The 144,179-nt window shown below is 37.1% G+C and overlaps 1 protein-coding gene across 8 annotated transcripts; it reads right to left on the reverse strand.

The window, feature by feature from the left end:
- Positions 1–29,980: 29,980 nt before the first annotated feature.
- Positions 29,981–107,341, reverse strand: NETO1 (neuropilin and tolloid like 1). Of its 8 annotated transcripts, none has more exons than XM_076330070.1 (11): positions 107,039–107,341; positions 103,362–103,415; positions 101,623–101,760; positions 92,766–93,014; positions 69,070–69,111; positions 68,833–68,960; positions 57,082–57,310; positions 44,804–44,917; positions 41,943–42,501; positions 40,709–40,783; positions 29,981–30,237 (listed from the first exon to the last, which is right to left on the reverse strand). In XM_076330070.1, exons 1-10 carry the CDS (start codon positions 107,064–107,066, stop codon positions 40,723–40,725), a joined length of 1,602 nt encoding a protein of 533 aa, XP_076186185.1. In that variant the 5' UTR covers positions 107,067–107,341; the 3' UTR covers positions 29,981–30,237; positions 40,709–40,722. The 8 variants fall into 8 exon arrangements, 6 of the variants coding, with proteins under 6 accessions (XP_076186185.1, XP_076186184.1, XP_076186186.1 ...); XM_076330069.1 differs by lacking the exon at positions 29,981–30,237 and adding an exon at positions 34,225–34,798; XR_012994635.1 differs by lacking the exon at positions 29,981–30,237 and adding an exon at positions 34,784–34,798 and having other exon boundaries at positions 40,709–40,797.
- Positions 107,342–144,179: the final 36,838 nt, after the last annotated feature.

The raw sequence follows: 144,179 nt of genomic DNA on the forward strand, positions 1-144,179 counted from the left end.
TTCATGTGCTTACAGGTAAAACACAAAAGTATCTCACAGTGAAACTGTAAAGCTAGCTAGTAAATTTCTGCAAGGATGGGATGCCACAGGGCATGGAGAAGTCCTGAGTTTAATTCACCTCCACTTTCTTCTTGCCCCATCTTCTTAAATGGATTCTGTTATTTCTTTCGGGAAAATAATCCCTCAGAGAAAATGAAATAATAAGGTTATTATTAATTATTCTGCCTGTAAAGTGTTTTCTTTTGTCGGCCATCCCTCTACATTAGAAAACTCTTCCAGAGCTCTAGCTACAGCACAACCTGACTGATGCCCTGCTGTACAGTCTGCAGCTCCCTCTTTAAACCAGGAAACCTCAGCCTCTTGGTTAACTCAACAGATGACCCTTCCCTCTTCAGTCTTTTCTCTATTTCTCCCTTCATCTTGGTATTTAAATGCTGTAGTATTTCCCTAATCCCTTGTATTGGATGCAGGTGCCTGGGCATTGGTGGGGTGGGTCTGCAGGTATGACCTCTGTGAGGAGAGGCTGCCCTGTGCTGGACACAGACAGTTCCAGCTGACCCATCCCAGGGCATAGTTGAGCCCCTCAGCCATGAGTGGGGTACCTCTGAGAACACGTATATAAGAAAGGGTAAATTATGCTGCACAGCAGTTGAGAGAGAGGAGTGAGAAAAATGTGTGAGAAACAACGCTGCAGACACCAAGGTGAGAGAAGAAAGAGGCAGAGAGGGTGCTCCAGGTGCCAGACTCCCCTGCAACCCTTAGAGAGGACCTTGGTGAAGCAGATATCCACACTGGGAAGGACCCCACACCACAGCAGGTAGACATGCCTTCAAGGAAGCTGCAGCCTGTGGGAAGGACCCATGCTGGAGCAGGGGAACAGCATGAGGAGGAAGGAGCAGCAGAGAGGAGCTGTTATGCACCGGCCACAACCCCCATTCCTCATCTCCCTGTGCCACACTGGAGGGGTGGGGAGGAGGTTGAGGAGTTAGGAGTGAAGTACTGAAGGAGTGAAGTTGAGCTTGGGAAGAAGGGAGCGGTGGCAGGAAGGTGTTTTAGTTTTTGTCTTTGTTTCTCATTGTCCTATTCTAGTCTTAATTGGTGATAAATTAAATTAATCTTCCCCAAGGTGAGTCTGTTTTGCCTGTGACAGTAATCGGTAAACAATCTCCCTGTCTTTATGTCAACCCATGAACTTTTCCATCCTATTTTCTACTCATCCTGTTGAGAAGGTGGAGCAAGGGAGCCGCTAGGTGGGCATCTGGCAGCCAGCCAAGGTCAACCCACCACCCCCCAAAAAAAGAAAAAAATGAAGTAGGACCACCACTGTATTTTTCATTCTGCTTGAGTATTACATATTCTTTCAGCCCAGAGTACATCTATGTAAACAAAACAAACAAAAATCCAAATCATTGGAGCACAGACTGCTTTAATACTCTATGACTGTAGAACCCTAAGAGATTACTATCACTTTAAAATGCTTATAATTCATAAGTTTTTCCTTCAGCACAATTACCCACAACCCTGTCTTCCTTTCTCTATGTTTCCTACTAATGGCTTCTTTGGAGGCTCAGAGAAGTACTAAGGCTGTTTATAATGGGAGCATTTGCAGAAGGGAGCAGCTGCAGTAGCAGAGAGGAAAGGGCAAGGGAAGATCCTTATCAAGTTTATTGCTCTGTAACAAGGAAACCTCCTGTGCCACCACACTCTCTTAAATTTCACCCATACAGAGGGCAGCACATGCAAAGATGACCAAACTCTCTACATATATCACAGTTAAAATGCTACACTGGGAGTTCGCTGCCTGCTCTGCAAAGAGACCACTCCTAACACATCCCTGTGTCCTCACACCTCGTTACTCACCCATTTGCCTGCAGGTTTCTCAGCTGTGGAACATCATATGTTTTAAAAGAGCTCTTGCAGAGAGTCATTCAAATCATACACCTGATCCTGTCTCTGCAATTGGGCCCAGAGACATTTGCCACGCTGCCCTTGATCACAGGGCTGTGTGCTGCATGCTTTGGCTCACATGGATTTATGCTCATGAGAAGTGTCACCCAGAGGCTTTTGGTGACCAGCACAACCTTCTGAACATGCCCATGCAGTAAATAATGTAGCCTTTATCTGACAAGATTATTTCAGAGATCCTGCTTATGAAAGTAATTGGCACCCTCTGGTGGTACGTCACTCCTGCAGCTTGAGAGCTCTCTCCCCAGATGACATATGCTGTGCCAAAAGTATGGTACCAGTTTCTGACATGATGACAAAATCACTTACAAGCCCTGGGAAAAATGCCAGAGATGCTCAAATCTGAAAGCAGGCTCTACTACATTAAACTGCTTAGATTTCAACCCACCATGCTCTTCAAAGTCAAAAACAATTAAGAAAAAGCCATTCTTCTTATCAGTACCTAGATATTTGGGGGGGAAAAAAACAAAACAAACAGTCTAAATTTTTACCTTTTCTTTGGGTTTAAGATGGTGAAAGTTTACAAAAACACCATAGGCAATTAAAATGAAGTCAAGCAGGAAGATAACAGAACTATGAAATTTTCATTGCAGTTTCTTTCTTACCCATGTGTCTCTTCCTACAGGAAATGTTATGGTGGAATGAAGATCTGTTTTTAACTTTTTTTTTTTTTCTTTTTTTTTAGGTTTTACAATAGCAAAGTATAATTTCAATGACAGAGCTAATCTAATTCAAATTTCAGATTGGTTTGATTGACATGTAGGAACAAGGATGCTGGCTTTACTGGTGCCTACACAGTCATGCAGAAGATTATGTAAGCTCCCCCAAAGCACTTGTTCATAGAAAGGGCAACACACAGAACTGTACACATCACATGTCATGTTATGAAGGGCAAAAAGGCAAATATTATCAGACCTGGGGCTGCATGTGCCCTCATTCTTTTATTTTTGTCAATGGAGCGTTATTGCTGACAATATTGAGAATGCCATGACCATTACTCTGACAGCACATGAACTAATGGGGTAAAGATGACTGAGTTTGCAAAATCATGTCATTTGCAGACAACACTTCACATTTGTAAAGTACAGGTGGGAGCTGCAGTTTATTTAACACTGCCCCAACAGCCATCTCAGCTGCCTATTAATAATTGTGGTGATGTATTGAGCAGTCTGCTAAAAAAAATAAGTAATTTCCCTGTATATTAGATAGCTTAGAGGCCATGTTCAATGGAAAGAACTGTCTTAATTACCTTTTCCTCATGAAAAAAAGTATTTCTCCTAGTACCAACCCAGTCTTGTCACTGTTTTTATGGAAATGCATTAGATCATGCTTTGCCTTTCCTCTTAAGAAAGGGAGCAACTGAAGAGATCCAGTGGCAGAGAGATCCAGTGACAGGGAGATCCACCATATTTTGGACCCAGATTTCTTATTTCACAGGTAGACTGGTATTTAATGCTCTCTTGAGTACTTCCATCACCACACTGAATGGTCACCATTATGAAGAGGAGATGACTGCTATCTCCACCTCACAAATAGCAAAACTGAAATAAAGATTTACAAGGTGACTTGTGCAATGTCACATAGGCTGTCTGCATCAAGTTCCTCCTGCTAATTTATTGTCCTACCAACACAATCATCTTCCACTAAGTTCTAGAATCTATTTTTGGTAACTAAAGGACTTAGAAACACTAAGAGTAATATTTTCCACACCAACAGTAATATTTTCCATATTTTTCTTAAACCCCATATCACAGAAAAAATATAGGTCAGAAAGGGTCTTTGAAAGTCACATAGTCCAATTTCCTATTCGAAGCAGAGCTAACTTCAAAGGTGTTTGGGGCCTCTGGTTGATCAAGGTTCATCCAATTCAGCAATATGTTGCAACATATTTGTAAAAGAAATGCAATAATTCATAGAAAAATGTTCTCCATCATTAAAACTCTTCCCTTTGGACAGTATTTTGTGAGACTCATATCTGAAAATAAGCTATATTTAAGCATCATCTACCACTTTTTCAGGCTGGGGGAATTAATCAATTTCTTCTACTTCCTCTCTTCCAGTGGCGACATCCAGACACAAAATGGGCTGAAATTGGATGTTCCAACAAAGGAACAGCTACAAGCTTACACAGAGCAACAAGTCCCGGTGAAGTCTGATGAAATGACAGCACTACTTCCATATGGATCAGACACATTCGATAAATGTTTCATTGAAGAATTTTTAATGGTGGGGAAGAAAGAATATTCTCTTCTTTACTTGAAGGTAGGGTGTGAATATCCTCATTTTCACTAAACCCTCTCTGTCATCGCCTAAGCTCTCCAAATTTTGTTTACAAAGATTATGTCAGCCCCCCTGGTGGTTAGAAGTACAGAATTTAAGGCTGAGACAGTTTTAATATTGTTGCCTTCCACCTCAGGACAAGGAGGAACTGGAAAACAGCCTATTTATTTAGCAAGGTAATAATTCAGCTATTGATTGCAACAGTTTAAGGAAGGTCATACTTCCACCACAATTCTAAAAAAGCCTAATTCTAATTAACACTAATTCTAAAAAACTAATCAGTCTTCATTTAAATATCTGTGATATAACTTAATCTCTGGCAACATAAAATACTGTTGCAATATTCATTTTATATTTACACCAACGTCCTTAATCTGGGAAGTTTTCACATGTTCTGTGCTGCTGCTTACTATAGAAGTGGTCTCAAATTGTCTCAGAAAATTAGTTTTCAGGCCTCTTTATGCAGTATGTGGTCTTTAGAGTCAATTAAGTTGAGGGGGAGAATTCTGGAAATGTCAGCTAAGACTTTCTATGTAGGTAATCTTGTTTGCTAATGTCTGTCACTTGTCCTCAAGTCTTTTTTTCCCCCCCTAATGAATATGCATGTTTATTTTGCTTCGGCTGTTAAGGAAAATTTAATATACTGTTCATCATGTTTAATTTAATTTCTATTCTATTCTATTCTATTCTATTCTCTTCTATTCATTTTACTTTTTCTTCATGGATGGATATGCTGTTTATGCTGAAAGCAGATCTCAGCTGTAGTTATCATAGTTATTTAGAAATGAAACTCTGGTCCATCGTGTCAGCTATTACCTACTGCATTTAGTTTTGAGCATACAAAAGTTAAGGACCAAAAATATAACAATCCACACATACAAGACATACAAGACAAAACATGAAGTCTTCTTTAGATTCATGAAACTTGTAATTCCTTTTTGCGAATCTATGAATAAAGTAATCTTTCATCCAGCTGACAGATCTAGAACAAAATAATGCTAATGCAAATATTTGAGCATAGGACATGTGTGTCATGCATGACACTTGTTCAATCTCTTTCCCCTGTGGGTGTCTGGACGTGGGAATCATTTGCCATGTTTGGGGTTTTGTATGCATGTGCTTCTAAGGAATAGAGGTGCAAAAGCCATTTCCTGGAAGATCCTCCAGGATTCACAGTCAGTCCACCTATTTTACCTTCCCCTCAAAACCTACCAAAAACTCTCATTTTAGCTCCATGGCAAAATACAATAAGCCCAGTATAGATCAATTTTTCCCCAAATGTTACATGTGGAGAAGAGGTTTTGGAGATTGTCAAGGCTAGATCTTAGACCTGTGTTAAGTCTGTGGCTAGAGATAAATGTTGGGTTCAGATGAAAAGAAGCCAAAAAACTAGGTTATGGTTAGGCCATGTCATGTTCAGATGACAAGAAGCCAATAAACTAGGTTATGGCTAGGCCAGAAAGGGCTGCTTGGCTTTGTTTATTGTGAGACTGGTACTTACCAGGAAAAGCCTAAAATTAAGTCTGTGTTCAGCAGAGATTACCAGAGCAGATTGTGGTTCAGATTACATAAGGGTATGTTTGCATGCTTTAAAAGTCACCATTATAGTACTAATTCATATACTAGCAGAGATCTGCTTGCTTTGTTTTGCTCTGGAACTTCTAGTGACTCCTGGGTGTAATTAAAGCTAAGAGTGGGGTTGGGAGCATTGTTCAGGTTAGCAAAGAACAGTAAACTAAGTTAAGGGCTATGTCTAGAGAGACTGGCTAGTTCAGAATTAGTGCTACAACCGGCAAGGTTTGGAAAGCATAGTCCAATGGTGGTGTCTGGGGCTACCAAGGGTAGCCAGCTTTGAATAGACTCCCACAGTTGTCAACTTTCTCAATTTGTTCTGATTCTGGTTTGGTTTGGTTTGGTTTGGTTTTCTGGAAGTGGCACTGGGTACAGGAAGACTGTTCCAGAGATCTGATAATTTAGAGCTGTAGCTGTTTGTAGGGTGGGCACTAGTATAAATTTAACGCAAGCATCTGCAGGGCCAGCCAGCTTTGTGTTGGTCTGGCAGGGGCTGCATGGCTGTGATTAAAGCTAGAGGGACATTAGGATTAAGTCAATAGACACCTCTGGGCTCAGGTGAGTTTACTGCATACAGATTACTGAGTCTGAAACCACGTAATTTTTAGGATTTGTGCAGGCAAGGTTCTCTATTCAGATTTTTATTTGAAACACTTGTTGCCTCTTGGCACAAGTGTTTCCACATGATGACATCATAGGACTTGATGCCGGTTTGTATGAATTAGATTTAAAATTTATCTTGGCAAACTGGAGACTTGACGCTCGTTGTAAGGAGGAGGCGTTGTAAGGGTGGGGAAAACTCCTGGTCAGACCAAGCACAGAGCTTTAGACTGGGATACATTTGTCTATTGATATGTATTTTCTAAGGAGAGAGGTGTAAAAAGCACAACAACCCACTTGTTTATCTATTGCTTCTCTATGAATATATTTTTCACTAGTAAATTTCATGGTAAAGAAAATGATCTTTAAAGGACTACAATATTTAAAAATGGAAACGTATTCTCTATGTTAAGCTCCTCTGTCTTTATAAATATATGTTGGGTGAAGAGCTCACTTTTCTCTATGTTAGACAAAACTATTTCGTGAAGTTTGTATTTGCTGATACTGAAATCAAAAAGGAGGTAAAAAGGCACTTACATGACACTTATAGAGTGTTTATATGAAAACATAATACAGGGATTAGTATGGATGAGAAAACCCAAGAAAAGCTTAGAAATACCATTTTTGAACAGGAGTTGTTCAATGAGGAAGAAAACCAATTTTTAATTTCCACATGTTTTCGATATATTGTGGGAGGGAGACCTTTTCGACTTTTACTACTGAGAGAGAGGAAAAGGGAAATGGGATCTTTTATTTTTCCTCAGACTTCCTTCTCTTTCTTTTTATGCAGCTAGGCTAGAGTCGGAAAACATAACCAGATAATACTGAATATTTTTTAAGTAGAAGATTGTCTATAGAAAGGTGATTAAAAAAAAGATTCTGATGCCTTTTGGAATGATTCGTCTTTTAAACTCTTCCTTACATGAGTCACAAAAACTGTTCATTTTTTCAAACCAGGCTGGTAGGCATGAAGTCAGTAGTGTGCTTCAGCAATTAATCTAAAAACAAAGAAATCAGAAGAGAATTATAACATAACTATGCAGTTTTATGGATGTCTTTTAATATTTTGTAACCAAGGTTGGCACTTTCACTTCAGACTGTATCATAACCCTAAAATCCAGCCTAATTAAGGAACAGCCAGACATTTCCAGGGGCAAAGAAGTGACCAGAACAAGAGTCCCACTTTTCTCTTGCTGTTGGCATGAGTACTTTGCAATAATCTGTTTGCTAATTTCTGACCCTTTGCTCTTATTGATGCTTAAGCATGGAGGAGGAGACCTCACACTCACCCTTGTTCCTTTGTTGATTAATAGGAGAAACAGCAGCAGCCAATAGTGTGTTTTTCTTCTCTTGTGCAACCTAATATCTTAAACACATTGAAGACTGTCCATGCACTTCTTTCTTTTATAATGTGAGAGTTCAGCATGTTTTATGCACGTCTATAACTATGGGATTTCTATAAAGGTTGTAGACTGCTAGTGTTTTCCCATTTCTACTCTGTTGTACCCAGGAACCACATTATTTCAACATTTCACCTCCACTCCACTCCAAAATCACTGCGATTTTGGTGAGCTATCTGTTGATGCCAGCAGAGTAGCATTTGCTTAGCGAGGCAGCTCTTCCAAATGCATTGAGTTTCAGGTACTCTCTGTATCTGGTTTATATGTGAATCTGATGTGCTTGTTTGAATTTGGTCTTTGTCCATTAATGAACAAGTGAAACCTGATTTTCAGTTGTCACATGATTTCCACTTCCTCCAGTTTTAGGAAGAAGATAGAGGAGAGGTGTAGTTCCTTTTCAACTGTTTGCTTTTCTCTTAAGAAAATACTCAGAACAAGTTCCTTCATATCTTCCTAACTGTTTGGGCTTGTATCAAAAATCTTATTCAGTGAAGTTGAAGTTTTGATAAGCATTATATTTTGATTGAATGGGCTTTTGAAATAAATAAAAAATATATTTCTCTCAGCACTAACCAAGCATTTTTGCAGTGATATTAGTACAGAAGACAAGAAAGGAATTTTAAAATTAGAATTAATTATTTGGAGGTGAGAACTTTGAACCAAAGAAACAATCAGGTAACGACTATCACCAATTATTGTCCAGGTGCATAAATTTGTATCCTTTCTGCATCCATCTATATTACAACCAGACTAGTATATCAAAAGGAAAATTTCCTTTGGAGCACATCTCATTACCTCGAATTTACCTCGAATTTCCCCGAAAGAAATGTTTTGCTCAGGATTAATGTTAAACAAGTGCCCTTTCTTTGCCATTAGGTGTCTCTGTTATCCTTTGTAAAACACCAAATGCTGCATGACTTTTTCAGTTTCCTGAATTGTGCTTAGAGGAGTCTCTTTATCTCTCTCTCTTATGCTTTTATTTGGAAGGGAGAACATGTATATGAGCTGTTTTAAAGATGATAGAATGCATGTCTCCCTACGTCTTTACAGTTTACGCAGAACAACTAACTAGGAAAAATTTTGCAGTGTTGCATCCCAACATAGAGAAAGGAATTTCTTGATACTGGTTTGTCAGAGTACAAATAAAATTAAAAGCATCAAGAAAAAAGCATATGAAAAAGTATTTTTCCAGTAATTTTCTACACGTCTTCCCTCAGCATACCTCTTTCTCAAGTGGAGCAAAACAGGGAGATAAGGTCTTACAACGATGAGGTATCCATTGTCTCTTGAATCTCTATGCCCTCACTGCCTCTATACTGCCATTTAATTACCGTCAGGTCTTCTAAACAAAATGTACTAACTTTTTATTTTCTCTGTATTACAGTTTTCCAAAGTATCCAAGTTTTTCTAGACTGCAAACCATTCAGCTAACTTTATGCCAGATGCCTCCATACCACCATGCTATCAGAGAAAAAGAGTTAGGAAAATAAATGAAAACCAGAGAGAGCTGTAAGACGACATCTCTCAGCAACTCCTGTTACTTTACATGAAGAGGTTAATCAAAGTTGCACAATCAAAACAGAAACCTTAGAAGATAGCCGTGACACAAGCAGCAATGAGAGACGAGAGTTTTTCATAATAATTATTATCTGGACAGCAAGGAAACTTCATCTGCCAGATTAGCCAAAGACACATGATCTGCCTAAGTATTAGATACCTCCTAAGCGAACACCAGCAGCCCACGGTTACTTTCTAAAGAGTGACAGACAGTGTGACAGCGATTCCAGCTGCTGGCTGGTGTGGACTTTATTCAGCTGACAGATATACTTCAAGAGTTTAGCTGGCTGGTCTAAGAGAAGGGTTAGTCATATTCCATTTTACATATTTTTATTTTGGTCCTCCTTTTTTGGTAAGGCTAGTACAGATCTGGGGACAGAGCTAGAATCTGTGCCTGACTGTATGACATGAACAAAATTGGTACCTAAATCCTCATTTCAAAGCCTTTTTCCTTTGTGGATTCCAGTACCATTAAAACCAGCTTTATTTTCACAAACCACCCAAGCTTGCAAGCAGCTGGAAAACCCAATTTATAACTTAGAAGAGATGATTTCATCCAACAAGCATTGAGAAATAATAAATGTGGAATCCACAAAGTATATTTTACAAAAACCACTTTTCAGAACAGAAACACATTTTAATGTCAACTGAGTGCATGCTTTATGTTGAAGAAAAAACAACTTAGTGTACCTTCTGTTACTTTTAATAGCAAATGAACAACATGAGTTGTAGTTAATACTGTTGATGTAAAATATAAGAGGGATGTTATAAAACTGCTCACTGACAGATATAAATGTTTTGAAATATGAATGAGATCAAGCAATTCAATATGCAACTTTTACCAGCCAGCTGTTCTCAAAAGATAAGGCAACACCAGAGTTTTAACAAACCCTGTGCCAGGCAAATGCAAGCTCACTTCACTGGCCCACAAGATGATAGGAGAGGCTAGGGATTTAGATAGGGATTTCCTATCTAAAGCACACATAGGATGACAGATTCATTCCATTAAAAACCTCCAATCTTAGGGGAAATAATTATGTCTTGTACAGAATTGTCACATTCTCACAACCTGACAGGTGGTATGAAAATGTCGTCATGAGAGTATATATATATCTCTTTAGAAAGGACTCTTGTGGCAAATCAAAGATTTTTTCACAGAGGTGTCCAGAAATACCCAAATAGCACCTCTTCACTTTTTGTTTGACATATGATGCTGCAATGATATTAACTATAACATAGATCTTGGTCCTGTAAATGCTTATGTACTGGGACATGGCACATGGATAACAGCCCAGCCAATCTATATTACAGCTCCCTTTGACAAGCTCAATATTGAATTACGAAGGAGTGGATCTGTATTACTTCTCCCTCATTTTAAAATTTAACATTATACACCCTCTGTATAATATGCATTTTCAAATCTTTGGATGATCAAGCCTATGATTTAGGAAGCTTGTTTAGCCTATTGTCATTAATAATTGTCTTGTTTCCCTTCTGCTAGATGGTATTTCATTGCTTTTATTTTCTGTAAGATGTTCTTTCTCATCCTGAATGGTTTAAGAAAACAGACAAAGGTGTTTCTTGACAGAGAAAAAGTCATTAAAATCTTTTTAATATTGTCTATTAATGTTTGGCCTTTTGGGTGAGGAACATTTGCTAGTTTTATTGATCGATCTAGAACACAAGCTAGATGCTTTTTCTCTTCACTAATTTGAAATACTAAAACATAGAAAAGAGCACTTATTAAGGCCAGTTATTTTTCAAAGACTCTTCAGATTTCATTGAAAACATGTAAGTTATGAATCATCACAGGCTTTAATTCAGTGTCTTGTATTTCTGACCCATGATGACTTATATTCTAGTTAACTAGAGCTATACTGACTTCTGGCCCAGTTACTTCTCAGCACCTACACTGAACATTGGTCAATAATAGGTGTAAACTACCTGTTCAAGTCAATTTAGATCAAAATTAATATAAAAACTGTCAGAAACAAATGGTGAGATAATCTCACAGAATTTTAGTCATCCAGAATGTGTGTAGTCTAACCTGGTCCCTTTGATTCCTTTTATAATATTTGCCTCAGTTCATCTGTTGCTGGTTTTTTAAACTTGTTTGAAAGTGTGGGTGTAAATTAATAAATTAGGTCAATGGTGGTAGTAGTAGTTTTACATGTGGCAGTTGAATTTACTCATCTGGGAGCAAGGTGTTAGGAAGTTTATGAGAGTCTAAGTGCACATAAAGTTATCTAATTTCATCTACCTTACACATCCCCTGCATTTGGCCTGCTGAATCCAAACTGTAAATTTACACATATGAAGAACTATAACTCAAGAGAACTGTTTCTGAAACTTCAGTTTTGTCTATTTCATGTGATAAGTGGCTTTGTCCTGCTTTGCCTTATTTTCGTAGAGCTCTGAACTCCCTCAATATTGATCAAATTGACATTTCCTTGAAGGAATTCCAGGGAGCCCTGTAATGTGCTTGGCAGTTCTGCCACTAAAAATTGTTTCTTTTCAGATGGCAAGGGCTGACTTAAAATCCTCAGCTGAAGGCATAACAAGACAAATAATAAAATGCTTTTTAATAACATAGCTCAGTATTGCATATTACAGTTCCATACCCATGGACAGGCAGTCATGGAGACAATAGCTTCAAACAATTAACAACAGGGGTATATTGATGCACAAATGTCTCATCATAAATCCTGTCATCAGTAATGACAGTGACCATACTCTATTAACTCCTTGCAGTTTTTGATTACTGTAGCACGATCACACCATATCAAAAGGAAAACAACTAACGTTAAAGGAAATGAACCTGTCCAGAATTCTATTAATATTACCTGGATTCCATGTTTGTTTAAATTCAGGTATGTGGATTCCGTTCAGGAATTGAATAGATTTGATGATGATAAAAAACTTGCTCATGACATTTCAGATCTAAGGCCATTTCTTTAGCTGGTAACTGTGGATGATTTTTAAATTCCAGTTTTACACAGATAAAATTTATTGACTGCAGGTGAATTAGGAATAGTAATTTTGGTGTGTTCATTGTGTTCAACAAGCTTTTAAAAATCACACTGAAAGGACTTTCCATAAATTCACAGTTACCAGATATGCACAAGGTTTTCTTGGTCTTCTTTCCAGGCCACAGTGTTGTACCTAGACATGTATCTCACTAAAGCAGTGACTATGACAAAGGCAACAGAGAAATTCTCTAACTAGGCTAGCTTAAATATGTATGCACACACATACCTATTAAATTCTGCTGGGAAGTAACTCCTTAAAGCAAGTGAAATCATCTTTCAGCCTTGAAAGAGGCTTTGGATTTAGTGAACAATGCTATAAAGCAAAAAGATTATTTCTTTTAATTATATAAGACAGTAGGAATTGCTTTTGATGCAAAACAAGTCCAGAAGTAAATGGTACTTGAATTAATAGATGGATTAGCCTGTGGTCTGCTTGTTGGTTAATTTACACACCAGCCATACCCTTTTATACTTCATACAGAGACACAGTTCTTTCTTCATTATAGAGAAAATGTGATATTGTTCCACTGGTTAGCAGAAATTGCTGAAATTTAGAAAGGATTGACTGATGAATAGGTAAAAATCATAATGAAAAAAACAGGTTCGGGTAGGCTGACATAATAAAAATGAAATTAATAGATTCAGCTGATAACACTGCTCTACTAGTTTGATTTAAAATAGCAAAATACTTCTAATAGATACATTTTTCTTTTTTTTTTATACGCCAGACTGTTTGAGATTAAAGGATTAAAGAATGACAGCCATTTTTTTAGCAAAGAAATGTAGAAGAATGGCATACCAGTCAAATATATTTAAAAAAAAAAAATCTAATTTATAGAGAGCAGACATGGCAGAAAACTTGCCATTTAGTAAATTTTTGCAAATGCTTTATGGATCTAGATATCCCAAAGTTCCTTGGTTGCTCTCACAATTTACCCCTGCCTATTTCTAGGAAAAAAGGTGGCAATGAAGATTATAAAACTAGAACTGAATTTTCCTGTCCTAAAAGTGAGAAGCTGAGCATGAAAGGGGCAGAAGAAAAGAGTAGTAAAGGCCCTGTAGATCCAAGCTTGCTGCTCAGAATGGTATAGGACAAGAGCCAAGAGCTACTGCCGATGCTCTCAGCCCCAGCAGTAACGGCCCAACTCCTGGTATTTCTCTCTTCTTCAACAAAGCAGTTGCTTTGCTGTACAGTGCAGTGACCCAGGCGGCAGGGTCACAGCCCCAGTCATCAGTTACTTCACTCATGGCTACAGTCTTGTACCAAGGACATATTCTTTCCCTCCGTTATAATTCATGTCATTCATAGGTCTTCCTTACCTGGGAAATAGCTTTCTCTGCTTATCCCACTTTGCTCAGAGTGTCACAAAATTTGTTACATTTCATTCTTCAAGTGTAGCACTCTTGCCCTGCTGGCAGCCAAACTCTTGACTCTTTGTTTTCAAGGTATTTACTGGTCCCTTCTGTGTACACTGACTAAAACATGAGGCTAGCCAAAAACTTTTTCAAACACCTTAAATTTAGTCCAGTTTGAGAGTTTACATAGTGATTGTGCCACCTCTTCCATAGTCGTATTCAGGAGTACTGAGTGTACTGCATTTCCTTGATTTAATTTAATATCGATGCCAAGTAGTGCCAAGGATGCATTTTTTACTGTTTTTAAACTGCAAGTCAAACAGCTCTCTACCCAGTTAGTTTATCAGGATTTTCAAATCCTTACATTTTCTGCTGTGGATCAGAGGCAAAATATTACCAAAAACTGTCTTAGGGATTTATAAATCTGCGCCTGTTACAGTCACATTATTTCAAAAACATTTGATATCTCAAAAATATTTGGTATGTATTGGTTCTGTTTCATCACAATCTATACTAATATTCTGTAATATTTTTTCTGTATGAGAGATAAATCTATGTAAAGGTATCAAAAGTAAGCTTTTGTAGACCATAATGGGGAAGATACGAGCCTTAGCTTTCATTTTGTCTGTTATTAATAAAGGTTGTAATTAAAGCTGTGATAACAACCATTCTCTTCTGTTAATTTGTGATTTCTTTTAACCTTTAAAGACAAAATTACTTTTTATACTCCTTGGCTTAAACTAATTATAATTAAGCAAATAATTCCATGGAAGTTCTGTTAACATTTATTGTGTTACTGTTCCTGACCAGTTGACTCTCAAAACTCTCCAAAATTTATAAATGTTAAACTAATGGCTCAGGTAGTGTGGAATGATCTAATCGTCTGGGGGAAAACAAAACCAAAACCCAAAACAAAAAGAAAACACAAAAAAGCTAAACAAAAACAAACAAACAAACAAACAACACCGCACCCCCACCCCCCAAATGGTAATTTTCTATTCTTGTCTATGCAACTCAGGCTTAAATAGTTCAAGACTTAGTTTTGGTAAAGATTTATCAGGAGAAGTTTGGGGGTTTTTTCCAGATATGCTTTACAGCTTTCAAAATTCAAAGCATACATGCCTGATTGGGGTGCTGTCTTAGGACTCTGTTGAATTCAGACAGCTTCTATTTGGTCTGATGTGGCCATTAAAAATAATCTAGAAGAAACTAATAGGTGTTATATGGCCCAAAAATATAGAGGCAAATGTTCTTCTACAAATTTTCAGATAACATCTTGATTGTCCTCAGCAGGAAGCAAGTTCAATGTGTGGAAAGGGTCATTTCATTCTAGTTCTTTTTCAGTAGAATAACCCCAGTGAATGCTCTTCTTTTCTGCAAGTTCTCAAGAGATGAGCTGCTCCACTCCTCTGAAGGCCTCCTAAGTACCCAGCCCTGCCTAGGGTACATGCAGAGGAAAGGCATTGTCCTGGTTTCAGCAGGGATAGAGTTAATTTCCTTCCTAGCAGCTGGTACAGTGCTGTGTTTTGGATTTAGGGTGAGAACAAAGTTGATAACGCACCGATGTTTTAGCTGTTGCTAGGTAGTGCTTACACTAGTCAAGGACTTTTTAGTTTTCCATGCTCTACCGACTGAGAAGGCTGGAGGTGCACAAGAAGCTGGGAGGGGGCACAGCCAAACTGGCCCAAGGGACATTCCATACCATGGGACGTCATGCTCAGTACATAAACTGGGGGAAAGCTGGCCGGGGGGGCCGCTGCTCGGGGACTGGCTGGGCATCGGTCGGTGGGTGGTGAGCAATTGTACTGTGCATCACTTGCTTTGTGTATTATTATTATTATCATATTATTATTATTATTATCATTTTATTTCAATTATTAAACTGTTTTTATGTCAACCCACGAGTTTTTCTCACTTGTGCTCTTCCAATTCTCTCCCCCATCCCACCGGATGGGGGGGAGTGAGCGAGCAGCTGTGTGGTGCTCAGTTGCCGACTGAGGTTAAACCATGACAGGCATACGCTAAGCTTGTGTTGCTGGACAAAGATACTTTCCTGATGTGGGACCTGGGTCTGGGGTCTACAATTCCCTTCCTTTTCTCTATTTGCTCACCATAACATATTTAGTACCTACCAGAATGTCTTCTTTCCCTGGGCAGGGGACTTTGCAACAGCGGTAGTGCCAGAAACTAGATGTAGCCTTTACAGATTCTGACATTATTTATTCAAGTCAGGATCAATTTCAAATATTTTCTACCACAGCATCGCTACAGAAATATATCTCCCTAAAGACAGCCATCACAATACTGATTTGAAAATTAGTTTTTTATTAGAACCAGCATGTTGGGTAAGCAATATTTTTATGTAGATTCTTAGGTCTGTTTGCTTTGCAGAGAGAAGGGAGGGATCATGCCTGCCTTTATATTCCTTCCAGCGATACAGAGCATATGCCTGCCCAGTTTGGCTGGCAGACACCAATGGAGTTTTGCTCTTGATGGTTCCTGTTTATACAGATGGCTTTAAAAATGCTACTGGAAGAGAAAACAGCCTGCACTGTAGGAAGCACCTTATATAGGAGGCAAGATTTAACAAGGAAAACTGTTTTCATCCTTCTCTCCTGCTCAGCTTGAAAACTTGAGCACAATTTGACTGTGGGTCTTGAAACTAAATTTAAACTTATTTTTGTCTGTTGTATTTAGTCATGTCAAGATTTTCAACATGATATTTTGAAGATCCCATTTAGAAGATTCATGAGAGATCTGGATATTTGACTTGCTTTTATTAGTCATGTTTTTCATTCCCCTCCAAGTGGATGGAAGGAAATAATTCAGGTGAATCATTCTCCACATACTTCTTCACACTTGCCTTTGGATGGAATGAATCACTCTCTAGAGAGGGCTATGCCTTTCCACTGACTGCAGGGGGAACCTAGCAAAACAAGATGTAGATAAACTATAGATAGGGCCAGCATTGCATTCCAGAATCATATTGAAGTCAGAGAAAAAATTCCCATCGCTGTCAGCTGTTATCAAGCTTCCATCCTTTGTCGTGTGAACTGCCAGCTGTAGGACTACTGCCGCCAGTTATACAATAATAATGTGCCTCAGCAAAGTATGTATTTCTTTTAAAGCTGTGGGTGGTGGAAATTCTAGCAGCTGGTTTTCCTGATCCAGAATATGATTCATGCTCATTCACTCATTAAAACAATCCTATCCTGACTGTCTGCGTTCATATCTGGCTGATTCCATCCCCCCCAAACAAACAAACAGAGCAATACAGAAGAGCTATCACTAACTTTTACCTTGGTCTACAATGAATGTAAATACCAGAGGTGAAATCTGGCCTGTTGAGCTCAGTGAGCCTTTTAGCATTGACTTCAGCAGGACTGAGGTTTTGTCTCAAAAAAGCCCCTCTTTTTGTGGGCTAAACCCCCAAACTACAAAAAGTACATAGAATAATAATACATGACGTACAAACAATTAACTGCCCATTTTACAATTCCTTTAACATCAGTATATGCTCACCTCATCTGACAGTTCATGAAAACTGACCATAATACATGTTCTTCTGTTAGGTTCAAGATGATGATAGTCTTTGACACCGCAGTTAGCTGACACTGCTGTTGTTCAACAGCAACAATATGTAAGCCTGCTATGGCAATATAGATAGATACATTGGGCTATCACTGAAACAGAAATTAAAAGGAAAGAGCTTGCAGAAATCAATAGATGCCATTAGCTGGGATAATGGAACTATCAGGAGTTAGTGTTTTTCTCATTTTTATGAATTCTAATGGTAAAATTAAATACTTTTTAAAATCTTATGGTAAATTTGTAAACAAATGAAACTGCTGTATATGGAAAAAATTATAAGGAGTATCTTTGAATGAATATCATGGAGATAGAGTCACGTAATCACTTCATAGACACCCTATCACCTTCATTAAATTACAGAAATCAGAAAACAATTCTCTCTGACCATTTGATCTTAGATTAGTCAAATTCAGAAGCATAATCTTTGAAACGATATCCTGTGAAAAGTTTCTGTATGTCAGTGATCACCAGTGTACAAGTCTGGGGATAACACAACTGTTGCTTAAACTTTTAAATATCCGTATTTTTTATGTTAGACACATTCTCCAAACAAATTTTTGCCAACACAGGATTCAGAAGCACACCGCAAAGTTGTTGATTTTGAAGTAAAGTGCAGTTTTGTACAATCTATTCTATGACGTTAATCTGCAATGAATAGAATATCTTTTTGAACCAAAGTTCACTTAATTTTAGATGAAATGCAATAATGACTCTGCATTGGCAGTGCTATGATGAAATTGTAGATAATAATAGGAAAACAGATATTTACTCCAATCACAAATGTTCATTTTCTAGACAGGCAGCAGGCTAGTAGCTACTTCAGTGTAGCTACTGTATAGAACTGGAGTGTACAATTGTGTCCCTACTGACAGTGTATTGTGAAGCTGTTAGGTACATCTGAGAGCCATTTAAATGCAAATAGGATGTGAGTTTGTCAGTGACTAAAAACAGTCTTCCAGGCAACAGCCTTAGTAATTAGAAACCATCTGGTATCATGAAAGAATACAATACTTTCAATATATCCACAGGCCAAAAGGATGTATTTTATCTCCTATAACAATAGAAACACCTATGCTTATACCTTAGAGCTCTGACAATTAATATGCAAAGTCAGATCCATCTTATTATTTTTCCTCTGAGTCACTCCTGGAAAAGAAATAAATGAGAAGCCTGGAAGAGAGAGTGCCGTAAACTACAAAAAGGAAATTTAAGAAGAACGCACACAAACAGATGAGTACCTGACAAAATGAAGGAACCTTGTTGAAATCTTTACCTCCTTTTTACCTGGTAAGATTATGAAAGACATAAAGCATCAGATAAGTTTAATAGCTCACCTGTCAGATCTTACAAAATTATGTTCTGTATTTTCAGTGTGTGGTATGTAGAAGTGGATTCAAAATAAAATAGTTTATCTAAAACCTCTCTCTTCTCTGGCCCTTAGAAGCTCGGGGTTTAGGATTTTAATCCTGCAGAGACTGAAATTAAAATATTCTAGTTTGTCAATCTAAATCTAAACTACTCTTCATCATCTTTGTTTCCAAGCTAATATACCCTAGAGAATATATAGGCGGGTCATTCTCTATTAGAAAAAAACAAAACAAAACAAAACGTCACACCTTCAGTGCTAGTCTGGGAGATTAAGTGATAGTTGAATACTAACAACATATAATTTGAAATTTAAATTAATAGTTGCAGTAGTTGTTTTCTTCAACATCATATTCACATGACATTTACAATTTTCAACTTCATTTGGCAGTTTGTAACCATTGACAACAATACAGAACCTCAGCTCCAGAATTTATTAATGATAACCATTTATTAAGGATATGGAGGAAAGTAATATTAAGATATTTCATTCTGAGAGTTTCAATAGTTAGAGGAGTAATAGAAGAGGTCCACTGTAGTCACACAAAGGATGCAGTTTTTATGCACAGTGAAACTTGAAACATCCACACACATCTGTGTGTCTATCAAAATAAAGAGGTGGTGGTTGATCCACAGTGGTTCTGATCAGCTTGCATGGGAAAGATTTAACAGAGCCAGCAATGCAGATTGCCAGGCTGAATAAACATCTTCTGCAGATCATCTTAGAGTCTGTGCCATCACACAGCTGTGTTTCTGGGACTATATACTACAGAAACTGAAGCTATTCCTACACCTTATTCTTACATGTGCCAAAATCATATCTCTCTTCGCTGTTCATATAATTCATGCAAGGTCTTCTTTCAAAAAATTCTCTCAAAAATAAAATACACCAGAAGTACTGAAACTGAGTCATCAAAACAGTGAATAGGAAATGTATCAACGGTGTGTGAAGAGGGTGTCTGAGTATCTGTGTGTAGCACATTTCCACAGCTCAGTTAAGGAACAGTATTTTTTCCTTGCATAGGTGAGTATGGCAACTGAGACTTTCTTTCAAGCTCTCAAGACTCAGGATTCCCTACATACTAGTACTTTGGGATATACCAGCTCTGAACAATGAAACTAATTTCCAATGACTAATTTCCAAATTCCAATCTCAAATAAATCTATTTGAGACTATCAACTGTGAGTCAAAATGGTTATTCTGCTTTCTGGGTGTAAACTCTCATGTTAAGAGGCCTTGATAACATGCATCGCTTCTGTACAAAATCAACATTATCACTCTCTAGTACTCATAAAAGATGTCTCTCCACATTAATGAATTGTTTTATAGCCTTATTTCAATCATTGCATGCAGAATAAAGAAATCAATACTGTTTGCCAACAACAATGCTTCATTCAATATCCCTGTGTGCAATAGCTATTTGAGTAATTAATTTTCGTATCAGTGTCCATTTGTTCTCTTTTTGTATATGAGAGGATTAATTATTTTTCTGTATACTTTTGAATTATTGTCCTAAATAACCTTAATCAATGAGAAAACAAACCTACATAGATATTCAATTCCCCATAATTATTGTTTCATTTTCTTTGCCAGCTTGCCCATCAGAATGGTTTTCTAATATTCAGCCGTTTCACCTCTATTCTCAGCTAATGCACACACATTAATTTGATACGAGAAACTAGCAATAAGATATTCCTGATGTATTTGAAACAGTGATAGTTTCATAGATGGCTACATAGCTAACATGACTTAAAAGATTCTTAAAAATAAGACTGCGACAACTCTTAGGTGGTCTGTAGATAACATAAAGTTCTAAGAGATAACATGTAAAGTTTCTGCAGAGCACTGTCTGAGCTGGGACAATATGCAGTTTACCACACCATGGTGGCATAATTGAATAAATTCTTGCATTTCATATTTCTGTGTTATCTCAAAGACAAAGAAAAAAAAAGAAAAAAAAAAGAAGTGTTTTGTTTTAGGTAGACATCAGAAAAGGAAGTTTATTGACATCCCTGTAATTTGGTCACTTTGAATTATCACACTGTGTAAAACATATGCAGATTCTTTTTCAAGTTGAAGATGTAAATCATCATCCACAATACTAAATATAGTCCTTCTTTTATAACATCACTCACTCACACAGCTGATCCTCCGAATCCCCATTCATACTTGCACACGTATTTTCCTTGCATGACTTTTCTTGCCAAAGCTGTTGAAAGGTTTATGTCCGTGCCCTTCATAGTTTATTAGCTCAGCTTTACTGAATTAAAATCTAATAACATAGATGACAGAAATAATTTACACAGTATAAAAAAAAAAAATTCAAAACTTTTCGGCAGTGTTATCATAGTATTTTTTCAAGAATATAAAGAGGCATACTACCAACTTTCTCTTGCAAGTTAGGAAAAGACATTCATTACAGCAGGCAATATATTAACAGTTTTAATTAGTGTTTTAATTAATAATTGCATGAAGTCTAAGAACTAGCAATAAGAAAATGATAAACTGAAGTGAAGAGACTATATCAAATAAAAGAACAAGTGAGTATAACATTTATTAGGAAACTATACAATATAAGAGCAACTTTCAAAAACCAGTAGCCCAAAGTCAACCTCAAGATCATATTTACAATTTACATATACAGATTTACAGTTTGGTTGCATTATAAACTACAGCCATGCCAATCTGTCCCACAGAATATAACCTTGCAAACCTTAATAGTGCACCTTTCCAGTGTTCAAAGAGAATTTTAACCTATACAATATTGTAAACTTAACAAATTGGGTCAAATAGGGTCACATCAATCAAGGGAGATATAAGCTACCACAAAAGTCACCTAGTAAGAAATGTAACTTTTTATAAGAAAACAAATTATCAGATGAAATAACAATCCCAATTACGATACATACTTTGATTATAAAGTTTCCTGTAAAATTTGTGCTGACAAGATTAATGCATTCAACTTGTAATAGGAAAATAAATTTGGATTAACTATAAAAGCAAGAATTATTGAGGAGTTCCACTATATCATTCTGTTTCCAAAACAGATTTTTCAAGCAGCTCCATTTCCATTTAAGTCCCATTGCAGTCAGCCAGGGGACTTTACCTTTATGGAATTGTTGTAGAGGATGGAACTACCTCAGAAGCACCAACAACCTGCCCCAGACTATTTGTTCAGTAGAAACAATTAGTTTTGCCAAAGATTATGATAATTAAACACTACAGATAACTCTCTTCAGAGGTGTCAGATAGAACAAAAATTTCAGAGACATTTTATTTCTCTCTATGCATCTCATTATGCCTAGGAAAGGAGGACAGAAATATCTGTTAAAAAATGACAATTTTTGACTGAATTTTCTGCGAAGGACCAGAAAGTAATTGCTTCAGGCTGTTGGCCAGAAATGGAAGATATGAGCACCCTCACGTGGAAGGAGGAAAAGGAGAAGAAAGTATCAGGAGTGTCTGGTCTTGAGATGTCTCTGAATATCTGGCAGAAATCTTTCAGGCTCCCTCTTCTTCCCTTTGCAGAACACTTGTTTTAGAGCTGTGGAAATTGCAGTTGGCAGTGTCCAAGTCCTCTCACTGTTACAGTAAGGATTGCTGGAAGTCCAAAGGCTTTCTCAGCCACTTCATTCTTGAACCTCTAGCCTTGATTACAAGCTTTTTGCTGGTCTTTGTCCTGGTTTCGGCTGGGATAGAGTTAATTTTCTTCCTAGTAGCTGGTACAGTGCTGTGTTTTGGATTTAGGATAGGAATAATGTTGATAACACGCTGATGTTTTAGTTGTTGCTAAGCAGTACTTACACTAGTCAAGGACTTTTCAGCTTCCCATGCTCTACCGACTGAGAAGGCTGGAGGTGCACAAGAAGCTGGGAGGAGGCACAGCCAGGACAGCTGACCCCAACTGGCCCCAGGGATATTCCATACCATGTGACGTCATGCTCAGTACATAAACTTGGGGGAGTTAGCCAGAGGAGGGGTGACTGCTGCTCGGGAACTGGCTGGGCATCGGTCGGCAGGTGGTGAGCAATTGCATTGTGCATCACTTATTTTGTATATTCTATTATTATTATTATTATTATTATATTTTATTTCAATTATTAAACTGTTCTTCTCTCAACCCACAAGTTTTCTTACTTTTACTCTTCCGATTCTCTCCCCCATCCCATTGTGGGGGGGAGTGAGCAAGCGGCTGTATGGTGTTCAGTTGCCGGCTGAGGTTAAACCACGACAGTCCTGATCATAAGGTTTTAAGGTTCTCAGTTTGTATCAACTGAGGAGGGATGTAGAAACAAATCATGTGCTCAAATGTATACATGTATTTCTGAGTTGTCATATTTATTCCTTTCATAATCAGTGGAGAGATAGAGGTAGTTTTGGGGCATAGTTCATCAGATTGACTTTAAACAACTGCATGAGCATGATAAGATTTCTGCTACAAAAGTGCTATCTGTAGAGGAAATCTTGACCAACTAGTTCAGACATAGAGACAGTCCTGCAGATGTCTAAGTCAGACATCACGTAACTAATCAAGACTATGAAGCCAAAAGCCTTGAAGCCATTGCTCAGTCTGTGCTCTCAGGCATTCTGGATTTCATTTACATGATTTGAAACAGAACTCTTTCCTTAGAAAGTACATAGGTTCAAGAGGTAGGGGAGGATTTAATTTTTTTTCTACTTGCTCTTCAATTTAGGAAAATTCTTTAAACTTATTCAGCAAAAACAACAACCAAAAAAACCCAGGAACTTTGTAACCCCCTACTATTTGTTCTTTTTAAAGAAATCCTTTCATTTCCTTCAATTTTGTAGCATATTTAGATCCCTTTTATAGAAATAGAAATTTTGAAAATGGTCACTCCTCATAGAAAAATGGATGATTTTATGTTGGTACTATCAGTTTTCATTACAGTCATCATGACAGAAAGTGAAGTCTCTAGTGATAGCATTGCTTTTTATTTCTGAATGTTAAGGATTCACATACAAGAGTTCTGGGAGTTTTAAACTTAAATTCTCCCCTTTCCCTTGGGAACTAAGAAACACTCAGAAATTTATCTGCATTGTTTCTCATAATTTACCAATTTATTATAAGAACATAAATCCCTACTTTCTAGATCAAGTATTCTGAATGTGACCAGCAATGCTTAGACTTTAAGGTTTTCTTTACTTTTAAGATACACTGGGTGGTCCCCATGAGCAGTGAGCCACACATATAACCATACTCGTGAGCGAAGTATGGGTATACTATTGTCTTCAGCATCTTCCAAGATCTCAGGAAAGGATGCCACTTGCTTATAGCAGACTTTCTCTGGGAGTCTATTCACTTTAGGAAGTAAAGGCCTGATCCAAACCCCACTGAAGTCAATGGAAAAAGACTCCCGTTGACTACAATGGGCTCTGGATCATGCCCTAAGTCCAATCTCTTCATTAATGCAGGATTAATAATAAGATGTCTTTCCAGTAGCCTGGAGTACCTAGGGTCCCAGCAATTTCAGCTGAACAATTTCACTTTAGATTGCCGTCCACTGGAATTTGAAGGTGAAGGCGAGGTCTTTTTCAGTGACAAGAAAACCTTAACTGGGGGCATTTTCAGTTCCTAGTTATATTCAGTCCCACCAGTTCAGTCAAAATTCTTAGGCATCCTCATGAGAAAACAGTAAGAACAAGTGAAACCAAAGAAATATATGTTGTTCAGTGCACACTTCAGAAACACGGTGTAGGTTCTAATTTGATCAATAAACAGATGTATGTTGCTGCTTTTGGAGAGATCAGCGTAGAGTCTGGCTACACAAGACAAAAGATTCTAGCACTGTTAACTATATATGGTTTTGGTTGTATTTTTTTTTAAACTAACAGACAAGGTGAGGTACAATGTTTCTCAAAGTGTTTTCTCAGTTTGCACAACAAAGCACAATCAGTTCATAAATAATGAAAAATGGCAGAAAGATATTATTACAAATAGTAATACCCTTAAATTCTTGGAACTTGCAGATGTGAATTGTGAACGTTATATTAGTACAAACTTTGACAGACAGTAAATAGATAGCATTACTATAGTGTTATTAAATCAGATATAAGAATATATCTGTATTATGATAAGTTTTATATAAAATAAAAATCATAGCTTGTGCTTTTACTGTTTAAAATTTGTATTTCTGATAAACCACTGGACAGATCAGCCATTCCAAAAGATTTCTAGCATTACCCATTGCTCACATTTCATTAAATTGCCATTAGCAGTACTTATTATTTTACCTTGGTTATTCATACTGACAAGAATGGTTCAAAAGTTGAAGCATTTTCTTTTCGTAATAGATTACTAATTGTTCCACTATAAAATATCATCCAGGCTTCCATGCACTTTATAATAAAGGTCTTTCTAAAGTTATATTCTAGTGCTTAAAAAAAAAAAAAAATCAATGTACGTTTACCATAATTTCAATAGGATTTACTATGAACAGATCAGCACATTCACTGATGTATAAATGCTTGCAGACGCGTCACCATCCTCCCACTAAGCCATTGAAATAGACCAATTTAAGCTAAGTTTTGAGCTGAAGAAGAACTGGTTTTGCCTTCACTTTTACCTCAGATATTTTACCAGAGCCATTTCTGCAATACTGTTTGACCGCTCAGATTTAGCTTTAAGCAACTAAAAAACATTTATACTAATTAATTTTAGAGATAAAGGAAGCAGATCTTAAATCTCTACATCAAAATATGCCAGTTTTCCAGAGGAATAGATTTATTTTGCATATGCATAAGTACAACTTGCTCATCCAAGGACTCTCCCAAAATACAGAAAAACCTCAGGTTTGGATCCATGGTATGAATCACCTCAGACTCATGTATTTCTCTCCAAAACACCTGAATATTATAATAAAATGGTGTGTTTTGGATCCCTTTCTTTCCTTGTTGAATTAAAGAAAAATAATCACATGATTATTTTGCTGTAAAATAAACTTACGTCATTTTACAGATCTTACCAGTTTCTGACAAAGGAAAGTCTGCCTTGCTCTACAGCATAACTTTAATCACATCTAAAACTCACATAGCCATGAGTGACATCAAGGAACACCTGATTTGAGATAAATGTCTGTGACCTTTATTTCTTTTTCTTCTTCGTCTAACAAGTTCTGGCCAGATACACTACTTCAGCTTAGAATCTAGTATTTAGTAACACAAAAGCTAACCCAATCGCAAGCCTGTTGAACAAATGAAGTACAAGGCCTGTTTTCAGTTTGACTCAATATCTTTTTCCATCCCTTCATTCTTGTTTAAATTGATATCTGATCAGTACTGTTTCGTTCAAACTGTAGTCTCTTAAACTTGATGGAGAAAATGAAAGCCTCCCGACACCTGGATCAGGTGAAAAAAGAAGAAAATTCATGCAGTTTGTATGCTGTTGCTGAAGCCAATATAGACAAAATAAAGTTTCACATCTATTTGTTTAAATAGAAGGCATTAATTTGCTTTGATGTGGTTTTCAATTTATCCAAGGATCTCCATTTATCACTTTCCAGATGAAAGTTATGGTTATAATCAGCAAGATCAATAGACATCAAAGCTCTTTAAGCGAGGTTTAGCAACTGCTTGCTCGAAGCATATATAGTTTGGCTATTAAAATTATCCTGGGTCATTGGATTAAAAATACATCTTGATCTATGCTCCCATTTCATTTAACTAAACAAACGCTAAATTCCTGCCCCTAGAGTCTCACAGTGACACTGGCCAAAATTCAAACCCTGGAAGTTGTCCAGGATATACAGTGTATAGAAAATGTTCCCCATTGATTTTCAGACTGAAGGAAAAATTATCAGTCAAGATAAAATGCTTTGCTGGAGAGGGTTTCACAGCACAATGCTGTAATGATAAAAATTCTTTCTTGCCCTTAGTACATCTGCAGCAAGGAACTTAAAGTGTGCAGGACGATGCCCAAACACCCTCATCAGAGGGAAAAGTTAATGCCATGATGACATGTAATACATTGTTCAAGCTAGTTTTAAAGTCAACAATTAGGCAAAGGTATTTGTATATTAAATAGGTTGTTTTCAGCAGTTCTAAGTCTTGCAATATACATCTGAGACAGAAATTTCAGATCAGTCTGTAATGTTCCCTAGAGACCTAGATAAATCAATAAACAAGGCCACAATAAATTCACAAGAGGGTTTTGTCATTAGAAAACCTTGTAAGCAACCAACAGTTTAATTCTTACAAGGTGTGGGAATCACTATCATGTATCTAACACCCTAGACTGTGTAATTTAAGGGTTTAGAATAAAGATAGGAGACTTAATTACATTGCACACCATTGGAAATAACTTCTTACTGACTTGGCAAGTCAGTAGATTGGATGGGATTTTATTTTCTCCTTTTGTTATCCCTCTACAGATATTAAATCCAAGTAAAAATTTAATTTTTCATTAATTTCAGATGCCCTACAAAGTTCTTCAACTATCATCTTGATTATACCAATATGCTGTGTGAACCTGCACAGAAGAGAGATAACTAATATCTTTTTGGCCCTGGACGTAAAGCCTAAGTTAGTAACTGTAGTGCAAAATCTTCGCTTAGACCAAAGTTATGATTTTCAAATATGTACCTGAAAGGAGGGCAAAATACATTCGTTCAAGTATTAGCCAGGCAGTACTACTGGTACATACACTGCAACCCAACAAGTACACGGTCACTAGAACAGTTCTGAATGAAAATCAAGCCAAATCATTCCCTTTCTCTTTCCCTTCTTCTCCCCACCACTCAAGTAAATATCTTCCTTCTTCATGGAAGAACCTACCAGCATTCAAGTATGTTTTTAGAGGCATTGCTTTGCCGACATCTCTTCCTTCACGCTCTTATCTGAATCTGTAGTCCCTGGTATCATATTCTTTTCACCTGTATTGACAGTCATAGCAACCAATGCTACGAATTGGATCAAAAGGCATTACTTTTAGTTGTCACTGATGTGAAATAATAAGCACTGATCTGACAGGTTTAAAAAGAAGAATGAATGGATAAGAATGTAATGAGGCTTCAGAAATGAAACCAACTATCAGTAATATTAATCTTGTTTTCACAACGGACATTCTGTGAAATAGAAAGGAGGTTTATTTTCTTTGGAGAACCTTGATGAGAATCAGGATTCTTATTAATCAAATGTATTCTTTTTTTTTAATTAAAAGAGGAGAGAGAGTGCATGCTTGCTCTCATATCCCTTATTTGCCATCTCATTTCCCAATTCATCCTCAGGCAAGCACATTTGGTAGGTTAGGCCTCCGCTAGAAAAAAATCATGTTCATATTTTTTCTCTCTTTAGAAACCATCAAAACTGAAGCATATCCTGAAAAGTTTTAAAATACAACAGCCCCCCTTTACCTACACACAAAGGAACTCTTAATTAAAACTTAATGAAGGACAGAAGAAAAAGCAATTACACAATATCAAGGGACAGGTAGACGAGAAAGAAGCATTCACCCTGAGATATTTAATATTTTAATTGGTTATCTGGAAGAAATAAGAAACTGAGTGTTATAAGCCTGATTCTAACCTTATTAAAGTCAGTGGCAAAAAGCCCGGTGAGTTCAATGGGGCCAAGATGAAGCTCTAATTGAATTAGGAACTGACTTCAGATAAAATATGTTGCATTCTTCCCTTCATCTTCCCATTCTAGCAGAAAGAAATAAGGAAGATTTAATGAAATCTGTCACAGAGGCAGGTAATTGAGTTTGTTTTGACCTGGATGAATACTCATGAGGAAAGTAACTTTGACTATGAATTCATTGAAATAACAATGCTGGACACTGAGCTTTCCGACAGAAACTGACTGCCCTACTGAAGTGTCTTAAACCCATCCTGCACTAAAACCTGAGGTGTCTAAACACCTTGCTGATGAGGTAGCTGTATTTAAACACAATAAATACTGAACCTTTCTCTGAAAAAAAAATATGCAGAATTAGTTGACGGAAAAAGGCACATCCGCTTGTGCTTACAGTCCTCTCTGCCAGTCAGTACTTGCTATAAGTTCACATAAGGAGGAGCTGCCCAAGGAAACCTTCACTGCCTTTTACTGGATGCAAGATAACTTGGTTGTTACTGGTGAAAGAGCAGTAATAACAGACCAGGAAAAGACCTCCATTTCCCTTTGCCACCACCTCAACAACACCACCTCAGGGTCTTATTCCTCCAGCTGTTACTGGTTGCTGCCACCTCTTTGACCTTGGTCATCTGTGAGAGTGACCGAGCTGGGAGGAAGGGAGACTCAGCTATCTAAGGCATATGTTGAGGAGCAGCCCTTCTTCTGTAGGGATTTTCTTCCAGCACTCAGAAGCGGGAGCTTCCAAATTCTACTGGAATAGCAGAACTGAAACATAGAAAGACAGATACAATATCAGAGCCTCTCTTCAACTGGAAGGTTTCAGATAGTGTTACCTAAAGCTGTGAATTCAAGTAACTTAATGGAAATAATGAATTATTCTAAAAATAATTGCCTGCAAATGTAACACTCTAGCTGTTCTTGCATAGTTTTCTGTTAAATTACTCTTGTGAGAGCAATTCCTTTTCTGGTTAAAGATAACCATTAGAACAAGAGGGAAAGTGAAGGGAGAGAAGTGAGGAAGAGTCCAACTCCTTGGCCCAGCGGTTAGAGGCTGTTTTCTTTCATGTGGGAGACTAAGCTTGAAACTTCCTAGGTCAGCTTCAGAAGGAGAGACCCATTCTATTTCATGAAAACTAATACGGATGAACAATCACCTAGTAATAAATTAGAAGAATGTCAGTCAGCTTGAATCTACCTCGCATATTCTTTTTGATGGCAGCAAAAGAAGTACTTTTACAGAAGAGGGACTTTATTTACAGTGCTTTGGTTTCTGATGTACAATAGGGTTAAGGAGTCCAACAAACTTCTAGAAGTTTTTCAGACAAGGCTGTCTCCTTCCCTACTCTCCCTGCAGTGGCACAGGCTTGGGGAAATGCCGAGTACCCATCGTTCCCTTTGGGTCCTGCTGTATTTATCCCAGTAAGGGTCCAACCCATCCAAGATCTTCTTGAAGCAAGATTCTGCTTTGAGACATTATGTACCTTTGACTAACAGCTTTTAACATTCATTAAGAGTGATTGAAAGACATAAAAACCAATACCAAAACACAAATAAAGTAAGTGTGGAGTTTCTTTAGTCATGATATGGTAGAACAGATATTTTCTAAGTATCATGACATTTTAGCTAGATCTTTTTTTTTTCCCCCCAGAATAAAACACTACCAGCATCTTCAGAAAGAGAATTGATAGATCTTTTTAATTTACGTTCATCATCACAGCAATTGAAATACATTTTGTAATGCCAACCATGAGGTGTTCTGGAAATGGATGAAAGCCTTCCTTTGTATTTCTCTGTCCAACTTCTTTGTGCAATATCAGTCCCAATACTTGCAGCATTACCTTGGGCACATTTGCAGTTTTCAGCAATCTGATGACTGCTTATTGCTGTCTGGGGACATATAAGCTCTTGTGTTCATAATGGAGTATCCACGTACCTGGGAGATATGCACATTAAGTGATGGAAAGCATGCCATATTAGAAAATTGATTGCATATGTCAGCATATGCACCACATTTTTACAAATTAGTCTGTGTTAAACTCCACTATATGCATGACTGCGGGGAGGAGAGGGATGCATGATTTTTCTTCAGACTTGAGCTTCCTGCAAATTTTTAATCTAGAATGTATTTCCTGTTGAAAACAGCAAAGGCAAAATGCTGTAATATTCTCATATCATGTTTATTGGATTTATGAGTTTTATGAAACTTCAATAACAAGCTTGGGGGAGGCTTGCATAAGCATCAGCATTACATGTTATGATTGAAAGCCTGTATCAACACAGAATTCTCCCCAAACAATACATCACTCAAGCACTAGATGTAGAGATAAGCATTATTATTATCATGAAAGAAAAAAATCTGGATTATGCTTTTGTTCTCCCCTTCTCCTTCACAATGCTTGTTATCATTTTAGACATTGGCATACAAAAATGGACAAATTCAAGCTCCTCAGAAATAACTCTGCACTGCCTTTTCACTAAAAGGTCCTTTTCCAGGGTTCTGTGGATCGGGTCCTCAAATGTGACCTTATATTACATCATTGCATTTTTCCCCTTCAAACAATGCACTATGATTACAGTACTGGCTAGATGCCATAGTTCTGCAATGTTTTGCTAGGCTCAACAGGAGTTCCATAGCGTAGGTCCTGTTTCTAAGTGATCTATAAAATATATAGAGCAGAGGAAGGTGTTGGAACTGTCTGGCTAACAGCTTTCAAAAGTATTTAGGAATGTAGAGAGTTCCTAATTCTTAGAACTAGGTGAAGCAAACATAACTAAAATGTTAGCAGACAATGCCTGATCCATGTCTAAAAACAAACCCCATAAACTCATTAGAGGATTTGCAAATTGTCCAAAAGGAACAGAAATGGTTCCACTCCATGGTATGCTGTACATTAATTTTATGCACAAGTGTACAATGATTTATTTACTTACCACTCTTGGGGTTTTGGATGTTTTTTTTCTTAGCAGCCTCCTTTGTTTTCCACTTTCTCTTGTATGTACTTTGAGGATAAAAAGGACTGTTTTCACATGGTGAAAATACAACTATGACAAAAACCTAGCTAGTTGGAACTTTAGGTTTTTTTCTCCCCTAATAGCAGAAGGATCCATGTGGCTATAGTATTCAGGTTGTTCTTCACATTGAGAAAATATGTTAGCAATCTTCAGATGCAAAGATTTTCTTCTTTCTTCTGACCCATCTGGTACTCATTACTGACAAAAGTCAGCTCCAAACTGGATAACAGTTCCTGAGAGGCTTGGAGAGCTTTAAAGTGTTAATAAATGTCAGGGGGGGATACAAAAATTTAGATCTTCAGAGCTTCATACTCAAGCTAAATGTCATTTGAGCCATGGTGTTCAACAAGAAATACTTCAGATAGGTGTTTATCAATGAACATGTCTCAAGAATGCTAAAGAAAATCCAGAGTGATAGAATGTATTTTAAATTAAACTAACTACCATGTTATTTCTACTTCAACTGCTAAAATACAGAGACAGATACAGATGATATATAGTTAAAGCTTAACTAGACCAAGTTCTCCATCACCCATTAACTTCTGTTATTACCATCATAGCTGGAGATGGGATTTGCAGTGCTAACAAAAATAACAGGTCTGTCATGAAGAGCATCGTCTCTAAATAATCAGCCCATTTATTGTCATCAGCAACAGAAGGTGGTGAGCCCACCCTCACAGACTGGATGACAAGATCATGGTTCAGGAACTAGACAAGAGCCTCAGTAAGAAAAGAAGTTTCCTAGTGACTTCATTGGATATTACCCCCTTGGTACGTAGCAGCTTGAAACCATATGCCTTATTGAAAGGAAACCAAAGGGAGATGTTAAGTTTTGCAGTATTTCAGGGCAGTATTTACTAGGTTCAAAATCGCACACCATACTTCTAAACACATTCACTACCTTGATCTACTTCTGTTGCTTCTTAAAGATTGCATTTTATACCTCCTATTTAGATGTTTATCATGTTTATTTAGATTATTTAGATGTTCATCATGATGCGCAGATGCTACAGAAAGGAGCTTGTGCAAAATCTGTTGGAGTAATTCTGAGATAGAAGAACCACTCATTTTCTCAAACCATTAAAAAAGTTCCTAAATGTTCCCTTTCTTTTCTCCATATACTCCAAACAGATGTGTGTTTAAAACTTCATGCTATATAAAGTTTATGTCCCTGTTGAGATTTCCATAAAAGTTTATGCCTGTTGAGATTTCTGTCTTTTGATGAAAGCCAGTTGAATAATAAAATCTTAGAGAACTAAAATCATGCAGAGCTTCCAGACCACTTTCCTATTTTTATTTTTATGCATCTTGAATCTAATCATTTTCCAGCAGCACATTAAGTGATTCAGCTAAACTCTAATGGCATCTGATAGCCTTTTTTAAAAAAGCTGTATATTATACATTATCACAGCAAATATTTTTTCCTTTTGAGTCCCCACCAAGATAAGCTACTGAATTGCAAAAGAGGTGTTCATCCAATGAACATATACAGAGTACAAAGTTTACATTACAAAAGGGAGAGGAGTAGTAAAACTAAGAATTCTAGCTGAATTTAAGGAGAAGAATCACAGACCTGAAAACCCTAGCTTACATAATAATAATGTCACATTATCTTTGCTCCCTTTAGCTATGAACTGAAAGTTTTCCATGTTAATATCACTCTCTTTTTCAATCACCAATGTGATTTTAAAAATATTAACAAATGGAGATGCCATGTTCATATTATTTCTAATAATTTAAGATTTAAGTTATTATTAGCTAACTAACACTCAATATTTGCCTAGATTAGTGTAAACTTTCCACCAACACACTAAAAGTTAACAAGATCCTTTATGTAACTAAAGTTACTCTCAAATGACAGCACAAGTCTCTGGGCCTTGATCTTTGCTATGCAACTTAGATAACAGTTGAAGAAATTCCTCCTGCAGGCAAAGCTATAATGTACTGTAGAGGTGCCACATATGCTCAGAATATCAGACAAAACCACTCCACGGGTGTTTTCTACACCAAAACAGTCAGTAGAATGTGGGAGTGAAAAAGTTGGAAAGGAATTAAAAATTTCTTCCATTTGTCAAAAAAAAAAAAAAATAAAAATGCAGGGACTTGGCTCTGAAAAAGAGAAGACAGTAATTCTTTCTGGCCAGCAAAATCAGTTGTATTTAAAATGTCTGTCCCAAAATAAAGGATATCAGCTCCTTGTTACAGATTTTTAAATGTTAGATTTACAATTTTAAGCTGGTATACAAATATAAAATCATTTGTATTCCTCAGCTGAACTCCATTTTATAACATGAAATTTGTTACAAAATGGGGGTTAGGATTGGGTTTGTATAGTAATCAAGTGTTCAGCTGTTAGTCTTGTAACTGTTAAAAATATTATTGCTGCATTGATCATTGGGAAAATATGCTTACTTTAGATTTCTTGTGTTCTCTTTCATTGTTTTACTTCCTTTTCTAACTTACATGGGTCAGTTAAGTATAGAGCATTAAGTTTGCTTTGAATCATTGATTTGTCAAACTAAGGGAAAGAGCAGCTCACCTATATTTTCACTGATGTTGAAAACTCCTTTAGCACTAAGTAAGAAATGAGGAATAAAGCTCTCCTTTCCCAGTGTAAATTGTATTCTGTGCTTCACTAAAGACGGTGAAAGCCATTCACTTTCAACAAACTGATTTTTCCTAATTAAAATTTTCACTGAACTCAGAAAAAAACAGGTTCTAGAGGGATGATGTGAACAGAGCATAAATCAGGTCCTGCAGTTTTATTAGCAAAACCTCAGGTGGAATGTGTCTTCATTTACTGATGCAGTTGATGCAGCTGAATGATTCATTTAACCAGATACATGTATCTAGGATCTGTGCAAAAACCCCCAATTTTTTTTTTTTTTTTTTTTTTTTTTTTATAATAGCTGCAGCAAGTGCCATGGATGCCTTTCACATCCAACTAAATTAAACGCCAAGTAATCACTTTCCAATGAAGCCACCGTTTTAGAAATAGTTGAGTGCATTTACTATGTCTCTCGCTGGAGCTGAGGAGGACAGACTGAAGAATGGCAAACTTAAAAGGTCTAAGTAACTAGGTATTGCAGAGCTGTCCACTGCACATGGCAGCACAAGACTGCCCCTATAGGCCTAGTAAGTCCCTGTCTGCCTACATTTATGCAAGCCTCTGTTAAGCCCTTCCAGAGCCCTGAAAAGAATCGGTACTCACAGTTGTGGTATCCTGCTCCCTGGGATAAAGAAGGATTGCACTTCAGTCTTCCCTTATCTGAGAATGAAAAGATGCAATGCTGCTGCACGGTGTTAATCAGGCCTGTTACTTTGGTAATGAAATCTGAGCAGTCTTGTTCCTTCAGTTTTTTATCATGGGGTGCTTAGGTTGTCTCTCCCAGTTACGGTTTGTTGCTTGAAGGGGATGGCAGCTTCCCTTTTTTCCTATAATGACTTTGTTGGGAGATTGCAGATCAGCATGACTCCTTTTCCTGGGAAAGAAAATGGAGGGAAGCAGCAACTCCTGCTTCTCCTGGTAACTGATGTTCTTACCTTGCTGATGACAGCTCTACCACACCACTAGCAGGTGTTTGCCAGGCTATGCAGCTCAAATGTGTTTTAATAGGCAGGTGAAGGAGGCTAGGACAGTGATTTATGTTGTGTGGAGGGACGTAGTAATACAAACACAGCGTAGGAGGAAACATAGAAGCGCTTGAAAAAAACTTGATTTGACAATGTTGCAGGTATCACTGGGAGAAGAAAAGGGGTGGAGATGAGTTTCTCTTTGCAGCACATTGAAGTATGGCTATAGCAGGAGCAGGCATGACAACCCAGAGGTAGGTGGGCCAGGCAACACTGATGCACAGACATTAAAATACAAATCCAGTATCCCTAATAAGCCCGTACTCCAGTCCACCCCAATACATCTTGATAGCTTTTGTTGTGTTGCATAAATTAAAGGTAATTAAAATATGCTGCAATCACATGTTTTCATTTTGCTGTTTATCAGCAAGGTAAGGTTAAGATGGCTCTGAAGTGATAGATGGGAAAGAGCCAGGTGGATGCAAAGGTAACACAAGGTCAGTGAGCTGATTGATAAGATTTCAGCATTTTCAATGAATTTGAAGGAGAGAAGGGAACAGAACTAAACTCACTGTGGACAGAAATGAAAGGCAGCAGAGATAAAGATGTAAAATAATCATCGAAGAGTAAAGAGAGATGATGCTAAGGTAATGATGAGGAAGAGCAGTGGAGCCATGAGTCCAGGACTTCACATCAAATGTCGAGTCAGGAGTGAGGAGATAAGAGACTTCCAGATCAGATACAGACTTCTGTGTTAAAAAGAGTTTTGAATGGTGCAGTTTTCATCCTTTGTATCACTTAGCTCTTCAAGCTGTGCTCCCTCAGCTGGAATATTTTTGTGGTAGCAGGGAGATTGCACACAAAGTAGAAGACAAGAAAACACAAAAGGCCAACTTTTTGTTTGCAGGACAGTGTTATATAAAGCACGGTATTACAGTTATCTTTTAGAGTTGGACATGGACAGTACATTTTTATTTGGTGGCCAAGGAATTTATCTGTCCTAAATGTGTCTAAATTTCTGAACGGGTATGAGCAACAATCCTTCATACTCTTCTTCTAATTAACATACCTTTCTCTGTTTCTTTTCTTTGTCTGCCTTTTTTTTTTTTTTTTTTGGTGTTAGCAATTTCTTTTGAGCAGAAACCTTTCTACTTTCTCTTATTCTCTCCCATTGGTTATGTCATTGCTAGGTTCAAGAGAGTATCATCTCCAGTATAAAAATGGAGAAAAATAGAAGGATAAGGTACTAACATTTCTCAGAACCTTTTTTTTTTTCCTTCAAGCTGTTTTTAGAATTGGGAAGATAGAAAATGTTTACACTGGGATGATTTACAAAATGGACTTCCTGAGATTTTTAAATGATGCTGCAGAGAAGACTTCACAAATTGAAAAGGCTGTATTTCCTGGAGCAGAGAAGAATGGTTGAGAGTGGTTGTTCACACTATCATCTAAAAAGAAAAGTGGATACATAACACTACACCCATGGGAAAAAGAAAAAACAAGCAAAACTATGAACAATATGGCAATGCACTGTGATAACAAAAACTCATCTTCAAAAAATATACAAGAAATAAGTGTGCTGTCAACATGGTTATACATCACACACATTGCACCAGTCAAACCAAAATGGTCTAGTAACTACCATTCTTAGTTTTAGCCTAAGGCAAATATGAGGTAAAATGCATTAAACTAACACTACCAGCTCAGCTAATCCACAGTAATTTACTAATCTGTTTTACAGAATACATATAGCTGTGTTAATTCAACAAGCCAAACCTTATTCCCATAAAATGGAAAAGGTGTAATAGAATAGGTTAAATTTCACTCATAGTATGTGGTCAAATACCAGTTTTGAGTATTCTTTTTAAAGCTAATTGAACTTGCGTGAAATTGAAGTTGCTTGAACTAGCTTGTCTGTTTGAACTAGCTTGCTTGAAATGTTTTCTGTTTTTAAAAAAGTGGCTTCATAATAATAAAAATACTCATAGGAAAGGCAAACTGTTTACTTTCAGCAACAACCCCTTTTATTTTAGTATTTTGAGTTTTATAGATCACATTAAGATATCCTACCATTGTGTGATACCAAACAAAAGTTCTTTACTGTTTGCAGTATAGTGGACTAGGCTATTACTTACACTGACTTTATACAGAACATAACTACTTAAAATTAAATGTTTCAATTATAATATTTTAATTAGGTTTGAATTTATTGTTGTTTATTTTTTTTAATAGATAATTTTATAATTTGACCCTGTTCCCCCAGTATACACATATTTTGTCACTTACAGTGGTGTTTTTGTTTAAGGGTATATCTAGCTATTAGACAACATGTTTCTAAAGGAGTTTCGAAGATCGAATAAGTATTACCATTCTCACTTTGTTTGACCTGCTCTATTTACACAGGTTTTTATGTTTCTCACTCATTTTCCCTGATGCAATTAGTTTGTTTTTAAGAGAGCAAGGATGTGCATGCAACATAATTATTAACACCCATGTCTCCTCCAGTTAAGTTCTTTCAGTCAACACTTCACTGGAAAAATCATAAAATGGATTTCATTGTGTGCTTGTCTAGGAGGGACTAGACCAACTTTATGTTTCAGTGAGATTTAGGCACTTAAATATAGAGCAACTTTGAAATCCAAGGCTTCAGCATTTTTCTAGGTGACCTAGAAAAATAGGTCATTCAAAGCTAAATTCACATATTTAGATTTCTCCTTATATACTTATTTATACACTATCTCCATTAGCAAATACTTATAAATATACATAAATGTGTGTGCATGTATATGCATATCTTTCAGCAAGTCTTCCATTCTTCCTTGATTTTATAATGGATGCATGGATGCATCCATTTTAAGCATGGATATGGCAAATATCTTACCACAATATACTTAAGAAAGGATCATGAGACAGGACTTGGAAAGATTAAGGAAAAAACAGTGATAAAGTATATGAACTCGGAAAGAGATACTGATCTGGAAATGAACTATTAGTGCATGCTAAAAATCCATGTAACTGAGAGATGACTCAATGACTGTCAATGACTGCGGAGGACAGAGGACTGTTTTTTGCAGCTAATATGTGATAACAAACAAATTAATCAAGCTACAATCAAATTATGTAAAATACATTGCAATGATAGTGTACAAAAAAGGAAGCAAAATACCTGAAACCCGTCTTCTTCTCATGTCATTCCTAAATCACATTTGTAGAAATTGTTTTGTAGAAATCAGATTTCCTCTATTTTTAATTATGTAAATGATGTACTATAACTTTAAATAGCTGATATAGATCAACTTACTTTTTATTTCAGTCTTTCAGGTTTTCTCTTTTCCCATCTATTTATACTTTGGGAAGATCCATGGAATTCTTCCCACTTTTTCAATAAAACTAGCAAAATTTTTATACAGGAAAACCTAACAACCATGAATGACACAGTATGTTTAAGAAGGAACTGGGATTTGTTTTTAAACAGAATTTGGAAGATAACACTTTAAATAGATAATGAAACTATGATTTTAGGCATAGTTATTGAGTTCTTAAATAAGGGGGTTTTCAACTTTACATAATTGTGGCTTTTTGACCTACAATAATTCCTTAATAACTTAACCTCTCAGGTTTTCTTTTGGTGTTGGTTACTAATGTTTATAGCTTGAATTATTAATATAATTTTATCTTGCATAAGGAAGCGGTTTATATCTGTATCTCTAAAATTGGACCCCAGCCATAACGTTTGTATAACTGATAAAAATCTGCTACTCTGCTACACTGAAGCAAACTTCCTAATAATTGTCATGGAAATAGATTAGTTAAGAGTAAAGAATTTAACACAAAGGTTATCACAAACCTTTTAACTGAAATTAGGTGATCAACTTTATGTATTATGAATTCACTTAAATCTTAAGAAATTAATGTATTTTTCTTTTCAATAAGTGAGGGATAAGAGACAGCTGATCCTCCCATGTATCTGGGTTTCAGGTTCCTAGAAGCTACATTTTGAGCTTAATCTCCCAAATTACACAAGATTTGTAAATTTGGTAAAAGAAAACATTGCCATTAAACTCAAAGTAAGAAATTATTATACATTGTTTTATGTATCTTTATATAAAAAGTTACAAGTAGCAAGCATATGACACAGAAATGGAACAGTAACAGCAATAATTGTGAATGCATGCTTTTTACAATGTATCTAATAAAGGGTTATTTGCCAACTCAAAATATTCAGTAACATACATGCAGATTATTTTCTCAATGTCAGATTCAATCATATTGCTAGATGCTTATCCAACAAACATTTCTATTGAAGTGATTATGAATGGCTAAATACCTGATTTCAATAAATTGTTCCTGAAATTGGGAATTTAACTTGCAACAAAAAGGAGAGAGAAAAAGAAAAAGAAAAATGACTGATAAGCATAATAACCAAAGTCTTATTGCCTTCTAGTAATTTTACTCAACACTGTTTGCTGAATTTTGTCATGATATGAGAATGGCTGGTCAGAGAGTCCATAAAACCTCTAGCTGGTGTTTCCAAGGATGATAGTTTCATATTTCATTGTAGCATGTTCAAAATCACCCAGGAGCGCACTATTCTCAAGCAGTCTATATAATGAAAACAACGTACATATAACAAAAGTTCAATGTAAATCTTCTTCCACATATCACACAACAAACAAGTAAATAACAGACATAAAACATATTAACTGAAATAAAACTAAGATTTTTTTTTTTTTTTTTTTTTAAAAAAGGACAGTCTCAGGAGCTAATTTCTTCTTCAAGTTTGCAGCAAATCTCCAAATATATTTAAAAACTAAGGAGCACTTGGTGGCCAGCAACCAAATTACAAAAGAAACATATTATTGTGCAATGGGAATATCTTGCTAAGGAAGTAAGATATGTCTGTGCTTCTTAGGTTTGGATAAAGGCAATGAAATGTAATTAGAAACATGTCCACTCTCTCTTTCAGACAGCTGAAATAATTCACTATAGATTTTTCCATTCAGAGTTTGCGTGACTGCATGAATAGTTGTCTGAAAGCAAAACAAAGTTAAAACATGTTCTTTCTATGAGGAAAAACACAGACAAATATTTACCTAAACTATCTAGAAGCAATAAAAACATTAATGGATTCTTTCCCAGCAAAATTGCTGTATACATATATACACATATAAACATGTATATACACATATCTATGTTTATATATATATACACACACATATACATATATAAATTGACAGACTAGCGGTTATCTATAACTTCATTATAAACATCTGAGATTATGTTTATTGAGATTAAGTGTTAATAACAAATTATACAAAATGAAAAGCCTAGGAAAAGACTCAAAAATGGAAGTTTAATTTGCAAACATTAACATTAGTGCTACAGAATCTCTCAATTTGTCAGTGCTACCACATACCCTTCCCCCAACAACTCACAAGGTTGAATGAATAAAATGAGCTGAAATCAGATAGTTTCGCATCTTCCTGTCTTGGGTTAGATTGCCAAGTTTTACACACTATTTCACATGCTGGGACTCTAAATTTTATTTTCATAAATAAAAAAATAAATGAAACACCTGAGCCATGCAAAGCATCTATTTTTGGATGATTATAGTGCTGTCAAGAATAAGGAATTAGTAGCTTTTGCTTAGTTTACAATGCTAAAGTGGTCATCTGTCTTTCAGTTTTCTCAGTATTCAAACCTGGCTCTCTCCATACAAGGTGACATATAACTTGAGAACTAACATGCATTTTAGCATTATAACAAATAAAATGGAAAGCAACAGATGGTTCAATTGTTGTATAGGTATGTTTACTTACCTCAAGTTTGTCTCTTAGACCCTAGTTGTGTTGTACTCAGACTCATGTTTGCTTAGAGACCCAATGAGGCAGAACCTGGAATGTTATGGCTATTTCATTCAAAATAATAATGTTTGCATAGAAAAAAAAGAAATATATGCATATAGATACTTAAGAAACAGCATACCTTGATAATCTGATCAATATTCATGAAGTAATTTACATTGGCATGCAATTAGATTAAAATAATCAAATAACTTATTTTTTTTAAGAGACAGAAATGCCTTAATGTACAAAGAAAATATGGAGGGCATGTGAACAGTCACAAGAAGTGCATAAATAATGCATGCAAGAGAAAACACAAATACATATAAAAAGTTTCTGTGTTTTTTCAAATAAATAGTTCATAACTGTTTCTGCTTTTCTTTTTCTTTTACTTGTAAACTTTTAATCATTCATATTTACAGTCATTCAAAGTGCAATATACAGTAGAAATAGCTCTTTTATTAAAACTATCATGCTTGACTACTTTTTTATTGATTAGAAAGATTCCTTTTAACTACATTCCTATATGTAAAAATATGAGTATTCTCTATTCACTATGCTGTCTCATGTTCTAATCGATATATATATATATGTTAATATGACAAGCCAAGATACTGTGATTAATAATGAAATAGATATGGTAAAGTTTTGCAAATATTGTCATTCATTATATAAAAGATAATGTTTCATGAGAAAAGGGGTTTCCTTACCCCAGGATTGTGTTTCTCATTATTGTCCCATGCATCAAAATGGATACATGTATTATTTATTGATGTATTGTATTTAGAGATGTTAGACCAACAGTGGATGATACTCAAGGCCACCTCAGTTACAAGGAAACCACGTGTATGTGGCTCTTTCAAAAACTAGATTCACACAAAATCTTCTTTGGTTTTTAAAAATTGTACCTGTTCTCTGTTGACCTGTGTGTGTATGCATGTGGGTATGTGTAAAATAGTAAAAGAAAAAGAAAGATATAAAGAAGAAAGGTAAAACTGAGATACAGGATCCTTCAGGAAACAGGAGCAGAGATGAGAGACAGAGAGACAGGAAGAGAGAGGTAATATAATGGTATGTGCTATCAGGAAACAGAAATTTAATCAATAAATAAAGAAGAAAGAAAATATGTCTTTACTGAATAAAGAGTGAATATGTTTGGGCAATCAAGTCCTTACACAATAGTCTTCATCAAAAATCTATTGATACTGACCGCTGAACAGCTTTATCATGTCTGGACAGCCTGTGACTTGTGGTTGGTACCTCTTCAATTTCGTCTATCTCACACGCATCTGCAGCATCTTGTGAGTAGCTATGCTTCATGACAAGGATATTTCTCCTGTTCATGGGCTGAATGAGTGGTTTTACAGGCTGGGGTTGTATTTCTGTCAAGACAGAAGCATCTCTTGTGCTGAGGTTACTACGGCTGCCCTTAATGCTAGACACTTGTGATCCACAGTGATGGTCATGAATGCATTTTGAAGATGATCTCCGCAGTTTATGATAATTTTCAAAGTCATCTGCAACATCAGCAAGGTCAGCTGTAGGCCCTGTCCCTCTGAGGGTGCATAACTCATAATGAGGAGGCTCAAACACCTCCTGGAACACTGTTTGATCAAAGTCTGTTTTCCTTTGGACAAATTTTTTACGAGGCTGCTTGATCTGTACTATAACAGAGATAACAATGAGGATGATCACAATGCAAGAAGTCACCCCAATTATAGTCCCACTGGTATTGGTAAGTTGGTCCAATAGGTTAGCTTTTCTTTTTTCTGTGTGACAGGAGAAAAAAAAAGCACAGTATTAATTACAGTTCAAGAATAAAAACAACCATGATGGGTTCACATGGTTGAGTTGCCGAGCCTAGTCTATGTCTGAGTTCACTTAATCAATCTAACTGACAAAAAGAAAAAAAGGAAGAAATCAGGTGTTCATGAAAACCAAATAAACAACACACAGGTCCTCTGTGTGCCCATTCACTTGGAAAGTGATTTATGCAGGGCATATTACAAGCTTAATTAGGTAAAAGAATTATTTGCAGGTTTTATAAAAAGCAACCACCATAACAAGCAGATGGCTTTAGTGTCACCTCTGAACTCCATTTGCCTGCTAAAGCCCCCAAGACTGTTACAGATGTTCTCTTCATTATTTTCTGTCTCTTCCAGTATATATATGCAACTAGGACATTAGGACCAATGAAAGAGCGAGACTTTACAGGATTTGAAAAAAAATTCTTCTTTGCTTTGGGAACTTCGGTGAAGTCTTAGTATTTATGAGCTGACTGGGACTGTTGACAGTGTTCAATGAAAAAGCTAAATCAGGAGAAAATAGAAAAGTTATTCAAATTGAGGTTTCAGAAAGGAAAAAAAAATGTGTGCAAGTTATTTCTTTTGTTCCTGACCTACTAATTACCACAACTTTTCTAAACACCCATAAATATCCAAAAGCTGATCCTACCTACTATCTTTTACTCGAGGTCCTCTAGGAAGTTAGCCAGCAAATTCAGCATTGTGGATGAAGAAAAACAGAAAATATGCAGTAAAATAAAAAAAGCTTTACCCTACTGTTGTGTATATTTCTCTGTGATTTGCTTTCAAATGGCTGCAGACACATGAGACAGTGACTGAGCCTTGTAGAAATCCAAGCTGAAAGCATTCGCATCAGTCTCACAGGCATCGCAAGACTCGACAACTGTGATTAAGTTTCAACACCCAGTTCAGTGTAATTTTTCCTGGCAACCTAAAACATATCAAAGGACTTAACAAAAAGCTTTTGAAATGAAAGTTATTGGCACCAAAACAATAACATCCATCTCTTCATAATCTCCTAGATACCAAAAATGAACTTTTCAGTACTCCCCATTGCCTACTCTTGTAGATTCACCTGGGGTTTCTCTAACTGACTGACACAGACTCTGGGGAAGTAGCAGAGTTAAAAAAAAGCAATACAGCAGCAAACAACCTTTTTGCTGGAATCAGTAAACGTCCTTTTTCTAGTCAGAAAAACAAGAGAGGGTACATGCACAAGACCCAACGAAAAGATACTTGGCAAATGAAAGATGAAAATAATTCTGGAATTTAAAGAGTGGGGAAGGCTTTCTGTTTTCCTCTGTGCTGAGGAATTAGAGAACAGATAATTATTTCCTAATCATATGTTTAGTTTCTTTGAAGAATATTATGCCATGCCACAGTTTTGCTGTGTTCTTTTTAAGTATGTTTTCGTTTGTGGTTTACCCTGTTGCACTGCTTGTCAGGATTTTACAGGCTTCAGCGGACTTATGGGCTGACTGCTAATCCATCTCATTCTGAATTTTTTCTTGATTGGTTCCTAAATTTGGCATATCTCGTGTTTCCAGGAACAAATCTGCAGCAGCGCGGTGAGGGTGGGGGCCGGCGGGAGGGAAGCAAATTGTCTCCCTAGCCTGCAATGTAAGTTAGCTAAGCTCTTTTCCCTGAAGACAACACAGATGCTGATTTTTTTTTTTACAGAAACACAGAACAATATTTAGAAACCATTGTCAGTGCCTGGTTAGGAACATCAGTCCCTACCTGTGAAATAGACATTATGCCTGATTTCCTGTGCTTCTTCCTTGCTTTTCAATTTCACTTGATTATAGACAGATTTGGTTGCTTTCTTACAGTGTTAATTCCACTTCACCTTGGCTTTTTAGCTCACCTGGGCTATTATGGGCGTGGTATGCAGCTAAAAGACACCTGCTACCCATATGTTACTCCACTACAAAGGTAACTATGACAAAAGAACCAAAATGTGACTTTTAATTACATTTTAGATTGTATGGGAAACAGAGATCAAGTGATCAAAAAGCCTGTCAGAAGGACATAACCAGCCGGAAGGACATAACCAACACAAATCAACACCAAATGCAAACACTGAAAGTAAAATCCATTGGTATTTTTACCTCTCTTAATTTTCTCTATTACTTGATGTATGCTTTCCCTGAATTACTCTTCCTGAGCTTTGACCCATCTGGCACATACTTAACAAGAAACTAAGGACAATATGTTGTATCCCACGCAGTCTAAATGACTTGACATTTCCAATTCTACACATTACCTTTGCAGTGGTTTTCATCCCAAGGATACACACAATTCTGGAGTCCATTGCAGACCAATGTATTATTAATACACATATTACTGTGGCAAAAGAATGTGTTGGCTTCACAAGGGGCTAAAAACAAGAGAGAAAAAGCTGATATTAAGTAGTAAATCATTTAGGTCTCCGCAACAAACACATCTAGGAGTGATCATGTAATCTGTAAGAGGAAAAAGCTATATAACACAGGTTCCTTGAGCATATTTAATATTCAACAGGCAGCATTGAGAGCACTCAAGTCACACACTGTTTGTTATTCTGTGGCAGGAGATTTTCAGTTCTGTCTAAGACTCATGGACTTTCCCATAGTCTGACTCTCATGGCTCTAGTGGGTTGGCCCCCCATACATTGGTGGGGGGTCACTGATGTGTTATCAACAGATTTAGCCACAGATCCAAAACACAGCACCCAATCATCTGCTATGAAAAAAGTTAACTCTATCCCAGCCAGATCTGGTGTATAGGAGATAATTTGGTTTAAATTTTGTTGCTGAAACTCCAGTTTTATAAGAAAACTTGTGTGACTTAAAGAAGATACGTACTTTAGTGCCTATATCAGTAATGCCTGAACATTTATACACAGAGAAAATAAAATTATTTTTAAAACCTTTTAGTCATAAGAAAGGCTTCAGTAAAAAAGTACCCCTTCGATCACAAGTGTGAAGATTAAAAAAAGCAACAGTCTTCAGTGTCCCTGAAGCCCATGGTCTAGGAGAATCATGCAGATTAAAGCTGCAGAATGAAGGTTTTACTGAAGGGCATATACTATTACTGTGAAGAAGCAGCTTGGAAGCCATCATAAGGAATTGCACAGGCTGCTAAAGCGTGCTACGTACTCAAGTGTTGGGAGATCCTTAGGTGTTGGGGTTGTAAAGATATTACTCCAAAATTATATAGCATAGTAAAGATAAATTACTCTTCATATTTCTTTTATTAAAATCAAACCAGAACATCTTCCTCCATTTAGAAGAAGAGCTACAAACTTTATCAGTGTTAAATCAGTAAAAATGAACAGTTTATGTATTTTTTTAGCTCAAACAACCCAAAACCATTATTATAATTATTTTTAAGGGAAAGTTAAAAAATAACCTAAGACACTTAACTAATCAGAAGGGAGTTATGATGCTTATGATACTTAGAATTTGATGCTTTATGGCAGTTTTTCTCCTCTGCAACTTTAAAAGCAGTTCCTATGACAACACATATGCATAGCGCAGAGACTGACTCAGAGCAGATGACTGCTTCAGTGGTTTGCTAACTAAGGACAGTACAAAAGATTTATATTGTAGAACTTAATGACTCCATATATCATGTCAAGAAATCCACTTTTCAATAAGTGTTTAAGTTCAGATATCCATAACTGACCACAATGGCTTCTTCAGAGCAGTTATGGTCTGTTAAACAAACAGTAAATGCCATCAAAACACCCCCAAATATGCAACCATCCACTCAGATAAAACAGTATACGTATACAGTATCTCTTAGCCAATGCAGAAGACTGATCAGCCAGACTGGTTCTGCCCACTGTTCAATTTTTGTAAAAATCTGGTATACCATCTCCTAAGCTGCAGTGGCCCTGGTCGGGTGTTAAGTTTGTTACAGGAAGGATTTTACTTTAAACTGGACAGAAAGAGCAGAACAGCACGCGTGCATATTAGCAAGGGAGGGTGCTTTCGGACAGTCCTTATCTGTCTGTTGTTGTTATTTGGGGACAGTGAGGGCTGAGATGGAAGATACTGTATCACTTCATGATGTGACACACCATATAGAGAACCCACCAGAGGCACTATCATCCTTTCACACTCTAACTGCGATCCCTGTTTCTGGGCAAGGGATCTTTTGGGACTGGTTATTTCCAACACACAGAAAGAGTCTCACTGCCTGCTCTAAGTGAAAAAGTGAAACAGAGAGGGAGAGAACTTATGAAAGGGAAACCTAAGAAGACCTAAGTAACCACCTATTCAAAATACATGGTAATAAGTAGGAAGTGCACAAGAAAAGACGACCCAAATGACAAACAGAGAAAGCACAAGGAGAGACAGGGGAACAAGGAAAAAAAAATAAGTGCAGGATTAGGAAAGTTTATGCTAATAAAGCTGTAAAGAAGAGAAAAAAAACCGCACCAAAACATCAAAAAACATACAAAGTGGCATGAAAGGCCTTAGAAGTGAAGTGGTGAGGACAGAGTGCTGTGTCTGAGCAGGCAGAACCTCCTAGATCTCTATGACTTGCTCTTGCCACTTTAAAATCAGTCTGATTTAATCCTGAATGCAACAGTAAATAAAGGATTAATAGTGGAAAAACAACCCCCCAAAAAATAAACAACAATTTAAGGGAAGGAAGGACAGTTTTGCGAGGCAGAAATAACGGAATTTAAAAGTATGGTGGTGGTAGAAAAGGAGAACTACAGGAAGGTAGTAAAAGAAGTGAAAGGAAAAGGAAGAAAGAGAGAACTGCACAGCAGAAATAGATGACACTTAAGGCATTCTGCACTGAAAGGAATGACAAGAGATTTTACATCAAATGAAAAATATTAGGAAATGTTTCAGAAATAAGAAAGAAAAAATAAGAGCAGTACAAAAAATATTTTTTGCAGATTTAAGAAGAAGGGATAATTATGCAAAGTGGTAGCAGGGAGATCTGGAAATGAAAGGCAAGAAAAAGGAAGAAAAAAGAAAGAAAACTTCAGTTTCTCTAAATTGTGCTGTTGAACTACAGAGGAAAGAGATGGTATGTGAATAAATGTCAAAACTAGATGAACAAGGCAGAGCAATTTCAGAGTAAGTACAGCTAACTTAGCATGAGAGAAATGCAAATGTAAGATTCCTAAACCTAATGACAAACAGCCCCCTCTTGTTCATGTTTATAAAATCAGTATAGTCAAGTCCTCTCTGTGGTCCCTTGAACCTGGAGTAATTAAGCTGGACAAGAAATCAATATATTTTCCCCACTCTAATGAAGGCTTTTTGTTAGAATGAATGAAAGCATCAAGAGAAGCTGAAAACTTGTCAGTCCCATTGTGCATTGGAGGAATTAGGTTTTTTGCCCTTTAAGAGGCACAGCAAAGTGGTCTTGGGATGCTGTATCAAGGACATTCTAGTAATAGCAAAAAGATAAATGAACTGGTAGTAAATAGGATTCTTTTACAGCAAGATGGATCTGATCCTGATGCTTTCCTGAAGCTGTTACAGAACCGGATTGGGAGTGGAATCAAGCAGACAAGGTATGTGGCAGCAACACTTGATAGCTTAACCTAAGTCTTGAACATCATCTATGGAAATGCCTCAATATGTAAATGTTTAAACCTGAGGAAAGGTTGTGAATGTTTTCACAAAAGGAAGCTATTGCTATCACTAGCTTCAACTAGATAAAGCAACACAAATCTCTCCACCCAGCAGAAGCCCTACTCTATCAGTCTATGGTCTTCCCCATGACCATATAAATGTCCTTTATATGAAAGAGCAGCGGGAATGCACAGAGCTCTGCCTTGGGTTGGGCAAGGAGCCAAGTGAGAACTTTTGGGTCAGGATTAGTGGGCAGCCCTGTGTTGGCCCACGGCTACCAATATTGTAGTTAGTGTCTGTCTGCTACGGACTACCTGATCGGAGACAAGAAGTAGATGAAACCTTCTTCAGACAGCTGGAAGAAGCCTCACATTCACAGGCCCTGGTCCTTATGGGGGATTTTAACCACCTGATATCTGTGGAGGGCAACACAGCAGGGCACAAGCAATCCAGGAGGTTTCCAGAGTGCATTGATGATAGCTTCCTGATACAGGTAATCAAGGAGCTGATGAGGGGAGATCTGCTGGGCCTCATACTTTTATAAATAAGGAAGAACCGGTCAGGGTCTGTGAATGTCAGGTGCAGCCCTGGCTGCAGTGATCATGAGATGGTGGCGTTCAGGATGCTGCAAAGAGAGAATAAGGCAAAAAGCAGGATCACAACTCTGGGCCTCAGGAGAGCAAAATTTCACTGTTAAGGGGTCTGCTTGGAAGAATGCCATGGAGGTAGTCCTGGAAATGTAAGGGTTCCAGGCGAGTTGATTGATTCTGTAAGATCACTTCATCCGAGCTCAATAGTTGTCTATCTGGACAAGCAGAAAATCCAGTGATGGTGGCAGTTGGCCTGCACAGATGAACAATTAGCTCCTGACTAAACTCAGTCATAAAAAGGACACATGCAAGAGGTGGCAGCAGGGTCAGATGATTCCAGTAGAAATATAGGGGCACTTACCAAAGATGCAGTGACATAGTTAGGAAAGGTGAAGCCCATCTGGGGTTGAATCTGGTGAGGACTGTAAAGGGCAACAAAAAGGACTTCTACAGGTATGTCAGCTGCCAAAGCAAGACGGGGAAAAATGTGAGTGTGATGCTGAATGGGGCAGAGGACTTGGTGACAAAGGACATAGAAAAGGCTGAGGTACTGAATGCCTTCTTCTCCTCAATCTTTTTTTGTGGGATTTGCCTTTTGGAGTCCCAAGCACTTGAGATGAGGGAGAAAGCCTGGAGCAAGGAAGACTTACCCTCAGTGGAAGAGAACCAGGTTAGGGAATATTTAAGCAAACTGGACAGACACGAGCCCATGGGCCCTGATGTGATGCCCCCAGTAGTTGACTAATTGCGAGGACACTCTTGATTATTTCTGAAAGGTCCTGGTGATTGGGGGAGGTTTCCAAGGACTGGAAGAAAGCAAATGTCTCCCTGTCTTTGAGAAAGGTGAGAAGGAGAATCCTGAGAGCTACAGGTCAGTCAGCCTCATCTCTAGCCCTGGGAAGGTGACAGAGCAAATAATCCTGAAAACCATTTCCAAACACATGAAGGACAAGAGTGTTGTCTGCATAGACTTATGAAAGGGAAATCATGCTTGACCAACATGACAGCCTTCTACAATTGGATGATTGGCTTGGTGAGAGAGGGGAGAGCAGTGGATGTTGTGTTTCTCTACTTAAGAAAAGCTTTCAACCCCGTTTGCCATAACATCCTCATAGACAAACTGATGAATATGGGCTAGACAAATAGACAGTGAGTTGGACTGAAACTGGCTGAACTGCGAAGCTGAAGTTGTGATCAGTAGCATGAAGTCCCACTGGAGGCCAGTCACTAGTGATGTACCCCAGGGGTCAGTACTGAGGCCAATACTCTTTAACCTCTTCATTAATATCCTGGATGATGGGACAGAGTGTATCCTCAGCAGGTTCGCAGGCAGTGCACAACTGGGAGGACTGGTTGATAGACCAAGTGGTTGGGTGGCTGTACAGATGGGCCTCAATAGGCTGGAAAAACAGGAACTTCAAGCAGATCTACAAAAGGAAATGCAAAGTCCTGTGCCTGGGGAGGAATAACTTCATGCACCAGTACATGCTGGGGGCTGGCCGTCTGGAAAGCAAGTTTGCAGAAAAGGTGCTGGTGTGCAATGAGCTGCCCATGAGCCAGCAATGTGCCCCTGTGGCAAAGAAGGCTACCAGTATCCTGGGCTGCATTAGAAAGAGCATTGTCAGCAGGCTGAGAGACGTGATCCTTCCCCTCTGCTCAGCACTGATGAGGCCACATCTGCAGTGCTGTGTCCAGTTCTGGGCTCCTCAGCACAAGAGAGACACGGACATACTGGAGTCTCATGGAGAGAGTTCACTGGAACTGGAGTTCACTGGAACTCACTCACTGGAGTGAGTTCAGCAAAGGGCCAAAAAGACCATTAAAGGCTTGGATCATCTGACATATGAGGAGAGGCTGAGAGAGCTGTGACTGTTTAGCCTGGAGAAGAGAAGGCTCGGGGGGGCTCTCATCAATGTGTACAGATACCTGATGGGAGGGAGTAAAGAAGCAGAGCCAGGCTCTTCTCAGCAGTGCCCAGTGACATGAAAAGAAGCAAAGAGCACTAAATGAAATACAGGAAATTCCCCTTAAATGCAAGAACAAACTTTTATTTTGAAGCTGGTCAAACACTGTGCAGGAGCTCGTTTCCCAGAGAGGTTGTGGAGTCTCCATCACTGAAGATATTCAAAACCCAACCAGACACGTCCCTGAGCAACCTGCTGTAGCTGACCCTGCTTTGAGCAGGAGGATTGGACTAGACCATATCCCGGAGTCCCTTCCAACCTCAACCCTTTTGTGACTCTCTGAAAAGATGGCTTCATAATTAGACAAAAAGTAACAGCTGGGAACACACAGTTATGTTATTTCTCCTGTGTCCCAAAGCTGCCTTGAGTCAAGTCTTTGATAAATTGTTGGATTTTTTACAGCATGAAAACACTATAATTTAAATTAAATCACTAATTAAAGAAAAAATATTATTAAAGGTTCTTTTTCCAGTTTGGATTTGAACCAATGATTATTTTTTATGTAAAATTATAGTTTATATAAAATAATATATACAAAATGAAGAACTTCAAACACTTTCATTCTACATTATTTTTAATGATAATATTTTCTTTTTAATTGTGTGGTATGTGTAGGGATACCTTGTATCTTAATATACAAACAGATTTTATAGTTATTGAATTAAATATAATGTAACGTCTTCTGCTTTGCAACAAGTATTTATATTGAACACAAGATGGTGCACTTATCCTAGAAGATATGTAAGCAAGTGAGTTAACAGGAATAGACTCTGATATCCCAGAGTCTTTTTCATGTTTAGGAAACCTATACTTTAAAATATCCTATAATAATAATCCTATTTCTGTTATCTGGCATGTAAATATATTTTATTTCTAGTACAAGTTAGGAGATTGTTATAATAATCATGTTTCCAGAAGGTTACCATCACAGTATTCAAAAAAGCCTGAGCTTAGTATTTGAAGGTTACTGCTTTCAAAATTTATAAAAATTGAGCCAATGGAGTTGTCTATATTTTCTTACTATTGGAAGGTTTTGGGAATGCACATGGAGCCAATAATCTATACATTTTCATTTATTAATGGAACACGATCATAAATTCTTTTAATCCTGAATAGCCCTAAGGCAGAGAAACATAAAGAGCATTAATATTTCTTCCATATGCCATGTTTATAAAGTAACATGAAATAAAAGCAGTCATATTTTATATTTAAAAAAAAATACTGCTTTCACCGAGACAATAAAATAAATAATCACAAGTAATACATGCACATTTATACTATAAAATAACGATATTTATAAAGCACTATAGCAATTAAATATTCTGTGTGTTATTAATAATTATTATACTATTGTGATGTTATGACATTAATAATAAAATACATTATCTGTGTGTGTTGAGCATAATTTTATTGGGCATTACAGGATACTTTGGGTATAAAATGCAAACACTGCCAGGTCAAAACATTTTTACAAGTTGAAGTCAAAAGCTGACTTGTTACAGCCCTGGTGTGAAGCCTGGCTGTTCCACTTCAGTGCATTGCTTTCCTCAGTGTATTTACACTGTTTCTCAGCACCATGCAGAGTTAGTGCAACTCCTTTGCTTCTAGGGTGTGAACTAGCTCTGAGCAAGCTAGCTTGGTTGTCTACGTCGTACTTCATTGAACCGTGTGGATTTACCCTTTGAGCCTGTTTCAAGACAGGGATTTCAGTCCGGGACTCCCTAATCTTAGATGAATGCCCTACCCTACTTGCTATTTTTAGGCTTCTCTCTCTTCCCCCCTTCCCTTCTTGTCATAACATTTTTGAAAGGTCTTGCTTTCTCCTGAGGGTGAATGGGAAAATTCTGAAATATTAACAATGGTTAGATGTGAGAAATATTTTACATTGAACTTGTTAGACATTTCACACCTACTCCTCATGTACTCAAGATAGCTCACTGCATCGTGCTCTGCACATTAATTCTTTAAGTATAGATAATTTTGATTTTCCCACTGTTCCTTACTGAAAAATAGAGCTTTCTTTCCTTCACAAGAGAAAGAAAAAAGAAATTCTTCAGATGTCCCTTGAATCTTCCTTGAAACAGAAGAAGTTTTCTCTCAGCCTCTCCAGGGAACAGTTCCTCAGTCACGCTGAGGAACTTTATTAAAATTATAAACTTTATTAAAATTATAAAATTATTAAGATGGTTTTAGTACTGTACACTACAAGTATATTACCTAAAGTAAAATTACTTATCTTTTCATTTGTCATTAATGAAAAAAAATCTTATTAAAATACAGCTATTAGAAACTTTAAAATGAAATGTGCTTAATACTGAATTTTCTTTCTCAGTCACCTTCAGGCAGCTCTGTTCAAGATAAATGTAACTTTTACGGATGGTTAATACCAGATACACATCGATAATCTAGTCTTTGAAAAACACTTATATGTGGTTTCATGGAGGTTTTTTGATATACAAACTCACCAGAGAATGGCAGCTCAGGAGCATGTGCTCAGAGCTCCAGTCTGTGTTCAGTTTATACACTCTAGGCACCACACACAGTTTGTTTGTTCAGGGTCAGAGAGTCATTGGGATGCTTAGCCAATGAGAGTTTTTCACTAGAGATAGTTGCAAATAGCACAGAGGGGAAGAAAATCACAGACGAGTGCTCACCAGTAAGGAGGCAATCCTAATGTTTTCTTTTTATATATTAATGTGGAAGCAGGGAGCAAAATCAGCAAAGCTGCAATCTATTTACACTCCTAAGTCCTTGCAAAGGGAAACCATCTCTTCACATGTGTTGCACTTAGCGCTTTGTTGTTCCCTTTCTCAGTAGTTCCCTTTGCATTACCACAATAAACACGGTCATTAATACTGCATACCTGCAGTGCCTTTTCTCCATTAGAGAATTGCCCATGCTGGGATGATCATCTTCAGGGATTCTGGCTGTAAACAAGGACTTGAGTGGTGTTATTCAATAAAGCTGTGCACTACTCTTCTAAACATGGCCCTAGATTTCTATCCAAATATGGGGTTTGTTAATAAAAAGAAAATAAGAATGATAGAACTTGTGCTGCTTTAGGAAAGCCACATGTGATGGGGCTTTAAAAACAGGCTTAGAGCTCAAAGGGGCAACAAAATAAGAGAAGGAATGATACTTTTCTGGTCTGGGGTTTGTGATGCAGGGTTATGGACAGAGAAGGAAGCAGTGCCATCAAATAGCAGTCAGAGGTGAGAGAACGAATATCTGGCCTGCTGCGCATACAGAGGGATTTTCTCTTACCCATATGCCCTGGTTCTACGAATCTGCTATTAGGTTAAAGTGTAGGTGTGTCTGCTCACGAGGAGCTCTTTGAAGAAGCTGTAGGTGTAACATGTCTGTCATTAATCAGGCTGGAGATCACTCTCACAGTCATGGAAAATGAAATGAACAGTTAGTCAGTGGGTGGAAAAACAAAGACTCATTTTTCAAGTCGTCTTACCAGATGAACAGACATCTTTTGATGATATCAGCTTTCTTGTTTTCCTTTTTCTGATTCTTAAATTAATTTATTGGATATTTGAAATCTATTGTAGACAGTGGCTACCATACACAAAAATATGATTAGATATATATGCTTAGAAGATATATTAAAGATTAAAAAGGTAAGGACATAAGCAGACAAAACCCATAATGATAGGTTGGAATAGCTAATAATGCTGATCATGAAATATCAGATCATCACTGTAAATTATCAGCTATTAAGAATTAATTGGTTATTAAGTGTTACTTAGAGCTCTACCACTATTTTGATGATGTGAGAATCATTACTGATTTTCTGGTGTAGGAAATTTAACAACTTCTTGCATTGATGCCTTTCCTTCAGACATATTTATAGCACTGCTGCTCTGCAGAGCATCACTGCTAGAGGTTTGGAAACTTGTGAGACCACTTTTTAGATGCCAACAAAAAAGACATATATATTTCAAATGTAATTGGAGCACACTGATCAAAGCATATGAAAATAATCATATAAGAAATCTCTTTAAGAGTTCTCTGTTCTACACAAATGTCAAGTCCCCAGGGAACAGCTTTACAACAAGAATTAACGCTGAACAGACTTACACAGAAAAAAAAACATTCTTCAGGCTAAGTAGCCTGTTTCTACAAAAAAACCCACTTTCAGTTCACAGAGCCTTGTGTAAGGGAAGACTCGCAATCTCGACAAGTTAACTCTACACTAGGGAGAGGAACTTGGGGAGCTACAGATCACAACACCTCCTGGTCATTCCCACAGAAACAGTAAATACAGGAATTTTACTTTGTCATTCTTTCCCATACACATAACCACAACATAAATGTAATCTTCTATTTTGTTTCTTTCTCAGCTCTAGGCGAACAAAATAACTTTTTTCCTCTTTCTTTGTCCCCAAGTAGAGACACAGGTGTCTCTTCCCTGATGCACATCTCCCTGAATGAGGTCTGACATTCCTTCTCTTCCATGCAGATGATTTAATTATTCCCACACGCTGCTGAAAGACGTTGTAGTTTACATGCTATGAGCTGTGTCTTGCAATGCGCTCACTGGACATCTGCTCTAGCTGACTCCTGACAGCCAGCACCAGTCTGTGGCATAGGGCAGCACTTACGGAGAACTGACGTGGCACAGAAAGTACAATCTGCAACACCTTTAAATCTTTGAAGTTAATTTCCAGCATTAAAAACACAGATGCAGTTTCTTCTACTATTTATGAGCAGGCTGTGTATACATATCTCAAGGCACAATTTAGCCCTTAATAAATTTTCAGCTTTTAGCATGCAATGACTGTTCAGAATAAATTTACAGAAAATACATCACGTTAATATTTTCAACTTTCCAGTCAGAATACCATGAAGTATAAACTATTGTCTGTTTACAAGAATGGAGTAGCTCATAAGATGTAGCGTGTCAGGTAAACATATTAGGAATACTATAAGAGAAAAAACCACATTTTTCCTTATTTTCCTTTAAAATATGAAAGCCTTGCAAACACACAGTTATTCAAACCTTCATTTAAAGTTAGTCATCATAGTGCTTCACTCGCCAGTTCTTTATATGCTGTGAACCTCAAGTGTCTATGCAGTTGTTTCTAAGGTAACAGATCAGGATGCCTTGTGAAAAAAATGAATCAGATCTTGAATATTCAAGACATCTCCAGTTGCAGAAATGAGAAAAGGGCAGTATCATCTCAACTGAGGGTTCTCAATATCTTTTAGACCCTGGCCTGATTTACAGACAGGAAAAACGTAATCCACCCTAAGGCTGTAGTGTGAGAGTACAGTGGCGCATGCAGTTTCAGGCATGTAGACTGTCAGAAATTTTTAATCAGAGCCATAATTAAGGAATTACGGAGGCTGTTCTCAACAGAGTCTCATTGCCTCATTGCAGGGTACACACACACAGAATACAGATGAAGAATGTGTCTGGTAAGATTGTGCCTTCATTCCAACCACTGACAGCCTCACAGAAATCTTCCTGCTAGACATGTGATGCACAAACCAAAAAATACATTAAAAATGAACATGAATCAGCATGTGAAAATAAATGCATATACTCTTTTTCCTCAAGGGACCAAATATGCATTATTTCTACCAAAGAAAACCAATCAATATCTTTCACAGGTGATTACCTGAGCCAATCATTTTCAGTGAATGGGATTATTGGTGGTTTTTGAGGGGGTTTTGTGGTTTATTTGTTTGTTTGTTTGTTTTGTTTTTTTTGTTTTAAACTGTCTAGAACTACCTTTTGTTTCTTTCAAAAGCTGTTTTATTTATTATCTGAGTCCAGAAATCATATAAACATATGAATGCAAGCAAGGCGCACAGAGAGAGTATTAACCAAAATATCATGTAAGACTTTTAGAAAACTTCTGTTACTACAAAAAAAACCCTACATTCTTTGCCTAACAATATCTGACATATATGTTTATTGATATATGCATTCTGGAATATGCACAAACACACCCACCATCTGTGATAAAATAATCATAAGGTATTTTTCAAATGCCCATCTTAATGAGATCTAAAAAATCAAATTCATAGAAAAGGATCAGGCTTGATAAAAACCTTTGGAGCTGTATTATTTTCCATGTTGTGTAAGGGAAAACTGAGACATAACGGCCCAGTAGCTTGGGGCTAAAAAAGATAAAAGTCGTGTTCATACAGCCGGACAGATCATGACTACTCATACCCATCTTCCTGTCTCTGAATCCTGTGCTCTATCTACTGCATTACAAATTATTGCACACTATAAATGCTTGGAGTAAATACCGTTGTGAATATTTACATAGCTTGTTTGGGAACATTCTTCAGTGACTACTCTGCATGAAGAAAACATTAACAGGTTTTGGGACTTGCATCATTTAACAAACTGAAAGGCAGACACATTGATTAGGGTCTTACGTTCTTGGAAAGATGTGAAGAGCATCTGGAATCGGCTGCTTCGACTGCCTTCATCTGCCCACATGCGGATTACACCGAGACCTGTCCGCAGCATTACATCATTAGCAACAGTGCTGCAAAATTTCGCTTTCAAATCCTCCACGGAGCTGCTTCCATCATAGACAGCTACAAAATTCCTTTTGCATTCATTGGAATTCTGCATCTCATAGTCCAAGAATCGCAAATAGATCTATGAAACAAACAAAGAACAAAGGCAACGTACAGACATTTGAGAATGACTAAACAAACAGTAAACACCTTTGCTCTACCTTGTGGGAGAAAGACTACACACCACCACCATCAAAATAATTTTTCTGGAGCTGGTGATCCGTAAACCACTTCCTTGGAAGGGCATTAATACAGAAACTGAGCACTGTTTATACTTCCTGGTATTTTGTTGTGCTTCAAAGTAGAATCTAGTTGAAGATCTGGATATTTTTGTTGTTCTTTGCAGTAAGGTCCTAATTTCCAAATATATACCCATCTTTGAGAAGTATGTACAACAGTCCTTCAAGCTGAAGGACAGACAAGCTAGAAATTTCTTCTTTTGCTGGCTGGCACAATATTGCTCTATTACTTGCCTGACCTGGAAAATAATAAGGCAAATAATTGCTGCTCCCTCCCCAGAGTCAATATGTGTCATCTTTGTGATATGTCTCAGCTACACTGATTCAGGAAGTGAGAATCTGGGAGCCAGGCAGAACTCAATCATTAATCTTTTTATGTTTCCTCAAGCAATTTGGCCACCATCTCAGCTTTTCTAAACAAAGCCTTATGGTATATATCTTCAAAATTTAACAGGGTTGAAATCAAGCGTATTTCGTGGAAACTGCTAGAAACCTAGAAAGTTTTTTAGGAAATGTCTCTTGCATACAAGCTAAGTTCTCTCATAAATGTAATAGATATATTGCCCTTTGCAAAATCTCTTTAAATCTACCCAAAAAGAAGCAGGGGTGAGGACAAAATGCTGTTATTTGATATTCAACTCTATATGGACTTTAACAGGGAAAACCACTCATTTTAAAAACAATTGATAATACAAGCAACATCAAATATTCCAGTAACAGAGAAGGCAAGTAATATTTTCAATAGACACATGATACATAATCAAATGACCAAGCGTACCCAGGAGACTTCAGGAGAATGATACAGAAAGGTGAAGTAGGGCAGAAATAGCATAAAAAGCCAGTAAACATATCCAGCATCCAGCTATATGCATCTTCATTTGAAAAAATAACCAAAAAGAAACTCCACTGTATTAGACATCAGCTATACTTCTTTATAAACAATCTTATTAGCTTCAGGTAGTTTTTTATATGCACGGGACAATTGCTTAAAAAACCTCTGGATTTGCATAAAGTAGACAAACATAGCATAACCTAGTAGCAACAGGACTCACCACTTCACCTCATTAATATATTAAAGCTCTTATGGTTTGAGAATTATGTGCTACTAAGCAGTCTGCCACTGTTTAATAATAGCTCAGACTTTTAAATGAGCCTTTTCAGGTAGTGTATTATGGTACATTTTCATTCCTTGTTATGCTTTGCAGCTGGTCTCTCTGAAAAGAATATTTGTAAAACAATTTTTACTAGCATATGAAATTCGGTATACTAAGTTTCATTTTGCTTGCCTCACCTTTTTCTAGTATGTTATTTCTTACAGTAATCCTTACTTATGTTCCAACGTTCCCATCCTCCAGAAGAACTCAGAGGAATATATTTCAATTAAATTGCAGTTAACTGAATTCTACTTTCACCATGTATCCTGGTTTTTAAACACTATAAATTAAGGAAGCTACTTGTATTGATCTCTACAAAATGGAACAGTTAACAGCAATACACAAAGTAATATTCAGATGGCAATATCTTATATCAAGGAATACTTTTTATAGTGTTTTTCATTCCATTTACTCGTTGCTCTGCCCCTGCAGTGGAATGAAAAATTACTAGAGTTCAGTCACCCGGCATTGCTGAAATTTTCTCACAGTATCCATTGTTTTTTATAAATGTGTTGTCTTGAAATGTCTTTCCATTTCCTCTCCTACTGGGGGACACGCAGCTTCCATTCTTCTTAAAACAGGTCGCCTACTTCCTTGGCGAAGTCATACTTAAAGGTTTGTTTTGGATGCTGAAGATTTGCTGAGTGCAGAAAATGCATTTCTGAAGTTCCTCTGCACTGGCTACATCCCTTTACAAGTCCCTCTTTCATCCTCTACTCTCTTCCTCCCTTCCCCAGGTGCTCAGGCACCTGACCTTTTACTCCTTCTTGTGCTCCAAATCCTTGTTATTGGTGTTCTCCAGCTATTTAGAGCATTTCTGTCTTGCTGATACCTGACTACTTTAGCCCCTCAGGTAAACCTCATCTTCAGTGTGGCTCCTGCTCTTTTCTGTTTATACAGCATCAGCCACTTCCATGGCCACCACGCAGACGGCTGACCTTCGCTGCCAGCTACTTGCTAGAAACTGTTACACCTCTGATAAGAAGTGTATGAAAATGTGCAGAAATTAACTGGAACCAAGCAAAAATGAGCAGCAAAAGGCCAGTGAGAGAACCGCAAACAAGAATTTTGGACCAGTCAGTGACTCAAACGCAGCCATTCAGAAACTGGGGTGGGCAATGTGAGATGGGCTCTTATTCCTTACTCTCATGGTTTGGTAAGATCTTCTTGTATTAGCGGCTCCTGGGGTCCAGCTGTCACAGGCACGCTATTGTCCTGCCAGAGCAAGATTACGCATGAGGGAGGGAGGTATGGGAAGGGGCAGAGCCTTGATACCCACACCCAGCAACTGGCCATAGCTGGGACACACCAGAGAGCTGCTTCTGCGTCCTAGAGACCAGTCACTCCAGCATAAACCCTGGCACCCAGCCTCTCCTGTGAAGCTGCTGAGACGATAGTCCATAGTCCATCTCTGCATAATGTTTAACTTAGAACGGGGAGTTAAATGTACGCTTTGCTTTTCTTTCCTCCGCTAACAGAAGCAGCCTGCTTCAGATGGGCGCTTCAGTGCTTGCCGGCTTTGTCACAGGTAATGCAATAAAAACCTTCTGCAACTGATTATATGCAATATTGTATACACATGGCCGTTCTCCAGAAAGTGAAGCATGTCAGATAAATGTCTCATAGGAAAGCACAGAAGGCTTCCAACATATTATTGTCACGAAACATTACTTTTATGCCATATATGTATACCATCTATATGTTACAATATACCATATATAGATATGATAGACCATACAGATATAGTGTACGTATATCACATTTTTATCTTATTCCACTCTTCAGGAAAGCTCTTACCTACTCCAGAAAAAAAATTATCTTAGTCTGACTGCAGAACAATAGTAAAACTGTACCTAATGGGGGAAAGACCTCTTATGCTTGCTCACTTGTTCTCTATTTCTACCCTGCTGTCATATATATATTTATAGGTACATATATATGTGTGTATACATATATATAAGCACACATATATCTTGTATAGGGTATCCCATTTCATTATTGAGAGGTAATTTATGCCAGTTTTCATTCTTACAAGAAATGTGTGCTAATCCTCATTGTGGTTATAAAATACCAGCTCTCAGCCAGCAATTTCCAGCATTCATCAATTATTCCTGATCTGTTCAAACAGATCGTTCATATAACAGTACAGCCAAAGTCTTATTTCTATGGACTTATCATTTGACATTGTCTAGTTTCTGGTGGCATGCCAGCCTTATAAAATAGTAAAATCTTTCTTAGAGTAGCAGTTACAAATGCTGAGAAGGAATCAAAAGAACAATAACTTAGCATTTCACTTTGAGTCTTTCGGTGAAAAAGCCAACACTTTCAGTTCTTCCCAAGCCTGAATTATGCTGTCATTCATACCAGTTCATTCTTGTGTGTGATAAATTCAGCTAATATCATAACATATATAGACTTGATAGGTACTGGAACCACTGGAAAGAAATATTTGACTTAAAAATCTATGTCCATCTTTCAGAAGAAAGATGGCACCTTCTCCAATAACATGAAGTTTCATAAATTAGAGAAAATAAATTCCTGATATTCTGAGATGAGTTGGAGTTTCACTCTCACAGTCTGCTTTGGAGATGACTATTCCCAGAACTTTATATAAAGTAATGAGTACTTGATACAAAGCTCACTGAAATCAGTGGGTATCTTTCCGTTTATTTCTTTAGATCAGACCTATGGATTAAGACTGCAGTGCATTTTAAAAACTGGAAACTGATTACACAAACTGACAACCTAATATTGGATCAGATTTTATTTTAAAGAGCTGGAATAATTTAATTACATCTGCACACCTCTGCCAATTTTTATGGTTTTATTACTGTATATTTGCCATTGTTCCTGTCACTGGCTGTAAGACCCACACTGGCAGAAGAAAATTACTAATAAATTGAGTTCCCCAGGGAAAGAATAAAACTGATTACATGACAAACTGTTATCTAATGCAAAATGTTCCTGATACATAGTTTTCTGAAATCAGTGGCAATATTCTCATTACTTTCACTGGCATGTGGATCTCACTAAAAGAAATTAAGCAGAAAGTGAGAGAAAAATTATGAATATTTCTGGTTATTTCATTTACTGAGATCTTAGTCGTTACTTCTACCAGCAGTGGATAAGAAAATTTGCTCCCCCAAAAGAAAACAAATGAACAAAAAAGAGGTCACAAACTCAAATACAACCATCTGCCTTCATTAAGTAATTTTTCATTGATGCCAATGGGAGCTATTGGAATGATAACATTTCTGTAGATACTGACACATTATATTAGCATAATCAGGACATTCTAGTTGAAGAGAAGATCTTATTTGAAGGAAGCAGTATAACTGCCATATCTTCTTCTTTCACATTTTTTTTTAAAGTTTTAATAAGACACTTTCCTCAAATCATCAGTTCCACATTACTTAGAAGAACAGGCTGCTAGTGCACAAGTATTAGCTTTTACTGAGTTTCAAGATGTCACTGCAAATGTCAATGCCATTAGTAACAAAACTGATAAAGCCTCACTGCAACTGTGGCATATATAATTTACACTCAGTCACATTATAATAATAATTGTCCTGTCACCTTTAAGGTTTGTATTGTCATCTTAATAATGAAAAAGGAAATGCTGGATAAGTTTTACTATTTTTTAATTTAAATTTGAAAACAACAAAAATCTCTGTATATATTAGAAAAAAAAGAATGATTATAAACTATGAATAATATATCACTTCAGTAAAATGGTCAGATTATAATCTCTTCATAGTGAATCACTTTTGGTGAGTTCTGCTTTTTAATCAATCACTGAAAGTTAGGGCTGACAACATGATTGATCAGGCCAGTCAGGAAAAGCTTCAAACCATATCCCAGCATATCAGACTTAATATATGTGCACAGACATTCAGACCCTTAAAACCAAACCAAACAAACAAAAAGCCATTGTTCAACTGCCAAAAGTAATTTAGATGTAAGACAAAAACCTCCTCTTCATCAGGTCCTAACATCCAGATTTCGCATATTCAGCTTCTAGGTTCAGCCAATTGTAAGCACAGGACTGGGTTAAATGGTCCTATGTCTTTCCCCATTGCTCAGTGATCAGTTACAGTGCCTGCTTTATTCTGCGTCTTGTTCAGCTCTATGTGATTAACAAAGGACTTTCAAGATGATACCTCCAGTATTTAGGCCTGGGAAGCCCCGTTTTTTAAAGCAGATTGTGCAACACTAATTAATCTCCTTCAAGGCAAGAAGACGGCAAGTATACCAGCCTAAAAAGCATATTACTAACAATGCTTGAATTTGTCTTCTAAAGTAGCCTGTCCTGTTGCTTGGATCCTAAACTTTTTTTTATTTAAAATCAATATTACTTCAGCCCCAAAGTGTTAACAGTACATGTTCTGTTTGGGGTTTTTTTGTTTGGGTTTTTTTACATTTTTGGGCCTGCTGTTACTAGTCTGGGACCATGCTGTGCAAACAGACAACTCCATACCTCATATTTTCCTCTCTGCTGGGGCTTGGAGAATACCGTCTGTCGAAGGTGACAACCTTATATGGTACATCTTCTAACACCCTGTGATCCACAGCCAGGCTCAGACATCAAAATACCATTTTCCTGGACAAGTGAAGCTCTTTGGATTTCTTTGCTTTGTTCTATTTGTTTCTTCAGACTTCTGTGAGTCCCCACTAACTGACATCTATTCTAACTATCAAGTCATCCTCATTTTTCTCTTGTACAGTGGCAAAATGCTCCCAAGTGACAACCTTTACAGCTCCTTGGCGCTGTTCTGCTTTTTAACACTGAAGACTGTAGATCACATCCCGATTCTGTTGTTTGCTTTGGCAGATGTTTTATTACTTTCATCAGTCGGGTTTTTTTACCACATTTCCTAACAATTATTTGGTTTGAGGATGTTGAGGTTGGTTGTAGATCTATAATATTTCTATACCTGAATGGAATAGATTCATGCTAACTTAAAAGTGGTTTTTTGTCAGTGCTACTCTGGCATCTGTATATCACGCCTGCTAGAAGAGATTCTACATACATGATTCTACACATATGCTTGTCTTGCATCTTCATCTAACAAAACTGTTTCAAAGAAGTGATTTTAATAGTTTAACATAGGAAAACAGTATTTTCTACTTGTTTAAATGTAATTTGTTCACCTTGTTCCAGGGATGCCATGTAAATGTGTTGGGTTTTTTTCATTCATAATATTATTTGCATTATCTGTATATTAGCAAGCTTCAGAGTTTCTTCAGAGATGGAGCTCATTTGAAGCCTGTAAAAGTGTTTCTGGCTGTTAGGTTTTTCAGTCTCTAAATTTCATTTTCCTGTCACATTTCAGGAATCACCATTCAAATGGCTCCTATTAAATTTTAGTGTACTACTTAAAACTTCTCTTCTACAGCTGATTAAGAAGCCTCCAAAAATTAGGGATATGCTAGTCTGCCAGTGCTGACAGCTTAAACTGTTTTTCTTGCAGGTCTCATCCAAGAGCACAAGTTTCCACTTCACATGTGAAAACAGAAAATGTTTTGATTTAGTCAGATTGGTTTATACAGACTTGTAGCTCTGCAATTTGATTCGCTGTGTGTTTCCTCCTAACTGTCTAGGAAGTGCGTGCGCAACAACCCAGTCTCTCTCCAGACAACATTCCATCTGAAGTCAGGCACCTGGAACCGAAAGCATCATCTCTCTATCTGGTCAGGTATATGGATACATGTTTTCCACCATGAAGACAGTGGCAAGTGATTTAGAGCCTCTACCACGTAGCAATACCCATCCTTTGTAAATATGCAAGTGTCTTGGTCCCACTTGGGCTTTTGGCTCACGCCTGGCCTCACACCTCACTGCCCCAGCCTCATGCATCGCCGAGCTGCTGCCTGGCTTGAGCTGGAGCTGGCCCCATTGCCATGGGAGAGCCCAGCCACCACCGCACCCCAGCTGCCATGACTGGGCCTGCCCGGCTCTCCTCATCGGCCATGTCCTGACCCTGTGGCCACCCCTGCCCTGGCCCCCTCCTGTGTGCTGCGCATCCCTCTCCCACTGCTCCGCAACAGCTTTGCTTGAAACAAACGTCACCGCTCATAGGCAGCTTAGGTTTAAGGATACTGCAATAATATGTCAAAACTAGATACTCGTTAATTAATCCTTTCAGTTTCTTAAGCTTTTTGTTAAGTCTTGCATCCTACAACCTGTAAAGAGATCTTCTTTGCCCAGTAGCATGCTCAGGTGGGGCAGGAGAATTAGGCATCGCTTTGCCTAACTAGCTTACAACTTCATTTTATTTCTCGTGGTGTACCTACGGCAGGTAGCCTCACTATTTGCTCAGACTAAATGTACTTCTTGCTCATTTCTCTTGAATAGATGACTTCCACTGGACAGGATTCAAATTAATGCTTGCCTATCTGTAGCTTGGTTGCTCTTTCCCGAGCTGCCCAGAGCTTCTGATTATAAGCACTGCTTATTGTTTTTTCCCAGCATCAGAACATCATCTTTGCAAATGTTTTATTACTTTTACTGTCAAATTCTGCTGTCTTTTTTTTTTTCTACAAAACCTCTCAAGGAACAAGCATGACACAATGGTACCTTGCTGGGAAAGTTACCCACCAAAGGGAGCGCTACCTGAGCACTAACATGCATTCTCTCTTCCCAGGGGACCTTGTCAAACTCTGCTGACACATCCAATATAGAAAAACGCTTGTCGTCAATATTATCCTCCAACATTTCAACCTTAACAGAAAGTGAGAAAATACTAGCATTCTTTTAATTTTCTTATTTTCTATTCATAAATAGAGATTCTTTGCTTATCCGCTGCTGCAGCCAATGATATCTCTGAAGTTTTTCAAATCCCAGTGCAATAAGCTTATCCACTTCCTCCTTTGGTGTTTGTTCTACAGTGAAGAATTTTGGGATGGGGAGGTTCCTCCAGCTTTTTACTGTTCTGGGTAGGTTGGCACATTCAGTCAGCAGCTCTTTTCTTCATTTTCTATTCTTGCTCTGATTACTGATTGAAGTCAGTTTCTACACAAAGTGCAGAAGCCCCAGTATTTCTGAACTCCAGATTCACAGCTATCTTACTCAGCAGGAACTGACTTCGAATGATTACAAGAAACACTTTGCAACCAGTCACCGTCAAATATAAGGCTCCAGGTCTGTGTATAGATTGATGACGTGGTTAAACTGCCTTCTGCTGTCTTCTGCACTTCCAGAAAGTTTCAGTTCTGCATGCATTTTCCGCATTTCTTTTTCTGTGCTATAAGGTAATCAGTGATGGCTCTATTTTAAGTGTGTGCAAGAAATTTGCTGTTCTCTGTCCCGTTCCAGCTTGCTGAGGATAGCAGCAATGTTACACCCAGACTGTCTGTTTGAAGCTCAGGCTTAGAGATCTCAAGTTCATACTCCCTGTCTGATCTCATTGCTCATACATTGAGCTCAGACTTGGCTTGAATCTGGAATTGCAAACCAAGGAAAGGACTTGCTTCTTGCTTCTGTAGACAGTTTAGATTGGATGAGCTTAAGCCAAATGAAATTGCAAGCAGTCCACATTCTGGCACAGTTTAATTAAGAAACTAAAGATGTAAAGATCTAACTCAAACGTTGTCTGAGAAACTCTGGCCTTTTAGGCATAGTTCCCAGTAACAAACTGTGCAGCCCAGAGTACAGGAACATGTGGATTTAAAGACGTCTGCTGAGTTCTTACTGTTCTTAGCAGGAGAGCCTGTTTTCATAGGTGCAAGCTGCCATAAATTAGAATGATGTCACTGAATTATTGTACTGAATATGTCATTAGTTCAAGGTTAGATAAGCACAAGGGAAGCTGACTGTAAAATATGGACAATAGAATCCAGTTCAATTGAATCAGGCCCATAAACAATCTTATCATAAATCTTACTTCATACAAGGTTTTTTTTAAAATTTTATCCACTAATTCCTTCCTTAATATCTGAAAATTTTTCAACCTGTCCCAGTATGGCGATACCATAACCATAAGTGTGTGTGCATGTGTGTACACATACACGTATACATTTGTGTGTGTATATATATATATCTGTGAAAACCACACTAAGAAAGTTCAAGTGCTAAATTGGACTTACCCCTCTAAGATGAATCTAGGCTTGAAAATTATTTTTTTTCCTAGCTTGCTGAAAAAGCTTTCAGCTCCACATGTTAGGAAACACTGAGTGATATGCTTTTATATTGCCCTATCTCTCTACCCAGAGAATTCTGTAACATGGGAGCAGCAAGATTCGTCAAGAGATGACCCAGCCCATCCCTCTGTCTAAATGTAGGATTAGTAATGTTTCTCTCATTTTTCATAGGTTGTTACCTAACCTGCACTTTAAGACTGCTAGCAATGCTGGCTGAACAAACTTCCTTAACCAACCATTCATAATCCCCTCCCTGCCGTTTGAAATTTTCTTCCCTAGTATCTAACCTGAATCTTTCTTTCAGAATGCAGGAGCATGACTTATCCTATTGACATGGACATCAGAGCATTCCTTCCTTGTTGTAAAAGCCTTTTATTATCTGCCATGCTCCTTTACAAAATCTTCTAGATGACATTAAATAACTTTCAGTGTTTCTTCAGTTTTTCTAGAATTCTCTCATCACTCTCCCTTCCAGATGCTCTTCAGCAGGTATACACTTTTTGAAATGCAACACTACTAAATGCAGATGTAGAAGTTAATGAAGAACTAAACCATCTTCAATCCTCTATTAGCAGTGGTAGTGTGGCATTCTTCTGTTACGCACTGTGTTTATGGTTATGTAGTTACACAATTTGTATTTTTACATCAGGACTGAAGTGTGGATAAATCCTACAGGTAAGTAAAGATGGGATTTCTAGCAGGACTTTGAATCATATGGAACTTTAGAGTTAGATCAAGTAAGAATATCACAATGACATTGTCTGACCAACCAAACATAAACTGAAATTAAGACCACAGGACAATTTTATCTGCTTATTTAGTTGTGCTGATTCTAATAAACACAATTCTAATTTTGTGTTTATCTGTTTTGTTTCTACTAATACCTAAGTATATAACATATGCAATAATCATTCATCAGTCCAGTCATTTCATGTCTATAGCTACTTGCTGTGGCAAAGTGGGAAACTCATCTACTTAATTGAAAACCTTTATGAATATTGAATTTATCCAAAAGTAAAAAACCCCATGAGATTAAAGTATATTCTGGAAATAATTAACCTGTAGTCTTTATGAGCCAACTATTTAACTCCTCTCCTAAATTTTCACAATAGAAAAATGCTGGTACTAATGACTTTTTCTCTTCTGGAAACCCTTCCTCCTGCTTATTCAATACCAAATGCTGGAACAGTTAGGTATATTCAGGACAGTCTGCTCTGAGATTATACAAAAAAGCCCTTATCTGTTTAAAGATGGCAGAGATTAGTGGATATATAAATTCTACATTGTAAAACCTTTCCTGTCCAATAAAAGACAGCTAGGAAAAATATAATGTGAAAATGTCTTTAACACAGTGAATGAAAGTAGCTGGGAACAGCACAAAGCTGTTCCAATTGCAAAGAGAGGAGAAACAGTAGTGTAGTCAGCAACAATTAATCCATATAATAACTGATAAGCCATGGATAAGAGAGAAACTCAAACAGAATCCAAGAAAAGAATTGTTAAATTCATTGCAGCCCTCTCCTGTTTGTTACAAAGGCATGGCTTGCTGACTGTGGTGGGAGAGAAATGAGAACACTATCTCTTTTTGTCTGTGGCTCTAAACCAAAGGAACTAAAGGTCTCATACAGAGGAACGTGAATTTACCTTGGCTCCTTTTTCACAGTTCCCAGATGAGAAACAATGATGACCTTAGGGAGCCAGCTGTGTTCCCTTAGTAGTCTCTATATTAGATATTTGAAGTACATTGAAAATTAAAGTGATAAAATTACCTCCCGCTAAAGAAAACACATTGATTCTTTAAAAATATGAGCAAAATTAAAGATGAATTTAAAAAAATTACTTATGGCACAAAAAGCACATTAAAGCTGCCCACATCATTATTTATAGAGAACGAAGGTTATTTTGGCTGAGGTGACAAATTACCCTTCCACAGCAGAAGGAAAAAAATAGTTTACAAGTTCAAGCTGTAAAGTTATTAAACAAGATCTGACTGTACTAAGAAATGCACAACATATTAGAAAAGTCAATTTCTTAAATTAAATGGCAAATCAGCAAGTGGATGAAGGACTGACCTTGGATCGGGGTGGTGCTCGGATGTACCATTTACAGTCCACTGCTTCAGTTTCAGAAGCTTTTCCTTCTTTGACAATTTGTACAGATTCCACAATTCCTTCAGGTCCTCCCATCTCAAACTCACAAACTGAATAACAAAATACCAGAAAAAATGAAACCTGAACAGCAAACAAAAATGTTTTCTACAGCAGAGTGCAAAGACCTCCAAGTTAAAAAAAAACCAACAACATACCAACCTGGCAATGGTTTCAAAACACCAAGGTCCTTAAAATCTGGATCTTAAAAATTGAGAAAAAGAAAATTAGTTTTTTCAATATCTTGGCTATAATGTCAACATGCTAAAATTTGACAATGCACTTCAGTGATATAATTATACATGTATTTCTTGGAAATGAGAAATGTTTCAAAACTATGGCAACACACTAATTATTAATGCAGAAATTATTGATACTATCATACCAAGTTCTTTTTTTTCCTGCTATGAAATCCTGCTTTTCCCTGTGTCTCTCTTTCAGAGAAGTGAGTTCAAAAATAGTTCTGCATACACTAGCAAGCAAGAACATCACATAGTTAACCACATGATATTTTAATACATCAGTCTAATGAAAGAGGATATATTTACACATCCATTCAGAATCCTTTTGCCTATTTTGCATTTTGCAGTATAACATTCAACTTAACTAGAGAAATCTAAACTTCATTCTGTGTTTATGAATACTCTGCCATCCCTACTGACAAAGAGGAGACACTTCCTTTGTCAGAAGCTGTCCTGGTTTCGGCAGGGAAAGAGTTAATTTCCTTCCTAGTAGCTGGTACAGTGCTGTGTTTTGGATTTAGGGTGAGAACAAAGTTGATAACGCACCAATGTTTTAGTTGTTGCTAGGTAGTGCTTACACTAGCCAAGGACTTTTCAGCTCCCCATGCTCTACCGACTGAGAAGGCTGGAGGTGCACAAGAAGCTGGGAGGGGGCACAGCCAGGACAGCTGACCCAAACTGGCCAAAGGGATATTCCATACCATGTGACATCATGCTCAGTGCATAAACTGGGGAAAGCTGGCCGGGGGGGCCGCTGCTGGGGGACTGGCTGGGCATCGGTCGGCGGGTGGTGAGCAATTGCATTGTGCATCACTTGCTTTGTGTATTATTATTATTATTATTATTATTATTATTATTATTACATTATTATTATTGTTGTTGTTATTATTTTATTTCCATTATTAAACTGTTTTTATCTCAACCCACAAATTTTTATCACTTGTGCTCTTCCAATTCTCTCCCCCATCCCATCAGGGCGGGGGGGAGGGGGGAAGTGAGCGAGCGGCTCTGTGGTGCTCAGTTGCCAACTGACTGAGGTTAAACCACAACAGAAGCATCCATTTGGTCTTCCTGGAATAAATACCATAAGGATTTACCATAGAATTCATTGGGCTAACAAGGTAATAAGTCTAACACATGTTCTTTTTTCGATCAGATTAACATGATTATATTTACTGTCTGAGATGCTTTGTATCATGCTTGTATAGCCAGGTATAACGTAGATGAAATTAGTTTGGTCTTAGACCTATGCTTCAATAGACAACTATCCATAGACAAATCATCATTTCATAAAATTTGGCCCAGTTTGAAGACAGTGTCCAAAACCAGAAATGTGAAAGAGGCTAAAGTATTTCAAGGGAAGATGATTTCTTCAGAATAGGCTGGTCTTGTCTGGGAGATTTTTATCACTTGCACTGCTTTTCGACCTAAAATGAATGTTCTGCACCGTTTTTTTCATTTTCAGGAGGAAAAAAAAAAAAAAGAACAAGAAAGAAATCCACTGGCCTTTACTTTTTTTCTGGAAAATTGATAGGATCTGGTCTTCTGAAATCAGTGATAAACGCTTATATACAAACACTCTGCATTAAGCTTCTCCTAAGCCACATACATAGTACCGAGGGCTCAAAAGGATTACACAAGAGGAAAACCAAGATAGAGTTTGAGCCATGTAGTCTGCTCATAGAACAGATCTTATTGTTTCAGGATTGGGTCACTGTAGAAAAAGCTATAAATAAAACAATGAAGAGAAAGTTTGGAAGTAGGAAATGTATCAAATGAAAAAAATAAAACAACCCATCACCAAAACTGCTGCACCCCTCTAGCCTTATTCAAGTCAGGACAGTAAGATTCATAACCAAATAATATCCTGAAAAAGTCTAGTGCTCTATAAGCAAGATCAGCCATTTTAACCTGAACAGTCGGAATGTGTTGACTTCAAAAATTGGAGCTGTAAAATCACTTTTTAAAATTGTCCCTCTATAACAAGGCTGCTGTTGTTCTTCCCAGTTATCTTTTACAGTTGCACAATATAAATCATGAGTAAAATACTCATGAACTTAAGGGACTGCAAATATAACTGAGCAGGCAATTAACATTGTTAAACAGTTTTATAGATCAGTAGGTAGACATGATAACCAACAACACTAAATGTAATTCACTATTTCAGTTAATGTACTTAGATGCTGATATCTAGTGCTGAAAGCAAGATTCTTAAAGGAAACCTACTTTGACTACTCATTCAAATTAACATCCAAACCATGTCTAGTGTAACCATTACATTTCTTCTTTTTGCTGAGTTTGCAAGGATCACTCTGATTTACTGAAAACACTCCACCACATTAGCAAAGTACAGAGGAGGAAAGAAGGAGAAAAAGGTCCTGGCAGGATTTCTCCCATATGAAGGACTTTTCATGTAAAGGAGTGCTAGTAGCAAGAATCCAGGCTGCAGTGTAATCTAGACCATGCAATTTGACCCACAAAACAATTCTGAAAGTATGTTCTAATTTGTTAACAATACAGTAACATTGGTAACAATGCACATAGAAGTGTACAATCCGTTAAAATTCTAGAAATATGGTAGATCTTGCTCAGTTTTGAAAAATAATCTTTTTGCAACCTTTCAACATCTCAAGAGTGATAGTGAAATAAAATCTATGACACTTGAGGTGATACATTTCATTAAACATTAAGAGTGAACCAATATTATTACAATAAAAACAACTATCTGTAAATAAGGTATTATCAGAGATGATGAAAATCCAACAATGTTTAAGAATATTTACGCAGCAAATGTTTGTTTTTCAAGTAGTCTTACCATTAAACAGACTATACTTTAGCAGCTCTTCTGTATGTAATTCAATCAAAATGTTACTATCAGTCTGGCTGAGTCAGAACCCTTTTAATGATATCTAAACACTGACTGGCTAGATCTTCCGATAGACAGATAGTCCTGATGAAAATCATGTTCCCATTAGGAAAACCTCCCAAGACAGGAAAATTTTGCTGTGAAAAATAAGATTGATCACCTATAATGAGAGAGAAAAATAGGAGGCAATAGGCCTTGAGGGGAATGAAATACACGTAAATTTTTTTATGGGGATCTCCTTAATGGGAAAATGAAGTATGTAAAGAGAAAACCAGGAGTTTTCATAAGAAATGCGAAAATGTGTAAAGGTTATATAAATGGAAGACCTTGCCTCCAAAAGAAGTTCTGTGGCTCTTTCCTGAAGCATTGAATGTCTCTTTTAAAACCAACCAAACCCAACAAAATAAAGGTTATCCAGAGATTTCCTTTGGTGATATATTACAACCTATTCCACAGATAATAGTTTCCTGCAATGTTTAGTTTGTATAAGCTTTTCTGTAAAGTCTCTGTGAAGCACAGAATTACATTTGAAAATTCTTATGAGATACAAAAATCTGTGTCAGATTATTTAGTTACTGGCAAACAAGCAGAATGAGAAACTTCAGAGTGGCCCAAGGAGAACATGACGATAATCTGTAATTTCCTTAACTAGTAAAAAAATGCAGTGGATGAGCAGACAGTGAGGTAGACTGGAAACTGGCTGAACAACCAGGCCCATGATGGTGGTGATCAGCAGCACAAAGTCTAGTTGGAGGCCAGTAATGAGTGGTGTACCCAAGGGATCAATACTGGGTCCGATCCTGTTTAACATCTTCATTAATGATCTGGATGATGAGGCAGAGTGTAACCTCAGTAAGTTTGTTGATGACACAAAACTGGGAGGAGTGGCTGATACACCAGAGGGTCATGCTGCCATTCAGAGAGGCCTCAACACACTGGAGAAATGGGTTAACAGGAACCTTATGAAGTTCAGCAAGGGGAAGTGCAAATAACTTCACCTGGGGAGGAATAACCCCATGCACCACTATACGCTGGGTCCACCCAGCTGGAAAGCAGCTTTGCAGAAGAGGACCTGGGGGTCCCGGTGGACACAAAGTTGAACATGAGCCAATAATGTATCCTTGCAGCAAATAAGGCCACCAGTATCCTGGGCTGCATTAGGAGGAGTGTTGCCAACAGGTTGGGGGAGGTGATCCTTCCCCTCTACTCAGCACTGGTAAGGCCACACCTGGAGTGCTGTGTCCAGTTCTGAGCTCCCCAATACAAAAGCGATATGGAGCTACTGGAGACAGTCCAGCAAAGGGTCATAAAGCTGATTAAGGGACTGAAGCATCTCTCATATGAGGAAAGGATGAGAGAGATGGGACTGTTCAGCCTGGAGAAGAGAAGGGTCAGAGGTGATCTTACCAATGTGTATAAATACTTGAATGGAGGGTGCAAAGAGGATGGAGCCAGGCTTTTTTCAGTGGTATCCAGTGACAGAACAAGAGGCAATGGGCACACACTGAAACACAGGAGGTTCTGTCTGAACATCAGGAAACACTTTTCCACTGTGAGGGTAACTGAGCACTGGCACAGGTTGCCCAGAGAGGTTGTGGAGTCTCCATCCCTGGAGATATTCAGAAGCTGTATAGGCATCATCCTGGGCAAGTGGCTCTAGATGACCCTGCTTGAAAAGGGGGTTGGACAAGATGACCTCCAGAAGTCCCTTCTAACCCCCGCCATTTTGTGATCCTGTGGTTCTGTAATAACTAAACAACAGAATTGGCTAATACTGAAATAACTAGTTGAAAGACAAATCTAAGGTAATAACAGAGGTTAGACAAATCTCCATCACAATGCAGACTTGTTTTGGTGGAATTTGCTTTGAGTCATGGCAACATATATATCCAACCTGGAGAAATCTGTAATATTTAGGACTGGTTTCAAATGGATCCACTAGGTCTTCATGGGAACCTCTGAAGGTTTTGGATGCTGGCTCTGGGATCTGTTCTATACCTGGCCCATGGAAACCGTGCTACATTTCTTTATTTTTAGTTTCACTGTTAAAATGCAAAAAGTCTGGTTTTTTTTAAGCAGCTGGCAAGCATGGAATTTAAATGCAAAAACAAGAGGACAATTGTAATGAGTTAGGGCACCTGATTGCTCAAAAATCTTATGAAACAAAGAAAATTGTAAAGAAAAAAGGGATTGTAGGTTAACGGGATTAACTCTTCAAAAAGTATGTAAATTATTTTATTTACAAGTAAATTACTTTATTTACAAGTAAACTGCAGCATCTTAAGTGGTTGCCCAGCTGTAGCATATCCACACAGAAACATATTTACCCACCCATGCATATATGTATGCATGCACTCTCTCACTCTAAGTCACTTGCACAGAAAGTGAAATTGTTTAAAAGTCTATTACTTGAGTGATTTCTGTAAGAGACAGGTAGATAGATTCTAACAGAAACTGGGAAAATGCATAAAGTTCAAACTAATTACTAGCAACAACATATTCTGCTGGTAAGTATTATTACAAATCTATTTTAAAAGATCAAATTTTGAATAAAAAAACCCACAGTTATCAAAACTGTTCAACTTGTCTTCAAGACAGATTTCGCAAGGCTTTTAAAAGTAATTTTAAGTCATACAGAAAAACTACAGGTTTTTTTTTTTCTTACAAATGCACAGATTTGTGAGTAAACCTCACATTTTATTCATTAGTTTCTGTAGCTTTTCATCTAAAGATCATTTTGACACTTTCTTACACTGTCAATGTCAAAACTGTTGCTTGTACTGATAGAAATAATAGATATCTCACTCTTGGAAGTCAAATTATTTAAGTCAACAGATGTTTCAGTATCTCTTTTAAAAAATGGAAGATTGAGCTGGTATGTTCCTTAGCACATCTGGATTAGAATATACTTAATTACCCAGAATTTTTTATATCTGAAGTACAGTATATACAGTGAAGAATATGAGCAATTACTGTACAGTCAGAAGTCAAGATGAAGGAGATGTGTACCACAAAATCCTGGTGCAGATATGAGACCTGATTGTGATTAATTTTTGAGGTATTTTGCTTTCTTTTCTTCTATAAATGAGAAATGAAGGAATTATTTGATCAAACTATACACTACAAAGGACTGATGTTTGAAACATAAAGGAGTTTTTGCTGTTTGTGAATACAAACCCCTCCTTTTTAATGGATATATACACAAATATGTAGAAACCGTATTTCTTAATGATAAATAGGGAAACTGTCCATTTTTACTCATTGAACAGACAGCTGTAGATACCTTTTTTTCATTTTCCTGTCTTTGAATGACTTGAAATAGGCATTCAACTTCTATCTATCAATATTTAAGAAATTTTAACACATGCACGTGGTTCTCTGCCACAGAACTTATTAGAGACCTGATTTTACATGTAAATACTCATGGAAAAGTAAAGAGAATTGCACTATTCAGCAAGCCACCAGTTATTTATTTTCAAATTTATGAAGTCAGGCTCTTTTACAATGATTTCTGGGAGCCTAAACCAGTCCTGCCCTCTTGAGGGGTGAAATATAATTTTCTGTAAAAGCAGAGCTTGCAGAACTCAGTACAGAACAGCAGGGTTATTCTAAGGTATTTTATGTGGTTGCCTCCTAGTATTTGATGATACAGTAAAAATACTGGAAGATGATGACCGAAAGATTTTAAAAGCATAAAAATCTGTTCGAAGAATCACTAAAGCAATTCTAAAACAGAAAAAAATTTCTATAAGTAAACATTTTTTGTGAGGTGTACACACAAAGGGGACTTAGCTGTTCTGCTGGGAAGAGTAAAGGAAAAGTACTAAGTAAAGTACTAAGCAAAAAAAACACTAAGAGAAATAGATGTACAAAAATACAAAAATTATTTTCTTGTTAGCCAAAAATGAAATTTGTTCTGATTAATTTTTTCAGCTCTGTAGTCTTGTTGAAACTTCCATATATATGTCTATATCTGTATTAAAGATACCAAAGGATCTTCAAAGAAAGCCTATAGTTTGCTAGACACCCTGAAAAACAGTTCTATAATAATTATAGCTGGCAATAGTATGTGCTATATTTGTTCTTTGTTTTCTATGTTCTTTCTTTTAAGAATAATATTGTGAGCAAGGGCAGCTATTTTGGAGGCCACATATTTATAACCTAAAACAATGTTTCTCAAATTTTTCACTCCTTAGCACAGTCATGAAAGAACTCAAAGGTGGTAAGTGCAAATGTAGAAGTGAATATGACTATTGCTATTTCACCTTGAAGTTCTACCTACTATTAGATCAGCAAGAAGTCATATGAAGACAAATAAGCCAAAAAAAGCTTTGTACTCTGGAGAAGTTTGAGAAACTCTGGTTTTGAAGATGTAACTCCCTAAGGAGACATTACTTTGTCTTGCTTTTGGTGATCTGACTCACAGTAAAGTACACTAAAGCTGCTATTTGTCTTAGGAAGAAATTTTGTAAATGAATGCTACGAGCAGTAGGTGAAGTAAAATCATATTTAGAAAAATACAGTCAACCTGCTCTAGTTACTTTAACCACATTTCTTATATTGTTGAAATAACACAAACTGCCACCCAGAAGTTTGATTTCTAAATATTTTTTTTTTTTTTTACTTTTTTCTTTTGTCACATTTACTAATCTCAGCTCATACTCACAACCAAAGTATCTTTATAGTGTAATTAATATATTATACTGATTTACAAACTGCACAGCTATGGTGACCTCATTAAGATGAGATACACTGCAAATGTTAGCAATAGCTGGACATTTGTATACCAAAAGTTAATATTTGTTTCTTTAACATCTATTTGGAAATGAAAAGACAGTATCATCAGAAAAAAGAAAATCTTTTTCTTGCTAAGATTGGTCAAACTGAGCAGACAAGAAGTGCCTGAATGAACTCCACTGGAACAGACCACATGATTACAGAGGTTTCACCTAGATATCTCTTTCATGCACACAATGGCAGGCTTTGAGATCTTAGCCTGCTTGCCTCCCTTGTCTACTCTGTAAACTGTTTAGAGCAGGTTCTTTCTCCAGTGTAAATTTTGTATGGGTGGGAACCACGTTAGAAGGTAAAAGGACTCATGAGGGCATGGGTCTCATCCTCAGACGGTGTTTGGACTATTTGATATGTGCACCTAAATCCCAGAAGTGAGAAGTGTTTCTTGGAACTGACCTAGTGAGAAAAGAGAGCAAGCATGGGCAACAATGTCATACTCAGGCTGCTGAGTGGAAAGAGGAAGTCTGGGAGCCTTGATGATATGTGTGGGATTATTTGGCAGATCATTTTTATTATGTTAAATATTTACACTAGCAGCTGAGTGCTCCAATTAGGCATCATATTCCCCTTATGCAGTACACTGTGTATGGAAACACATGGAAAAATGATACTATGACGAATATTTCAGGGACCGCATATACCTTTATCTGACAGTTGCCCAGAAACATGTGAAACAAGACTGAATGAGCTCAGGAGCCCACTTGATCTGAGCAATGCAGCCTTGCTGCGACAGTGCAGCTGACGACCACCAGGACTGACTATCAGTCAAGGGCAGCACCTTGTATGCATCTTCCCAAGATAATATCCCAGTGGCTTCCACTGACTAATGGTTTCTGAACTTGACTAGGAAGAAAGATGTGCAACATAAAAGTGCTATGGAGCTTTTCCTGAATGTTGTTGAATACTAAGTATGGGCTAGTCGTGCAATTTCAGCACAATACTACTAAGGCTTGGGATTTGTCTCATTGATTTATTATAGACGACTGCTAGCCCAGCCCAAGGAAATAACACTTTAAGTTCATGGCAGAAGTATAGGGAAAAATGATCCAGAGGGTTTAGCCACAACTGGTTGCTAGGCATTACTTCTTCAGACTGAATCAATTTATACACGGTTATTGCTTTGCTACCATCGAGTGCTAAATCTGCATATCCTTTTCAGAGAGGCCATTCATGCTGTATCAGTCCATAGAGTGGATTTCCCAGGACAGAGAGAACTTATGGGAATAACTTGGTCATATAAAGTAACTTCTGTTATTTTATCATAGGAGAAATGCTTTCTCCTAGTTTTACCTCAGAACATTCAACAGAATGAATACATTCACTGCAATGTTCCCAATTCTTTTGAAGAGCTACGTCTTTTTCAGCTGTTATAATCAACCGAATATATTACTTGTGCTACTTCCAATAGTACTGAATAACCTGTAGTTGACCGCACATTAAGACACATTTCCAACACAAACAGAAATGTCAGCATAGTGTTTACACCTACTAACATTCCTCTGCTGCAGCTGGTCACGCCAGCTATGGCATATATGCTATTGGCATCTTTCTGAAGATAACTGCATCTCACATGAGAAACTCAAATATCTCCTCTAGTTTCCACATGTGAATAGTTCACTGTCCACTTTAACAAGAGATTTCTTGCAGTCTGCAAATATTTTTTTCTTACAGCCTAGCAACGCACCAGGTGGACTTTTGCTAAAGTGAATAACCGTGTACGAGAGCACTGGAAGGGAACTTAGTTGTGTTTGTAAAAACAACTGATTGTTTTTAATCATCTGGCTGTATAAGATACCAGAGATGAACGAGACACAATACTCCAGAAAATATGAACCTTAGAGTGGAGACAAGTGAAATAGCCATAGACAAAAAAACATTCATTAGTTTACTGTGCAACTGCTAGATTTTTGAAAGTTATTGGATGAATTGTTGTAGTGCTCTCCAATAACAAAGTCTTCCTATGATTCCAAAAGCCAATGTCACAGAATGTTTTTAAAATGTATTCTATATCCAGAGTAGAAATCTGTTGGTGTTTAGGATCAAAGGGAGAATTCTAGGTTTTCATCCCCACTGGAGACTGAATGCTCTCTTTCTAAAGGAAAAATCAGAAAACTAGAACATATAAAAAAAAGAGTGAAATTCATTTGTTAAACCAAATTGTCAATTCTAATTTTAATTATATGTGCCCACTACAGACACTTTCAGTGAGCAAGAAGAGGTACCCTAAAAGCCACATAGCTCAATGAATTGCTGAGGAAGGCATACCAACACCAAGTCCCAGGAACAACTGCGGGAGAAATAAGTCTTCTGTCCTGTCTTTTTAGCATCCATAGCAGTATAGTTTTCAGTGACACCAGAGCTTTCCTTCTCATTCTGCTACTTTTAGGAGGTTTCCTGCCTAGAAATTGTCCTTTCAGGGAGCACTGAGCTATTGACCCCAGAAGTTTTCCCAAATGTACAAAGCCCTCTCTCTACAGAAGAAGAAGACGTGTTTTCATCAGCCTTAGCTACAGCGTATACTGTGGAGCTTTCTTGGAGATATTCTTGTACTTTCTCTTGTTTCTTCATCTTTTTAACAGCATAGGTTAACAATTTTCTCTGAGGAAGAGTTTCAGTATAGTCCAGTTGTCAGAAAGAAGATAACTCTGTGTGTTAAACTGTGAATTCCTACCTAAATTACCCACAAACTTATGAATTTTACATTTTATTATACAAGATAACATTCAGATATTTAAAGGATATAAATAATATATGGGAAGGGAGCAATAACCCTTCCACTCCTTCCAGTATTATGAAATTCAACTTCTCCTGAGATTATGGGAGGAAAACATTTTGATAAATTTTTGGTTAAGTAAGGCTTTACAGCTAGGTTTTTGACCTTACAGTTCATCTGCTTCCTGTTGGTTACAACTTCATGAGAGTGACATTCCCTTTTGCTCAAATAGATCATTTTTCTCCAATTTCATGCAATTAAAAGTGCCAAAGAACAGTCCAAACCACAATTAATTGCTAATACTGACCTAGCATAGAAATGATCTGTTAGAAACAAGACACTAGGTCAGCTAGGACTTTTAATATTTTGATGAGGAAAACCCTACTGTATGCTTTACTATGTATTTGACTAAACCAAACATAATTCATACCAGCCCTAGGCCCAAATGGTTTCCACTTAAATTAATGAATAAGGATTGTTGCTCCTCAGTAAGAGTAAGACGTTTTGCTATATGCCCACATAGAAAAATCATCAGGATGATAAATTCTAAATCAAAGCATATTGTCTTCAACCTTTTTAATTTTTTCTTTAAACAAGATCATTCTAATGAATCCTCAGTCCTCTTTGAGTATCATTTATGACACATGCTCTGCGTTTACTAACCAATTCTCAAACCGGTTTGTCATGGACATCAGCAAACAAATGGGTCTGTGGGTAACTGGAGATCTGTAATCTAGAGTTTGAATAGAGTTAGATTTGTGTCTATAAAAACTCAGTTACCGCTGACGTTTCCTCACCCCAGAAATTCCAGATCCAGCTATCCCTAAACAGTGATTATATTCAGTATAGATTAGTAAATTTTTAGTTCTATTATCATAACTTGGGAATTTAGATTAAAAAAATATAGTTTCCATGGAATTTAACAGACTTGCAGTTTTTCTCCTCTATTCAAAAGCTACCAGTCTGAAGCGACAATCCGATTTCCACTGGATTTACTCACAGTTTTAATATTGATTCTAACAGAAGCAGGTTTAGGCCCACAATCTGAGATGAATTTAGCAATTGATTTATTGAGTGCTACACTGATTGACTGGCTCAGCCTCATACAGAGAATGAAAACTGGTCTTTTACATCACATTCACCATGAAAAAGCTATTGTGATTCATTGAATCACACTTTGGAAAGGCAGTGTTCGTAAGTCCTTGTGTCTACTTTATACAATGTCCAATATTGCCATTAACTGGCTGAAGAGACTGGGAAAAGAACAACAAAGTGGGTACTGATTAGAGGTTGTCCAGTTCTTCCATTGATGTGGTAATATTCAGAAGAAATAAGGTATCAGGACAGTTTTCACTTTCAGCAGCAGCAGGTCAAACATGATGGTCAGTCACAGCACTTGGGATTTTAAGTATGGGTCAGCCGCTTATCCAACAAGCAGGCAATAATTAAATTTCATTTGACCAGATCAAGTTTTTGGCTGCCAAACAGCAGGATTTTTCCTAGCTTGATTTGAAAGAGTCATTTAAAGCTCTAGTGGTAAAAAAAAAAAAAAAAAAATCAAATAGAAATAAACCTGTTCATTTAAAAGTACTTGGTAAATCATTGATCTATATGTATATTGGAATATCACTGATATGCAATATTCTGGAATACAAACATCTATATTAATGCTACAAATTATTCTTGTGGGGAGAGCATATGCAATTACAGACATTCGAATTACCCAAATCTGATTTTTAAACTACTAAGCCAGTATGCATTTTATTAAAAAAAGCAACCTATAAACTTATTTTATATAATTTCAGTATGGACTTTGTAGTTGGTAGCAGTTAATAACCAACTGTCTAATCCACATATTTAAATCAGCATTAAAGAACAAAATATTTTTAATAATAATTTTCTGCATTCTCTTTTAATATTAATTTTCACATAGAGTTGAGAAATGAGTTACAGGAAAGAAAAGAAAGGAAAGAAAATCAAGAGAAAACAAGAAGTAGTATCATACAATCTTTTATTAACCCACATACTGCAACCAGCAGATTTGATAACATTGTCTCTTGAGCTTCAACTATCAGATAACATCTGGCAAATGATGTTTGTAAGTCCTGTTACACAACATCTTCTGGCTTCTCAGTGTCATCTAGGGGACTGATATGTGACTAGAATAACCCATTTCACACTGCCTGCTTCTGTCATGCTAGTACAAATTTTTAATAATGGATGTGCCACAGACATCAGTTTATTGGAATCTGAATTCTCAGAAAATATTTGGCAATTCTGTTCTCATCATCTTACTTGTGACTCAAGCAATCTTTCTTAACACAAATTGCTGGATATTAGATGTAGTCTTTTGACACCAAAGTATTGAAATAAACTTTCTGCATCTCTAATGTATAATGATCTCTGAAGCAATATTTTTAAAATTTTGATCAAAAGCATTTGCTTACTTATTTTCACAATTTTGCAATTAATTTATTCCTTTCGAGGGCATTCTCAATTGTTTGGTAGATCTCATCATCCTAAACATAAAAAATAAAATTAATCAAAAGTCCGTTTTAGACTGTGTAGCACAGACCAAAACATTTTTTTCTCACAGAAGTTAAATTCTCCTCTACAAATCTATTTGAGGAAACACTGATGTCAGGCACTCATTTACCTAGTGAATTGCAGACTATGCTGTGATCATGTAAACAATGCACATTTGACATAGTTGAGAAGAGTCTTCAGAGCAAGAATAATCTGAGGGCACCAGATCTCTCAATTTCAAAATATATTTATGTACTTGAATATTTGTGGTATTTATTATTTCATGCATTTTTAATAAGAAACAGAAAATGTCTGTCTTGAGAAATGTTTTCGAAGAGCAGAAGTAATTTTACTAACAGTAATATTACCTGATTTGATTATGAATGACTAGCATCTTTTTAGTGAAAAGTTCTCAATTAGACTGTATTGTCCATACGATTGCAAAGCACTCTTAAATCAGATTGGATATATCACAGCAGACCAGAATACAAGACTAAACCCAACCCGCCTGACCGTGCATCCAGCTTCATTAGTATGAATAGAAGTCTCACTCTTAAACCAGAGAAGAATTTGGTCTGTTTAGCCGAAATCTTTTCTGTATTGTATGAAGTTGTAGATAATGCTTTCGTGCATCAGATTATACTAGTTAAATAAACACTGGACTGCAGCAAAACCACTTTGGGAAAAAAAAATTAAAACTTTGAGAAGAGAAGAAGGGTTAAGGAATCCTTTAGTCTTCATTCAGTATTTATAAAGGCAAGTTTTGAAAGTAGTTTTAAATATTTCCTTATAGTAATAAAATAAAATATCACATTTTTATTAATAGAATGTAATTTCTAGCAAATAATCAAGTTTTGTTGGTTTGGGGTTTTTTTGGCTAAAAGGGAAAGAAGAGGCAGACAATACAAATATGAAAAATTTAATTGAATGATAATGAAGTGCCAGGTCCACAAAGAAAATAAACTTCTTAAATTAGAATCTTCCTAAATCCAGTTTTTTTGGTTAAGCGATTGTTTATTTCAACAGATGTCTCACCACCTAAATGTCTTTATGCTTGGTCCTAAATGAATTGAGAAAATAAATGAACAGAGAATGTAGGCACTTTTAAATGTCTGCAGATTGCTGAATAAATGAATGAGTAAAGAGTAAATAAACTAGTGATAAACAGTCATAGCTGCCAACAACATAAAGCATGGCAGACAGACACCATTCTTTGGAAGATCTGCAGCTAAGCTAGCTCAGGCTCAAGAGATCTGAGTTTCTTCATTATTGGAAAGGCATACAATAGAGGCTACTCCTCGGTCCTGACTTCTACTGAGTTCCAAAACCATCTAGAGTGAGGACATGAGATTTTGCAGAAAGAGCAAGATACTAAAGATCATCTTGGCTTTCCCTAGGTACCTCTTGTTTGTGGAGATTTTGTCTGGGAGCTTAACTTCCAATTTATAGAAAAGAACACATGATAACACAAAAAATCACAGGCCTCTTTTCCTATCAATAAATAGTTGTCCCTTTCAAAAAATTATCCTTAAGTACTGCTCCATTTTTATTTTAAAAATCCCATTTGGCAATGAATGCAGTACCACAAGTTTAAGTAGTGGGAATGTAGCAGAAATCTACTGGAAACTTTATTTTATGTTTAAAATTTAAAATCCAAGGAGTGGAACCAGTACTTGTTGTAAATGGTTGCAGAACTAGTATCACTTCATTTTACAACTTGTAAATCAGATTGACAAACTGAGTTGGACCAAAAAACTTATCTGAATGACTTCAGTTCTAAGCATGGTTGAAGAAAATTATACGTTTTTACATACAGAAAATTATTTCATTTCACATGATTCTGAGGTGATTGTTTAGGGACAAGGATATCTAGAGGAAGAAAAGCACAGGAAGACAGACAAATCACTAATCATGATGTTCTAACTCCAACAAAAACTCAACTTACTGTAACAGAATATGAAAACAAGTGAAAACTGGGAGTTAGTGGGTAAGTTGAGCGTACTTAAAGCTATATTAGTGTGATATTGATCAAACAGACAAACACTGAATTGATATATATCTACCACATAATTTGTGTAAAAGTAGAAAACTAGTTTTTAATTCACGAAAAGAGTTGAAGAAATAATAGTTAAGTTCTCCAAAATAAACAAATATTTCATTTTGACTTAGTTCAATAGATGAAAATCTGGAGGACAGTATTTAAACATATTTACCTTTAAGTAAGTAACCAAGCCTAGAGATTGCCCAGATTTAGGCACATGCTTAAATGTGGGCTTCTTGAAGTTCTTTGCTAAATTGGGACTAGATTTAGTGGCTTGTCAGTGCAGCATTTGAGTATAGTAAGCTTAAGCAACTGTTTGGAATTATTCTTGGGCATATCAGAAAGTAATTTCAGAGATTTTTGATGGATTACAGTGTTAAATTATGGTAGCTGTTATTCTTATTTGGCCCAAGGGCCTTAGTGAAATGAACAGGTTTTGCAGAGAAAAAAATAAAAACACCTAGCATTTGGACTTGCCACAATAAAAAATGTGTGCAAATTGAAAATATCTACACATTGAAGATAAATTGAACAAAAATTACCTATTGGCTTTCCCAAACCAAAGAAAAACATTAGCTGTGCTAGTGGCATTCTGCATGTAAAGATGATTTCAAAGATTTGCAGGAATGAAAATTATGTGATTTTTTTTTTTTTTATTTCAAAGCTAACTAATAAAACAACTACAAGATACAGTGTAAATGACATTATTTGACATTATAGAAACAGACCACAGAAGGCTAACAAATTCTGAAACTTTAAATAGGGATTTCAGACACTTGTGGCATCCTGTATTTGGAGGCTGAACTTTTTGTCAACCTTACCCTGTTGACCAGAAGAACATGCTACTTAGAAGATTTTAAAGGAATATCTCTACATAATATGAATTAGTATCATAAGGAAAAAAATCACTTTAATCTACTCAGCATTCACAAACATTAAACAACACTCACAATAAGCAGGTGACTCTTGCATGAACACATTATTACCATTATATACCTCTTTAATATAGATTTTTATATTTTAAAGTTTGGATTCTTTTAAGATTGGACTTAAAAAATTCAACTTCTCACTTCCTCAATTTGTCATGATCATTTTTAGGATAAAATACCTTCAGGTATTGTATACATAACATCCGTTAACATTACTGAGATGAGGTTTGTTTATAACTCCTTAGTGTATGTATAAGATAAAGGTATATATGGTAAAAAGAGCTTGTCAGTAGCTTGAGGTAGGTTATAATTGTACAGAGTGAAAGAGAGAAAGGGAAAAACCAGATAGGAGTAACTCTGGGTGCTCAGAGGCTTGATTCAAGCTCTTGATTTTCCACCAGGTTCATGTCTAGCGATACATACATTGGCTAGAATTAGCCATACAGATGACATTTACCTCCCAGAAATCTTTGTATTTCTGTTCCTCACATGGAAAGGACTATGCATGATAGTATTTCTCTATCCCCACATGGAAAAGACTATGCATGATAGTATTTCTCTACCCCATGAGAGCAGTATATTAAAGATTGCAGGCTCTTTGATATCACATAGTAAGAGAGAAAGAGAAGACAGATCAAAGGCATAGATACTCTAATGGGCCAGCTAAAAGTTTATTTACAAAATAGTTAGGACAAAATTTCTATCAAAGTTGAAGGAAGCATGATCTTACTTTTGGACCTGAGCACCAAAGAAGCTCAAATGTGATATCTGAGATGAAAGAATTACATAGTCTGCATTTCTCAACAGACAGTAAACAAATCAACATTGGTTATAGCCATCAATATCACAAAAGATATACTAAGGTGACAACACACACCTACTAGAACTACAAAATAGAAATACAAAACAATATTCACTAACATTCATCTCAGTACTGGTAAGCAAAAGAGACCCTCTGCATTGACCTCTTTACAGAAAATATGAATACTATGCTCAGAAAATGAACCAATGCTAAACAGTTGATGAGTATACACAACAAAGGCTGAGAGGGGATATATTTTGAATTTGATATATTTACTAACCATTGCATACTGCAAAAATATTCAATTCTAGAAACAGAAACATGACTGACTTTTCCAAAGACTACAGTGTGCAGAATCAGAGCTACTAATTATTGGGCAAAACCTCTTTTTATTAGTTACAGAGGGTTGGGAGCTTTCTAACAGGGGTTTGTGTGCATTTCTTTAAGGAGAATTAGCTAGAAGCACTATTCAAAGAGTAAAAAATCTGTTAAGGAAAGCTAAATATATCAATAAAGATCCTTATTGCTGCTAGAATTGAGAAATACGTCATTAAATGAACAGATGATAACAAAAAAATCAACAATCACAGTTACTTGAACCTATGCAAATATCAAATTAACAAATATGGCTGACTGAAAACAAGTGATACAAACATGGTTTTGTATCTAACATAAAAGCATCATTTTCTATACAGGCAGCTAAAGAATCAGACCACTTGCAACTCTGTGGCTAGAATAAAAAATAGTTCCTCTGCCTAACAGAAGGGCCACAGTCATGCTGATTAGACAAAAGCACTGAGGTGAGTGTCAAGATTTATTGGCTATACCCATAACACCTCAGAAACCTGTAGTTACAATACATAAAGATTAAAATTCAACAGCTTAAGGAATGGATAAGTAAAGAGAAAGAATTGCTTCAATGTCAGCAGAATCTCTGCAGACATCCACATTGCCAAGGTCACTAAGAGAAACTATTACAGGCAACAGTGTTGCCAGGATGAGACCACAACACAATCAGCCAGAAGTGCATCCCAGTAAGAGCCATTACAAAATCTGCCAGATAAGGAAGTCAGATGATCTGGAACAACTTTGAAGAGTATTCAAAAACTCCTTACTCACTACATATGAGGCACGACGTTTCTCATTTTTTTTCCCTGAAGAAATAGGTGTTAAAATATTTGAATGAGAACTACCAAGTAAGATACTTAACATCAGGTTTTGGAGGTATTATTCTGAATATGCATATTAGTAGAGAAAATTCTCATTGTAAACAAGTTTTTTTCCAAACGCTTGTGGAAGATGACTACCCAAGCTTTCTGTTCAGTACAAATTCCATATTATCTTCCCCACTCTGCCATTTCCAAGTGCTTCACAAACATTACCAAGAAATCAAGAATTAATAGGGAAAACAAATGCCCAGGGCTCACTGGTTATTTCCATATTTTGCAAGTGTTTAACGCAAAGGGTAATCACTCTATACCAGACCTAAGGTTAAGCTAGCTCAGCATAGTATTTACATAAAGCCAAGAGGGTATCCTTAGGGGAAAGAGCATAAGAAAAGGACCATATTTAAGGAAAATCCTCTCCTGCCTCTATGATTTAGTTTTAATTGTTCTGTAACAAGTAATAATATAAACTATTTGGGGAATTATGACAGTGGTCATGTAAAAACGCAGCTTAAACTAAAAATGTTGGTTTTCTAGTATTATTTTTGAATGCACATCTAAGCTTGCTAAAGGTTCCTCCCAGGTGCTTCTGAAAAGACAGACTTTTTGTCAGAGAAATGTGGTTCCTCTGTAAATAATATTTAGCCATGCAACACCATAATGACCTTTATTGGCGAGATCACCTACATATCAAGAAAGGTATTTCCTTTGGAGGTAGAAAATAATTGTTTGTACCTCTACTGCAGTACAATATCCTACTAAACCTCCTCTAGAAGTCTGTGTTCAACTTGTTGTGGAACGGATACAGAGAAAAGATTCTTGGAGAGAGGAAGGGTGGTACTGATGGCAGGGAGAACAAAGAGTCTATGGCATAAAAAGACAGTACAAGGATTTGGCTTGTGTAGACAAGCAAACTGACATCTTAAGAAAGAGATGACTGCCATCTCTAAGCTCATGATGCAGCGGCATATAGTCCTGGTGAGAAAAGAAGTTTCAAAGTTAACAAGTAATGTTGGTATAAGAAGGCAAAGACATAAGCTGGCTATGAATAATTTTAGGTAAGAAATCAGAAGAACATTCTTAATAATTTGGATCCTGGAACAGCACAGGAAGTGCTGAGGGCTAAAAATCTCAACAAATAAAACAAATTCACACTTTTCTTTTTAAACATCAGAAGGTTCTGGCTCAAAAGTTTAAACGAAGAGTTATAATGAGTAATTTCTCATAATTTCAAACCAACTCTGATCCCAAAGGAAAAAGATTGACTCATTCAGAGTCGTATGACTCTGACATTGTTTATTGTTTCTCAAAAAACTTAACTGGATTACAAGTTGGTTAAAAGTTGTTGTCACTGCTGATGTTAACTTAGAAGCAATCAGACCAAGTTCAGAAGAGAACAGGAAAATAAATAAACAAATAAATAAAAGCAAGTGAGCAAGCTCCCACAAGTATTCAGCTGTCCCAGATGCTTGGGAAATACCCCTTACTTAAATACACATAAAGCAGGACATGGACATTAGATGGCAAAATGATTTGACAATATCTTATCTAAGTTCTTTAGAACTGTGATTGAATTTAATAAATTCACATTAAATTTTTCATCAGTCCTAAAATATGGAAATTCCCCAAACAGGAAGAATTCGGGTTGGTTTTCTTTTCCTCAAGATAGATGATGTCATTATTCTATTACTCTGACATTCTACAGCTACTTGTACCACTGCAATTAGGATGTAAAAGTACCATTATTCTGATTAGACGGTGTTTTACGCTCCACTTTTCAGGACATAAGAGTATAAAGCTTTTTTTTTTTTCCCCATTATCAGGCATTTGAACAGAAAACATTACTGACTGACCTTTATATTAATGAGGCTAAATAAAAACACAGATGGCTTCTACTAAGTGAAGGAACTGAAAGCAATGATGTGCTATCTTAAGCCACTGTCCTGCAAAATCAGGGACCAGGATAAACAGAAATCTGATTATTCTAGCTGAGTAAGAAAGCTCAAATAAACATATCCTCTCTGTGTTTGAATCCTTGTCTACACTAAAAAATTTACTCATTTTAAAGAATGGCTATAAAGAATAAGTCCCCTTGAAGTAATACTTGATATTTTCTACACAAAATAGTTATTCAACACAATTTCAGAAAACTTTTTAGGAAAAAAATAGGGTTACAGATTGAGTCCAAGGACCCAGAGATGTGAAATGAAATTTCAGGCGTAGGCCTTTCAATGACCCAAAGAATGACAAAACAAAAGCAAGAAAGAATTGTCACGTGACTTGTGTCATGTGTCTTTCCTTAGCCAATCATATTTGCATTCAAAATGAACCAGAGCAACCTGAAAATATTGTAGTTTGAAATGTTATTTCTTTTATACATGAGATTTAAAAAAAAAAACAACAAAATATTTGTATATATTTATGAAGGTTTCATAGGTTCAGATAGTTCCATTTATAAATGATCACAGTTAATATCAGCATTTAACAAAAAAAAATTAAAATAGTACATAAAGAGTAAATATGTTTTGTTTTGCTTATAAGTTCTCATATATACAAAATGGTTGAAAATTTACTTTACAACCAAATTGCATTTGGTTATTACCAGTATTCAGCTGTAATAACATAAAAGAAAAAGACAACTTCTTCGCTTAGCCCAGAGTTTTGACATTTAAAATAGTCAATATTTGTACCATACACACAACTTCATTCAACCACATCTTGCTTAACCTTATAATTTATAAAATCACAAAAATTAAAGCATAAATTATCCTCTTAATAAGGAACTTTTTTGCAAAATTTTCAGTAGTTTTACCAGTTACTAAGTGTGTTTGTGCTGGTTTTGTGTGTAGTGCTGGATTTGTCATTAAAATTGTTTCTTCTGCTAGATCTCACCTTTTAGAGTGCTTAAAAGTGCTCTGAAAAAAAATCTATTTAAATGGAACAGAATTTATGGCAAGAGAATTATGTTTGTTTCAAGACGCCTGAAACCCCAGCCTGTTGAGAGACTGTTGAAACTCCACTGGACTTTTGTATCGGTGGATGGAGTTCCAACCATTTCAATACCAAGGAGTCAAAGAACTTATTAAACAGAAAAGTTCTAGTAATTGCAAAATATTAGTCTATTCCTTAGGATTGTTCTATATAATTTCTTTTTTTAGGACTTAGTCCAAACTAGATTTAAGATGCCTCAGGTGACAGGGCTCTTTCCATTTGCACAGACTAATAGAACTTCATTGGAACATTTTTCCTGATACCCAAATTGATCTTTTTTTTAACTTCCTTCAGTTAGCTGGTTTTGGACACCCTGGAGACATAGTAAATAATTTCTTTCCCTGCTTCTCCAGGTACCATTCAAATAATAATAAATGGTTTCACCTTCAATTTAGTCAAATTTACTTAATTTTTTTTTTTTAAATTTTGCCACACATCCACACATTCAACATGACATTTCTTGTCTTTATCAACAAACCAGAACCTCCATCAAGATATCGAATGCAAAAGTGGCAGCTGAGGAACATTTCAGGGGTCGGTGGGGACCACACAGGTGGGGAGCATCAAAGATTGCTGGTACTAAAGAAATAGTTCTGTTGCACGTGTCACTAGGATGTAAAAAGCCTCCTATGCAGGCTGCAGTTAGGCAGGGTGTGTTGCTTGTACCCAGTGAGACGGATGCAACAAACTGCATCTCCCCTGAGTGTTCAGCTGCTCTAGACACCAAAATTTCCAAATGAGTCTTTGCTTTGGATCATTTTCTTGATGTTCTTGACATTCTTTAAAGAGAGGTTAGCTGAAAATTTTCTTCTGATCTCTCCTTTGTTCATAACTTAATTTCGTAAGTTGTCACTACCCAAGATGGATCTAGATGGTTTAGGTGATAATTTCTGGAGGTAATTCCTCTCTATGCTACTCTTTTATACACTCTTGAAAGCCATCACTCTTTTTGATGAGTTGACAGTGACCCCTTCCACTGGACACATTTGGACAACAGATCTCAAAATGTCAAGTCTTATGCACGCCTACATAATAAAGGACTGGTCAAGTAATCATGCAGAATGAGAATTGCTTCCTGTTACTGGTGATCAAGGAGGCAGAAGTGCTGTTTTGAACTTGTCAGATTAATCATATTCTCATTTTGGCCAATATTCCTAGAAACCCTCTATCATTTGCAGAGCTTCCTACCGAAATCTATGGAGGAAAAAAAAAAAAGAAAAAAAGGAAGAAAAAAGAAAAAAGACATAGCTATTCCATCTGAAGTCTAGAATAATTTATGCTGCTATAGCAATTTACCAGCATTGATCTCTGTGTAGAAACCCACCTTACATCAGTAGAAAAGGAATGAGGATAAAACATGGTCCATGAAATTGTTTTTCAGTTGAGAGTTTTTTAGAGAGAATAAGCTGCAGATTGTGCTATGAACATCTTTTCAACCATAATACATAACCTTTTGAAACAAGAAGGACATGAAATCTAAAGCAAAGAACTTTTGGCAGAGGTGAGAAGCAAAATGGCAAAAGCCCACAGAGCCATGGTAAATGAGATAAAAATTTAACTCACTTTTCAGACACAAGTATGTGTGGATATAGTAAAATTTCATCCATTGTCTTTGCATTACATAGATACATGTATCTGGCTGTCAGGTTATTTGCTACAGAAATTCTGTGTTCTGTTGCTGTTTGAACCTTCCAAATATATTTACCCTCTGGAAGACAGTATCTTTGACTTAAAAGAAAATTAAAATATGCTGGGTAGTTTTATAACTATTTTCCTTGCATTAAGGAAAGAAAACCACATAGAGGAACATTCAAGTAGTCCTGCTATCTTCTATGATGCTACTGGAATAATTAAGCAAGCAGAATTTGGGGCCTGTTAATTTTAGCAGATATTCTAAAGAATATTGTTCCACCTAATACAACAATTTAGCTGAAACAATAGTGACATAATTGACAAAATTACATAATAATTACAGTGCTTTAAAGCAAGCTATATTAAGGTATGACTCATCACTCAATACATAAGAAGGTACAGAACTACGTCAAATCCAGCAGTGCAGTGCAGTATAGTGTAGCCGCAGCCAAAAATGAAATTTAAAATCAGCAATCTTTTGTTAATAAATGGGGGGAGGAGAGGAATTAATGAAAAGTATGACTATGAATTTTGTTTTACTTTAATAAATTAAATTTTAAAAGTGACAATGAAAAATTGTACAATTACAATTAAGATTTACATCTTTTTTACAAAAATATGTAATACATTTTACTACTTGAACCTCATGCTTCCTCTGGCAATACTTGTAAGAGTTTGCTTTATTGAAAATGGAGAACTATTCCACTCCTCAGTTGGGGAAATGATTGGTGAAGTGGAAAAGCAATGATGAAATTTTCAGAGATAATTACTTTTTTTTTTTATTAGAATACTTTATCAATGATCATTTTGAAAGAATGCACAGTGTGACAATCAAGCATAAAACACATAACTTCCCATGAAACATTTTAAATTATTTTCTATAATAGAATTTGATTGAAAACAATTATTTTAAAAACTGCAGAGGCTGAATACATGCATCTTGGACAAACCTGTACCGAAAATTTCTTCCTTGAATAAGCCTTACTTATTATGCAAAAGATATGTATATACCTTCTATCATTTTCCTATCTGTTAATACTTTCCTTGATAATAAAAATAGTCCCAGTTAAAGATATTATTCAACAGCACAATTATACATCATTAGCAAGGTTACTATGCTAAGTTCTTTTATCAAAGTGTGATGGTTTGTACTCACCAGGTGTAAAATTATACCGAGCAGAAAACCCGATAGATTCCAGCTCACCATCAGCAAAAAATTTAATCCATAGGAATCTGCCACTGGATTTTATCATGGGTGGATTTTGCTGTCCACAGAAACGTCCAATGATTGGGGAAAAGCCAAAAGGTCCATCTCGTACTTCAATATGGTCAAATTTACACTCCCAAGAAGGCTCTATGGAATATTTTTCATCAAAGTGTAGTTCAATGCATTGTCTAGGGGCAGCTAGATGAAAAGAAAATTATCTTATTATTTTCTAAACCAAAACCCTTCAAACTTAAATGAAAATCAACTATATATATTTTGTATGCATCTTAATATTTTGCTTAAAAACTTGTTTGAAAATTAGTACATCTATATTTTTATAGATTTTACACCATCAGCTTACTTGTCTATTCTTTTCCTTTAAAAAAGTGCTCATGACAGCAGTTTTTAGCAAAACTAAGATAGCTATGATGTAAAGCAAAATACAGTTTAGGAACAATTGGTTCAAACACAAAATCTTTCTAAGAAACTTATGCATCTGGAAAACCAGCGTTTTCTTATATTTGGGGGGAAGAAATGTTAATCAGAATACTTTTTTATCTAGTGCTCACAAAGGTGAAGAAAAAACTGATCAGAACTGTGCTATAGTAAGAAGGACAAATTCTGTTCCTATATGTATTGCAGTCAATGACAAGCTTGAGTGTAATTGCTTATACTCAGAATTACTTATCATTTGAAACATAAAGACAAGTGTAGTGAATTCTCACTTAAGAAACTAGATAAGGATGAAGCAAAATTAACATCTAACTAAAGAGCAAACAATATTCTACTGAAAACCTTGAAGAAACTTTATAGTGGTCACTTAATTAAACATAAAAAACGTCTTTATTCATAGATACTAAGGCTAGTGGCAGTCAGAATGATCTCTAAAACAAATATTCCCTGGCATCTCCTGTATAAAGCAAAATAGTTACTGGTTGAACTACAGTCTTTTCTTAAAAAGAGAAAAAAAAAAATCATGGTTTTGTCTACAAATTTTAACATGTAGCATCCCTGGGGTACACTGTTCCTACATTTAATCCTGTCCATAGCAAAAAAAGTATGCCTTCAGTGTCTAGATCATGGTGCAATATAGCCTTTTGCTCACAAAGCCTTCTGCTAAGGCAAGGGTTGTTTGTGTCACTGCCTGCTGTGCCTCTCATGGGATCATGTCCTACAATTTACACATCTTAGAAGAGGTTGAAATTGTGATGAGCTTTGCCTGAGTTACCATTCTTTTCACATGAAAACATGCAATATCAAACTCCAAGCTGAGTGCATAAGCTTAACATGGAAACTGCTGCCACTCCAGCAGTCGGTATCCTTCCATTTCTTTCCTCGGGAATAATAGGAAAACTATCAGTGTGACCAGAACCTGCATCTTGTATGTATTTTGAAGTGTTTTCAATTGAAACTTTTGGGATGAGCTCATTACTCACACAAGAAGGGAGACTATTTAAGATGAACTAAGTAAGAAGACATTAGGTAAATCTTGTAATCTTTACATAAGAACACACAGTCAGATCCCATTTACAACTATTTCATGTAAATAAATACAGCCTCATTTTATAAGAGGCACTAAAGAAGCAAGTTAATAAAACATGTTATTTGAGAAGATTATTTTAATAGCTTTACTTTCAATGTTAATATAATTGGGTGATTGATATTTACTGAAATATTTAATTTAACATAAGAAAGAAACCTTATAAACTGTTCTCAATTTGAAGGAATTCACATTTAGGGAAGTACTTACTATTGGCTTGTTGTTATTTATAACGATTTACAGGAAATTTGTGATCTTTGTGCCCGCGCAAATTCAATAGCAAAATCAAAACCTAAAATTTTACATATAATTGCACCAAATTCACAGTCCATGGAAATGAAACTACTTTGAAAGTATGAAAAAACCTTACAAAATTAAAATCAGATAATAAAGCTTGTAAAGATCTTATTAATGCTACCCTTGGTGAGGTATGAAGACCAAAGTAGATCTTTTAGGTTATAGTAAAAGCCTGAATAACAGGAAGACATACATCGATTAATTTTATTCAGATGTTTCTACCCTTGACTTCACATATTTATAACAAATATTGATTGAAACTTAACTAAGAAATACTAGGGCAGAAGAGAGCAATCAGCACCTTTCAATTTGGGATCATATTTTGTATGCTCTTATTCCATTTAAGGAGATTTGTTGAGAACTACTCATCATTCACCTAGGGACTGCAGAGTCAGGTATCAGAAACTCCATTCTGACAACACTTTAGGTAATCTTAAGAATGCTCATTAAAGCTTGAAAATCTTATATAGTCACTATTCATATATGTATTTGAAACAATATGCTATTAACCTACCTAAAGCTTTATTGTAATGTTTTAATGTTGTAAACTAGATATGAAGATAAATTCTGCTAGTATTGTTAGTGTCAGACAGCATCATACCACAGTGTATGGCTGCTCTGCAACAGCAACACGGCAACAAAGAGATACCTGCTTCAAAAAAGGCTTACGCCATTAATGTAACACATTTGTCCTTTATAAACTTCCTGTGTTACTCTATTTCATACCAAGGGGAGGCTTACAAGTGCTGGCCCTTAGTTAAACCCTTAACAGGTCTTCTCTGAATCCAAGACTCATGTAACGTATGATAAAAATGGGCATGAGGCCCCCTCTAAGTTATATAGCTCAGTCATTTGGTATGATTTTTGGTGTTGAAAAGGAGCCCTAAAGCCAATTATAGCCTCAATATAATATAAAAGGAGTCTTTGTGGGTAAAAGAGAATCAGGCCTACAGTTACACATGCGATCTATTGACTCAGTGAAAGCACGGCCTGAGAAAAAACTGCACAATTTCCACAACCTCCACGTAGCTCTCTGAATCTCACATTACAAACTAGTTTTATGATCAGAATATTACTATAGTTTACTCTTCTCTGCTTTTATTTATTTTTCAACAAAGTCAAGACGAGGCTTTTCCTAGTGAAGCTCAGTTCTTGCTAGAGGATCAGAGAGAATCCCATCAGCTCAAGGAGCACTCAAGAAAGAGTTTCTACTTTCCCCCAAAGCTCCCACGTGTAGAGGCTGCTCCACATAAGAAAGGAGAATTGACTATTCATTAGCACCGTTTCTCCACTGCTAAATAAAACGAGGCTGGGGAACAAGTTTGGGGGCTGGACCACTGACCATTCACACTCCTTAAATGTTGAAATCACCTTCTGGCACCATTTTGGCTGTGACAGTGAGAACTGCCAAAACCCGTTCTTAGGCACGATGTGGTGGTTCGCATCAGTCAAGGACCATTCACCGCAAGCAGTTCGTATCTGTACTCTTGACCGGGAGGGTGAAAGGAGTTATTCTGTACGTGTGTGATTGTGCCTATCAGCCTTAAGGCCAGTGAACATTTCCTGACCTGTTTTAGGTATTAGTATAGGTACTGCCTGTGTCCCAGCCTGCTCTGCAAGCTAGTCCAAACAGGACGAGGTCCTTTCTCCTAACTCTCCCGAGGAATGTAACACTTTGTGTTTCTGTAACTGTGAGGACTGCGGTGATCACAAAAGATCGGGCAAAGGGAGGAAGGGATGCTGTACACGCATCCATGCATCTTTTCATCATGTGTTTTTAAATGCACCTCTGTGCCTCATCTTGTACGATATTTAGAGTTAAAGGTTAAATGTTTTGTTTGCAATAACCTACCTAAGAAACAAAATTATTCAAAACTTCCTGGAAATGACCGTAAGGGATGAAAACACACAATTCAAACTCCCAACTTTAACTTCCTTTTTGTGAAAAAGGTATCATTTCAGACTTATACTCTGGCTTTAGCACAGGGTTTCTTTGCCAAATGCAAGCTAGAACAAACAGGTATTGTATAAATACACATCCTGTGCCACAGCTTTTGCAACAAAGTGTGTGCAAATGTGGTCACAGTAAAACTTACAGAAATACAGTGAGAACAAGTCCAGAATAATGACTAATAATAATGTATTATTATTACAAAACCAAAACTAAACAAACAAACAAAAAGCCCAGAATATGCAATTCTTCCAGACTGGATTGGAATCTGGCCATTTAATCAGAAAAGGAGGGATAGAGAGGTCATTTTTGGTATCCTTATTCACAGATAAAGCCCATTCACATCTTCAGAATGCTTTCTGTGGCTACAATATCAGGAAAAGTTGTTGTCAAGTCCAAATGAAATATATGGAAACGGTCTCATAAAATTATTTTACAATAATCTTCCATATTTAGTTTTCAATTATCTTTCTTCAAAAATGTTTAATACCATGGAAAGACTACTTAATGCTTGCATGTCTTGTCATATTTTTCATCTAATTATCTTACACAAGTGCTGTCTTGAGATTTTACATTCACTGAAAAAAAAGGCATTGGGTTCCAACTTGCGGTAGAAGAACAGTTGCAGCAAAAACACACAATTATGGTTTTAATTCTGATCAGCTTCTAAGTCTGTGTAAGTGACAGCTGAAATTAAGAGAGAAATCTGTTTCAATTTACCAGACTGCATGGAAATGAGACATTGAACTCAACACTTACCCCCACCTATCTGAACTGCTATATGACTAATAGTTTTCAATAATCCTTGGTCTTTCTGGTTGTCTAGCTATTATTTATTATAAGATATAATATTAATAATATATAATATATATTATTTATTATAAGAAAGCCACCTATAACCTCCTTTTAAAAGAGGATTCTTCTCTTGTTTTGATGAAAACTTTTTGAACACAAAAATCACTGTGAAATACAAAAGGACTTTGAGCAGAGATTTTTCGTACAGGGATACATGATCATTTTCTAACACCTGTGAAATATCTAGGATTAAAGAGTTTAATGGTCTTCAGTGAAAACATCAAGACCTTCAAGAGAGCTAACTCTAAATGTCCACAAACATATAATGTGGAAGATTTATTTCATATCTCTGTAAAGCAATTCTAGTCCATACCTATATTTATAAATAAACATTTAATTATTAAAAACTGAAAAATTGATAAAATCTTACAAGTATTTCACTTACAGGATTTCCAGACAAATTCTTAAGATATATTGTGTAAAGCATGACTATGCCGCTCCCCAAATATTTTTAACACGAACAAAAGCCTTTGCTCCTACAAAATCTCCTGTGCAAATTTCCCTTTGGAGCACACATGCCAAATTTTCTGCAGTCTGGCAAAGGCTAATGCTGCCAGTGCTGCGGTTGTTCTGGGCAGCTGTGAACTTTGCCAGGTTAGAGTCAGGAATATGCGAAACAAGGGTGAAATTGGGCCCAACAGGGAATTTAATGTGTACACTCAGCTATTTCCTACGTTTTCTATATGCCCAATAAGACTGAAAGAAAAAAAAGAACAAATTCTCAATGCATTTTGAAAGGCAGATGGGATTCACCAGAAGCTCCTCTATGGCATTATAATTTTTGTACTGAGTCCATGACTTCTGGATGACCTAAAGGATTTCTTTTAGAAAGGCATCCAGTCTGGACTTAACATTCCTAGTTGTTCCAATAGTTAATTGTATTACTACTAAAATAGAAGAAAAGAAAAAAAAAAGGAAAAGAAAAAGAAACTTCTAGCTGTTTGATCTGCTTATGCCTTTGACTGCTAGGGTAGAAGCCTCTGCAGTCAGAAATCCTCTTCTCTTTTAGAAACAGTCTATGATCATGGCAGTTTTTGCCATCTCCTTTACTTCACCAAAGTAATTTTGAAATGATAAAAGGCTTGCATACATTTAAAATGAGCTACAATGTGGGGGAAAAAATTGTTTCATAAGATGAAATTCAATTTTATTACAACACACTACATGCTGGAGTCCTCAGTCCAGTCCACTAAAGTCGGTAGGAATTGTGTTTGAGGGAAGCCGTCAGAATTTGCCCTAGATTGTGTTTGATAGCAAAAAATGAAGGAACGAAAGCAGGCAGGTAGGAAGGAACCTGGTGATTGGTATATGTATTTAAACTCACATCATACAGCTGTCAGTATGGTATAGACAGTCCTAGTATGCTGAACTCTCTAAGACATACAAAGGGGAGATAGCAACGTGGGAATGCTATTACGGATCATATTGACAGTCCCCCTAGTTTGGTATTTGGTATTCAACAGCAGCCAGAAGCTATTTGAAGCGTATTGGAATCTCAGTAACAAATATAGGAATGAGACGCATATGGACATGTTTCTGTCTTACTCTAAAATTGAATGCATGTTTATGTCCTGGATTAGCAAGGATTATCCACTCCATAGATTGTTATCTGACCTCAGAGATATTGCTATTAGTAAAATAAATAATCCTTTTTTTTTTTTGCAATCCTTTAACTTCAATACCTTATGCCAATGAGTGCCACAGAATATAAAAGATATGGGGAAAAGTTTTCACTTGCTAGCCTTCTTTATCATTTTCTGCCATTTTTATATGTTGTAAAAAGAATAAATATGGACAAATAATTGACTGTAATTACAAAGTAATCTTTGTTGTCCTCCAGTGTTTCTCCTTTTGCTTTTTTTGAAAACTGCCACTTTTTAAAATATCATTGCTCAGACATCTTACTACATCTCTGTTTATTTTTGTGACATTTTTCAGACATAACTATTCCTGATCTTTTTAGAAGCTAGAAATAGACACGGGTAGATCAGAGCTGAAAGTGCTGTGCAAAATGCATGGTTCTCATCAAATTATATACTGATAGAGCTGCTATCATCATAGGTTTTAAAATACCCAATTGCAGTCCAAATTGTTGATTATGGCTGGAGAGGAAGCAGAAAATATCAATGTCATAAGAAATTATATGCAACATTTTGCCAGATTGATTTTTCCCATAAAATATAACAAGATGTCTGTTGAGTTCAGATTACTCTTTTTACTATACATTGCTCCAAACTTGTCAATGTGGAATTTCATCTTCATGATAGAAGTTGGTTGATTAAATCTTTCCTTCCTAAATTGTTCTTAGACATTTCCAATTTGGCTATTCTAACTTAGGTTATTGCAACAGCGTATTTTGCCACCTTTCAGCTTATTAACTATATTTTTGTAAGTACTTAATTACTATAATAAAGACAAAGGTCTTTATAATAAAGGGTTTTCAGGCACCTTCTTGCTAAGAGGAGGAACACCTTATGGCATGAGACGCTGGGCTAAGGTTTACAAAAATGGTCATTTTTTTTTTTTCCTCACACCTTTTCTCTTTAATGATAAAATATTTCTCTGGGTTTCAGATCCTTGAAGATAAAATAGGCTTCCTTCTTCCCAGCCTCACAGGAAAGTTAGAAAGATAATTTGATTAATATATGCAAAAGACCTGAGTCTGGTAACATAAGTGTAACAAAAAGTATAACGCTAGGTAGTACGTATTGAATCTATACATTTATCTTTTTTTAAAATTCTATTTTTATTTTAAATCAATTACTAAACTATGAAAGAACTTAAATGTTTACCATACATCTGTTTAAATTTCAGATTCAAGTGGGAAGACTGGACAAGCATAAATTTTCTTTAAAGGGCTTGTTTGACTCCATGATTTATAATCACCTCTATACTTCTGACTTCAGTCAGGTTACCTAGACTAAAGTGGAATTCAGAGATCTCAGTCATTTTGCTGTGATTTTTTTTCCTAAACAATACATACGACATTTACTATCCATCATTTCCCTGGAAGGTTTTTATGAAATATATTTATTTTAGTAACTCAGCACTAGATTTGGAAAGAAAGACTGGTTTCTAAAAGGGCCTAGCGGGGGTTCTAAAGCGGCTAATTCAGTTTGAATCAGCTATACACCTTTGGAAATCTCTCTTGATACTACCTGCATCTTTAGTAGAATAAATATTTCCGTAATTCCTGCTTCCATCATTTGTAGTTAATAATTCTGCCCAACCAAGCATGGATAGAACAAGCGTCAGTGTTGTATTCTGCATGTTTTCACAACTCATGAATGAATCTTCCTGGTTCCAATGCCTTACCATTCTGTACCTGATTCATCTTTTCTGCTACTAAGCTGTGACAGTATCTAATCTCTGTTACTTTCCACAGATTCATTTTTACAACAATCCCTTCAACATCCATTGTGCTAAGACTGATGAAAAGAAATGGCGTAACTTGCTTGTAATACACCTCTAGCCTTTCTTACATCACCTCCATGCCTGCAACTGTCTACTCTTTAAAAACTGTGTCTTACAGCTGTTTGGTGTTAAAGTTTATTCTTTTCTGGTTTTGTTTTGGTTTTGGATTTTTTCATTTATTTTTGTTTCTTATGAAAAATTGCATGGAAAATAATTTTTACACTCACTATACAGATATTTCTTGTATTACTTTCTTTACTGTACTTTGCTTAGCTATGCTTGTCATCCCTGATTCAGTTATGATAAGTTTAAAATATCTATATGAAATTCAAGAGCATTTTTGTTTCCTGTATTCACTTTTTTTACTCATTTTAAAATATTCTTTATTCTGTCATGTTACAGCATTTTAGGTTCTATTCATTCTCTGAATGTCCTGAAATAAATTATACTGTTTTTATTACTAAGTGACTCATGCATACTTACCACCTGAACTAATTTATGAGTGATGTCAGGAAATAAATCAAGTATTTTCCAGTATTTCTTGGTATGCTCTACAAAATTTTTAAATTTTTTACAAAAAAAAAAAAAAAAAGAAAAAGAAAAAGTGCAGAGATAGAGCTTCTTTAAATCTTGTGTCTTGAAAAGATTTATCATGATACAGGCTTTACCAACTCTTCACATATAATAAAATAAAACACTTTTTTTTTATACAATTGATGATAGGAAATAAAGATTCTTCAGCTGGTCACCTTCTATAATGTAGACGCATTCCCTGTCAGGAGGATACTTGTTGGGGTAATTGGGAGAAGTGAAGATGCCTCCTTCTGCATATTTTGTCCAAGTTCCACACTGCACTGGTTTCTGTCCTTCGGAAGTAGTTTGCTTTTCTGTGAAATGATCACATTAAGCATTATATAATTAGGTCACAAATTATTATGTCCCTATGACACTTAGAACTCTCTGACAGAATAAAATAGTCCCTTTTGTCAGTGGCCTCAGCTTTTTCCTGTTGAGACTAAGAGTATGATCATTGACCTGGGGGAAAATGAGGCTGTTCTTTAGGGGTACAAACATATAATTCTTAAAACATTTTTTCAACGCAGAGAAGAGGCTTGGATGTCTAGGGGAAGACATATTTATATTGCTTTTTAAATAATAACCTTGTAGGGAAAGCACGTGCTCAAGAAATGGGAAACATGAATTTACCACTCATATATCTCAAAAGGCTCAAGCATGTGCTCTATCAGCAAGCTACGTGCCATGGCATAGGAATACATCAGAGTCACAAAATCAAGAAAAAACCCACAGAATTATGATAGAATATACAAGTTGCTTTAAATTCGCAGCAGCTTGACTCCATATTCACCAGACAGAGATAGACGGGGGAATTCCTGGATTCTGGTTCATAGATTATTTTTATCTTGCTGTTTGCTGTAAAATTAATAAATAGTTCTGAGGCCAGGAATCACAGCCCAGAACTTTCCTCCTCTTAGGTGAATCATCAGAGAGCAGAGTCAGACCTTCCTGTTTGCTTTCTTGCTAGCCCTGAAACTCTTGCACTCCTTTCTGCACATGGGCAGAGAGCCTGGAGACAAAGGTTTGAGTCTGTTCAGGCTGAAGAAGATGAAGGATCACTTCCTGGGCATCATGCTTTAACAAGTGGGCTAAAATAAGATGGATTCTTCAGAGAGAAAAACACTTAGGCTGGAATTACAAGGAAGGATAGTAGGTTCTAGACCTCACACAGGTGTCCAAAGAGGACTCCTGTGTTTTGTTCCGAATGAGGTATCTATACCCAAGGAACATCCCGTCTAACTTGAGCCTCTGATGTGTAAAGCCAAGTTATTTGAGGCTCCCTCTTATGATCAGTGGAGGGAGACAGGCACCTTCCAAGGATGATTTTAACTATCTGAGATCTGCCTTATGCTCTGCAAGCGTTTTTCTTTCTGGTCTGTATCCAAGCTGAGTACAACACGGATCCTAATTTCCTGAGATGAATTCAGGCCCGCAGGGACTGAGCATTCAGACACAAGTTCAGACATACACTGTGCTTAGCAACTCTCCCTGCTTGGCTCTCACCACACTTAGCATCCAGGGCTTTTAAGAACCTCTTTCTATCCACACCCTGCACAAACACACCCATGATACCAAATTTCAGATTTTGAATTCTACTTCAACAAGCAAAAAGATCTTAAGTGCAGATAGGTCAGTGCCCAAACTGGACTTCCCAATTTGAAAGAGGGGGCACTTTACAGTCTTTAGTTAGAGTCAGGCTGAGTCTAGCTGTAGATCAGGTCACTAACTTGTTAAAAAAAGTACCGCTGGATTTTTGTGTGTGTACAGGCGCACAAATACTCAAAACAAATGAACAAAGGAGAGACACTGGAAGTAGGTGAACTACTAAAAATTTCAAGAACTAAACTAACAACTCAGATCCATACTTTGGACTCTAATATAACATCTGACAAAAAGTCTGAAGTTTACATACCTGTTCCTTTTTTGGTTGCCCCAGACAAATGTAGGATGATTAGACTTGCTACAACTGAAAGAGAAATATGCATTAGATATCACAGTGTGATAGTGCCTGCAATCAAATCAATTGTAAACATCTATCTTAGAAGAATACAAATTAAATAGAATTACTGTAAAAAAAAAGTTTCATGTTTACTTGCATTTTTAAATAGCATATTTGGTATAAACAAGTTTCTTTGTGATGTGTCCTTGTAAGTATTTATCTTTGTAAATGTATCCAAATAAAGAGGAGATCTTTTGGATTTAAAACAAAATCCCCAGGCACTGATGTTTCCCTCCTATTTCTTTTTCTTCTTTTTTTAATGTTAGAGAAAAACATTTTACCAATATTTATTTATATAATCATAGCTTGGGCCAATAATAGAAAAGCGGCTGCTTTTAACAGAGGGAGACAAAGGCCTGCTAAGTTTCAGTGCCACTGGACTCACTAACGTCTCTTGCTATGGCATAATAAAATTTGAAAATGAGTACTGGGAGTAGGAAAGAAGTGAGGGGTTGGGTTCTTCACATCCATCAAAGCATTTGCAAATCCCTAGTGAAGTAAATTATTGTGTGTGTTTAACAGTCTCATTAATCTAGTTTGTTTGACTTGTCAAGAGGGTGTTGCTTTGTGCTGCAGTGAATCTGCAGCCCATTTCAGAAATAGAAGTCTCCTCTCTCCAACCATGATAGGACAGCTATGCCTCTTGGGAACAAATGTGACCTTTCTGAGGTGGACTTCAACCTGGAGATAATTTCTGAGTTTCTGGGAGTTTCCGAATATAATATTTTAACTACAAAAGGCTAAGAGGCAAACACTTAGGCCAGTCATAATGAGACTGCTTTGGAAGATCAAAGTGACTAGCTAGCTACCTGATGAAGAAATCATGCACTGAAAATAGCATTTTCTGGTCATCACCCATATCTTCTTTGTCTGTCGGAGAAAGTGGGATAACAAGAGCATAAGAGAACAGATCCATCAGTTCTTGGAGTGCTCGCGGTTTTGACCCCAGCTAGTTTGGCGTTAAGCCCAGACATAGTGCCCAGACTGCACTGAAGTTAAAGTGGAGATGAAGTTGCATGTTTATTCTGAGTATTTTGGATTGATCAGCTGCCATTCGTATTGTTGACTATGATGAGGAATTGATGGACCTGTGGTCTTTAACAAATGTAATTGAATGGCATACTTTCCTCCTCTTCTTATCCCCAAGAGACACCAAAAGTCATCATGGGCTAGTAACTAGCTACCAAAACGATCCTTTCAAAGATGGTGTTTTCATCATTTTCAGCTTTTATACTGCAAATTGTCTGCAATTTTTAGCCCAAAGAAAGTCAGTCTCCATATTTCCAGTATTCTGATGGCATTGAGATCTCTATTTCTATGCCTTTGACGCTTCCAGTGTGGCAGAGGGTTTGAGGCACAGGCGATGGCTACCTTATTAAGCAGGGAAAGGCTGAAGTTCTGGGAAAATGAAAGCTTGGCAGCATATTCACTGTTTCTTGGTCAGGCTCACAGCCCCTGTTTCTTTCTGAATCCCTCAGCTAACAGAGACGGATGTTGGCAGAGCTGGTAGTTAAAAACTCTTCTGTGTCATGGGCATTCAGTGAGAACATTACATCTTCTGCTCAGATCTGAATGCTAACCAAACATTCCTGCCCTTACTCTCCTCAGGGATGGATTCTGGAAATACATGCTAGCTGGGACTCTGCCCACCGGCTGTGTCAGAATCTGAAGGCAATGCAGGATTCGCCCATTTACTAAGTTGCTCATTTCCTTTAGCTGTGTTTCATGCAGTGAACATACTGCATCTATGCCTGTAACCCTCACCAGTCAAAACCTAATTTCTCAATAGTGTGAGGTGGATTGGTGTTAGAATATGGAGCCAGCTGCCGGCGTTCTTTCTGCCCACAAATTTATGGAAGCTAGAATAGGATGCACAACAGCCAAAGCCCACGTGAGAAATGTTTCTTCTTAGGCAGTTAATAACAAGTCATATCTGATTCTTACACGTTCATTTTAAGCACCTTTATCTATTAGCTCTCCCCTCCTTTTCTATATGGAAAAAACTGAAGTTCAGAGAAGTAAAGAGAGTTGGTCCAAGTCATAGAGATTTTACTACCAAGATGACAGAAAAAACACAGGTCTTTTCAATTCCGGCTGTAACCGCTAGAAAGGATGCTTCCAAGTCACAGACCTATGTTATTCCAAAGCAGGGAGCTATACTTACATATCATCATGTCAGTATTGATTATTAATAAGGAGTCAAAATAATCTTGATAATAAAATGTAATAGACAAGAAGAGACTAAGAGACTAAGTTTTTTCTGGGCATATCATATCTAACATTTGGATAGATTAAGTGAAATACTTCTCCCATATTTCAAAATAGAAAAAGCCTCTTGATTTAGTGGCATTAACTCCAGCGTCACCAAAATCTGTATATTGCCAGAAAGTAATTAAAATTACGGGCTTTATGGGAAAAGATAACACAATATTTTTTGCCTAAGCAGTCAAGGCAGTTCATTTTACTCTATGACCCCTTGCATTTTTCTTTCTCAAGCCACGGGAAAAGAACAGTGCTTCTCACAGAGAAAACAAACAAACAAACAAACAAAACCACCCCAAAGAGACCAATCATGCAATCTTCACTCATTGAAAACCGTCACTTGGGAAGCTTTGACAGTACAGCAACAATATTGTGATTATCTGGGTATGGGAATTATTTTAAAGAAGTTTCCACCAAATTTCTTGTTGCATTCTCTCTGTCTTCCTCCTCCCCCTTTCCCTCCTAATCACGGGTGTAATTATAATCATGCTTTCTAGTGCCACTCTGATTACGCATCTTTGCATCTTTTTGGATCTGTGCATTTTTCCATTACAAGCTGTACGTTAAGAGATTCCTCTCTTGGCCAGGCAGCTTTTTGGAGGCTGTGATTTGGCATAGACATGGCTTAGCCTAGCGAAGAGTTGTTGGACAAGCAATACCTGGCCTTAGCGCTGCTATTTTACAGGTGTGGGCGCAGAGAGGTGCTGTAAAAGAACTGTGGCCAGTCAAGCCCCTTCAGTAGAGTGGGCCCTCTGCAAAACTGAGGCGGGAGAGGGGGTCCCATCTACGCAGCCTGAGGCCCCTGGGGGTCTTCGACGAATAATTGTTACATTTCGGTGCCTCCCTGCTGCTCCTGGAGGATTTCGCCCGAGGGGGCCGCCCCCGCCCCGCAGCCCTTCGGGATCCGCGCCCGCTGTGGCCGCCCCCGCCGCGGCGCTCGGCGCTGCCCCGCGCCCCCTCGCCCCTCGCCCGCCGGTTCGAGCCCCGGCTGGGGCTGCACCGCACGGCCGCGGACGGCGGGGGCCGTTCCCCGCTCTCCCCCCCGTCACGCCGAAAGCCATCAGACGCGTCGCGCCCAGGTGAAAACCCCCAGCCCGCAGGAGAGTGCTCCCCCGCCCCACAGCGCTGACAGACACCGGCTCCCCTCCGCTGCACCGCAGAGTGGTGGGGAAGGGGGTGTTGTGTGTGCGTGGGGGGGAGTTTACCCCCACGCCGCGGAGGTCTGGGCGTCCCGTTACGCTAGTTGTGGAGGCAGCGGAGGGCAGGAGCCCGTGCGCGGCGGCGGAGCTCCGCCGGGGGTGGGGGGGCGGGAAGGGGGAGATACTCACTGTGAAAGAAGCTGCGCCCATGGGTCATGTCTGTTCCTTACACAAGGGGCTTCGGTCTCCACTAATTCCATTTAGATACGGGAGGACTTCCAGTGGCGGGGAGAGGATGGAAGTAGGAAAAGAAGAAGAAAAAAATCCCGAAGCCCACACACAGCAGAGCGGAGCAGCTCTTCCACTCACTCGCTCTCCCTCACCGCCTCCAAATAATCACCGCCGGCTCAATCCCATCACACCCGAGCTATCATCAGCACCACCATAAGCGTTGCATCGCGGCGGCGGGCAAGGCGGCGGCGGCGGCGGCGGTCCGCGCATCCAGGTGCCGGCGGGCGGCGGCGGCGGGGCGAGCCGAGCCCCTAGTCACCAGTTTCATACAGAACCAAAAGCAGATCGAAGCATTTCCTGCAGGACTCCGAGCCCAGCGACTTCCAGCCCTTCGGCTTCTTTTGATGCATTGAAGAAGGGATTAATGGGTCCGTCATCAGCTCCCTGTGCTTGCTCCTCTGAAGGGGTGGGGGCGGGCGGGAGGGAACCCAAAGAGGAGGGGTGGAGGGAAGAAAGATTTACCAAATAGGGGATTTAGTCATATTTGTGTGCAATGCGATCCTTATTAGAGAAGAAATCCTTTAAAATCGAACAAATCCTTTTTTGCAAAACCCTCTCCCTGCGCGTAGCATAGTATCAAGTGGTAGCAGCGGCAAGAGGTTGAAAACACATTGCACCGTCTGAAATCCTCTCGGGAATGGATGGAGCGAGATAGAGATGGATGGGGATAGAGAGATGTCCCCTCGCTTCTCCAGTCCAGGGCGAGAAGCAGAAGAAAACCCTGGAGACTCCTCCATTCATTCAGTGCAGGGGAAGGGGAAGGGAAGGGCGGGAGGATGGCGGTGGTGGGGAAAGAATGATTTCAAAACTGGGAAAGGAAGAGTAAGAGGAGAGGGATCGTCTCCTCTCCCCTAATCAGTTCATGGATCAGACAAAATGCCCATGAGTTCCTCCTTGAACTGCACCTGCCAAAGAGAAATTGAAAAGATTTTCTCCCTTGGGAGGCGACTTCTCCATTTACACACCCCCACACACGCACGCACACACACGCACGCACAAAAGGGAGCAATAAAAGTTTAGCTGCTAATCCTCCGGCCGCAGATACAATGATTGCCTCTTCCAATCAGCCCAGAGACGACAGCAAAAGCTCTCCCTTTCGCTCCCCCCTCCCTTTCTCAGGCTTATCTTCCTCCCCAGCTACATCCCACCCCAAACACCTATCCCTTTGACGAGGCTGCGGAGGGCTAGTGGCCAGGGCGGGAAGGGAGGAGGGAGAGTAGAGTAGGCAAAACATATTAATAATAAGCGTACTGAGAGAAGCTGAAATGACCTCAGCGAAAAACAAGAGAGGAGGAGGAGCGGATGGACAGAAAGGGCAGTGTCCCCTCTTGGCCCCGGGAGCCGGCCCTGCAGGGCCGTGGCAGCCAGCAGCTGCCTCCCGCAGCGCCGCGGCCCCGGCACCCCCCGGCCCGGGCAAGGGGAGGGCGGCGGGGATAGATAGGGGGCGAAGCGCACGGCTGGGGCGGCGGGGAGGGCCGAGGAGAAGGGAAGATTTGTGCCACAGAAGTGCGAGGGGAGCAGAATGGGATCCCCCGGTCCCTCCGCACCGCTGCTGCGGCGGCGAGGCTGGGAAAGAGCCGGCGCGGGAGAGCAGCCGCCGCCCCCCGCGGGGATGGGGGGCAGAGCCGGGGGACCGGGGCACACCCAGCCCCTTCCCCGGGCTCCCCACGCCGCAGCCAGCACCTCGGAGGCAGGGGCGCCCCCGCTCCTCCTTGCCCGCACCTGATGCTCACGCCGTTTGCAACGAGAAAAGTGTGTCTGGAAGCGCGAGCCGGGGCGGGGGGCGGGAGGGTGTTGGGGAGGAGGCTGTAAATCAACTAAAAATAAGATACAGTCCGGGATCCACCTTTGCGGGGATGAGGAAAGGCAAAGGGGAGGCGAGCGCAGGTCAGACGGCGCCGATCGCTGTTTGCAGGCGGTCCCCGCGGCCGGGCGCGGAGGGGCGGTGCGCACCCGCGGAGCCGGGCTGCCCGCCGGCGTCGGGTCCCCCAGCCCGGGGCCTGCCGGCTAGCTGGTGGATAGTAATAACGTAGTCGGGCGACCTGTTGTCTTTAGGGCAGCTTTTGAATGAGGCGGGTACCTCTACTCCCTTTGGGACAGCGCTGAACAGCACAGCTGCTATTCCAGAAGGTGAATGATGAGGAAGCCTCGATTTTTTTTTCAGTAAATCGCCGTGTTTTAACAAAGAACCTCAGGGCTTTTTTCAGCCTGTGGTTTGTCTGCTCTGTACTCTGAAATAAGGAATATATCTGCCATCGATGCTTACAAATGCAGTCAGCAATAGCAGCATGCACATTAGGATAAGTCTGAGGTGGTCTTGGCTAGCAGAATTCATCCATTCAACCAGCCAGCCAGCCACCACCCCAGCCAGCCTGACTTTGAGCATTTAAAAATCCTGCTGGGTGAGAAGGGCACAGGATTCAGCTACAGTGCTCTGCAGTAAGCTCCTTATAATAAGGAATATAGAAGATATAAGACCGCATGAAAGGATTCACCTATGTTTTGTGTAATCTGTCTTGCTATTAGCAACATCAAGTCTGCAGCTGTTAATCTTAATAAACTGTCCTACTCTGCTTTCTAACCCTCTCAGCACTTTCTCTGACCTTCTCTATTCTCTCCTGCCTCAAGTTAAAGAACTTTATTTGTGCAGTAATTGAAAGTCACCTGATTTATCCATAGGATAAACTTCTACAATACAGATGTGCAGTCTGCCTTAGTCAAGCAACAGTAGAGTAACTGAAAAAGGATAGTGTTGGAAACAGTCATAGGAGTGTTTATAGACAGTCAGATGTTTCTTCTGCAGGATGATGCAGACATCCATATGGCTAAGTTTCAAGTTATAGTTACTTAAAAAAAAAGGTTATAGAACAAGTAGGCACAAAACAGCTGATTTTGCTGTTCTGGGAAAATGTGCTGTGTCACATCATATAACAGTGAGTTTCAACATTTTTCCTTTTTTGAAATATGGTGTTTTCATCTTTAAAGATCTTAGATCTCTTTTGATTGGCACTCTCAATTTTAAGGACACCATTGCAACAACATTGACAAATAGCATGTGGTACATACTAGGTATGTTTAAAATACTCCAAAAGGTAATCAGCCACCATCACTATGGAGTGAGACATCCACAAAATAGCTGAGGAATGGTCATTGCATGTTCTGCTAATGAGACCTTAAGGGGATATCTCAGGATCTACATAGGCAGACGCTAAAAGCTTGTTCAAATGTGCTTATAAGCAAGCACACAGGGTTTGTAAGTTAGAGACTGGTCAAAATCACTTTCTACTTCAGTAGATCGCTCTCCTGTAGAGAGTTTGAAATTTTGAACTTCATACTACTACTAAAGTCTTCACCATGACCTTTTCTTGCTTTATGTCTCATTTTGTTGCAAAACCTGTTTATGTGAGTTTTGGTAAACACTCTTTGTAAAAAGGTAGTAGCTCACCAGCCAGCATGCACCTTTCCCTACCCTGTTTTTTTATGGGTAAATATTTATATACTTAGTGTGTAGTTTTTGCATCCTTAATTAGCCAATAACCATACCCTTACATTTCTGCTAGGCAGTAAACTAGAAAAAGGAGAAAGAGATTCATGTTTAATAAGACGTGAAATGTTAAAAAAAAAAATGGGAAAGAATAGTGGACATAAACAATTGTCTCAAATGACATCTTAGTATTATTTGGAATCCTTTGGATTTTACTCAGTAAGAGTCTTATTGATTTTTAAATGGGTTTAAGTTTTTTTGAAGTTTGAAGTTTTGCATTTTCCTTAGAGTAAGAACATTGCCTTATTTTATTACATGGAATGACAGCTACACTTTTAGATTAGAAATGTACTTTTATTAGTTCTTTATTGGATGTCGGCTGAAATCTTATTTTTAAAAACAAGCAAGACAACCAAACACAATTATGCTTCTTGATTCAGTACATACAATGTTATTCTTTGTAGCTTTAAACCATACATTACATGGTAATCTCTTCATATAGCACATTCTGTCAGCCTCTCTCTTTCACTTTCACAGCTGAATTTTTCTATTGATTTTTATGGGAGTTTGTTTGAACCCAGAATATTTTATTCAGCAAGGTATGAAGCTCTTCCTTCCTGTGGTCTAACATCTTTAGGGTAACCTAAGACACTGATCAGCCCAAGGATGGTTAGCATGGCAGAAAGGAGATCAACCATTTGGAGAGCAATTTAAGCGCTATGGAACATTTTCAAATTGAGATTACCAAATGAAAAAAGACAAACAAGTACAAAAACGTTTCTAACAGTTTTGTCCGAAACAGTAGTGTACAGTTTCCTATTGAGAGCTAAGCGAAGGACTGGACTCTTTAACGGACAGAAGAAAAGCTTTTGCCTCCGAACTGTGTTATGCTGCTGTTTCAATCACAAGAAAAAAGAAGAAATTTCTGCTTTGCTTTCCCCCTTCTGTGGTTAATCTATGTGTTTATATGACAAATAGCAGAAGTAAGTCCTGGGCAACTGATTGTAGGTGCCCCTGCCTGAGCAGGGGTGTTGGACCAGACGACCTCCAGAGGTCCCTTTCCACCTCAACCATTCTGTCATTCTGTGATTCTGTAAGCAAAGGGGGACAATGGAACATAAAGGAGGGGAACAGTTCCATTTTACGGTGAGAAAAAGAAACTCCTTAATATTCAGGATTGAATTAGCTTGCTTTCATTTGTAACATGATAGAATTAGACAATATATCTGGATTATTTTCTCCTTGAACCAGAAATATATTGTCTAATTGTATCATATGTTACAAATGAAAGCAAGCTAATATTCAGTCTCAGTTAAAATGGAAAATTATTCAGCCTCAGTTAAAAATTTCCCAACATGGAGGCATCCTAGGTAAATTGCCCCTATACCTTTCTCCATTAAAAATCTTTCTTGTGAAAACAGAATCTGTCCAGCATTTATACCTTTTCTTGGCCATTTCGGACAGTCTTGTCCTATCCCTGCTCTGCCATTGACTACTGTTCTAACTATGCCCCTTAATAACTAAATGAATTAATTCCTCTTTGTGTAGATAAAAGACTCAAAGGATTCAAAGAAGCCATGAGTTACTCCCACATTCCTACTGAAAGACTCCTTGAACTGCAAGAAACAGCGAAGTTATGAAATGGAGGAGACATTGGCTTCCTGATTTATGGAGAGCAATCTACCCATCTGAGGGTGGGAAAGAAGAAATAAGAGAGTGATATTTCACTTCTCTACACTTTCTTTAAAAACAGTGTGGATTCTGTGCTGACATATGTAATCGCAGATGCATTTTTTGTCACAATCTCTTTGTGAATGGTTTTTGTTGCTAGAATGTAGCAAATCCAAACTACAGGCTAAGAATAATACAGCTATACGCAGTGTGACATTTGGAAAAGCTGAAACGAATCCCCAAGCCAATCAGCACATCTACGTTCAGGTTTTAGTTCAGACTGTGTGGTTTTGAAGTGAATCTCCCAATTGCCCCCACTTACTGCATTTTGGATTGCAAATTGGAGCCGTCTTTGAGCGTGTGAGCTGTTTTACTTACTTATGGATGAAACTAAGCTGAGAGATGTGTTCCAGGAACAGAGTCTGTTTTCCAACTTCTAAAGGGCGTGCAGTCCACAGGAACAGAGTAAAACTAATGCTAAATAAATACCCCTTAAAACAGATACAGAAAAGGTGTGGAGATCTCAGTACCAACCATTTTCCCTTTCGGATAAGCTCCTTTTGCACTGAGTTACTTATTAATGTGGACTTATCCAATATTTCTTTCAACTGGGATAGAAGCTGAAACAAGAAAAACTGAAATATACTCCATTATTTTTGTGATGAAACACCTACCGAGAGGCATAATATATATCTCTCTTTGATATCAGGATAACGACACCTTTTGGTCCCTTAAAATAAAATGTATTCTCTCATTATCTATTTTCTGGTCATTCGCAGACCTTTTTCCTGTAAATGCAGGAGGACTCTGGGTCTGCACCCTTCCAAGAAAGGCTTTTCTGAACACAAGGTTAGAACACCTCTTCTCACAAACTTTTCTTGGAAATTGAGGTGTGTTTCCCTTCTACCAGCCAGTCTGGGTGATAATACTCAAATATGAGGAGAAAGCAGTTTAAACAAAGAAAGAAGAAAAATCTCATAGTTTTTATCTGCAGAGTTACTCATAATTAGCCTAGGATTTAATAAGTGCGATTTGGATTTACACGATACCCCACAATTTCAATGAGATAATAGACTTGTCTTCTACAGGATGTTTACTTTTTTTTTTCTTTTTTTTTTTCCTTCACCTTTGATTAGTCTCACTCTGAAATGGAATGAATTAAAAAATATTTGTTGCGTGATACAGGAATTGGTAAGGTTGCCTACTATACTCAGTTTTCTTTGCTTTATCTAGAACAGAGGTCTCAAAATGGGGGGAGATTGTGCACTCATGGGGTGCACAATACAACCCATTGGGTTGCAGGAAGAAATTTTTTTTGCACCATAAATAAACAAAATTAAAATATTTTTTAAATAGTGTTTATTTCATCTTTATTGCATCCTTTTAAATGTCTATTTTTGTATATATTTTATAATGTACAAAATACAGCAGCACATGTATATAATTTATAAATTATAAATTAATAAATATACATTTATTGGGGATGCATGCTCAAAAATCTTTTACTGGTAGAGGTTCGCGATGAAAAAAGTTTGGAGACCACTGACCTAGAAAACCACTGCCAACTAACCTCTCTGGAGCAAAGGATACTTGCAAAAGTGCTAGCCAGGATTCCAATTTTCAGGCTGAGATATATTTGGCAATTAAATTAAGGGTTTCAAGAACCTTTGATTTTACCATTTCAAGAAAAAGGGTTATTCTTAATGGAATTTCTTAGTACAGAATACGGATCCTTTTTTTGTAATTCACATGTTGGTGACTTGGTTTATGAATTAAACATAGACATATTGCTATCTGAAAAAGCTCAAGAAATTCCATGTTTATTATTGGTAAAATCTGGAAGAAAGCTGTTAAACAGGAATATTTGAAAATATTTTCTCCTTCCCTACTCATCCAGTAGGAATTTTGTGATTACTACTCTCTGGCCAAATTAACTAATGTCAAAAAAAAAAAAAGAATGAACAAGAAAAATTATAAATAATCAGTTTTCAAAGAAACAACTGTAAGAGTACATGAATCTCATGGTAAACCTTTCTCAAGATTATATTCTGAATCATCAATCACAGGCTAAGAATTTGAAGACAACTGTGGAAGATAAACCATGGGAATATGCTTAATTGAAAATTGAAAACTGAAATGGCAGAAGCTAAAATTAATTTTAAAATAGATAACTTACTCCTTACAAAACTTCTATAACTTGCCACACAATGAAAACTTATTTAAAAATTGCTACTTGCTTTTTTTCTGAAGAATAACTTCCAGCTAGTTTCCACACAATAGGCATGTTGTGTAAAAGTCAAAATTTCTTTTACATAGATTAGTCTAATCCAAATCACTAATACTACAGTAAGAAAGTGCTACTAAATTTGGGTACCACATAACAATGACTGGTCCACATTTGAGATGGAAGACTCAGATCTTTATATCACAGTTAAGGGAGACCCTTTAAACCTGATAACCACCATATAATCAATAATTGGTATAATAAATTAAGATCTATTGCAAAATCAAATGCAATACTGTTTTCAGCAGAATGTTATGTTGGGCAAATGCATTAAAGAATTAAAACTATCTGATATTTATTATGAAGTAAAAAATGACATATCATTATATATGAATGGTAAATATTTTAACAGTCCTTCTGTAATTCATTATTAAACCTGTTATTTAATACTGAGAAAGACTATGTTAGATTCAAGAACAATATGATATAAAAGAATTCAAAGAATTATTAAGAATGGTTCAAAATGGAGATATACTTACCTATTTTTAAATCCTGAAAGTAATTCCTTGGATGGGAAAATATGCTCCTCTGTGATTCATATTTGTACAAAAAAAGTTTGTGAATTTTTCAAAAGTGTAAAATATCTAGGCTATCTTTCACTTTTATATCCTAAATTATATTTCACATTCTCAAATCTTCCTAAAATTAAATGCTACATGTATGCATAAACGTGTATATGCAGAATTTTGGAATTAGGTATTCATAATAGCACTGTTTTATCTTGTATAATGAAGACTAGAAATAAGCCAACTTTGAGGTTTCTAACTTCACCTTTTCTGAACTATGCCAATTCAAGTATGAATATTCATACAAGTCAGAGCATTCATTTCCATATTTACTGGAATTTAAAGGAGTCCTTGCAGAGATTTTGCTCAATCCTAAAAAAAAAGGGGAAAAAAAGAATCCTCCCCATATGATGGCAGCTGTAAAAAATGTTAATCCAAAACGAAAGCATCTGATAAAACTGCAAGGCTCCAAAGTGGAGGAGTGAAATGTAAATTGCAGGATGGATTTCTCAATAAAATCAAGTGACTGTACACTCCATAGGAGGACTCCAGCACCCATAGATAGCCAACAGAAGCTGCTGATGAACTGTGGGAACTTTCTGCTCATGCAAGTAAGACGGTTCTGGGCCTCTTTCCTGTTGCTCTTCTGAAGGAGAACTTTCCCTTTTGAGTCACGGGGGAATAGAAAATTCCTCCTGTATCATCTTTAACTAGTTATATGTAAATACGATAACAGAGCAGTCATTTGCCTGTTGGTCTGCCATGTATGAATAGAAAATGTCTGGAAATAAGACAGATAACTATTGTGGTAATAAATTATAGCCTAATGATTGATGCCATTAAGACCTCAGCACAATATGCAGATAAAGTAGAGGGCATAGCCGTGTTCTGGTAACATTAACTATTAGCTGATTCATCTGCACTTACCTCTGAACCATCCCATTGCAGCTTTCCCTGCACTCTTTTTCCTATAACTGTATTTAGGGTAAATATATTCAAATACCAAATGGGTGTCCCACCTCAAAACTGTATTTAAAAATAATGTGACATATGTAGGGACTGTATGTACTTGTTCTTCATTGCATTAAGGCAAAGTTTAATTTAGTTATAAAGACACTTGCATGTTTTTCTGAAGCTCATTAAATATTCTCTTTGGCGTTGACAAAACAAATGACCTCTTTATTAAGACAAAACAGCACTGTTTCTCCTACCTAATGGTATGGAATCCTGAAAGGATTAATTGGAAAGTTCAACTAATTTTTATTTCATTAGTATTCCCATGGAATGCTGTGATTAAATGCATTTTTCCAGGGGATTGTTAATAGGACTCAGTTTACATTTTAAGACAAATACTCCTTTTTACACTAAGGAGGCAGGGTAGGTTGTCTTTATTATTTAATTGAATGTTTGTAATATCATGCCATGGAAAGAAGAGCATGCATCGTGCTGTCTTACCAAACTTTTCATCCTTGTGAGAGAGTAAGAGAGGCAGTGGCAGGTCACACATTTTGGACTCAAATTAGTTATTGTTAGATACCATGAAATTATTCATTACTCCAGACCTGGTTCAAAAAGGGCATTTATTTATAATCTCCTAGAGAAAAGGAATTTGAATGCTGCATGCAATTTGCTAACTGCCCAGTCAGCATCTTTGCTATAGCTAGCACACGAGTTATATATGTAGCATATACAGCAAAGCTACAAGCAAATAAATGATGTACTGAAAACTAGATTGAGATGACAGTAACAGAGGAAGAGTTATACTGGAACACTGAATTAGAAGCAGAAGCCTAGCTTGGTCAGCAGGTGTAAATCAACAAAATTTCACTGAGGACGTTGGATAGACATTTATCAGTCCAAATGAAGTCCTATTTTAACTACGAGCTTCTAGATTAACACGTAGTTTAGACTTTCATTGTATTGTTCTGTTCTTAATCTAATTGAGGTGGGGAGAAAAGGGAAGGTTGGCAGGGGACGGAAAGAGTACATGTATGAAGGCATGTGTGACATACTCCTAATGGAGATACTTGGATATTAACGGATAACGTTGCAGACTTAACCCTTCTTGGGTAAAACTGCTTCATTACAAATACTTAAAAATTCAGGAAGCTCCGCTATTAAATATCAGATCAACATCTGGCAGTAGAAATCTAAATACTTCTGAGGACCTGAATTCACATGACAGAAGTACTCAGAGACAACCTCCACCAGGGTAGAATTCATTCAGGATCATATCACCCAGCTTACACCCTCCAGGAGGTGTTTGAGTTTTAAACACAGTGACCATGACTGAAAAGAGAATCACACTGAGGTTCTCAGCAATACAAGCAAATTCAAGTGGTAGCATCCCCAAAATGGGGACAGTTGACCTGGGCAGAACATGAAAAGTACTCCAAAGAGTCACTGCCCCAGCAGAAACTACACAAGTGGTGCTGGCAACTGCTGCTGCAGGGAGTGTTCGTTAGCACCCCAAATGTCTGGAAGAGACTATTGCCTGTGTACCTATACTGGTTTTGGGTGGTATAGAGTTAATTTTCTTCCTAGTAGCTAGTATGGTGTTGTTTTGGATTTGTGACTAAAACAGTGTCGATAACACAGGGATGTTTTCATTATTGCTGAGCAGTTCTGACACAGAGTCAAGGCCTTTTCTGCTTCTCGCACCACCCCACCAGCGAGTAGGCTGGGGGGGCACAAGAAGTTGGGAGGGGACACAGCCAGGACAGCTGACCCCAACTGACCAAAGGGATATTCCATGCCATATGACATCATGCTCAGCAATAAAAACTGTGGGGAAGAAGAAAGAGGAAGGGAGGGATGTTCAGAGCTATGGCATTTGTTTTCCCACATAATCATTACGCGTGATGGAGCCCTGCTTTCCTGGAGATGGCTGAACACCTGCCTGCCCATGGGAAGTAGTGAATGAATTCCTTATTTGCTTTGCTTGCATGAGCAGCTTTTGCTTTACCTATTACACTGTCTTTATCTCAACCCACAATTTTTCTCATTTTTACCTTTCGATTCTCTCCCCCATCCCACCGCGGGGGGGAGTGAGCGAGTGGCTGTGTGGGGCTGAGCTGCTTACTGGGGTCAAACTACCACAGCATCACACGTGGTTCACAAAGCCAGTCCCTGTCTATAATGGGACAGGATACACTGATGCCACGTCTGTCCTTACTTGGGTCTTTTTACTGCTTCCAGAAGTCAGCTGCCTTATGTAGGAGCCTACTTTATTAACGCCTGAAGTTATCTGGGGTGTTTTTCTTGGTCTGCATACATGGGGGTTTTACTTTTAGGAGACTGGCCTCAAAATATTCTAAATGAGGCAAAATGATTGTATTATGCTTTGAGACAAAGTGTTAGTAGGTATTAAGGTTGTAATTTCTCCAAGAAAATAACTATAAATATAGAGTCCTTCCTTGACTATTATTTACATCAGTTAAGTTGTTACTAGGTGAAAACTTTTCTCAATTTCTAGTTTAAAATGCGAGTCCTGTCATTTAAGTACTATAACACTTCTTCATAGTTAAGAAAAATATGTCAAACCCCAGCATTTTTAGTACATAATTCCCGTAAAATGCAAACTATTTCTTTCCAAGGGTTGGGCTCATGGAAAAATGATCAGCTTATATCTAAAGTCATAGCTAGGGCAAAATTTAGTATCATTAGGTCAGTAATGCTAAAATTAGCTTTGATTTCCATCTTTTGAATGGCCTTTCATTCACAGTGTGCATATGCAAATTTTCACAGAGGTCTTCATAGTTAAACAAAGAGTATGCACTTGCACATGACAGTTTTTTAAATTACAGTTCAGCTTACTCAGTGTATTCTGCATCAGCTTTCTAAAATGAATGGCCTCAAGTTTAGCTATTCTATTTTAAAACTGCCAAATATTATTAGTTAAGCAGAGAAGCAATTAAAAAAGTAATTAATTCCAGGGCTTAGAGTAAACTAGTATTTTAATTAAAAAAACAATAAATACTAATGTCCTGCTTCTTTGTACTTAGAACATTAAATAAAAAAGTCTAAATCAATTACTTTTCATACATTTTAAATGTAAGTTGAAATATATTAAAGGCATATGTCCTGTTCCTGCTATTTATAAACTGACTCAAAAGAAAAAAATCAAAAGTTAGAGAGATCATATACCATATTTTTCGTATTGATTCTCTTCCAACTTATGCTGAGTAGGAAAACCAACTGGTACATAATAGGTCTTTTCACCATATTTATATTGCATAAGATGCCAGACCTCAGCTGTGCAGTTACGACAATTGCCACCTATAAGTCCACAGAAGACGTAAGGTCCAAAACACTTCTCATCTGAAGCTCTGGAGTAGTGCTTTCTATGCTTTGTAAATTTACAACTTCTCCAGGTTGTCCAAAATTTAGGTTATACACAAGGAAGGCACTCTACATGTGAAGAAACTTGAGTTTTAGGCAGTTTGGTTTCTACTACACTTTTACAGTCTCCCGTTTGGCGATTCTGTCTCCCCATGAAGCAGTGAAAGTCTCAGCAGGTATGTCTGCAGTGTGCCATGAAGCATAGCATGGCTGCTCCCAAACTAACACTGATCCCGCTTGCTGCCAAACAGGAATCCCCAACAGGATAATCACCATGGTCTGAAGAAGGCACCCATGGGAAACACGGTTTATTTTCTGGAACAGGACACTGTGTGTGCCACATGATTGTATCGGCACTGCTTGGGGTTAGCTCAGGTATCCATATACAAAGCTCCTTTGCACAACATATGCTTTATTACTTATGCCTGTCATGCTTATCTCACCTTGTAGTTGAACTGCAGTAATGCAATAAGCGTCACCACAAAACTTCCCATGTGGAGAAAATTCCAGCTTGTGCAAGAAGATTTAAAAGGCACATATTTTTGACAAGAACATCAGACTAGGCTTGTCCTTCCCTCTCCATGATACCTGACTTTCCCTATAATTTCTAATTCAATTGCTACTTTATGGCCAGGGCCCAGGGAAACTAAAAGATTAATTCAAATTTTTAGGAAGAAGACACAGACAACAGGCTTACCCTTCTAGTAAAAAAAAAAAAAAAATCAAAAGTTTGTTGTAGATTATAGGTCTAGCCTGTAAGAGCATCAGATAAAGTTTAAGAAACTGATGCAAGGTTTTATCATCACTATGAAGCAAAAGACAGAAAAATACTCCCCTTTCTTCCCAGCTACAAGGTTTCTCTCTTTGACTTTGTCCTCTCTAACACACTTTTAAAGAGTTGGACAGGAAACCTGCATCTGGAGTCTGAGAAATCTTGGTTCAAGTTTTTTTTTCCCTGATTCAGACTACAGATGTAATCTAGGGGTGCTGCATCCTCAATAATTATCAAGATGTTGACCATGGCCTTTTGTTTTATTTATTTACTTTTCCTGGAAAATCCAATGCTGGACAGAAGAAACTTTTCCCAAAAGATATTTTCTTGAAACTATCTCATTGCCACAATAAGTTTCACTTCAACGAGTCATTATGTTTTAATAAAAAAAAAAAAAAACCACCAAACAACTCTCTTCCGTCAAACTGCTACACTGAAAAAAATCCTAGCGCTTCCAAAATATAAGATAATATGTTTGCAAGGTAGAAAAACCAAAGCAAAGCATTCCACTGCGTACTCAAGACAATGAGATATCAAATACTCAAATGGTGTTAGTCACACTAATTGGTGCAACACAAAAACTGTGTTGGACAGTCCATGAGGCTTCTTCAGCTCAGGTGTCAGGTAGGGTCAACTGCAGAATTAGAGACTGAAACTCCAAATGTAAAGCATAAATATCCATACCAAGAGCAGTTTTTAATTTGGCTCCTGAATTTACATTACCAGCAGAGGTACCCAGAGAGGGATGTTCAATCATTCATTCTCTGCTCAGAGGATGAGATTAACCATTCAGTTAGTTGGCCATTCACTGATCCAGGATCAGTGAAACTTGCTTTTGATGTACTGCACACTTGAGTAACTGTTCTTTGCCTACAGATAAAATTTTATGTCATAATCTTTTTTATGGGAGAAAATTTTATCAGGATTATCGTGGTATTATATGAGATGGAATTTTTTGCAAGCTACACTATTGTCATGTGACATGTTAATATTGGCCCAGTGTTACTGATATGAGCACATATCCTGGATGGTGTATCAAGGCTTATCTCAAGTTTTTCAGCATTTTCAATTTTAAGGTCCATTCCCAGTTTCTTATATTTTTCTAAGCTTTATCAATTTGTGTAGGCTTTTTCTGCCAAGTATCTGATTCTATCTTCATACTTTGGAAAACTGTCAAGAATGGTTCAGCCATTTCTGTCCGATGTAAACGAAAAAAAATTATGCTAAATAATTCTTTATCTTTATGACAATTATTTCACTGAAAAATTTTATAGAGACCTTATTCTACATACAGAGATATGAATTTAAGTTACATTTCTCATGCTTTATACAAATAATAAAAGTAATAAAAGTCTGCCCAAATTTGACCAAATTAGGAGGCTGAGAGCACATTAAGGCTATCTTCCACCCAGTAGGAAGGAAAGAGGAAAAAGAGAGACAGGAAAAGACTAATGCATAACTGAAAGTATACTTCTTCTAGATGGTGCTATTGCTTCGCTCTTGTGGGAAAAAAAATCTTTTTAGAAAAAAAAAAGATTGTGATAAATTAATTAGGGTCTATGTTATTGTTATACAAATAAGGGATATTATTAGGATATCAAATAATCTCACTTATAGCATACCTAACTTCTGAATGTATATTATATTTATGTTTTTAGGTACTTTTTAAGGTAATTTTCAATTTTATACATATTGCCATAACTAAATTACATTGCAGTAATTAACACAACTTTAAAATTTATACCAAAATGAGCCTTTGACCCCAGAAAACTTGACTTTTTTTTCCATTGACAATACTAAAAGGCTTGAAAGCTAGAAAAGACTCATACAACCTTCTGAGATCTGCATCCTAATCAGATGACCTGCACAGCGATCAGAATTGAAAGAGGTCTCCAAAGATCAAAAAGGAAATGGACTAAATCAGAGAAATGTTCTTTATAGAGGTATTTACTAAATGTAAATGTTAGCATTTATAGCATACTAATCAATTCCTAACAATCAGAATGTGTTCACTTCTGTTCAGATGACTAATTTATTCATACGGATTAAAGAATAAAGGGTTCACTGGAAATAAATTGAGGGATTCAGTAGTATAAGTGTTCACAAAAGCTGTTTTTCAAAATCACTTACCTGGCAAAAGTCCCAGGAAAACAGCCTTGGTGTCATCTATTCAAAACATTATATGGCTCCATTACTGCAGTCTGTGAGCATCTCAAAGCTTTTATTATATTTATTTTCAAATCTTCATAGAATCATAGGAAAATAAAGCTGAGAGGGACTTTAAGAGGTCACTGAATTCCCTGGCACAAGGCAAGATGAACTATATCTTTGTCATTCCTGATACATGTTTGTGTAGCCGGTCCTTAAAAATCTCTAGTGAAGGAGATAACAAAGTCTCGACGGGTAATTTCTTTCCATGCTTCAGTAACCCTATTATTACAAACAGTTATGCTAATATCCAACCCAAATCTTTCTGGATGCAAATCCACCATATACTGACAAAATGCCATGGGCCAGCTGAGTCTGTTTAAGCATCATGAGACTCTGGGCTTACACTGCTCTGGGTGCAGTGGTGTTGCTCAGTTGAAGCTTACTCCCCCATTAAGGGAACTAGATTTTGCACTTAAACATTATGATCAGTTTAGTCTTTGGCTCAAACAGAGATCACGGAAGAAGAGTACAAAAAAAAGATATCCCAAAACATAAATTGCAAGTTTAACACTCACAGTCCCTCTCTCCAAACTATCTGCAGAGGAACTCTTTGCCAAACTACTGCCCCTGCAAGCTTATATATGGGATACTTTAAGCGATTTCTCAGTGGTTTATGGAAAACATTGCAGTTTTAGTTCTGTTACACCATTTATGCTGTTTGTGGTATAGGATATAATATAGCACCACATACCTGAGACATTTGAGGTGCCAAGTATTCCTTCCTCATTTCCATCCTGGCTGCTTAGTACAGCACTTAAGACAATGCCCTTCACTATTGCTCACCTTTCTCATTTTGGTTGCTGCTTCTAATCAGAGTTTGGTTCTCATAGCCCACTTCTGCATAAAGCTTTAATATGCAAGAAAAAAGATAAATTATAAAGTAAGCACAAAGCTCTTTGTGCTTTATCCACAGCATATAATATTAAGGCATAGTCTAGCACAAGGGCCTGTGATGAGAACATGCTTGCTGGAATCTAAATAATTCCCAGATAATCCCTAAATTTTCTCATAAATCTCAGGAACAGCCAGATGATGGCATCTGTGAAAATAATAAAGGAATAATCCTCATAAATCATACCAGTTCATTTTCAAAATATCTAGAAACTCATCTGCCATACAGAAAGGGAGACATTACAGGTGATAACGTTTCTGAGAACATGCAAAAGTTAGTTCAAGAATGCTCTGAGAGTTATAGTCTGCTCATCCTCTTGTATGATGACTACTGTGTTACAAAATTTATAGTCCTTTTCTTTGAAATGCACTTTAAAAAATGGACCCAATTTCATCACTTTACCCTTGCAAAATAAATAATTTCAATTAAAAAAATCCTATTGATCATGTTTTATTTCCACAGTAGATCTGAACTGAATAAACATATAACGTTTCATGTAATGAAATGCTGTATTTGCCAAAAAAATCCACCACAAGCCACATTCACATTCTGAGTTATAAGATGAAAATTTTAACAGGATTAGCATTGGATTTTGTACTACTTTCGGAATCAGAAATACATGATGTAGTGGAAAAGGGAATGTGTTCATTTAGTTTCCATTGCTTCATAGTTTAATGAAAACCTGACAGGGAAGATATATAAGGCATATATGTAAGGCAGATACAGACAATATATAGACAATATGCAAGAAAAATAAAGTTTTATCAGAAAAATAAGTAGATAAATTCTATGTATTGGTTTTCATCACAGAGGAGGTGAAGCTGTTCCCTCTCTGGAACTATTCTTTATGGGTTAGTTTAAAGTACTGCTTAAACTGGAATTGGTGCCAGAGGAATAAAAGGTGACAGTAGCAATGTCAGCTTGTGAAAGAAAACTGGATAATGATCTGGATACCTAGAGATCAGCCTGAGCTCCACAGTGGGCGAAATGGTAGAAACAAGAGGAAAAGGTGACCTGAGGATAAATACTGCATGCTACACAGAATCAACATAGCTTTTGTAGAAGAAAGCCATGTCTGATATATCCACCAGAGTTCTCCAAGACAGCAATAAACTTGTGAGAAAATAAAAGGCAATTTGGTTAATAGACCATTCTTGACTTTTCAGTATATTCTATGCAAAAGTTCCTAAATAAACTAGGATGTCAGAGATACCAGGTAAGATTTTCCCATGGTAGGAAACAAAATACAGGAATAAACAGCCAGTTTTCACAATCACAGGGATTTCTCAGAGGAACCTTTTTGGGTCTCTGCGTTAAATATGTTCACAAATAAATCTGAAAATTAGATGAGCAAAGATGTGATATAGTTTTCTGAGAATACAAAATCATGCAGAAGAGTCAAAGCTGAATGTGAAGTATTACAAAAGGACCTTATAATATTTGGATGAAGCCTCAAGAAACTGGAAGATAAAGTGGCAGATTAACTCAAATGAGATAATACAAGGTAATTAATTTAAAAAAAAATCACCCAGTGACATACTCACAATAACAGACTCTATTATGATGAATGAAAGAGCTCTTGAAGTTTCTGTGGGTAGCTCTGAAAATATCAGAGAGAATTTTCAGCAGGCAAAAAGGCAAAATGAGTGTTAGCCATGATCAGGAATAGAAAAAAGAACAAAATAGGCAACTTTGTTGGAATGCACATTCTTACATGCTGCCTACAGTGCTGTTCATCCCGTCTCAAAAAACATACATTAAAATGAAGAAATATGGATCAAAAGATAGGAAGTGTGCTGAGAGAAATGGAGTAGCTTCTATAGGTTTGGAGAGAGACTACTGAAAACAGATATGGTAGGGGCCCCACAGAATTATTAGTGACATGAAGTGGGTGAATTGGGAAAGCTGAAGGATAAATATCTCATTTCTTTTTATCCTTTAAGAATCTGCTCTTGTTGATTGTGAAGGACAGGACATTGAACAAGATTTTGTTTTGATGCAATGCATAATTTTAAAAAATATTTTTATTAGCATGCTTTTCAGGCTCTGTTTCAAAACAAAAGTATGTCAAAATATTATTTGCATGCAATCTGTACGATAAGTCTAAAAAGAAGGAAATTTTTACCTGGACTTGGTCATATCACATGAATTGCTGGCAAAGTACTAGTATGTGCGGGTACAGACTTCCATTGGGTGATGCTGGTTCTTTCAAAGCTAGCTGTTTCCCTTTCAGGCATCTAGTTAAACCAACTGCTACAAAAGACCTGAAAGATTCTTCCTTTTTTCCCTGTGTATTCTCAAGCAGGTCACAAGGACTTGAAGATATTCAGAATCTCAAGCTCCAAGGGAGTCTTGCCAAGCAATCTTTCTCTGCCTTGGTGACCACAGAGCTCTTGCAATATTCGAGGCTCCCTGAGGTGCTTGGGAGTCCCAAGGGCTCTTAGTCTTACTAAGTGTCCTTGAATGAGATTAAGAGTCTGGAGATTTCAGGTTCTTTCCACTCCAGGGATGAGCAAGAAGGTCCTCTCTTGGCCAAACATCCTTCCTGGGGTTTCTGGAGTCCCTGATTTAACACTGAGCAGCTACAGAGTCCAGAAATCCTGGCTTCCAGACTCACTGTCAGTACACCAGTAATGTCTCACAGCCTGTGCTTATTCCACAATTTGGGTAAAAACCTGTAGCCAGCTACAGAGCTTTAGTGTTTGAAATATATACTCAGTTATTTGATCTGATTCATTTACATTCCCAGAGGCAAAATCTCAGCTTAAATTTAATCAATATAGGGATCGAACTATTAATTCTACAACTCAGGTCTGCTACAGACTCCTATGAAGAGTGCAGAGAATCCTTACCCAACCAAACAAAAACCCCCAAAACCAACAGATCAACACTCATTTTATAGAACTTTATAGAAAAGTTAGAAATTTGGCTATAACAAAAGCTGTGTTTTGAGTCAAACTTTTTTCTCTGTTTCACAGTCCTGAGTAAAATAGAGCTTGTTTAATTTTTGCTTCTTTTCATAATGCCACATTAAAAGGCCATATTTAAAAGAGAAAGAATGAAATTCTCTTTCATTGTATGACTCAAGGTGCAAAAGGAAAGAAATGCAATTCATTCAGAAGTTTTGCTGTTACTTAGTCCACAATGTACTCTACATTTACGTGTGTTCTGAATGCAGTGAATGAATGATATTCCCAAAATCTTGTTATAACGACAATATACAATGCAATACTCTTAGCTATACATTAGAAAAAAAGCTATTTAAATTCTTGGTTTCAAAGCCAGTCTCTCATCCTTAATCACAGCCCGAATTTCCTTTCTTTTTTTGATTTAACATGGACCCATAACTGATATTAATATTTTCCCCTGTGCTTAATTACAGACTTACTGGATTTGTCTTTTAAAATAATTTAGGTTTGGACACTGCAGTTTGGATGGGAGCAAATGTTCTATTTGTATGACTGACTACATGAAGAGAGAACAGAATAGAAACAAAAATAAAAGCATGATGAAGATGCCAGCTAGTAGATTTTTTTTGTTATGTGCCTTACAGATGTCATAGATGAAAGGGAGTGTTTGCTCCATGGTGAATCTGACATTTTTGAGAACTGCATTAATAAGGTTTGGCCATATTCCAGAATAAGCAGAACTCTTTCTGGAGTATCTGTCACAACTTTGCTTTCATTCTCCTACAACACAAGAGGAAGCCCCTTCTCTCTTGAAAATCTAACATACCCATCCCATCTACCCTTCTTAAAGTACAATATGGTTGTGGACGATCTGATTTGAATCACATGGCCAAGCTTGAAGAGTTGACATACTTTCACAGGTAAAATAAACCCATTTAAAAAAGAATATGTGCCTCTGCGTTGTAGTTGTGTGTCATCAAATACAGGAGTACAGTGAGACTTTTTTTAATTATTAAATTGTGAATTTTTTACTTGAGCAATAGTTGTGGCTAGATAAATGGTGAATGCTGCAAAATATGACTGTTACAGGATGCTTTAAAGAAAATAATTTTGACTGGGAAAAAGCTTACACTGGGTGAAATTTTAAACAGCTGTAAATGAACAGACATCACACAGTGCATTAGAAATGATGAAGAACTTATTTTCAGCATTAATGTAGCATTAAGCTACTTCAAAGACAACATAAGAAGAAAGCTTGAATGAGGATGGACAATCCTTTACCACACATGCACATTAAAGTACATGCACATAGAAGTACAAGATGGCTTTAGCTTTCAAAGTTGTAGAATCCTGACATGCATCAAAAAGATCCAAAACACGTGACAATGCGTGTGAAGATAAACAGACTTCAATAGCAGACTACCCACTTACCAAGATACAGCCAAGATGACTGCGTGATCAATTGACTCCATGAAGGAAATAAATGATTATACAAAGACTTGATGATGACCAAAACACTTTGCAAAAACAGGACTTCAGTATTGCAGTCTTTTCCTCATGGCTGCCCATACCGATGGTACATGGGGGAAAAAAATGGAGAGGGACATTCTGACCATAAGAAAGCGTAGATGATCACTTTATGCAAGCTACAAAAAGCCTGTTCCTCTGACCTTGAGGCAGTGAAAAGTGACTAATTAGTCTTCTCTGCTTTGACACCTACAGTTCACTGTCCTTGGGGCAAGCAACATGTGATAATGTATCTCTGCATTCTTTAGTAGCTTGAAAAATGAGATGATGAGACATATCTAGGTTTGCAACTAATGATCATGTGGTCGCAAGAGTGACTTACATTGTGAGATATATTAACATAACGTTAGAGTTTCAAAATCGTCAGGGTATTTCATAATGTAAAAACACACTGTGCAAAAAATGCTTTTCTGTCTGCAAAATACCCTTGAGCAGTATATTCTACTATTTCTACAGGATAGCCATCGCAAAAAGAGAATGTAGCTCTTCCAGGAGGTAATGAAAAGTCAGACAAGATTTCATTTAGCAATTACACCTGCAGATGTTCATTTTGAAATCATTCACATGGTGTCAAATGCTGGTGGTGTCAAGAATAATAAGACAGTTCTGAATATATTGAAAAAGGTCATGCAGAAAAACAGATGTTGCTAATGGTATAGTCACATGTCTGGGGATATGGAAGTTTTGATAGTGATTTTTTTTTGAGGGAGACACATATTATACAAGCTGTTCAAGTACCTGTTCGTGGGTAAATACCATTTAGAATGTTGTTAAAGGCAGCCTAATAATGGTGACATGAACGATAAAGTGATATTAATAACAGGTCCTTGGGCCTTTTTTTGTTACAAGTTGAAAATAAGCGACCACTTGAATTTCCAGTGTCTTATGAACTACCAAGTGACTGCTGTAATCCTCCGTAAAGCTAATATAGATCATTGCCTTAAGCTGCCAGATCTGTGAATAAAACACAACAGAAAATAATAATTGCATTCTTCTTATGATTTATTTTATTTTTTTAATTCAAAATAAAATAGAAGCCTTTGAATGCTTTAAGTGTGTGCCTTTTAAGTGTGAAGGTTAGGTTATTCATTTGGATGAATAAGATTCAAAACAGTTTTTGGTCTACGCTGAAAAATCTCACTCAAAATATCATATCTGCAGGTCAGGACCTTAAGCAATCAGCCTGAGAGAAAATTTTCACCAACATAGGGAAACAATGCAATATAACAGAAAATGTTCTGACATAAGATGAGGTCACAATTACTTCTTTCTGAACACATTTTTGTCTCAGAGTCTCCACTCTGATCTATTTTTATCAAAACACTTTCAGAAGACCTCTAAAAGTTATAGCCAGTATATAAGTGGCTTGCCATGTTTCCTGGCAAGAACTTTTTTCTTTCAAATGCAGTAAAGCGAGAGTTCTCTATCATATGGTTTAATAGTCCAGAGAGAAACAAGTCTGATTAGATGTACTGTCAGTAGGGGGTTATACTTCCATTCATTTCAACTTTAGTTAATCAGGACACTGAATTGTAAAAGTACATAAATGAGATTTGTTAGGATCCAAGAAACAGCTACATAATCTGCTTCTATTCCTGTTCTCAAAATACATTCTGAAACATTTATGATCATATGTGCGTATGAATAGGAAAGTAACCTGCATGTGCAGACGATGGCACGGCAAATTTGATCTCAAAAGTTCTCTTCAGGAGCTCAAGCTACCGAGCAATATCAACACACCCAGTTTGCATTACTCCATGCACCATAACTTGCATTTCACTCAGATGTGAGTTATTATCCATGCATGCAGTTCTATTTTGAAACACATTGAGAAATGACAGGTGGAAGTATTAAGAGGTATCTTGTCCCTGATCTTCCAAAGCAGCTTCACCTTTCAGTTGCTAGACTCAGTTTGGATGAATCTCTATAAATTTAAGCTGAGGAATGACTAAGGAGACCATTCTGTGTTTGCCAGCTGGATAATCGCAGTCTTAAGGGAAAATCAACATTAAATCAAGGCAGATGAAGATGTTTATCCTATTAAAGAAACACATCCATAGGAATTGTTTAAAAATTTATGGCAGTTTTGCTAGTTTCAGAAGGGTACAAGGTTGTGCAGGTACTCGTCTTAAGGCACTGATATAAATTATTGAGTCATCTTACTTTCTCTGTCCAATGACAGTCAGGAAGAATGAATGGGGATTATGGCCAAGACAATGCCCAGTAATTTTTCAGTGATGATTAAAGGAGGTTTCTGAACGTAACAACAGGTCTTAACAGCACATGTAAAAAGATACGAATGAATTAAGTGCTTACACAAACAAAAAATATACAAAAATGCACTAACAAAAAAGTCTTTTCTTCACCTCGCTATCTTAATTTTTACAGCTTATGTATTGTAAGCACCCTAACCTTTTCTTCAAAATTACAAATATTTTGTGACCTTATTGTCTCCCAGTTAAGGATGACCACCTTATCCCTGAATGGTTTTAGAAAAGCAGAAGTAGTATCTTCCCATTAACAAATCCCTGTAGATTGGTCACCTGAAAAATTAGTCACAAACCATCAAACATTATAGAAAGAATAAATAGTACGTTAAAGTTTTCCAGAAAGCATGCTTAAATAGACAAATCAGACAAGTTAATTCCTTAAATTGTAGGCAGACAGAAACTTCTTGACTGGGAAGAGGAATGAGAAAACTTGTCTCAGTGCTGTGTGACACAGGTTTCTAATATCTAGAGAAATCATCTGCCATGCACATTCAAAGTTCAATTACCAAAATATACATTGAATTTATTGCTTAGTTTCACTGCCTTTTCAATGCATTTGGTTATAGCAGATCTTCAGTCAGTAAAAATTCAGTACCTTATTTCCAGCTGCATTGCAATAATTGCAAAAATTGTTTCATCATATTGTACAGGGTGGGGTGAAATACACCAGAACTCCTTTAACTTCTGCTGTTCATGAACTACTGTATAGTAGTTTTGCCATCTAAATGTCCTCCCCTTTCTAACATAGTGGCTCAGTTCATACTGACAGTAAGTGAGGAGTCTGTCTCCAGGATTCTACATCTTTTGGGTTTTAGATTATTAGGCTTATTTTGGTGCAAAGTGGTAGCCTTTTATTGCAAAGATGTCACCACATCTTGCCATAATCTGATTTCAGAAAAGGGATTTATCAAACCAATAAAATATAAATCTAACAGAGACATACTGGCAGACAATGTTTCAGCTGTTGTTGATCTTATTTCTCTTCAGGTCTTTGGCAACAAGTGTAAACTTACAGTGGCATTTCTGTGCCTTGATTTACAGGCAAATCAAACTAAAATTTAAATATCTCTGGTTTGTATTTGCAAAAAATATTTGCTTATATTTATTTTTTCCCAATAATATTTTGATAATTATCTTTTCAGATTGTTGCACATGCCAAAGAAAGATTTTTTGGTAGTACAATCACATGATATGCAGTATAAGTTCTCCACAATATCAGGCAGTAAAATGCTCTTTTTTGAATACATACTTTTTCCTCTTTCATATTTTTCTGCTCTTAGATGAGCTGCAATAGCACTTTGCTAGAGCTACAGCAGGTATATGGGATATGAGAGATTTTTCTTTTTTCAATCAGGTACAAAAGAAATCTGGAAGCTTTAGAAAAAGGAAAAATAAATATAAAAAGTGCGTGGAAAAGTGAACTTTTAAATATAACCATTTTCTTTTTTTAGATTGCTAAGGTATTAACAATTAATGAGTTCTTCTTGATTTATTCCCTCAAGTTATTACTATTTGCTACTTTTCTAGAATCCTAAAATTCCTCAGCCTTTACAATCTTTCCTATCATCTTGATCATTTGATCAAGAGATTTCTTAACCTCAGACAGTTACTGTTATGTTACACAGCAGATCCCTGGAAGCTCCTCTGTCTACAGTGAGGACTGCAGTAGACATATACTGTGACAAATGAAATGATAAAACTGCATGGCTTGATTAAAATCTCGATTACACTGGAATAGTAGGAAAAACATGATTTTGCTGTTTACCTTTCTTTCCAAGCAACTATTGTACAATATATTTTAAAGGTAAATTGTTTAACTTGTTATACAAATCATGTTCTTTTATAGTTCATGATAAATTCATAATTATTCCTTCAATCTAAGATTTCTGTTTACTGTCCATTTCTATAAATATATGTGTGTGTGTGTTCATAAATACAGTTTGTCATTGACATCAGAAAGTTTGGTTTCCTTTTGCACAGGGAAACTGTTTTTAGAGACAGGTAGACACAGACAATTGCCAACAGGAAAAATTACTTAACTGCAAGTGATTTTCTTTGTCTAGCATTATCTCTCCATATGCAAACTCTATGGCCAACTTCTGAATTGCTGTACTTGCAACTGTAGGGTAGTAAGGAAAAAAAGCATGTGGAATAGAAAAAAGATGTTCTGAATTGACACAGGAACTCTTGGTTCAGTGAGAGTTGAAAAGAATATGACAAGATGGGTTTAAGGATGCTCTTTTGTTCCTGTTAACTAGACATGTTTCAGATGAGACTGAAATTATAGAGAAGATGAAAAGGGATGTTAGTCAGTTACACTTCAAAAGATTTTCAGGATGGCTAAATTGTCTTTTCTGACTGTTAGTGTCACACATAAGGATTGTGCATGATTTAATGTGCCTTTTGCGAAATACATATAAAAGCTGGTCCTTGCTTTCTTCTCAGGGACACTCTGGTAGGACCTGGGGGTTAGGCAATGAAGAGAAGGGAGGAGAATGGACTCCTTATTTGTTTGGCAAAATATATAGTGGCCTTGAGACTTTAAAGAATGTAAGAGCTGGTATTCACACCATAAATGGAATCACTTCTAATTCAAACATCTTGGTATACTAGTAAAAAAAAAGCTATAATTCAGCAAAAGCAAGTAACAAGATAGCTATCTGCAATAAATATCCTTGCTTTACTATTCAAGAATAACAAGAGATCTCAGTGAAAATACTAGAATTCACTTTTTTTTTTTTAATTATGTAAAGGGTTAGTTAAATATAAGCAACCATCCCATTTGTTAAAATAGTTAATGACCATTCCGACTCAATGAAAATAGGAAGAGGATTATGAAAAATTTACTTTGTCACTCATTCTGTAAGAATTAATGTCCTAAATGCAACCTCTCATTACATGTATACTAGATTTCATCAAAGCTATAAGCTTTGCACCTCTTCCTATGATCATCAGTTTGAACCTTCAAAGCCCTTAATGTGATATAATAGATGTGGTTTCACAGTAGTAAAGTGGGGTAAGTGCAAATCTGAAACAGCACTTAGGTTTGTGTTGTTTGCTAACACCATACAGAGAGGTAATCCAATGTTTAAAGGAATTACCTACTGCCTTAAATTAAATTCCAGCCTGGCTGTACTTGGCAATAATGTGATTTTTAGTGTATCCTATGACAAGCTGATTCTATGATAGTTGCATACACCTACCATAAGTGTTCTTAACAGGGCTAAGGTCTTGCTTTGCTCCAAAATGACAGAGTGCAACACTTAAAGTCTATCATCGTAAGAAAAATGCAGTTTTATGATTTCAGTCAGTCATAAATGGCCCTTAACTGATTTTAAAATCAGAATTTAGAAGGGCATAGAAGATGGTGACGGGGAGGAAAGGTAGGGAAGAAAAGGGAAGTGCAGGAGAGGACAAGTCAGTTCTTGGGTCTCATATGTTCCAGGTGAGCTCTCCAGGTGGATTGTAAGTGGATCGTAAGTGGATCGTAGTTTGTAAGAAAAACATGCATCATCTCAAATTTCGGCTAAAGAGGAAGAGAGGTAGCGCTGGTTATGCCTTTTGAACCAGGAAACACATCTAAATCACCCAGCTGTGAATGTCACTGAACCCTCAGTGTAAACTAAGCATCAAACAGGGGTCAAAGTTAGTCAGATAGAAATGTGCTCCATTTCAGAAATGTTGGCTTATAAGGGTCCTTTTGGCATTTAAATTTGGCACTTTGGAAATTCTGGAACCTCTGCAGCTATGAAGATATTTTAAGGATCTAAACTTTGTATTTAGACATCTAAAATGGCAATTATTGGTGAAAAATCTTTGTCCCAGTAGTCTTATTTTAAGACATCAAAAACCGTTCAAGATAAATAAATTCTAGCACTCTCCTTTAGGGTGCTGTGATCTTTGAAAATATGTTTACATATTCATTTGAATTGATTTCACCATCTGTTCAGATATGAGTGGCTGCTAAATGATGATCTGCATAATGATACTTAAAGTTTCTTTCACACGTTGGAAGCTTTCATTACAAAACCATCTTTGGCTGCTGCCCTACAAACGAGTAGAGTCACTCACTGAGAAGGGCAGGAAAACTTTTTAAACTTATTTTGTAAAGGTCTCTAAAAGCTGTGAAAAACCTTAATGCATAGTGCAGTTAGTCAGCTCTTATATTAGATGCATTTGCATGCAGTGAAGTAAAGAACATACTTAAACTATGAATACATGTTCCTTAATTTGAAATAAAATGTTCATGATTACACAGCTATGTGAACTATTACAGAAAACATCAAAAAGGTGTTTATATATAGATTATATGTGTAGAAAGGATATTCAGAGATCCTGGAATTATTTCACTTGAAAAAAATAGTGACCTAGGATGTTCTTCATGGTTTTTATCAACTAATAGCCACAGTAAGTTACTGACCTGTCACATTTTAGAAGGTTTGTCAAGTAGTGACATGCAAAGATTGAGGCATTTCACTCAGATATTCTGTGACTGGTGGGTCAAAATTTAATTTTATAATCCTCCACCTTTTAATATGAAAATGCTAATTTCAGGTGATTTAACTTAAGGATGAGATGAGAAAGCTAATTCTGGATCCAAGCACCACTAGAGAGTTGTAAGTGGTTTAGCTCTGGCTGCACAGTCCTAATCTTACATTCAGTCACACACATAACTGATTTCCACTTCTGAGGTTTTGAACTATACTGAAACCCTCTGAGTTTCATTCTTCCCAATGTATCTTCTCTCTCCTTTTACTTTACCTATGACTTGCTCTAGATTCATGATCAGATTTTGTTAGCAGAGCTATTGTTTCCAACTTCTTAACCCATGAGAAAATATTCTGGTCTTTGGTGATGAGTAAACAGGGCAGGCATACATTTCCCACTGAAAATGTTGAGCTAAATAGTGCCCTGCTGTAGTAAGCAGACTGCTTTGAAGAGCCTTACAGAGTTTGAAGTGATTGTTGGGAATGCAACAAAAAAAAATAAAAAATAAAATGTGCCAGGGAGAAGCAACAGGAAGATTTAGCCCAAAATTTCATGAAAACATTAGACAGCATGAGGTATCACTGTCTTCATAAGAAGAAGCCTTGCCTTTTCTTCAGCTTAGCAACTCATTTCTGCCTTTGACACTGAACCAGGTGTAGGAACTGATCTGGCTTTATTTTTTATTTTTCTTCTTGATTTAGTTCACCAGTTAACTATCAACTCATGGTGAAAGTCTGATGTGGGCAATGTCCATCCTCTCAGGAAATGTTTACTGGTTTTGTTTAGGGAGGGATTGCCAAGGTCTAAGTGAAACTCAAAACTGAAAAAAATTCTGAATTTATTTCTGTATTGAAATTGATGAACATCTCACTCTTAACAGATCGGGTTTTCCCAGCAGATACCATTTTTTCAAGCAAATGTCTCAAACATGGTGAGGCCTTTATTATTTGTTTATAAGGAGACATTTCTGTGTCACTTTGGAAACATCAACATGCTAGCAGCCAAAAAAGTTTTGTCTGGATGAAGACTATAAAAAATGGTCAATGGGTTATTAAACTGGTCACTGACAGAAGCAGAATAGCCTCAGGCACACAGGGTGCAGAATAATTACAGGAAATCTGTTATTTATCATGTACACCTTTTGGCTCTCTAAAGGTCTTTCACAGGAAAAATCTTGACAAGTTTATTCTCTGAGTCTAAACAAACAAGAAATTTAGGAGCCCATTACGGTATTGGACATAACTGCCAGGGATTTGGTAGTGAAAGGGGACAGGGGGAACCTGTGTAGGAGGGGCCCAGATGCTGCCCTGTGCCAGAAACAGCCACTTCCAGCCATCCTCACAACAGAGAGCATAGATGCACTGTGTACCAAAACTGAAGCAATGTGATGAATTTATGGTGCCTCTGTGAAGACATCTGAGTAATGATGGTAAACGCCAAGAAAACAATGCCAAGGGAGGGATGTTGGACAATGGAGGAGATGTGAGAGACAATGTCAGAGCAGGGGCAAGAGAGAAGCAAGAAATATGCCAGGCAGGAGGGATGGTAGAGCAGGAAAAAACATCAAAGCAAAGTTAACCGCCCAGAGCAGGGCAGGAGCGAAAGAGATGCTCAAGCAGGGACAGAGGGGAGACCCAGGTAGAGGCATGACCACAAAAACACTGCAGCCACTGGAGGAACCCACACTGGAGCAGCTGAGTAGGAACCACAACACACCGATGTCCATCTCCTGCGCCACCCGTCGCCTCCCCAAAGGGACTGAGTGTAACCTGCAGCAAGGGGACTGGAGACTGGGAAGGGGAGAGGAGATGTGTCCAGATGGAAGCTGTGACGTTTTCCCTAAGTGTTTATTTGTTTGGTTTTATTTTTCAACACAAGAATCAGTAATGAAAAATTTGTGAATTGGCAATAAATTAAATTGTTTTAATTTCCCTGACTCAAAACTGGTTTTGGCTGAGAAAGAATTACTAAAAGAGAAGATTTTACACTTAATTTTTCTGCAAAGAGAACAGAAACTATTAAGTAGGGGTTTTGCCTTGAGTATCAACTTCAGTGAATGCTACTTACCTAAGTAAGAAGTACATTTCTTTAGTTATTTTAAGATCAAGCACCTAAGACATCATTACTGTAATTCTTAATTTGTAAAATATGTTCAATAACTCTTTGATCTGATTTAATCAAGCAGTCAGAGGGAGAAAGTATTTTCAGAAAAAAAGTAATTCTACATTCTCTCTAGTTATTCTAAAATATTTCCTGAAAAAAGGGAAAAGAATGGGGGCTAAACGTCCTTGTGCCTGTATAAATGCTGAAATTGACTGAGGCTACATGGGCATGGTCAAAAAGTTAATTAAGTTAAATAAGGGTGTGAGTTTAAAGTAGATTACTTAGCCCCACCTACTACTCATATGAACATGTTCACTCAAAATTTAAATGGAATAATTGATTTGGTGCAATTCACTTCAAAATACATTAAACTAAACCAAACTGAACTGAAATCCTGTAATTCTGATTAAGCATCACCACACAGAGGTTTAATGTACTTAATTTAAGTAGTCCACGGGAAAGGCTAATCCACAGTAACTTCGGAATGTCTTTGGACACCCTTTGTGAAGAGACCGGATGGCTCACAAAGTAACAATTGTTTGTTACCTTTTTCAAGAACCTGGTTCAAAGTTTATCCAGACTGATTATAAATAGAAGTTGTTCAGTGAAAATACGTTCAGCAATGTGAGTGTTTCACTGATCTACCTAGAGGGTAAATCAAGGCTGAAAAAATTATTACCATGGTTGATATTAAGCATATTGTGAGCTCATTTAGCAAAGGTCAACAAAGTAGCTAACAGGAGAATAAATTGTCCTTTCATGTACTTCCAGAACAGAATTAAGGGAAGCTGACAAGGCAAGACTCAGAAGTGGTGTATAGCTGATTCATTAAACTGAATACATTTGACCGGGAGATGTGACTCTTGCCCATTTGTTAAGACTAATTATTTACATATATTCAAGCAGAATAGCCCCAAAATGTAGAAGTTAGAGCACTTGTTGGCATTTGGGAGAACAGATTTGAAGTTCTGTGTGCGGCTTATGTAGAATGGAAATTTGAGCCTGGGAACACCAGAGTGAATCTCTATGTCCGCCTCTGTGGAAAAAATAAATAAATAAATATTTTTTAAAGAACTTCCTGACATCTCAGACAAAACCATTTCCCTCTCCCCTGTGTGTGTATCTGTTTGTCCATTGTAACTAATGACATTTCTTTCTTCATTATATCTGATCAGGTCCCTTTACAACCAGTGGCTTAAACAATTTGACAAGTAGATAAGCCACCTACTTGTGTGCGTGCATGCATGTGTGTTACACTCCCAGAAATCTTACTCAATCAGTGAAAATGAAACAGTGGTAGTGATTATTCAGATCAAACACTATAACTCAACAGAGAGCTGTGATCCACACTTCTTTGTTTTGTCTTTCTTTAATTGCAGTTTAGTTTGCTGAAAAGCACTACAAGTTAAACTCTGGAAATCAAGGTCATTTATCTGCAGCTGTATTTGTCATACAGAATAAAACTGTCAGCACCAAGCTTCCCATATGAACAGACATCAACTGACTAATTTCTGCTTGCGTTCAAAGCACAAGTTAAATACTTTGTACTTCTCCGATCTTATCTCAAAGGTAATTTCTCTTAATGATCAAATTCAATTTTTATGAAGATTTCAGTTGTGACAATACAGCAGGACATATCAGCTTTTCTCTTGCTCCCTTACCAACAAGCACTGAGTATTGTTCCTTTATTAGGGTATTGCTCTGTTAATACTAAGTCTTGTGAGGAAATAAAACACTTTTTCTCCTGTGGAACTCACTGGAGATCGGTAGCGACTATCACATTATGAAGCAGACTACACGCTCATAAAATTGTAAATAATTCTACCATATTTCTTCCTATATGTAATGTAATATTTCACTGCAGTTCCCATTTCACATAGATTTCTGGTTTGGAACCTGATCACTCCTTATCTAAAAGTTTAAACTGCGCAAAACCCCTTAAAAACACGTACTGACAAGTGTATTTTCTTATTTTTCTACATTTTCTTCTTTCTGTTTCCACTGGGAGAGGTGGATGAAAAAGAGATGAAGTGGGAAGAAAATGAGCAAAAGAAAAAGAAGTTATATACTTCTACTAGTTCACAAATTCCACTGCCATAGAAATCAGCCCAAGCAGTTACATTCACACCCAGAGCTGTAAGTACGCAAAAGACTGAAATTCAGAAAGGTCTGGATATAGACTTTTAGTTCAGCACACCATAAATATAAAGCTGCCTATATCTGTACTCAGTTAGATTTTAGGCCATTTTAATTCTGTGTAACTTCCTCAGTGATTTCTGTTGCTAACTGAAACCTGAAGGCAGATACGTGATTTCAGAAGCTGGCAGTATATGCCCTATGGATTTCCTACATAAATATTTTACAGAAATTGACTGTATGAACCAATAAGAAAAGATGTAAGGTGCTACTAGATTAATGTTTTGGAATGTTAATATTCAAAGAACATCAAACAAAATGGCAAGAATGAGGGTTTATTTCTTGGGACTGGAAGAGAAACTAAATCTTTTGGTAACCTGGTTGATGAGATTGTGAATGAACTAAGAATTAAGAGCATAAGGACTTTTGAAACTCTTGAAAAATCTAAAATAAGTGTTTTGTCCAATTCTCTTTGTTCAGGTGGCTTGCCTGAAATTATCAGGCCAGAAGCAAAATGAGGATGATATTTTAAATCAAAATTTGCACTTCTATACCTAATGAGGTTTGACCTTGATTCAAGAAAGCCTTTCAAACATGGTGTTAAACAATATGAAGAGCACTCCCTCCTATTCCATAACACTCCTCATTTATTATCAATGTTCCCTTCATTTTTGGTGACCTGTATCTGCTCTGCTTGCTCTCTCCAGCAGTCTTTCTAGCACTGGGAGTTCTTTTCATATTTACAAAGAATTTGGGGATATTATCCCTGTCTAGTAGCGTGGACAGATGGGAAAGAATGAGGTACATCAACTTAAGCCCAAGTGGTCCTTCAGGTAATAACACTAACAAACCAGTAAGGAAACTACTTTGTAAAATCTTTCCAAACGTAACAGCCCATGACTAGCTCTAGGAAACAGAGTGTTTAAAGCCCTGTATAAAAATTCCCTCCCTTTAAAGCCTGTATAAAAATTCAGAAACATTGATCTACAGTTAAGGACTCTACAGAGACCATTTGAGAGAAAGCATCCTGGGTATCTGTTCAGGCTCAAAGTGATTCCAATTTTAGCAGCAAATGAATCTCATGACAGACAGCTGTGTTTAAAAGGTTTCAGGAAGGACAGCTTTTTTTTTTTTTTAAATGCAAGAATTTGGACTTTGTACTGAACAAAGTTTTCAGAGAAAGTGGCTTGGCACCTTTTCACAGCAAGGCATCAAGTCTCCAATTTTTATGGCCCTTTAGGATACACTCCTGTCTAAAGGATTCACTCTAAGTCACTACTTTCTCCTCCTACAGGCAATTGAGCCTTTTGGCAACTGAAAAATGAAAAAGAACATTATTCAATTTTATACCATAGTAGCTAGAAAAGGGTATGAACAATTGGTGTCCAAAAATCTGAGTTCTATTTGGCACTCTTAAATTACAAGAGAAGAAAAAGCAGTGAGAAACTTCGGTTAGTTCTGCCCATCCCATATGCACAATGGTATAAATGTATTGCAGGGCTTTGAACAAGGTTGTGCTCCATATAATTTGAATATGGGGAGACCTACACAATACAGATATGAATATACTTTGTTCATTTTTTTAGGTTTTTTTCCTTGACTGAGAAGACTGGCAAGTAAAGGAATCAGAAAAATATTTAACAGGAAGACACAGGCTGCTGTGAAGCAAAAGAGTAGATCTGCTGCCACAAGTTCACAAGGAACAAAAGGTTTTTTACCATCACTTATCATGCTTTGTACTTTGAAAGGACTTAGGCACATTACCAAATTTCTCCAGGAATAACAAACAATGTACATCAGCTGATCTCTGCTGAAATTAGCATCTTTCACCCCATCATGCTCAGCAGAGCTAACAAAGCTGAGCAAAATATATCTAAATGTTGCCACAATTCATGTGATTTTGATAAAGATATTATTTAGGAAATAAACAAGTTATATATACATATTATACAAAATTCAGACTCAGAAAGGACTAGCCATGCAGAGGATTTTTTTCAGAATGCCACAAATGGAAGCTATTTACATTTTGACAGCTGCTGTCTATTATCTTGTAAAAATCATACTTCTCCATAGAGATTATTGCAATATTATCACACTTAAAAGTAGGACAGATGCGAGAAAGTAAATACTAAGGAAAAAACAAATCAGACTGACAAAAGAAATTAAGCAGTTCGAGAAATACATATGCTACCCATTGCAAATACACAGTGATGCACTCTCACATTTGTGCTCATTCCTCTAACTCTAGCACACACTAGTTACTCATTCCAGGGATGGCAAGTGGAAAGAAAAAACAGTCAATTATTTGTACAACTTGTTTAAAGCATGCACTCCTACAAACTCATGTCTTTGGTTTACAAGTTAAGTAGGCGAGTTCAGTGCCAGCTTGTCAATGAATGGAGCTCTAGCCTAGAGGGGCTTCACCCCAAGGTGAAGGAGGAATATCTGTTTTCTTTGCCCACTTACTGTGTTTCCCCTAATAAGGACATTTTCAAAGGAGGTCCAAACTACAGTGAGGGATCACACAGCCCAGATGGCGGCTCCTTGTCTTTATCTCTAGTTAACATTTGAAGAGAAATGTGCTAAATATAGCCTATGTGGAAACAGAAGAAGGATCTGAGTTTTGTTTTGTCTCTGACCCGAAACCTTCTTGTAACCGAGACACTGAGCTGTGAGTTAAATGTGTAAAAAACCTCTGAGGAGATGACAGGTTCCTCACAGACTCACAAGCCCCGATAACAGAAATTGCTGAAGTATTGTTGCTCTGGACTTGCGCTTTCAAATCTTTTCCCAAGTGAGCTGGCAAGCAGGGGCTGGCAAAGGACCGCTTAACGTGCCTGACGGCAGCTGCTGTGTATGGACTAGGAGTCTGGGCTCCTAAGGTCAGTCATGTCTCAGACCCTTAGAAAAGAGCTTCTCACTTCATAGGAAATGCAATTCAGTCATGTAGTGAAGGTTTGATGAGAGAAGCAGAGATTTGTATGTCATCATTGCTATATCTTAAATAAAACAAGGTATTTCATCCACTGCTTATAAAAATACACAAAACTGAAAGACAAGTACACATTATACAGACAATACTAATTTGATTGAAAATACATAGATCCCTGCAATAGCTACTAGTGCAGTCTCCTTACCTTCTGCTGTGGTCCTTGTGGTGTGGCTATGTTATTCACTCAGCAATGATTGCGATGACACATTAATTCAGTTTGTTAAAAAGCCTGCAAAAGAAAAATATTTAAAGAAAGCAAGACAAAAGCTAAAACTCAACAGGAGTTGGCAAGTCTGACAGGAAGTTATACAGGTCCAGTTGCACACTGGAAATACTCAAAGAATAAGGTGCACAGGCCATTTTTCTGAAAGAACTGTTCAATTGAATATTTCTGCTGTGTTTCTCTAATCAAAGCCAGCCTGACAGGCCAAGAAAAACAATTGCTTTTCCTATGCAGTATTGATACTCATTAACAGCTGCTGCATCCCACATTGCATCATATCTGTCATTACTTGAAGGTTGTGGTTTAGCACTAAAGCACCTGCAGCATACTAAATGCATCCCAAATAGTAACTGTATCTTGTACAGTATAGTTGAATACTGTGTGAGTAAATTGTGTCAAACAGTTGGAATTATCTAGTCTTCTGTCTGTAGCTCGTCTTACGTAACCGGCATTAGGCTTGTGAGTTTGGAAAGTCACATTGGCAGTTTGCCAAGCCTCAAGAAGTCATTGGGATTTTAAAGCTCCTAATGATCTTAGCCGATATCACTGCCAAATATTTGTACAAGTGACTTTGGTTTGTTGCTCTTCAAATGAAAAGATAATCAGGGGAGAGATTCTCCTAGGCTTTTTAAAGTGCTTTTTCCTAAAATTAACTAGCAAGTACAACTATCTTACTCTCTTAAACCATTATTTCTCAAGGAGAACATACTGAAGCCATAACAATAATTCTGATTCAATACCTGTAAATTTGTGGAAATGGAGGAAATTCTTGTCCTTGTTCAACCTTCATCTCCTCAGCACTACATTGGAGAACAGTAGTTCTCCAGACATCAACATGCAGCGCTAGAGGCAGCAACTCTAAGCCACTATTTCATATTAGTATAAATGGCATTTCCTACTAAATAGTCTGGTTTACCCCCAGCACTAATGTGTTATGTAATGACAAAAATTCAAGTGGTAAATGAAAGAATTCAGTCTGCCATTGTCTGATCTGAAGATTAGATTCCAAGATATTTACACGGCTTTTTACACTTTTAAAATAGAAATTAGATAAAAACTTAACTGATACTCAAATCAAATTACAGTTTAGTTTGGTAATTCTTGCTTATTGCATAAGAGTCTGGTATATGTAAAACAAGACTGGAATAGTATAGCTGAAATACTTCAGACCCCTGCATATTTGTAGTCACTGGTTTATTTCACTTCAAGGAGATGGCTCATCCTTAAGGAGGTTAAGCTACTTGGTAAGGCTCCAAGACCTTGCAAAGATTTTTGCTAAATTGACTCCTCTACCTCTGTGTAAATGTGTTTTACATATTTAAATGGTCACATTTAAATATTTCTATGCCTTTTCAGCTCAGTTTGAGCAACTGCTTCTCAATGAGATATTTAAACTTTTGTGCTTTCTAGTCACAGAAATAATTATTCCTCATCTGCTTGACATCCACTGCAAAGGATGGGGCTAGCCACAATTATAAAGGATGTTTGTCTGAGCTGGGATTGCAGCATCAGGCTTTCAAAGAGGTGGAGTGAGATGGGATGCTAAGACAGTATGATCTTACTTGTACTGTAGTTGTGTATTAGCTACTTTGTACTCATAATAAATAAAAACTTGTGAAGCTTGGCAAACTAGCTCAACTGTAGGGTACAAACAGTCTTCTGATAGCAACCTCACAGCTTTGCATCTTAATGTTCATTATGGAGGCTATAGTTGACTTTTCCGGCTCTCATTAAAGTCAGATTGTGATTTCCTGGAGTGAATTTTATTGAGTATTCACACCCTGGAATTATCCCTCTTTTTCCAGCATCCTTTCCCATAAGTAACTGAAGGGGAATGGTTTGGTTCCAAAGTAGCTCTTTTCACACTCATGGTACTCAGCTGTATTTTACCAAGTATGGGTTAAATACTGAAGGGGCACCAACTGTATGGAAAAAATAAAGCAGTCACTATGCTTTCAGCAAAGGCTGGACAACATCCAAAGACATAGGCTTATTTTAGTGAAAGGGGATGTTGGCTAGAATCCTGCAGTTACTTCGCGGCCTGATAAGGAAAAAGAACAAATCCAGAAATCAAATCAGATTCTCTCAGGCAGAGAGTGAAGAGTATTACTCATAGCACTTCATTGGCATTGACTTTCTATAGTTTTGCCATTTATTATATTTCAGGTCCTCAGTTCACTGGAAGGTTTTTTATTTTTCTATCAGTCCTTCAGCACTTTCACTGATATGA

The sequence above is a fragment of the Aptenodytes patagonicus genome, chromosome 2, assembly GCF_965638725.1.
Source record: "Aptenodytes patagonicus chromosome 2, bAptPat1.pri.cur, whole genome shotgun sequence".
NCBI lineage: Eukaryota > Metazoa > Chordata > Aves > Sphenisciformes > Spheniscidae > Aptenodytes > Aptenodytes patagonicus.

Bases quoted from the DNA above. Each gene is read 5' to 3' on its own strand.
- NETO1 (XM_076330070.1), bottom strand. From the start codon at position 107,066: ATGACCCATGGGCGCAGCTTCTTTCACA. The intron at 93,015-101,622 runs GTGACCAGCTGA...CTTTTCATCTAG, and splicing joins ATGCGTCTACATTATAGAAG to CTGCCCCTAGACAATGCATT. The intron at 42,502-44,803 runs GTAATGTGTAGA...CCTGTCACACAG, and splicing joins GGATGAAAACCACTGCAAAG to AAAAAAGAAAAGCTAACCTA.